Here is a 144179-nt window from a genome sequence, read left to right as displayed (position 1 = left end):
ATGTGCAGCGGCACCGTTAACCACTTGAGGACCCACCCTTTACCCCCCCTTAAGGACCAGCGCTGTTTTAGCTTATCTGTGCAGGGTGGGCTGTGCAGCCCCCAGCACAGATCAGGGTGCAGGCAGAGCAACCAGATCGCCCCCCTTTTTTCCCCACTAGGGGGATGATGTGCTGGGGGGGTCTGATCGCTCCTGCCTGCCTGGGTGTTGCGGGGGGGGGCACCTCAAAGCCCCCCTCCACGGCGAAATTCCCCCCCTCCCTCTCCTCCCTCCCTTACCCAGAGATCCGAGGCTGCACAGGAACGGATCTGTCCTGTGCAGCCTCTAACAGGCTCCTGCCTGTCATGTGACAGCGATCTCCGGCCGCTGATTGGCCGGGGATCGCTGATCCAGTACAACGCTGCTACTGTTAGCAGCGTTGTACGAATGTAAACAAAGCGGATTATTTCCGCTTGTGTTTACATTTAGCCTGCGAGGCGCGATCGGCGGCCCGCAGGCTATTCACGGAGCCCCCCGCCGTGGATTGACAGGAAGCAGCCGCTCGCGCGAGCGGCTGCTTCCTGATTAATTAGCCTGCAGCCGGCGACACAGAACTGCGTCGCTGGTCCTGCTGCTGCCACTTTGCCGACGCGCGGTATGAGTGCGCGGTCGGCAAGTGGTTAAGGAAGTGTCGGGCCGACACTTGGCCCGGGTGTCGCCGGTAGTGAAGTCTGCAGGAGGACTGGGAGAGGAGCCAGGAGGACGCCAGGGGACCTCAAGGACTACGGTGGGCTGGAGGAAGCCCCAGGTAAGTACCAATTTCATTTATTTCTACTGCTCAAGGTCCCTTTAACTTCAGATCAGTTCATTTCATCACCCGAAGTTCGGCGATCCGCGTAACTGTAATTCGGCGTTCCAGCGGTTGCCAGACCCTGAATTACATCTCCCTCCGAGTTGCTACAATTCGGAGGAGGAATACTATTTAACATCGTGGCGGGTCGGCGTCTCGTATCGGCAGGCATTCGAGGGTCGGGTACTCCCTGTATTCGGCATATAAGATGCAGGGACTTTTTCTCCCCATTTTTTGGTGAGAAAAAGTGCGTCTTATGTGCCAAACAACATGGTACATTTGTCCCAGATTAAAATGCACTATAAATTACTTTTCTCCTATGTTGCTTACAGTAGGAAGTACAAATCTGACAGGTTTTGGAGTAGTCAATTTCCTTGTAAGAGTTCCAAATCATCAGGAAGCTAGTTTCCTACTTAGCTGCTCTACAAGATTTAAAACAGCAACAGAATGCACTGCTAGCTTGCAGGCTAGGGACAAGTCTGTACAGAACTTTGCCAGAACTGTTGCCCAAGGGATTGAGTAGTCGCAATCCCTAACGGGTGGTATTCGCTTTACGTTTGTACCAAGCTTAAGTCTACCCTCCTCCTGATCTTGCCTTTCGGAGTTGAACAATGCGTAGAGTTCAGGATTGCTTTGCTGCTATCCATAATGTGTATTTAAATAATTGTAAGCTTCTTACCCGGAGAAATGAGGGGCGACAGACGCAGCCAGTACAGGTCTTGCTAACACAACACATTGTGCCGTCATCCTTATCCGCTGGATCCTGCGCTGTGATGGAGGCTACGGTTAACCCCGCTATCAGGAGGAGCTGCAGCCAGTCCATTGTTGAGTGTGACAGAAGTGTGGCTGATCAGACTGTGGACTTTATACTCCAGGAATGGCTGAGGCCAACCTCTGGAACATACAGCAGAGCCATCCATCATCCTATGTAGGTCAGCTCAGTCACAAACAGAAGCGCCAGCCAGTAATTACACTAATAAAGTCATTTATTTTGCCACACGCTAAACAAACTCATGCAGTAAGATAAGACTTGGCTCAGCTTGGGAATACCTGAAAGCGTAAGTCCAGGCGGAAGCAAAAATTGTAAATAATAATTATATCAAGATCCCCACCCCCACCCACTTGAAGTCTCAAATATTACCTCCAGATTTATAACACCAGTAAATAACCACTTCTGAATGTACTACAATGGTGTCACACTTGCTGAAGTTAAATTGCAAAGCACGATGGGAGTTGAGTATCCGGATGGCATTGGGTAGCTCAGCATCTCCACCCCGGGACCAGCACTGTGGCTGACATTGTGCACTAGCCTAAAAACCCCGCCCCCTTCCCAGCCTCCAGCAGATGCAGGACCTGCCTATTGTCTGCACACACAGTGCCTCCTCTTAGAAGGCGTCATTGGAATTGACAACTAGAGAACTGTGATTGTGAGAGCAGATCGATAATCGATCAGTGTAGGTAGAGGACTGCTTTATCATGTGTTGCAGCAGAAGTACGTCAACAACGGCAGTTGCCATATTTCTTTTATGACAGGTGTACTGCAAGGCATTCTCATGTTCCACAGACATGGCACGTGGCAGAGCACATTACCTGCCAACCGCACCCGCATGCCACTCAGTATGGAATGTCTGACTTCCTGTTACAGCCCAATTTATTCACAGATGAGAGATGTCACTGGTCACAGGCACATCATGATCGTTTCACAAAACATCTCAATCAATTATCTCTCTGTGCATATTTATCTACTTTTCACTTCAACAATAAAATATTTAAAAGAAATCAGTCAAAAGAAGTTGTTTTTGTGACCTTAAAGAGAACCTGAGATCAATGTTATAGGAATATGTATTTTTACCTGGGGCTTCCTCCAGCATACATCCCAACTTTGAGAAATAAGAAAGAGGGACACTTAAAGAGGAACTCCAGTGAAAATAATGTAATATAAAAGTGCTTCATTTTTACAATAATTATGTATAAATGATTTAGTCAGTGTTTGCCCATTGCAAAAGATTTTAAATCCCTGATTTATATTCTGCCATTTATCACATGGTGACATTTTTACTGCTGGCAAGTGATGTGGCTGCTGCTTGCTGTTTTGGCAGTTGGAAACAGCTGTAAACAGCTATTTCCCACAATGCAACAAGGTTCACAGACAGGAAACTGCCAGAAGTACCTCGGTCCTCAGAGTTTCTTGTGGGAGGGGTTTCACCACCATATCAGTCATACAGCGCCCCCTGATGGTCTGTTTGTGAAAAGGAATATATTTCTCATGTAAATCAGCTACTGATTGGGATAAAGTTCAATTCTTGGTCAGAGTTTCTCTTTAAGCCATGCTCCGGCCACACCCCTGACCACGCCCCCAGCACCCCCTAATCATGCTCCTAGGGATAGGAGTGAGCCTGGGGGTGTGTGCTGCCGAGATGCGCAAAAGCCCCTGACTGTCTGCAACTGACCGGATTACCTGAATTCATAGCAGCAGAATGGAGGGGGAAACAGGATGGCGAAGAAGGCCACGGTCCTCATGGGGCTGAAGAAAGCCCCAGGTAAGTATAAATATGCCACAGTGTACCATCTCAGGTACTTTAAAGAGACACTGAAGCGAAAAAAAAATGATGATATTATGATTTGTATGTGTAGCACAGCTAAGAAATAAAACATTAAGATCAGATACATCAGTCTAATTGTTTCCAGTACAGGAAGAGTTGAGAAACTCCAGTTGTTATCTCTATGCAAACAAGCCATTAAGCTCTCCGACTAAGTTAGTCGTGGAGAGGGCTGTTATCTGACTTTTATTATCTCAACTGTAAGTGAACTATTTACTTTTCCTCTGCTAGAGGAGAGGTCATTAGTTCACAGACTGCTCTGAAAGACTCATTTTGAATGCTGAGTGTTGTGTAATGTGCACATATTATAGAATGATGCAATGTTAGAAAAAACACTATATACCTGAAAATAAAAGTATGAGAATATTTTCTTTGCTGCTAATCTTCTAGTAATTATTCATAGTACACAACCAATTCACTATATCGTATTTTTTTTTCGCTTCAGTGTCTCTTTAAGTCAATATATTCAAGATAGCTTTATTTGCCTTAGTTTTAATACTCTGTTTGCTTTTGGGTGTTAAAGGATACGAGTCTAACATTTTTATCCCTGCGATCGCTAGGGCCACAGTTTGGGGACCCAACGCAGTATAGATGCATCACTGTGCTGTTGCCTAGCAATGTTTCTGTACAGCACTGGGATCCCCACACTGCACCCCCTAGTGAACGCATCCAGTCACTACAGATGCACAGGCTGGTGATAATGGCTCGCTACATGCCCAACTAGTGATGAAATATGGCCTATGTGGCATCATTTTAACTGGGACAAGATGCATAATACATTGAGGTGTTTTATCACTTTGGTACCTGTCACGTGAAAATTAGGAAGAGTGAAAAATTAAAAATGTGTATTTTCTGTACAACCCCTGTAAAATACCTATAAAAAAACAATTCTTGGGAAAAAATTTTTTACTCACAGAAAACCTATTGCAGGTTGTTCCAAAAGAAACAATATATATGGATCACCGTAAAGGGAATGGGAATCTGAAGTGAAAATAAACTTATGATATAATGAATTGTATGTGATGTGTAGTATGGCTAAGAAATACAACATTAGTAGCAGAGATAGGAGTCTAATATTGTTTCCAGTACAGGAAGAGTTAAGAAACTCAGTTGTTATCTATGCAAAAGAGTTTATCTGAGCTCCAGGACTTTCAAAGTTGCAGAGAGCTCTGTCTTCTGAAGCTTATTATCTCAAGTACCTGTTAGTTTATTTTTTTTTCTTCAGAAGAAAGTTCAAAAGGTTGTCAGCCTGCTCTGTGAAATCATTTAGAATGCTGAGTAGTGTGTAAACTGCAAATATTAGAGAATGATGCAATGTTATAAAAAAAAACTATATAATTGAAAATAAAACTATGATACTATTTTCTTTGCTACTAATGTTCTATTAATTATCCGTACTACACATACAATTCATGATATCATTCTTTTTTTTCGCTTCAGTGTCACTTTAATGGCATTAGTAATAAAAAAAAAGTTATTGCTTTATCAATAGCGACACAGCTGAAATGCCAAAATTGTCAGGAAAAAGCCAAAAGAGGTAAAAACCCAGGAATGTCAAGCGGTTAACCACTTGAGGACCACAGTAGTGATGGGTCGTTCGCGAACGAGCCGGTTCTAAGAGCCGGCTCTTTGCTATGAACGACAAGAGCCGGCTCTCAGTTTTAAAAGAGCCGATGCCTCAGCCGCCCCACAGAGTTCTGCTTTGCTCTGTAATAAAGGGCGCCGAGGCATGCTGGGAGATGTAGTCCTCCTCTTGCAGCTTGTAGGAGTGTATGGGGCGGAGCAGAGCAGTAGCAGGAGGGATTGCCCCAGTCAGCGAAGCAGTCTGGAGTTGTCATGGAGACGGGGGTGGGGCTTTTACTCCAATTCTGAGTGGCGTTTAGTGATATTTAATAAAGAACCGATTGAGAGCCGTAAGAGCCGGCTCTTTAATGGGAGCCGATTCAGAAGAGCCGATTCTCTGAGAAGAGCCGGAATTCCCATCACTAGACCACAGTGTTAAGCCCCCCTAGTGACCAGGCCATTTTTAATTAAATAGGTCACTGCAGCGTTAAGGGCTCGCTGTAAGGTCGTACAACTCAGCACACAAGTGATCCCCCCCCCCTTTTCTCCCCACCAACAGAGCTCTCTGTTGCTGGGGTCTGATTGCTCCCCCATGTTGATTTTTTTTTTATACAAACATTTTTATTTTATTTTTTTTATAAAAAAACAGTATTTCTTTAAATATTTTCCCTCCCTCCCCCAGTCAGCCAATCACAGCGATCGGTGCCTATCGCCACCTATCGCTTCTGTGTCCCCCAGGGGGACAGCCGTGTCACACGGCTGTCCCCAGTACAGCGCTGCCTTAGTTCGCAGCGCTGCACTACCGTATTAGACGGCGGTTTTGCTGTCTAACGGTCTCCGAGCGGCAATCGCTGCTGGGAGACTGAAGGCTCCGCCTTCCAAGCAGGAGATGCGAGCAGAGCCTGCGAACGCTCTCCTGCTAGCCCTATAGAAGGTTGTTCACGCCAATTGGCGTGGAGCGGTCCTGGGGCTGCCGCCGCGTTCACGCCAATTGGCGTGGAGCGGTCGGCAAGAGGTTAAAGAGTCTCTGTACTGAAAAAAAAAACCTCTGGGGGGTACTGACCTCGGGAGGGGGAAGCCTCAGGGTCCCAATGAGGCTTCCCCCTCCTCCGTAGGTTGGGGGAATCCAGCGCTGGCTCCCCCGAAAGTCCCTCAACAAAGGCTGACAACGGTGCACTTGCGCGAGTAATACTTTCCTACCGCGATCCTGCGCAGGCGCACTAGTGGCTCTTCAGGAAAGGCGGAAATAGCTAAACCCGATTGTATCCGCTCTATTGCGCAGACACAAAGGACTAGCTATTTCCGCCTTAACCCAAATAAAGAGCCGCTACTGAGCCTGCGGAGGATCGCCGTAGGTAAATATTTACCTTGCCGCTGTTCCGTGGGACACATCGCTGGTTTGCCGGGCCACCGGAGGACGGGGGAAGCCTTGTTAGGATCCAGAGGCTTCCCCCTCCAGAGGTAAGTATCCCCCAGAGAGGTTTTTTTTTTCAGCACAGATTTTCTTTCTACAACTCTAGGATGGAAAAAAAGAAGTGACATATAATTTATTTTTTGACAGAATGTATTTTTTCCCCTTTATAAACACAGTGAAACTACCGACTGACAGACAACAAACTGATGGGCTCATTTCAACAGTTTAATGTGCTAAAAATAACCTTAAAGACTGGCAAGAAGCTGGCTGCCATTTTCATCACATAAATGTGGCAACAACAAGCAATGCAATAAGAAGGGAGTCACAGATCCCTGGAACAATACTTCAAATCAGGGGCGTAACTAGGGCCCACCGGGCCCCCCTGCAGAATTTCTGAGTGGCCCTCCCCCCCTGGGGCCTGCTCAGGGCCGTTTTGTGGGGGCTGGAGGGGTCGCAGCATGAGGGGAAAGCCATGGCCACAGTCGGCGGGGAGGGGGGACGTTCCCCCCCCCCCTCGGGGCTTTCCCCTCTGCGCTCCCCTCCAGCTTAAATGTATGTCCGGGCAGCGGCGGGCAGCAGACACATACATACCTTCCGTGCGCTCCAGCCTGCGTTCCTCTCACTAGCCTCTGACGCGACTTCCTGTATAACAGGAAGTCGCGTCAGAGACTAGAGAGAGGAACGCAGGCTGGAGCACACGGAAGGTATGTATCTGTCTGCTGCCCGGACATACATTTAAGCTGGAGGGGAGCGCAGAGGGGAGAGCCCCGAGGTGAGGGGACGTCCCCCCTCCCCGCCGACTGTGGCCACGGCTTTCCCCTCATGCTGCGACCCCTCCAGCCCCCACAAAACGGCCCAAGCGGGCCCCCCTGTGGGAGCAGGGACTGCAGGCCCTACTGTTACGCCAGTGCTCCAATGCTTTCCCATTCTGTGCTGTATATGAATTCCCTCCATCAAAGTCACGTCAAAGCATTGAAAGGCGGGGCAAAGCTTGTAGTTGATGAGGGCGTTCCCTGACGCAACCAGCAGCACCAATCAGCAGAATATCCTCCCATACCCTCCAACCAGCACAAGCAGAACCTTTAATGATTCATAGCTCACAACTGTCCCTCTTTTGAAGGGACAGTCCCTCTTTCGGAGTCCTGTCCCTCTTTCCTCCTCATTTGTCCCTATTTCAGGACTTTGTCCCTCTTTCTATGAAAAATGTGTTTAATTGGCTCTAAACTTTATCTCCATCTTTTAAACTGATATATTACTTATTTTCAAATGTTAATATGAAGGAAAATGAAGCAGGGTAGAAAGGACCAGTGTGGTTTGAGTTATAAAACAACATATTTTTCTTATGAAATCTTCATGGAAATCATGACTAGGGTTGTGCGGGGGCGTGATCGGGGCTGTGGCAGGGGCATGGCTTAAGTGTCCCTCTTTCTCATCTCAAAAAGTTGGGCGGTATGTTTAATGAGGAGGGAATGAGCATGATGGGAGTGGTGCTTGTTTCAGCTTATTATCCGTGTAAATCAGAATGGTGAATGAATGAGCTCACATGAGGCCTGGAGCTTATGTCACTCACTGAACTTTATTGACAGTGGCTGATTTTACATAATAAACAGTCCATTATAATAGTCTTCTCATTTTCTCCATTCTCCATTAGACTCTTGTCACTCTTTTCACTGTGATCATCACCAACTTCATTCTCTGTGTGACGCTTAAATTCTTCCTCCAAGTCCTGAACGTACTGAGAAGAGAAGGAGTAACACAGGTTGTCATTACAGCAATCATAATTAGATCATCATTATCCTACACTCATATAATACTGTACTGAGCCTTATATACATACACCACTGCTGTGTATCCAACATATGAAATACACATATAGGAGAAAGCCTAGTGGTTAGCATTGCTGCAGTTGTCAAACTAACCTGTCGCGAAAATCTTAAAAAATAAAACACATACAAATAAGAAGTACGTTTCTTCTAGAGTAAAATGAGCCATAAATTACTTTTCTCCTATGTTGCTGTCACTGTCACTTACATTAAGTAGAAGAAATCTGACATTACCGTGAGATTTTGGACTAGCCCATTTTCTCATGGGGGGGTTCTCAGTGTTTTCTTTATTTCTAAAAGCACTTGGTGAATGGTGGTTGCTCCGTCCAACTGCCAAAAAAGTGTGCAGCAAGCAGGGAGGTTGGCCAGCATCTTTGCATAAATCTTGTTCAGGGAATGTCTTTATAAAGAATAAAGGCCATGCTGAGAATCCCCCATGAAGAGATGGACTAGCCCAAAACCTGTCGGTAATGTCAGATTTCTACTACTTACTGTAAGTGACAACAACATAGGAGAGAAGTAATTTATAGCTCATTTTACTCTGGAGGAAACATACTTCTTATTTGTATGTGTTTTAAATTTTAAGATTTTCGCAACAGTTCCTCTTAACCACTTTACCCCCACCCGTACGAATTTCTCGGTCCCTTTTTCCATCCTTTAACCCCCAGGGACGGAGAAATCCGTACTTTCCGCGCTCCCGCCGCGCTCTCTCTCGTAAACACGCCGCCCGCCGCTAGTAAACACGCCGCCGCCGCCCGCTCGCCCGGAGATCAATGAACGGGAAAATCCATTCCCGTTCGTTGACCTAAGCCCCGCAATGATCCGCTGCTCTCCGATAGGCAGCGCGATCATTGTGAAAAAAAACAAACACAGCCTCCTAGTACTTCCTGCGAGCGGAAGGACGCTCGCAGGTCGCAATAAACAAAAAGTTACTGTTGCCATCTTGTGGCCAAATAGTAAAACTACACCCTAAGCATTTTTTACATAGAAATACATTAGTGTTACACAAAAAATTAACTCATTACCTCATTTTGTAATTAAAAAAAATTAAATTTACAATTAAAAAAAAAAACATAAATAGTTACCTTAGGGACTGAACTTTTAAAATATTTATGTCAAGAGGGTATAACACTGTTAATTTATAAACTATGGGCTTGTAATTAGGGATGGACGCATAACTGAAAAAAATGCACCTTTATTTCCAAATAAAATATTGGCGCCAAACATTGTGATAGGGACATCATTTAAACGGTTTTATAACCGGGACAAAAGGGCAAATAAATTTCATGGGTTTTAATTACAGTAGCATGCATTATTTAAAAACTATAATGGCCGAAAACTGAAAAATAATTAATTTTTTTCCCACATTTTTCCTATTTTCACATTAAAACACATTTAGAATAAAATAATTCTTGGCATAATGTCCCACCTAAAGAAAGCCTAATTGGTCTGGAACCCACAGGAGCGCTTTTGGCAGCGTTTTGGCAGCACTGCGATACGCTAGCAGTTTGCCAAAACGCTGGGCTAATGTTAATGGATGGGGCAACTTCCACAGGAGCGTTTGCGTTTCCCAGAAACGCAAACGCAGGACCTGCAGCATTTTGGGAGCGTTAGCGCTTCAATGTAAAGTATTGAAACGTTAGCTATCCCGCGGCTTAACGGGGGTCCCTTCACCCCCAAATCCCCCTCGATACACCTGGGGAGCGCTTCCTGGTTGGGGCAGGGCTAACCGCCGCAGCCCTGCCCCACGTGCGTCTGTCAGCGCGTATCTCCGCCTCTCCCTCGCCCCTCTCAGTCTTCCTTCACTGAGAGGGGTGGGGGAGAGGCGGCGATGCGCCGCTGATAGATGCGACTGGAGGCAGGGCTGCAGCGGTTAGCCCTGCCTCCAGGAGCGACCAAATGTACGACCAAGTGGTGCGGGGGGGGGGGGGAGTTTGGGGGTGAAGGGACCCCCGTTTAGTGGCGCGTATGCGGCGGTTTAGCAGGGGCACACATGCCCCTGCTAACTTTGAGCTCTAAAGCGAGATTTATTCTCGCTTCAGAGTCTCTTTAAAGGCCCATACTCACGGGGGACGGCCGTCGCCGCAACCGCGTGGCACGTGCGTGTTGCGGCGACAGTTCCCCCGTGTGTATGATGCGCGCGCCCCGAACCGTCGCCCGTCGGAGCTGTCGCCAGGCGATTGACATGTTCAATCGCCGGCTACAGTCGTCGCCGCAACCTCGCCGGAACTGTCGCTAGCCCCGCATGTGTATGCGGGCTAGCGACAGCTACCCACACACACCACACGGAGCTTCCGGCGGGGGGGAGGAAACTCGGCGACAGCTTCCGCAGCATCGCTAATCCCTCTGCTGCCGTGTGGATGCAGAGAGATTTGGCGACGAGCTGTCGCCGAACTGCCGCCGAACTGTCGCGCACACGCTCCCGTGTGCGGCGACAGCTACAATTGTACCCCCGTGGGTACTTAGCTTAAGACCTAGTGGGCGCAAGCCATGGAGTTAAGTGGTTTGCGCCCACACATCGTGCACAGCCCAGTGCAGTGTGCGCGCAGCCGGTAATAGTGCGCACACTATTACCGGTTGCGCACGCACTGCACTGCGCTATGCACGATGTAGCTTTGCGTGGCTATTACTGCCCGCAAAACTACTTTTCAGGCACCAAGTGGCTTTTTACTCCTATTTACTTACTTAGCACCGGTTAGTGAATTAAGCCCTTGATGTACCGACCCAAGCAATTTTTTCTGAGTTTTCAATCATTTTTTTCATAATTGGGGAAAAACTGACCACACGTGTGTGGTACATTGGTCAGATTTTTGAAATGTAATCAGTCAAAAAACTGTATTTAAATTCTTGAATTGAAAAGACATTTAAAAAGTTGTATGGTGTGCGGCCACCTTTAGGGCTAATACATTTTACTGCAACACGTAGACTGTTTGGTGCTAATCTGTGGGCTGCACTGCAGGAATTTGACAAGTGTGTGCCCCCCAGATACCAGAATTAAGCAACCATGTGCTACATATATCAGAACTGAGCTTCCATATGCCCCCCGATACCAGAATTAGATAGTTATTTGTACCATCATTAGGTAGCCATGTGCCCCCGAATACCTGAATCTGGTAGACATGCCTATAAATGTCATATTTAAGCCATAAATACTTGCACTGGGAAGTTTTTTCATGACAGATATCAGAAAAAGTAGCTATGTGCCCCAAGATACCAGAATAAAGTAGCCATGTACCCACATTTAAAAGAAATAGGAAGCCACGCCATGTGCCATTGAAATACCATCATTAAGTAGTCATGTTACCTCAGATATTAGAATGAAGCAGCCATATGTCAGGAATATGTACTGTATTTTTTGGACTAGAAGACTTACTTTTTCTCCCCCCAAAAGTGGGGAAAAAGGTCACTGCGTCTTATTGTCCAAATGCAGGGAGTTCCTGACTTGTGAATTCCTGTCAATACAATCCTCCAACCCGCCGCAATGTCAGGGACTCCCTGTACTGTACTGTGCCCATACAAAGGAGGACACGGGGACAAATAGAGGATAAGGGGACACAAAGGGGCATAGAGGACACATGGGGGACACAGGAGGACACAGGGAGACAACAAAACTTGGTGCGTCTTATAGTCAGGAGTGTCTTATAGTCCGAAAAATACGGTAGTCATGTGTCCCGCATATACCAGAATAAAGTTGTCATATATGCCCCCAGTTGTCATAATTAAGCAGCTATGTGCCCCTCAGATATTGGAATTAAGCTACCATTTGTACTCCAGGTATTAAGATTAGATAGCCAAATATGCCCAGATATTAGAATTAGGTAACCACTATGTGCTCGTCAAATAACAGAATAGGTAGCCAAGTGCCCCCAGATATTAGCATTAGGTAGCCATGTGCTCAAAAAATATCAGAATTAGCCAGCCTGTTCTTTCTCACGCACACCTTTAGACATCAGAATTAAAAAGCCATATGCCCCTTGATACCAGAGCTATTACACACATTACATTTTGTGTGGTATTTTACCAAGTTGAGTTAAAAAAAAAACTCGTTATCTATGCAAAAATGCTTGTGGACAGCTTGTGTCTGTCCGCTTTCCTGAAAAGTAAATAGAAGCTAAAACAGCTGAGAAACAGTGAGGTGAGAGTTCTAAATAATGAGGTTTTACTGCAGGAAAATTCAAAGGGTCCTTAATCCTGCATCTTTTTCAGCTTAAAAGGTAGAGCGTGGATTCTAAACAGCAACTGTGACAGTCTGACGCAATTAAATAAGGCTAGAAATCTGCACATACTGTAAAAATATGAGACTTCCTCCTATATGACTAATGTTCTATTTATCATTCCAAGCACACTTACAATTTATTACCTCATAAGTTCACTTCAGGTTCACTTTAAATTCAATCACTACATCCCACACCTTTCCAAAATACGTCAGGAGAAAAACTTGAATGCCTGCCTGAGCAAGCTCTCATGTTGTCAAAAAAGGTACCTTAGAATTAGCACTGCGGCATGGACACCCGTTACACCTGCTGCTCTGACAGCACATGGGCTGCGAAGCCAGATTCATTCCATTCTCCAGCATGGGCTCTTCGTAGGTCCTCGTTTCGGGCTGTGTTGGTATTGCAGGGCTCTTCTCTGAGGGTAACACCACCATCTTCTTCTCTCGATGAGCTGGTTTCACTGTCTTCTTCTCTGGATAAGCTGGTGTCACCGTCTTCTTATCTGGATGAGCTGATGTCTGTGTCTTCTTCTGTGGCTGAGCTGGTGTCACCGTCTTCTCTAAATAAGCTGGTGTAACCGTCTTCTTCTCTGGATGAGCTGGTGTCACCGTCTTCTCTAAATAAGCTGGTGTAACCGTCTTCTTCTCTGGATGAGCTGGTGTCACCGTCTTCTTCTCTGGATGCGTTGGTGTCACTGTTTTCAACTCTGGATGACCCAATGAGACTGTCTTCTTCTCTGGATGACCCGGTGTCACTGTTTTCAACTCTGGATGACCTAATGAGACTATCTTCTTCTCTGGCTGAGCTGGTGTCACTGTCTTCTTCTCTGGATGAGCTGGTGTCACTGTCTTCACCTCTGTTTTCGATAGTTCCTCTTTCACCACCCCTGGATGAGCCTTCGCCACCACCAGCAGAGTGACAGCAGCCCCCATCAGCAGGATTGCGCCCAGTCTCCCCATCGCTGTAGCCTCCCGTACACCAGAGTAGAGTCCCATCAGCACCTCATCTCATTTATATCACGCTGCACCCTCCACCCACACCCAGAGCTCCCTCATTATCTCTGAATCATCCCTGAAACCGACAAAGGCTTGTGCAGCTCTGCAGTGAAATCATCCAAAAAAAAATACAATGCAAACAATTGAAAAAGAAACTCCCTGGTTGTGCTATTTGTGTCCTCACCAAAATTATTTTTTTAATCCATATTTCCAGGCACAGCTGTCCTCCTAGTCCTGTGCATCAGTCAGTGACAGGAATTGTTTTCATCGATGGGGACGCTCCTTTACTACTTAGGTGATGTCAGACTTTCAGGGGTAGTGCACCCGGCCCTTTGAGATCAGTTTATTCTTTGTTGTCAACCTGAAAATAAATTTGTAGTGAAATAGTGAAAAAGGCCCTTCGAATGGGTACTTGCCTAGTTAGAGGAAAGGAGGAAAGCCTCAGGATATTCCAGATGCTTCCCCCTCCACCTTGCTGTTCCGGTGCTAGAATCCAGGGCAGTTTCTAGGCTAAATTGCACCCAGGGTGAGGGTGTAAAAATCGTGGCCCGTGGAGCTAGGTATAGGTGCCCGCAGTATAGGTTAGTTAGGTAGGTGCCTCCAGTATAGGGTAGCCCATATAGTTGCCATCGGTATAGGTTAGAGAGGTATTGGCCCCCAGGATAGGTTAGATAGGTAGCTGCTGCCCAGTATAGGTTAGATAGGTAGGAGCCCCCATTATAGGTTAGATAGGTAGCTGCCCCAGTATAGGTTAGATAGGTAGGCAGTGGCGTAGCTAAGGAGATATGGGCCCCGGTGCAAGGTTTACATTGGGGCCCCTCAAGCACTACATACATAACTATTGATACGGCCCACCAAAACCTTCCACAGTGTCAGAAGTGCAAGGAGGGGATGGGGAACAGATTTCTACTAATAAAAGCACCTATAGAAGTGTGTATTACCAGCATAGGACCAATAAAGAGCTAATTCTGTGGTTGAGGGTAGGCCTCATGGGGCCCCTCTGGCCCAAGGGCCCCGATGCGGTCACTACCTCTGCAACCCCTATTGCTACGCCACTGTAGGTAGGTGCCTCCAGTATAGGTTAGTTAGGTAGGTTCCCATAGTATAGGTTAGATAGATAGGTGCCTCCAGTATAGGTTAGATAGTTAGTTGCCCCAGTATAGGTTAGATAGGTAGGTGTCCTAGTATAGGTGAGATAGGTAGGTGTCCTAGTATAGGTGAGATAGGTAGGTGCCCCAGTAAAGGTTAGATAGGTAGGTTCCCCCAGTATAGGTTAGATAGGTAGGTGCCCCCAGTGTAGGTTAGATAGATAGGTTCCCCCAGTATAGGTTAGATAGGTAGGTGCCCCCAGTGTAGGTTAGATAGGTAGGCTCCCCAGTGTAGGTTAGATAGGTAGGTTCCCCCAGTATAGGTTAGATAGGTAGGTGTCCCAGTATAGGTTAGATAGGTAGATGCACCAGTAAAGGTTAGATAGGTAGGCTCCCCCAGTATAGGTTAGATAGGTAGGTGCTCCCAGTATAGGTTAGATAGGTAGGTGCCCCAGCATAGTTTAGATAGGTAGGTGCCCCCAGTGTAGGTGCCTCCAGCAGCTGGGGGAGCGGGCATAGCGGTGGGCATAATTTAGATCAGTAGAAAACAACTGATAATAGAGAGGACCGGTGTGGTTTGAATGATGAAAATACATCTTTTGATTCTGAATTTTTGCAATGCGAGGGGTGTGGTAGGATGGGGTTAGAGGTGTGGCAGGGGTGTGTCTTCAAGTATCCCTCTTTCTTATCTCAAAAAGTTGGGTGGTATGGAACAGGCAAACAGTGTCTGGAAGATATTGATTGCTTACCCAATCCATCACCAATCCATGTTGCATAGCTTAGGCCTAGCAAATAGTGATGGTCCAACTCACTGCAGCGCAGTTCATTGGGTGCACCTGAAAGGAAAACTGCCTGCATTGCGGTTCGTTGGCTAACTGAGGAACCCGCAAGCGAGCATTCGCTGTTTCAGGGGATTGTAAGCACCCAATGCCGATGTGAACATAGGTTCGGCCACCCAAACCACACCAAAAGTGTTCCGGCTGCTCTCGTTCATTCATTTAGTACAGGGTGTCAAACTCAAATACAAAGTGGGCCGAAATAGAACACCGTGACCAAGTCGCGGTCCGATCTCAATGTCTACTGCCCACCTTCCTCCCTTACAAAATTCCCTGTTGTCTAATGGCCCCCCTCTAACTCCTATACATTTCCCTGGTGTCTAGTTGTCCTCACTCCCAAATACATTTTTCTAGTGTCTAGTGGCCCTCCCCTATACAGTTCCTGGTGTCTAGTGCTTCCCCCCTCGCCATATGGCCTCCCTGGTGGTCTAGAATGCTCCAAACATAATGCAAATCTAGGAAACCACTTTAGGGCCAAATTTAATGGCACTGAGGGCCAGATTTGGCCCACAGGCTGGAGTTTCACCTGTATGCTTTAGCACAAACAAACTTCTCCCATTGGCCCATAGCCTATGTCTCCTGATTCTTCACTAAGGAGATATTTTTCGAACCTTTCCAATAAAATACTTTTAAAGCTCGCACCACACAAGAAAATATTCAAAATAAGTTTGATATCACTTTTTACATACTTTTTAGTACTTTTTCAATTATTATTATTTATACAGCACCAACATATTCTGTAGTGCTGTACAACATGCAAAACATACAACAATGTGGAGCATAGATAGATGAGCAGATCAACACACAGTACAATCAGTGACACAAGCACCGTTACATACACGGCCGGATTTGCCATAAGGCACTGTAGGCTCGTACCTGCAGGCGCCTGATGATGGAAAGGCGGTTCACTCTCCTCCCAGAGTGCCTCCTTCCCCCGTACAGAGTCCAGATGAGAGTGTAAATGAAGTTAGTGACCCTGCTCTCTGCATTCCACTAATGAGATCTACTTTCAGTCAGGGTCACCTCCAGCTACTAAGGCCCTGTTCAGACTATGTGCGTTCCTAGCCGTTTTTCCAGAACGCGCGTACAGGCAGACTTTGCGTATAGAGACGGCTACTAATGTTTTCTAATGGCCTCGTTCACATGTATGTGTATGAGAGGCATACGTTTCTCATCCGCATTGCTGCACGCAGTTTTGTGCGCCACGCACAGAAACGGACACAATTGAAAGTCTATGGATGCGTATCAAAAACGCGTACTATTGCGTATTAGTGTACGTTTCCCTCTGCGGTTCCCATTGTTTCCTGTGTGACGCACTTCCTTTCAACATGCAAAAACGCAATAGAAAACGCAAGAAAAACGCATATAAACGCATGTGTTTTTCAACTTGCGTTTTCTTTGCTTTTCTATGTGTTCTGCAAACGCTGACAGTATGAACAGGGCCTTAATACTGAGGTTCCTCTAGCTAAAGGTGGCCACTAACTGTCCAATTTCTAGTGAAGAATCGTTCGAGCGATCAGAATTTCTGTTCGGATTGGTTGTAATAATCTCAGTTGATGGGCACAATCGATTACGAAAATGTCGTCCGATTGGATTTTCATCAAACTAAAATCTGGATTTTCCTGTTGGTTGTGATAAACAGGAAGCAAAGATTGGTTCATTGATGGTGTAGTGAACGATTTTTTGTCCGATCACAATTTTCTGATCGCTTGAACGATTTCTCGCTTGAAATTGGATCGTTAGTAGCCACTTTAATACTTGGGGGCACGCTTAGCTACCTAATACTTAGGGGCATCTATGGCAGGCAGGGGAAGTAAGGGAGAATTGACAGCTGGGCCAGCCAGCACACTTTCAGTGCGGTTCAGTGGGTGTTTGTTGGTCCATGGAGGGTGAAGTCTAAGGTGCCAGGACATCTGCCTATAGGCTCCTGTAAGGTAAATCCGGGCCTGGTTACATACAATTGATGTGTAATTTGAATAACATCACAATCGATACTGATAGATGTTCATTTGATACATTTCAGAGAAACAGGAAACAAAATGGGGAGGTCCCTGCCCTTGCGAGCTTACAATCTAGGGTAGGGTAGTGCGGCAGAGACACTGGGGAGTAGATAAAGGGGTTAGCAGATGAGGCAGCGAGCTTTAAATTCTAGCTATAGCAAATTATAAGCTTGTCTGAAAAGGTGTGTCTTTATGGTACGTTTGCAATTTTCCAGGCTTGAAGCATGACAGCTAGGCTGTGGTAGAGAGTTCTAAAGGAGAGGTAACACTCGTGAGAAGTCCTGGATAGCCAAATGCTGGAAACTAGATAAGATGAAAAATGATCTCCGGGGAGAAAATGCAGTACAAAAAAGTTTATTTGATTTGGGCCATCATGTTCCCAACCTACAACTTTAGTATTGAGAATACCCAACCAATTATCATGTTTCGATACTTATGTGTCATACCGTCTGAAGTGTTTGGAAGTTCCTTGTTTAAGTTCTGTTTGCTCCACTCCCAAGATTTAACCCTTTTTGAAAAGCTGAAAGTCCTGGCTTTCCATTGCACCAGGTCCCGTGTCAGTGTAATAATCCGTTGCCAAGTTAAAATGTTTTGAAGGAGAGGTGTCCCCTGCACCTTGAGAGGTGAAGAGGCATACCTCCCAACATTTGACTTTTAGAAAGCAGGACACGTAGGCCACACCCCCAACCCCCTAGCCACGCCCACCAAAAAGTTTTTAAAGGGAACCAGAGACGAAGCACCCTTGTGTATTTCACCATGTATATCAGTAAGAACATTAGAGAAAACACTTACCATGCTCTCTGTTTCACCCTCACTGCTAAAAGTGTCTGTTATCAGCAGTCACAAGAATCCCAGACTGAGCAATTAAATCTGGCTTTGCTGGGAATGATTATTGCTGAGTCATTATAGCAAAGCCACAAGGGGGCAGGCTTGGGCTTGAAATAACACCACAGAAGACAGACTTAGCTATAATCTTTCTGTAGCAAAGCTAGACGGAGCAGCCTGACTTCTCAGTCGGGGATTCTTATCAGAGGTGTTAACATTAAGATTACACAGAGAACAATGAAACAAAGGGCAGATTAGGTGTTTACTGTCATGTTCCCACTGATTTATAAGGTAAAATACAAGAGGGTGCTTCATCTCTGGTTCTCTTTAAATACATTTTTTAATTAATAAATAATATTAATTACTCCCGAAAGGGGAGGCGCGTGAGGGTGCCAGTGGGTGGGGAGGAGGGTGAGGGTGGCCGTGGGTGGGCAGAAAGGAGAAAAAAACGATCGAGGCACCAGCCCGGGGATACAGTATGCGGCATGGATGGCCGACTCCATTAAAGGGGAACTGAAGAGAGAGGTATATGGAGGCTGTCATGTTTATTTCCTTTTAATCAATACCAGTTGCCTGGCAGCCCTGCTGGTCTATTTCTCTGCAGTAGTATCTGATTAAAACCAGAAACAAGCATGCAGCTAGTCTTGTCAGATCAGACTTATAAGTCTGAACCACTGAAACACCTGATCTGCTGCATGCTTGTTCAGGGGCTATGGCTAATAGTATTAGAGGCAGAGGATCAGCAGAGCTGCCAGGCAACTAGTATTGTCTAAAAGGAAATAAACATGACAGCCTCCATATACCTCTTTCTTCAGTTCCCCTTTAAATTTCTCCCTCCCTCCCTCCTAATATGCCCCCCAGTGTCCGTCCCCCCCCCCCCCCCCCCCCGCCTGCAGAGTAAAAAATGTGCAGCGGAGCGGGCTGTAAATCTTACCATTGCCTCTCCGTGCGTACCGGCATCTGGCTCTTCTCGCTTCCTGCTTCCTGTTGTGATGTCACAGGAAGCTGAGAAGACCAGATGAGATCCCGGTATGCATGGAGAGGCAATGGTAATGTTTACAGCCCGTTCCGCTGCACATTTTTTACTCTGCAGGCAGGGGGGGATACTGGGGGCACATTAGGAGGGAGGGAGGGAGAAATTTAATGGAGGCGGCCATCTATGCTGCATACCGCATCTGCGAGGAGGGCGGGACTAGTCTCATCTCCGTGACAAATGCACGCTGCCCAGTGACAGCGTGAGGGAGGGCTCAAAACGGAACTGCCATGGCGAAATCCTGGCATATATCTGGGCTGCTCCTTCATCTTAATAGAGTCTCCAGCCCCGGCCAGTAACACACAGAGAGAGGTCAGGAGGGTGTATAGCTTGTCTGCTCCTTCATCTTCTGTAATGAGACCTTTGCGACAGAAGACGACCTCCCAGAGGTGCTGCTGATCATCAATGTCGGGTTTGTCTGATACTTCTGCAACCATGCTTTGTGCAGCCAAGGTGCAGGGGACACTTCTCCTTCAAAACCCTTTAACCTGCCTGGCGTTCTATTAAGATCGCCAGGCAGGCTGCGGGAGGGTTTTTTTTTAATAAAAAAAAAACTATTTCATGCAGCCAACTGAAAGTTGGCTGCATGAAAGCCCACTAGAGGGCGCTCCGGAGGCGATCTTCCGATCGCCTCCGGCGCCCAGAATAAACAAGGAAGGCCGCAATGAGCGGCCTTCCTTGTTTTGCTTACATCGTCGCCATAGCGACGAGCGGAGTGACGTCATCGACGTCAGCCGACGTCCTGACGTCAGCCGCTTCCGATCCAGCCCTTAGCGCTGGCCGGAACTTTTTGTTCCGGCTGCGCTGGGCTCAGGCGGCTGGGGGGACCCTCTTTCGCCGCTGCTCGCGGCGGATCACCGCAGAGCGGCGGCGATCAGGCAGCACACGCGGCTGGCAAAGTGCCGGCTGCGTGTGCTGCTTTTTATTTGAGCCAAATCGGCCCAGCAGGGCCTGAGCGGCAGGCTCCGGCGGTACTGGACGAGCTGAGCTCGTCCAGACCGCCCAGCAGGTTAACTTGGCAACGGAGCATTACTCTGACACGGGACCTGGTGTAACGGAAAGCCAGCTTTTCAAAAAGGGTTAAAGGGGAACTGAAGAAAGAGGTATATGGAGGCTGTCATGTTTATTTCCTTTTAGACAATACTAGTTGCCTGGCAGCTCTGCTGATCCTCTGCCTCTAATACTATTAGCCATAGCCCCTGAACAAGCATGCAGCAGATCAGGTGTTTCAGTGGTTCAGACTTATAAGTCTGATCTGACAAGACTAGCTGCATGCTTGTTTCTGGTTTTAATCAGATACTACTGCAGAGAAATAGACCAGCAGGGCTGCCAGGCAACTGGTATTGATTAAAAGGAAATAAACATGACAGCCTCCATATACCTCTCTCTTCAGTTCCCCTTTAAAGCTTGGTAGTGGAACAAACTTAAAGGGGCACTACAGAGAAAAATTGTAAAATTTAAAATATGTGCAAACATATACAAATGAGAAGTACATTTTTTCCAGAATAAAATGAGCCATACATTACTTTTCTCCCATGTTGCTGTCACTTACAGTAGATAGTAGAAATCTGACAGAAGTGACAGGTTTTGGACTAGTCCATCTCTTTTTAGGGGATTCTCAGGGATATATTTATTTTCAAAAGCACTTAGTGAATGGCAGTTGCTCTGTACAGCTGCCAAAAACCTGTGCAGAAAGCAGGGAGCCTGGCCAGCATCATTGTTTAAATCCTTTTTAGGGAATATCTTTATAAAGAATAAAAGCCTTGCTGAGAATCCCCTATGAAAAGATGGACTAGTCCAAAACCTGTCACTTCTGTCAGATTTCTACTGCCTACTGTAAGTGGCAGCAACATAAGAGAAAAGTAATTTATGGCTCATTTTACTCTGGAAAAAACGTACTTCTTATTTGTTTGTTTGCACATATTTTACATTTTTCGCCATAGTGCCCCTTTAAACAAGGAACTGCCAGACTCTTCAGACGGAATAATACGTAAGTACCCATGTTTCATACAGCCATAAGGACATTTTCCAATCATCCTATATTTTTGCGTCAAGATTAAGTGAAGATATATAAAGTATTTTTTTATGAAGTTTCATAAATGTATAGATAAAGTCATTTTCATGGCGTATTTTATAAAGCACTGGCTACCTTATTCTCAGGTCTCCGAATTCTCTTCCTGGAGATTACTCATCTGCGGAATAACAGCTTATATTGTACATAATGGAGGTAGCAGAGTTCAGCTGAGTTTACTATCAATACAGCAGTAACAGCACAGAGTAATAGCTTATACAGTACTGTATATAGTGGATTTCGCAGGGATTAGCACACACTGCAGCTAGTTTGTTATCAGTACAGGCACAGAGTAAGCGTTTATACTGTACATACTGGAGGTAGAAGATATCTGCACACACTGCAATTAGTTTACTTTCAGTACAGGTATAGAGTAAGAGCTTATTCTCTAAATAGCTGAAGCAGCAGATATCAGCACACACTGCAAGTAGTTTACTATCAATACAGGTACAGAGTACCAGCTTATGCAGTACATAAAGGGGATATCAGGAAACAGCACACACTGTAGCTAGTTTATCAGTACAGGCACAGAGTACTAACTTTTACTGTACATATAGAAAGCAGCAGAGATCAGTACACACTGCAAGTAGTCTACTACCAGTACAGGTACAGAGTAACAGCTTATCAGTACAGGTACACAGGGCCGGCCTTAGGTTTACCAGCGCCCTGAACGAAACCTGATTTTTGTGCCCCCTTTCATCCTCTTCCCACGTGCATATACACACACGCACGTGTACACACACACAGGCCCATATGCAATTCACCTTTTCTCCTGCGATATCTCCTAGGACAGTGGTTCCTAACCTTTTTGACGTTGTGACATCATGCCAAATGCTCAGATCTCTGTTACACGTCACGTATGTATAATAGAAAAAATACTATTAATAACCACGAATGAATGGAAAGAGTGCATTATCCTGAATACACTTAAAAATGAAGACTAGAACCTTTCAGGAATATTAATAGAAACAATCTGTGGGACAGTGAGCTGCTCCCCTCCATTTAGAATGATAGCACAGCACTGACAATTTGCACCACGCGTTATAGCCGCGGTGTGCTACCCCCAAACGCCATCAGACTCAGTATAGGTAGGTAGCCAGGTATAGGTGCCCCCAGTATAGGATCTCATGTGTAGGTGCCCTCAATATAGGTTGCCAAGCATAGGTGCCCCCAGTATAGGAAGTCAGTTGAAGGTCTCCATCCCCCCATAGGTAGTCAGGTATAGGTGCCCCCAGTATAGGTAGCCAGGTGTTGGTGCCCTCAGTATAGGTAGCCAGGTATAGGTGCCCCCAGTATAGGTAGCCAGGTGTTGGTGCCCTCAGTAAAGGCAGCCAGCTATAGGTGCCCTCAGTATAGGAAATCAGGTATAGGTGCCCTCAGTATAGGCAACCAGCTATAGGCGCCCCCTTGGAAGCCGGCGCCCTGAGCGACCGCTCCGGTCGCTCATATCAAAGGCCGGCTATGCAGGTACAGAGTAAAGTATTCTATATGTAGCTGAAGCAGAAGAGGTCAGCACACCCTGCAAGTAATTTACTATCAGTACAGGCACAGAGTAATAACTTGTACTGTACATAGTGGAATAGCAGGGATCAGCACACACTGCAGCTAGTTTACTATCAGTATAAGCACAGAGTAACAACTTATATTTTACACTCTAGGGGTGACACGCCTGTCTTATAAAATGTGGCTGAAACCCAGAATACGCAATAACTCCTACACAGCAGCAAAGGGTGTAGAACTAGTTTTTCATGATTGTAATACTTTAATAATAGAACAAAACTGACCGACAGCTGAACTGGAGGAGAAAGTAAATGAAATGAACGTATAATGTAATGTTTTCTTTTATTCTTATGCAACACTGGGTGAGTCTCAACCTGTTCTGCTGTAATAAACCTGTAGGTGTCACTCTACCCTGACATGGGCCTGTTTCCAGGTACCACTGAATGTCAGTGAAGTCATTTTCATTAACATTTCGCAAGCGGTGTCATGCAGAAAAGTTACAGTATGGATTGCATGCTGCAGATTTCTGGACCACAGCAGCCCATCGGATAAGTTTGCTGTTGCTGGCTGCATGTGATCTGGTGCAAGTGGAAACCGAGCCTAATGATTGTTAGACACTTAAAAAAAATTGCATTCAAATTTGAATTGAAATGTAAAAAATTCACATATGGGAAAAACATGTGAACTGTAATATCCGGATGGAAAAATACCCTTAGGGTGAAATTGGGCCAAAGCAAATACAGTGGAAAACGGAGATATTTCCAGGAGGTAAGGGGATGCCCTATACTCGTACTAACAGGAACTGAGGTCCCCAAAAACTGCACGAAACTGAAACCACCACACACTACACTAACAGAACACTGAGACCACCAGAGACTGCACTAACAGGAACTAAGAGCACCAGAGACTGCACTAACAGGAACTAAGACCACCAGAGCCTGAACTTACAGGAACTGAGACCACCAGAGACTGCACTAACAGGAACTGAGACCACCAGAGACTGCACTAACAGGAACTGAGACCACCAGAGACTGCACTAACAGGAACCGAGACCACCAGAGACTGCACTAACAGGAACTAAGACCACCAGAGACTGCACTAACAGGAACTGAGACCACCAGAGACTGCACTAACAGGAACTGAGACCACCAGAGACTGCACTAACAGGAACTGAGACCACCAGAGACTGCACTAACAGGAACCGAGACCACCAGAGACTGCACTAACAGGAACTGAGACCACCAGAGACTGCACTAACAGGAACTGAGATCACCAGAGACTGTACTAACAGGAACTGAGACCACCAGAGACTGCACTAACAGGAACTGAGATCCCCAGAAACTGCACTAACAGGAACTGAGACCACCAGAGACTGCATTAACAGGAACTGAGATCACCAGAGACTGCACTAACAGGAACTGAGATCACCAGAGACTGCACTAACAGGAACTGAGATCACCAGAGACTGCACTAACAGGAACTGAGATCCCCAGAAACTGCACTAACAGGAACTGAGACCACCAGAGACTGCACTAACAGGAACTGAGACCACCAGAGACTGCACTAACAGGAACTGAGACCACCAGAGACTGCACTAACAGGAACTGAGATCACCAGAGACTGCACTAACAGGAACTGAGATCACCAGAGACTGCACTAACGGGAACTGAGATCACCAGAGAGTAGAGACTGCACTAACGGGAACTGAGACCACCAGGGACTGCACTAACGGAACTGAGACCACCACAGACTGCACTAACGGGAACTGAGATCACCAGAGACTTCACTAACGGGAACTGAGACCACCAGAGACTGCACTAACAGGAACTGAGACCACCAGAGACTGCACTAACGGGAACTGAGACCACCAGAGACTGCACTAACGGGAACTGAGACCACCAGAGACTGCACTAACGGGAACTGAGATCACCAGAGAGTAGAGACTGCACTAACGGGAACTGAGACCACCAGGGACTGCACTAACGAGAACTGAGACCACCACAGACTGCACTAACGGGAACTGAGATCACCAGAGACTTCACTAACGGGAACTGAGACCACCAGAGACTGCACTAACGGGAACTGAGACCACCAGAGACTGCACTAACAGGAACTGAGACCACCAGAGACTGCACTAACAGGAACTGAGACCACCAGAGACTGCACTAACAGAAACTGAGACCACCAGAGACTGCACTAACAGGAACTGAGACCACCAGAGATTGCACTAACAGGAACTGAGACCACCAGAAACTGCACTCTCAGGAACTGAGATCACCAGAGACTGCACTAACGGGAACTGAGACCACCAGAGCCTCCACTGACAGGAAGACCCCCAGAGACTGCACTAACAGGAAGTGAACTAAGATACGTAAAGAGAAGGCTCTGAATACCATAAAGTTTTCCCAGTCTTCTATCACTCATCTCGTTTCTCGGCCGGGGCGCGGTGAAATTATTTGACCTGCAGGTCATATACAACTTGGGCACTCCTCAGACAGCCTTCAGAAGCACTCGTGTCCCTGAATACTGAAGATTAGCAGATGCACCTGCCTTCGGAAGCACTCATAGATGCTTCGTAAGCCTTCAAGGAAGGCCCAAATGTTTAATGGGGGACAGTGGTGGAACCGAACAAGGAGATGGAGAGAGAACAAGGAACTCTCCATGAGATCCAGAGCCTTCCCTTGTCTTAGGTGAGAATCAAAATCTTTTTTTGAGGTCACTTCAAGTTTGCTTTAGAGTTCCCTTGCTGTGTTGTGTAGTCCTCTTATGAGGGATGGGCGGCTGCAGAAGTGTGATGATGACCATGATGGGAGTGGTGCTTCTTTTAGCCTAGTTATCCATATAAAGCAGAAGCTGAACGAGTTTCCTGTGACTCTGGTGCTGCAACATGGCGTGTGGCACTCGCACAAGGCCTCAAGCTCATTTCGCTGCACTGAACTTTATTAACAGTGACTGGCTTTACATAGTAAACAGTCCATCAGGCCCAGCCCAGGCACTTCAGTGTTATGGTTCTGTCTCTTGTCACCACTATCTGTACTGCGCTGCAATTCTTCCTCCAACTGCTGGACATACTGCGGAGAGAAAGAATAACACAGATTGTCAATGAAACATTCACCGTAACCAGATCCTTATTCTGCTGCATTCATACAATCATACTGCAAAGAGCCTGTGTGACGTCACCCCACAATTCCTGTTCCATTTGCCGCAGTTTACCATTCAGCCTCAAACCCTGAGGGAATCCTGAAGGCAGTCACCACTGCAGGCAAAGTAACCTTTTGGATTGGTTGGTGAGTCCACACACAATACAATTTCGATTGTAAGTACAATCGATAAAATGTGCGATCTCATTTAGATATCGGGTTGCTGCCACCAATTCGTATTAGTGTGCAAACACTCAAATCTAACTCTAGCAAGTCCTGTACGAAAAAGGATTAATCCAACAGCCTTTCTAGAGAAACCAAAATATAACAATATCAATAAAAATGGTTATGGTAACATTCTCTCAGGAAACGCGATCTAGCAATCTGACCTCAGGCTGAAGTCTGGCCCCTTGCCTTAGGGAGAAAGTTTTGGTATTTTCTCAAATTGTGCCATAACTCTGTGGATATCCAGCATATGATATATAAAAACTAACATTTTAGGATCTGTTATCATGTGCTGATACCATAGGTATCAAGCATGCTTATTTTACCAGCTTCCTTGTCTAGGGAATCAATATTCTGTGGACCAGCTATAAGAACCATTAACCTCTCAAAAGGTGTACTGACCTTGGCGTATTGCACTGTGAACAGCGAATGGCTGCCCCCAAGCGTATCCGAAATATTCCTCAAATTATGACATCATATGGAATTATGTATAGCAGAGTTGAATCAGAGGAAGGCCTCTTGCACACTGCAAGCGATTCCGATTCAGATTCCGCTTTTTAATCAGTTTTTACATCCGATTCAGATTCCGATTTGCAGTGTGCAGGGAGCAAACTGAAAATCAGAATCTGAATCGGATGTAAAAACTGATTAAAAAGCGGAATCTGAATCGGAATCAGTTGCAGTGTGCAAGAAGCCGACAATGGATTTCATCTTCCCCTGACAGAAAAAGTGGAGGAATGTAGAGATACACAACAGGTGATCTGGTTTTCTGGTTCCCTTTGAGGTAGACCCAAAACAATGCAAGGGGAGTCATTAAAGTGGATCCGAGATGAACTTTTACTCATTGCATAATTGTGTTACTTTCCTATTGTTTATAGGGCATTCCTCAAGCCAAATACTTTTTCGTTTTTGTTTTAATACTCTAATTCCCTATAAACTAAACAAGCCACGCCCACAGGTTTTCAGAGAGCCAAGGCACTTTCAGACAGTAGCAAGGGCTCATGGGAGCTCAGTCTGGGCAGGAGTAGGGGGAGGTATTACTAGCCAGAGATTTCAGAGGCAGAGGGGAGGAGGAGGGATTAGTTCTTTTTGCTCAAGATGCAGATAAGCCTGCCTCTGTGTAATGTTTACAAACAACATGGCTGCTGTCATTGTATCACAGGAAGAAATGATCATATTCTATTAAAGCTGTATGCAGCCAGATTTGCTGTGTAAACTATCTAAACTTTAGATAAGATATATATACAAGTTACTTGTTATAGTTATTTGTCTCGGATCCGCTTTAAAGGAGAACTGTAGTAAGAGGTATATGGAGGCTGCCATATTTGTTTCCATTTAAGCAATACCAGTTGCTTGGCTGTCCTGCTGATCCTCTGTCTCTAATACTTTCAGCCATAGCCCCTGAACAAGCATGCAGCAGATCAGGCGTTTGCCAATTTTGACAAATATGACAAAATTAGCCGCATGCTTGTTCCTGGTGTGATTCAGACACTTCTTCAGCCAAATAGACCAGCAGGGCTGCCAGGCAACTGGTATTGTTTAAAAGGAAATAAATATGGCAGCCTCCATATACCTCTCATTACAGTTCTCCTTTAAGTGGGGAAACTAGACCCATTGAGAAGTAATGATTTTATGGCCCCTCTTTTCCCAGCATAAATGTAAACAGTCACTTCCTATCGGGAATGACTGGTTTGTGACAAAACACTTCTTTTTTAAGTCAAATGAAAACTAAAGGATCACTCTGAATTCACGCCTTTGTGTGCATATTTTCATGCGATGGCGCATCTACACAGGTGAATCCATCACAGAGTCGATCACAGCTAGAGTACTAAGTAGTAGAGATGTCCCGAACGGTTCGCCGGTGAACGGTTCCAGGCTAACTTTCCCGGAAATTCGATTCGCCCCATAATGCTCTATTGAGCAGAACTTTGACCCTCTACATCACAGTCAGCAGGCACATTATCACCAATCAGACTACACTCACTCCTGGAGGCCCCCCCCCCCTTATAAAAGGCAAGGTCCTTGTGCCGTTTTACTCCCCAGTCTGCCTGCACTAATTAGTTAAGGGACAGCTGCTGACAGACTCTGCTAGGGAGAATTAAATTAGACTCTTGTAGGCTTGTTCCTAGCTAATTGTTATTACTTTCCTCACCTCTTCACTCACTCCCTCACCCCGGAGGGAGGAGAGTCTCATCTTCCAGGGAGTTGTAGAATTTCAAAAGCCAGCTTATATACCTTGGCCAGGAATTGAACCCAGGTCTGAGTGCTTGGTAGTCAGCTCTCTTCACCGCTGGTCCACCACCAACACTACATGCTGAAGGCAGCCTACCATGTACCATTATGATCTATCCTAGAGAAAAATGAGCTAGCTTGAAGATTTGTAGGCTTTTAAAAGCCAGCTGTAACAATCCCTGGAGAAGCAGCTGCGGGCAGTCTGGATGCCTCCGCAGCTGCTTCGGTTTCACTGTCAGGCATGTCTCCCGTCCCTCCGGCGTCTAGCACGCCGAGGAGGGAACTGTCAGTGGCTCACAGAGTAGCTTTGTCACGCACGCGCGCGCACAGACGAGACCTTTATGCAGGAAGGAGGCACGTCAGCTGACCGGCCGGTCGTCTGACGTCAGCGGAGACTCTCGGCGTCTCCGATTGGCTGATGAGCGGAGGCGTGGCCGAGGGATCTCCTCCGCTTCTTAAGCAGCTTGGATTCACTTGCAAAGTGTCTGCTGCTGCGAATGCTACGTGTTAGCACTCAGACCCTTAGATAGATCCGGTGTGCTTTGATCCGGGAGGAAACCGGGGATTTCACACAGACTAGGATTTATTATTGTTATTTGATATTTTGCTTGATACTAGTGTATGACTCTGGCTCTCTTCTGACTTCCCTTACGCTTAACGTCTTTGTACTACAGCCATCTGATCCTGTTGCTAATACTGCCTGAATTACCTTTATACTCTTGCCTGCCAATTCTGTACTGTATCTTCCTGTCTGTTGCCAAACCGATCTGTCTGACTACTCCACTCACCAGTGAGCCCTTGTCACTGGTGAGGTTATTTATTGTTAGTGCCCACCAGCTCCTCTGGTGAGGACTACTGTACTGGTAGTGCTCATCAGCTCCTCTGATGAGGGCTACTGTAATGATATCATCCACCAGCTCCTCTGGTAAATAGCTTCTGTACTGATAGTGCTCACCAGCTCCTCTGGTGAGGGCTACTATACTGATAGTATTCACCAGCTCCTCTGGTGAGCTATCTGTATTACTGTTGCACCAAGCACGTTACACCTGTTACACCTTTTGTATTTGTTGTCACGGCAGCTTCTGATATACCAGCATTATAGGTGATTCTGCAGATCATCTTATAATCAGGTATACATCTGCATTATTGGTGATACTGCAGATCACCTAATAATCAGAATTCTGCCTTTTGCTGACACAGATCATTACACCAGCTTACATACCTTGGCCGGGAATTAAACCCAGGTCTGGGTGCTTGGTAGTCAGCTCTCTTAACCGCTATACCACCACCAGCAGCACTACATGCTGAAGGCAGCCTAGCATGTACCATTATGATCTATCCTTGAGAAAAATGAGCTTGCTTAAAGATTTGTTGGCTTTTAAAAGCCAGCTTACATACCTTGGCCGGGAATTGAACCCACGTCTTGGCCAGGAATTGAACCCAGGTCTGAGTGCTTGGTAGTCAGCTCTCTTAACCGCTGGTCCACCACCAACACTACATGCTGAAAGCAGCCTAGCATGTACCATTATGATCTATCCAAGAGAAAAATGAGCTTGCTTAAGGATGTGTAGTATGTCAAAAGCCAACTCACATTGGTCAGGAGTAGAACACAGTCTCAGTGGCACAATTGGCTAGCGTGTTTGGCTGTTAACTAAAAGGTTGGTGGTTCAACCCCACCCAGGCATGGCCTTGCCTTTTGTGTTCAACAGTTGTCCAAAGAGAACCCCAAATAGCCATGTAGATTCATCTCTCTCTCTCTCTCTCTCTCTCTCTCTAGTAGGGATAGTCACCGCTTTCCGCGGAATTGTATTTTCCGCTATTTTGGGCAGAAATTGGTCATTCCATTCCCTTTGGTCGGAACAGAATTGCTTTTTCAATCCGGCAGAATTCCGAAATTGCCTGTGAAATTCTGCTGGTATCCGTTGATGCCATTGAAGTGAATTTACAGCTTAAAACCATCAAGTCCTAGAGAGAGAGAGAGAGCAAGCTCATTTTTCTCTTTGGTATATCACAATAGTAAATGCTAGGCTGGCTTCAGCATGTAGTGTTGGTGGTGGACCAGCGGTTAAGAGAGCTAACTACCAAGCACTCAGACCTGGGTTCAATTCCCGGCCAAGACCTGGGTTCAATTCCCGGCCAAGGTATGTAAGCTGACTTTTAAAAGCCTACAAATCTTTAAGCAAGCTCATTTTTCTCTAGGATAGATCATAATGGTACATGCTAGGCTGCCTTCAGCATGTAGTGTTGGTGGTGGACCAGCGGTTAAGAGAGCTGACTACCAAGCACTCCGACCTGGGTTCACTTCCCAGCCAAGGTATATAAGCTGGCTTTTGAAATTCTACAATTCCCTGGAAGATAAGACCCTCCTCCCTCCGGGAGGAGGAGGGAGGGATACACTGCCTGATGTTGTAAAGTAGCGTAGGCCTGTAATTGAACACTGAATGAGATTTGTGACCTTAAAATAGGGGTTTATGTGAAATCTAGATTTTTGCCTGGGACATTTGATGTGTATTTCACTCAATCATGTCTTACTCTAGGTATTAGATCCCTTGAAACATGTTTTCTATCATTTTTCCAGTCGATAGAAATTTTTCTAAATCTTGAAGTTCGCCTCCCCATTGAAGTCTGTTGCGGTTCACAAATTTTTCCGCTAACCGAACCTTCCGCGGACGTTCGCGAACAGGGTTCGCGAACCGAAATCGGAGGTTCGCGACATCTCTACTAAGCAGAAGCATTAAAGCGGTATTAAACTCTGACATAATATTCAATAAAAATGTGTTTTCCTACTTTTTATATCCCATACAGTTATCATATTTGCATTTGTGCATAAGTATTATTATTCATTTAAAAATTAGTTCACAAAATATAGTTTATTTGCTCTGAAAGCTGCTGTTGCATTTTATTCATAACTGGTGTATTTATATTGTAATGTGCCCAGCAGTGATTTCTGAGCAGCTGTCTGTGTTCTGGACACATCAGAAGGAGTTCCAGCACTGCCAGGGAATGTTTACATTCTTCTCTTGCTACAGTTAACCCTCCTGGCGGTAACCCCGAACTGCGTTCAGGGTAAGCCGCGCAGGAGGATTTCTCAGGCCCTGCTTGGCCGATTTGCATAATTTTTTTTTTGGTAGCTGCGTGTGCACACCGATCGCCGCCGCTCCACGCCGATTCGCCGCTACCCGCCGCGCCGCCCCCCCCCCCCAGACCCCTTGCGCAGCCTGGCCTATCAGCGCCAGGCAGCGCTGAGGGGTGGATCGGGACTCCCGATGACGTCATCACGACCGTCGCCATGGCGACGGGAAAAGCCCTCCAGGAAATCCCGTTCTTATAACGGGATTTCCTGATTGCAGATTGCCGGAGGCGATCGGAGCGGGTGGGGATGCCGCTGCACAGCGGCTATCATGCAGCGAGCCCTAGGCTTGCTACATGATTTTAAAATGTTTTTAAAAAACTGCTGCGCTGCCCCATGGCGGTTTTTAATAGACCGCCAGGTGGGTTAAAGGGGAACTAAAGTAAGGTATACGGAGGCTGCCATATTTATTTCCTTTTAATCAATACCAGTTGCTTGGCAGCCCTGCTGGTCTATTTCTCTGCAGTAGTTGTGGTGGTATATTATATGCTGTAAATAATCGTTTAGATCAAAGAAGAAATATGGGTTTAATTCATACCACTTTAAGCTCCATACACACAGACTGTCGGCGCGAGTAGACAAATGATGAAAAACGACAATGCAATAAACAAATGACGTCTGGCGGCAACATAGCACCGTTGAACTTAATGGGCTTGATTCACAAAGCTGTGCTATGCTTCACGTGCGGTTTACTGCGCATAAAACTTTACGCGCGCTATAACAAACATTTGCACGCATTCACATGGCACAACGTGCGCAAAAGTACGCGTTGCGCCACATGAACATGTGCAAACGTTTGTTATAGCATGCATAAAGTTTTATGTGCGGTAAACGCGCGAAGCATAGTGCGGCCGTGTTATGACTTAGCACGGCTTTGTAAGTCAAGCCCAATGACTGCACAATGGCGGTGTACCAGTGGGGTCTAGCAAAACAGAGCTCCACTGGTGCAGAGACTGCTGAGAATGGATCAGTGATCTCTGTACAGCGCTGTGGTGTATGTCAGAGCTATATACATGTATAATAATAATAATAATAAAAATAATAATAAGTAGCTGTGGTGAGGACATTAGAGTGTAAGCTCCTGTGATGCAGAGACTGATGGGAATGGATCAGTGATCTCTGTACAGCGCTGGGGAATATGTCAGAGCTATATAAATCTATATATATAAAATCGGATGTATGTATGAGTGTATATGTGTGTATGTGCCGCAATCACGTGAAAACGCCTTGACCGATTTGAACGAAACTTGGTATACAGATCCCTTACTACCTGGGATGATATGTTCTGGGGGTCTCGCGGCCCCCCTGCACACGTGGGCGGAGCTACAAACAGCCAATCAGATTTCACCCATTGAAGTCAATGGAAAAAATTTAAAAGGCTGCCATTCTCACAGTAATCAAGCCACAGTCCCCACACTTGGCACAGTTGGTCACTTGGTGAACGAGGTTACGAATCCAGGAAAAGTGGGAGGAGCATAACACAGCCAATCAAATTTCAGCCATTCATTTTAAATGGGAAAATGTAAACTGCAGCCATTCTTAGACTGTTAATCGCAGGGTTCTCAAACTTGGCACACTTGGTCACTGGGTGAATGCCATTAAGTTTCAAGAAAATGGGAGGAGCCTACAACAGCCAATCAAAATTAACCTATTGATTTTCAAGGGGAATATTCAAACTGCTGCTATTCTTACACTGTTTATGGCAGAGGCTTCAAACTTGCTACAGTTGGTCATTGGGTGACTGGGGTCCAAATTCACTAAAGGGCCGGGGCCACCTACAGCCAATCAGATTTCCTTGGTGGATAAACTGCTTCCATTCACACATTGTTGATGCCAGGAACCTGAAAGCTCACAAACTTGGTCACTGGGTGACTGTGTGTCCTGGTTACAAAAAGTGGGCGGAGCTAAAAACTAATTTCACTGGAAAATATAAACTGCAGCCATTCTTACACTGTTAATGGCAGGGCTCTCATACTTTGCACAGTTGGTCACTGGGTGAATGAGATTAAGATTTTGGAAGGTGGGTGGAGCCTACAACAGCCAATAAAAATTCACATTTTGATTTTCAACGGAATTATTTAAGCTGCTACCATTCTTATACTGTTAATAGCAAATGCCTTAAACCTGATACAGTCAGTCATTGGGGGGATTAGGGTTCAAATTCAGAAAGGGGGCGGAGCCACAAACAGCCATATTTGTTTATTTTTCAATGGGAATATACAAAGTATTGCGCAGAAAAAGTGGGATCAGCGCATCACCAGGCCGCCTCTGAATGGCCTCAGCTCAGAGATGCGCTGAGCCCCCCCAGGAACTACAAACGCACCTTGAACCCAAACAGAGGCTCTGCATATACACCAAAGAAAAACTAACAAGTGGGAGCAGCTGACCAGAATTAAATAAAACATAGCAAAGAAATGAACAGCGCTACTTAAAAACAGATGAATGCTTACCTGCAAAAAAGTGCAGACCCCACTCATGGGATACAAATACACAATGAGCACACATACAACCTGTCTACCACTTGGAGGATGTTAGTTTCCACTAACAGCTTGCAATACAATTTGTTAGGTACTCGTCCCTCCCACTGTCAAAGAAGTCTTTCCTCCATGGGAGGGGAGCTGCTCCCACTTGTTAGTTTTTCTTTGGTGTATATGCAGAGCCTCTGTTTGGGTTCAAGGTGCGTTTGTAGTTCCTGGGGGGGCTCAGCGCATCTCTGAGCTGAGGCCATTCAGAGGCGGCCTGGTGATGCGCTGATCCCACTTTTTCTGCGCAATTCTTAATTTTACTGGTAGCGCGCCCAGGCTATGCATATGCATAGGTAGGTTTTAGTTAGTGTTAGGTCCCCTCCCATGGAGGAAAGACTTCTTCGACAGTGGGAGGGACAAGTACCTAACAAATTGCATTGCAAGCTGTTAGTGGAAACTAACATCCTCCAAGTGGTAGACAGGTTGTATGTGTGCTCATTGTGTATTTGTATCCCATGAGTGGGGTCTGCACTTTTTTGCAGGTAAGCATTCATCTGTTTTTAAGTAGCGCTGTTCATTTCTTTGCAATATACAAAGTATTGATACCAAGGACCCCAAAGCCGATAAACTTGATAACTGAGTGACTGTATGTCAAGGTTAGAAAAAGTGTCCAGTGCCAACAACTACATTTTTGACATGGCAGGGTTCCCAAACTTTACACAATTGGCCACTGGGTGACTGGGATGAATATTCAGAAATGTGAGTGGAGCCTACAACAGCCAATCAAAATTGACCTATTGATTTTCAAAGGGAATATTTACATTGCTACCATTCTTACACTGTTAATGGCAGAGGCCTCAAACCTGATACAGTCAGTCATTGGGTGACTGGGGTCCAAATTCACTAAAGGGGTGGAGCCACAAACAGCCAGATTTGTTAGATTGATTTCAGCCGTTCTCTTATTGGCAGGGTTCTCAAACGTGACACAGTTGGCCACTGGGTGACTGGGACTAATATTCAGGAATTGTGGGTGGAGCCTACAGCAGCCAATCAAAATTCACCTTTTAATTTTCAAGGGAAATATTTACATTGCTGCCATTCATACACTCTTAATGGCAGAGGCCTCAAATCTGGTACAGTCAGTCACTGGGAGACTGGGGTTTAAATTCTGAAGGGAGCGGGCCAAATACAGCCAATCAGATTTGTTTAATTTCAATGGTAAAATGCAATTTATTTATGCCAAGGACCCCAAAGCTCATAAACTTGGTCATTGAGTATCCAAAGCGCTGGGTAATCAAATATCTGCAGCACCACAGTGCACAGACAAAGAATCTCAAATAGTGACCGTCACCAAGGATAAAACCATCAAAGGGTCACTCATATTCCTTTAAAACATCAAGTTTTAATCACAAGCAATAAAAACAACAACACATGTACAATGACTCACTTCGAGGGTCCTTTTGACAGGGACCCTAGATAAAATCACGCTTATAGTGTATACCAATACACATCACATAGTCTTATAACCTCTTATCGATTTAATATTTAAATCGATAAGAGGTTATAAGACTTGGTCATTGAGTGACTGTATGTTAAGGTTAGAAATAGTGGGCGGAGCCAAAAACAACTAACTTTTTACATTGGAAAATATAAACTGCAGCTTTTCTTACACTGTTAATGGCAGGGTTCTCAAACTTCACACAGTTGGTCACTGGGTGACTGGGATTAATATTCGGAAAAGTAGGTGGAGCCTACAAGAGCCAATCAAAATTCACCTATTGATTTTCAAGCGGAATATTGAAACTGCAGCCATTCTTACACTGTTAATGGCAAAGGCCTCAAACCTGCTACAGTTGGTCGTTAAGTGTCTGGGGTTCAAATTCAGTAAAGGGGTGGAGCCAAACACTGCCAATCAGATTTCTTTGCTGGATAAACTGCTTCCATTAGCAGAATTTTGATGCCAGGAACTCAAAAGCTCACAAACTTGATCATTGAGTGACTGTGTGTCAAGGTTACAAAAACTGGGTGGAGTCAAAGACAGATTTTTCAGGGAAATTGTAAACTGCAGCCTTTCCTCACTGTTAATGGCAGGGTTCTCAAACTTTGCACAGCTGGTTACTGGGTCACTGGGATTAATATTCAGAAAAGTAGGTGGAGCCTAAAAATGCCAATCAAAAATCACTTATCGCTTTTCAAGGAGAATATTAAAATTGCTGCCATTCTTGCACTGTTAATGGCACAAGCCTCAAACCTGGTACAGTTGGTCATTGGGTCACTGGGGTTCAAATTCAGAAAAGGGGACAGAGCCACAAACAGTCATTCAGATTTGTTTCATTTCATGGGAAAGTACACATTATCGATGCCAAGGACCCCAAAGCTCACAAAATTAGTCATTGAGTGACTGTGTGTCCAGGTTACAAAAAGTGGGCGGAACCAAAACCAAATTTCACTGGGAAAATATAAACTGCAGCCATTCTTACACTGTTAATGGCAGGGTTCTCAAACTTTGCCCAGATGGTCACTGGGTGACTAAGATTAATATTCAGGGAAGTGGGTGGAGCCTATAATAGCCAATCAAAATTCACCTGTTGATTTTCAAGGGGAATATTTAAATTGCTGCCATTTTTACACTGCTAATAGCAGATGCTTCAAACCTGCTACAGTTGATCATTGGGTGACTGGGGTTCAAATGCTGGAGAGGGGGTGAAGCCACAAACAGCCAATCTGATTTGTTTCATTTCATGGGAATATACAAATAATTGATGCTAAGGACCCCAAAGCTCACAAACTCGGTCATTGAGTGTTTGTGCGTTAGGGTTAGAAAGTAGGCGGAGCCAACATCAGTCAAATACATACACAGGCAACGCCGGGTCATCAGTGGGTGGAGACAAATACAAATTTTCCTGGGAAAATGTAAACTGCAGCCATTCTTACACTGTTAATGGCAGAGTTCTCAAGCTTTGCAGTTGGTCACTGGGTGACTGAGATTAATATTCAGAAAAGTGGGTGGAGCCTACAAAAGTGACTCAAAAGTAAATCAAACTTCACCTATTGCTTTTCAAGGGGAATATTTAATTGCTACCATTCTTGCACTGCTAATGGCACAGGCCTTAAACCGGGTACAGTTGGTCATTGGGTGACTGGGGTTCAAATTGAGAAAGGGGTGTGGAGCCACAAACACCCAATCAGATTTTTTAATTTCAATGCAAATTATTGATACCAAAGACCGCAAAGCTCAGAAGTCAAAAACTTGGTCAGTGAGTAATTGTGTGTTAGGGCTAGAAAAAATGGGCGGAGCCAGCACCAGCCAAATACATACCCAGGCAATGCCGGGCAATCAGCTAGTGTATAATAATAATAATGTGTGACTGTGGTGAGGGCATTAGAGTGTAAGCTCCTGTGGTGCAGAGACTGATGGGAATGGATCAGTGATCTCTGTAAGCGCTGTGGACTATGTCAGAGCTATATAAATGTACAATAATAATAATGTGTGACTGTGGTGAGGGCATTAGAGTGTAAGCTCCTCTGGTACAGAGACTGATGGGAATGGATCAGTGATCTCTATACAGCTCTGTGGAAAATGTCCGAGCTCTATAGTTTCACGGCGCTTATTGTAGTTGATGGTGGCCTATTGTACATAATGAACAATCCTTACAATCTTTTCATCTTTGGTGGGACTCACCGGACTCTTTTCGCTGTAATCATGAATCCAGTTATCTGTGTGACGCTCTATTTCTTCCTGCAAGTCCAAAATGTGCTGAGGGGAGAGAGAGAAACACAGCTTGGCATTACAGCATGGGCGATTCTAGACTTGTTTCTGCCTGAGGCAAACTTGTGAGGATGCACCCCCTTCCCCTTCCCCTCTGATTTGGAATCATCACACAATCAAATGAAACACTGCTGCTCTCTTGCCTCCCCCCTCCTCACTCACTGTCAGACTCCTCACACAGCACAACAAGCTGCTTTTCCCCAATGCTGCTCTCCTGCCTCTCCCCTCCTCACTCACTGTCAGACTCCTAACACAGCACAACAAGCTGCTTTTCCCCAATGATGACCTCTTCACCTCGGTCACTCTCCTCTCGCTTCTACTGCTCCTACTCTGACTGCATGCTGTTAGTGTAAACACAGTACAAACATGCTGCCCCTGTGATCTCTGCGCCTGATGAAAATGTTTCACCTTGCTTCATGAGAGAACCGGCCCTACAATTGTAATAAGATCATAATTGCGATACCCTCGTATAATACTGTACTGAGCCTTATATACATACACCACTGCTGTGTATCCAACACAGTATGAATTACAATATAGGAGGAAGCCTAGTGGTTAGCATTGCTGCCGTGCTGACACTATGGGCTAAATTCTAACACAGGACCCCACCGGAATAGTTTGGAGCTTTCACTTGGTGCTCCAGTTTCCTTTGATTACCATGATTTGATTCAGGCCTCTTTTAATTACACCAGCGTGTTAAACGTGTGTTATGTTACCCTATTGTTTACCGCAAGGGGCTGTAAAAGCAATGGAAGTCTTTGGAGACTTTCACACCCATTGCGGTCCGTTGCAATGTGCCGAAAGTATCCAATCCGATGCAAGAGTTACAGCGTGTTACTGCAAGCACCTTACTTAAAGAGACACTGAAGCGAAAAAAAAATGATGATATTATGATTTGTATGTGTAGCACAGCTAAGAAATAAAACATTAAGATCAGATACATCAGTCTAATTGTTTCCAGTACAGGAAGAGTTGAGAAACTCCAGTTGTTATCTCTATGCAAACAAGCCATTAAGCTCTCCGACTAAGTCTAAAGGCCCATACACACGTCGGATTTTTCTGAACGACGGGTCTTTTGAACGTCCCGCCGTTCAGTCGTTCGCACGCGGAATCAGACGTGTATACGGACTATCGTTCACGTGATAAGACTGGTTTCCAAACCAGTCTTATCACCCGAACGATAGTCTGTACACACGTCGGATTTGACGTGCGAACGACTGAACGACGGAACGTTCAAACGACGGGTCGTTCGCAAAAATCCGACGTGTGTATGGGCCTTTAGTCGTGGAGAGGGCTGTTATCTGACTTTTATTATCTCAACTGTAAGTGAACTGTTTACTTTTTCCCTGCTAGAGGAGAGGTCATTACTTCACAGACTGCTCTGAAAGACTCATTTTGAATGCTGAGTGTTGTGTAATCTGCACATATTATAGAATGATGCAATGTTAGAAAAAACACTATATACCTGAAAATAAAAGTATGAGAATATTTTCTTTGCTGCTAATCTTCTAGTAATTATTCATAGTACACAACCAATTCACTATATCATATATTTTTTTTCGCTTCAGTGTCTCTTTAACCACTTGCCGACCGCACACTCATACCGTGCGTCGGCAAAGTGGCAGCTGCAGGACCAGCGACGCGGTACTGCGTCGCCAGCTGCAGCCTAATTAATCAGGAAGCAGCCGCTCGTACGAGCGGCTGCTTCCTGTCAAATCACGGCGGGGGGCTCCGTGAATAGCCTGCGGGCCGCCGATGGCGGCTCGCAGGCTAGATGTAAACACAAGCGGAAATAATCCGCTTTGTTTACATTTGTACGGCGCTGCTGCGCAGCAGCGCCGTAAGGCAGATCGGCGATCCCCGGCCAATCAGCGGCCGGGGATCGCCGCCATGTGACAGACCACATCCTGTCACTGGCTGCACAGGACGGATAGCGTCCTGTGCAGCCCGGAACACCAGGGGGAGGCAGCAGGTAGGAGAGGGAGGGGGAATTTCGCCGCGGAGGGGGGCTTTGAGGTGCCCCCCCCGCCACCCACAGCAGGCAGGAGAGATCAGACCCCCCCTGCACATCATCCCCATAGGGGGGAAAAAAGGGGGGCAATCTGATCTCCCTGCCTGCACCCTGATCTGTGCTGGGGGCTGCAGAGCCCACCCAGCACAGATCAATCAAACCAGCGCTGGTCCTTAAGGGGGGGTAAAGGGTGGGTCATCAAGTGGTTAAAGAAGTCATCAGGCAAAATTTTAAAAAAGCTTTACTCACCTGGGGCTTCTCCAGCCCCTTGCAGCCTGTCCGTCCCACGCTGATCGCTTCGCTCTCCGCCTTACTACGCCTGCGTGAAGCACTGCTGTCAATCATGGCCACGTTGCTCGCGGCGTACTGCGCAGGCGCAGTAAAGCCGACCTCGGGGTCGGCCTGAACAATGTGCGGGGAGCCCTGGACGGCGGCTGAGAGCAAAGCAATCAGCGTGGGACAGTTGGCTGCAAGGTGCTACAGAAAGCCCTAGGTTATTTTGTCTGATGACTCCTTTAACGCACAGAGCATGGGGTAATAGAAGTCTATGGGTGACACAGTAAGTGTAAATGCCGGAGTGCAGTGCATCACGGCGCTCATGGGCAGAATGACGGGAGTCCTAGTGACGTAATTCCTGCCCAGCAGGGAAGGGGCGGGCGTGCCTTTGCATATGACCCCGCCCGCGCACTCTGCTGCAAGGACAACCGGCCCCAGTCTCTTTTAGCCCCTTATACTCTCCTAGTGGTTCTAGGTTACCAACTATCTGAGTACTCATGAAACTTTTTTTTTTTTTTTTTAGTATTCACTAATATTTTTTTTACGCCTGCAGTAATAGCTAAATTATCAAATAAACACATGACAATTCACAAACATGCTTACCTATTCTTTATGATACTGACAAATAAAGAGCAAGTCCAAGCTGCATAAAATTAACATAAAATGCAAATCAGCTCAAAATCCTTCGCATCTTAATAACCATTTTCAATTATTATACAGTAATACTGTACATTTGTGTATTACAACGAATGTGAAATTAGGGAGGAAGAAAAAAATCTTTACTTCCATTTCTGAATAGTTTAGGTGTGTGTTTGTGTGTGTGTGTGTGTGTGGGGGGGGGGGGGGGGCACCAGACAGGTAAAGGATTAATGCAGTGGTATGGGGGATGGGTACATGTACATTAGTATGGACAGTGGTCGGGGGTGGCGAATTATCGAGGCGGTGTCATGAGGCCGATTACTAAACAATTTCATGCTGAAATCAATCGGAATTAGGCCTGTGGTTTATGGCGGCCAACAGACCTCTCTCCGATCAAATTCGATCAAAGAGAGATCTGTCCGTTGGTCGATCGGCCACCAAAATCACTGTATGGAGTACAGTATCGAACTATATATTACCAATACTGTTACTTTCAGCATCATCTGGCACCGAAAATAAGCGTCTGTCGCACAATATGCATTGCTCCATAAGAGTCAAGTACTGCTCTTTGGATCTTTCAGAAATACATCAGAAGAAAAATGCCTGAAACACCTGCCTGAATGAGCTCTCTTACTTCCATAAGAGGTACCTTAGAAATACTCCTGCGGCATGGACATCCACTACAGATGGAGTTCTGACAGCACATGGGCTGGAAATCCATCTTCCCCCAGCTCTCCATGTTCTGACGTTGGTCTGTGTCCATCTTCAGCTGAGATGGTTTCACCATCATTTTCTCTGGAGGAGTTGGTGTCACCGTCTTGTCCTCTGGAGGAGTTGGTGTCACTGTCTTGTTCTCTGGAGGAGTTGGTGTCACTGTCTTGTCCTCTGGAGGAGTTGGTGTCACCCTCTTGTCCTCTGGAGGAGTTGGTGTCACTGTCTTGTCCTCTGGAGGAGTTGGTGTCACCGTCTTGTTCTCTGCAGGAGTTGGTGTCACTGTCTTGTTCTCTGGAGGAGTTGGTGTCACTGTCTTGTCCTCTGGAGGAGTTGGTGTCACCGTCTTGTCCTCTGGAGGAGATGGTGTCACCATCTTGTTCTCTGCAGGAGTTGGTGTCACTGTCTTGTTCTCTGGAGGATCTGGTGTCACCATCTTCTTCTCTGGATGAGCTGGCATCACCTCTGTTTTGGGTAGTTTGTCTTTCCCCACCCCTGGATGAGCCTTCGCCACCAATAGAGTGACAGCAGCCCCCATCAGCAGGATTACTCTCAGCCTCCCCATTGCTGTAGCCTCCCGTACACCAGAGTCCCATCAGCACCTCATCTCCTTTATATCACACTGCACCCTCCATCCACACCCTGAACTTTCACATCTCTGAATCATCTCCGAAACTAACACAGGTTCAGACAACTCTGCAGAGAAATCATACAAAATGTACATAGTAACATATGGAACTTCCTGGCTGAGCGATTTCTATTTCCAGGAAATTCCTGTCTTAGGCAAGGATGATTCGGTAACCCTGTGCTGCAATAAGTGGCTGAACCTGCTCTTATCTATGGAGATGCTCTCCGATTAGCTGATGTAATAGTTTGTATTTCCATACTGCCATTATCTGTTTATACACTCAGCGCATAGCAACAGGGGGTGCAGAGGTTGCAACTGCACTGGGGCCCCTGGACCTTGATGATCACTCCGGGCTTTCATTTGATCTATCCCAAATTCAATCTGCATTATTGGTCATGCCCCCATAATAAGTTAATTTAAAGAGACACTGAAGCAAAAAAAATTATGATACAGGAAAATTGTATACTTACCTACTGTAATTTTCCTTTCCTGATATTCTTCTTGGCAGCATACAGCACTTAACTAGAAAAAACAAGACATTTTGGGCGGGAAGCAGGTGCAGAAAACAAACTTGTATTACTATTTATACATTAAAACCTGAAGCTAAGGAAATCACATTCTTTCCAAAAGCACTTGAGGACAGTGCCGCTGGTGCAATTTTATGAAATTTTATAAAGGTGTGATGAAGCCCAGTTCACTGCTTTACATATAGTTTCTAAGGAAACCTTTCCTATGGAAGCCAATGAGGCAGATATTCCCCTTGTGGAATGGGCTGAAATTTCTTATGGATTTACATGCCTGCTGAATCACTTTGACAATCCAGGTTCAGATAATTCTTGAAGAGGCAGCCTCGCCTTTGTTTATTCCCTTGGGAATTACAAGAAGTCTGTCCGAACACCTGAATGATAATGTGGCATTTATGTAGGTCCTGATTGTAGAGACAGGATCTAATGGATGTGGTAAGGGCTGGTTCAGACGGACGTTTGGAGGCGTCGCGTTCATTGGCGTCGCGGTGGCAATGCGTTCGGGCTTTCAGCAGCGTTCGCGTTGCGTTCGGATGCGGTCGCGTTTTTTCTTCCCCTAGGGGGACATTACCAGTTGCGGTTAACCGCCCCTGGAAGCAGCATGTAGCTTCCAGGGGTTCCTTGAACGCCAGTGAAAATCGGGACCCGAACGCCGCGTTCGTGTAAACGCGCGTAAAAGCTTGGTACAAACGCTCCCATTCACTTGAATGGGAGCGTTTAACGCCAAGCCCTGAATGCTGGCGGTAAACGCTGCACAAGCGTCCGTCTGAACCAGCCCTAACTCTGGTTTTTCTAAATTTTTGAATGCTGGCAGTGTCCAGTCTTGGTTGAAGTGAAAGGAAGACGAGAATAAAAGCCTCTACAGGATGTAGAACTATACGTTCCTCATAGAAACATAGAAATGGTTCTTTGTGGCTTAGAGCTTGAAGTTCCGAAATTCTTCTCCCGGATGTAATGGCTATAAGAAATGTAACTTTCAAAGTTAAATCATAGATAGAACAATTTTCAGATGGTATAAAGGGAGAAGAACACAGGTATTCTAGAACTGTCAGGAGGTCCCATTGTGGAAATTTTAGCTTGATAGGAGGGCGAAGTTTTAACGCGGCTCTAAAGAATTGTTTTATCTGAGGGTTCTATGCCCATAAAACTCCTAGGACTGCTGAGATTGCAGAGACTTGAGACTTTAATGTGTTATATGCCAGACCTATATCTAAACCTTGCTTTAGGAATGACAGTATGTTGAACACCGAAAGATCTAAAGGATTGAAAGGACAGGAACTTGCAAAAGATATAAATTTATCCCACGTCCTGTTGTAGACCGTGGTCGTCATAGGCTTTCTAGCTGAAAGTAAGGTAGAGACTACTTTTTCAGGACAACCTTGATTTAAAAGTCTTTGCCCCTCAATCTCCAAGCCACTAAGTTTAATCTCTCTAGATCTGGATGCATGTAGTGGAGTTGAACCAGAAGATCTGGATCTAGTGGTAGATGAAACTGGTGATCTATTAGAAGAGAGTGTAGGAGAGTAAAACATGGCCTTTTCGGCCAAAATGGAATCACTGATACTACTTCTACATTAGAAATCAACAAGTTCTAGAGAAATTTGAAGATCAATGGAGTCGGTGGGAAAGCATATCCCCTCTTGAATGTCCATTGTTGGGCTAGAGCGTCCATTGCTAGAGCCTTCTGACAAGGATACCTCGAATAGAAAAGAGGAAGCTTGGTATTGTCTGGTGATACGAATAGATCTATTTAAAACCTGCCCCATTTCTTCATCAGTGAATTGAATATTCTCAGATTCAGGGCCCACTCGTGATGATCTATAAAATTTCTTGAAAGGTCTGCTTGACGATTGTCTTGCCCTGGAAGATAAACAGCCGTCAGATCCCTCAGATGGGATTGTGCATGGGACATGATTGGCTGGATCTCTGTGAGCAATGATCTGCTGTCTGCCTGCCTCTTTACATAAGATACTGCTGCTTTGTTGTCCATTCGAAGCATAACTGAACAACCTACAATCTTCGGCAGGAAAAAAATTAATGCTTGTAGGGCAGCACTGACATCTAAAACATTTGAAACAATGTTTTCTGTGGAGAAAGTCCATTCCCCTTGTGCTGCTAGATCTTACCAAGTCACACCCTTCCTGAAGCACTTGCATCGGATGTTATTCGTTCTCATTTTGAAAGAAGAAGAGAGCAACAGTTCTTTAGATTCTCTGGATTTAGCCACCATTTTAGGGATTGCCAAATGGTATCCACATTGGTTGATCTAGATCCCCCTTTTTCCACTGCGATAGGAAGTTGATTTGGAAGGATCTCAGATTCCAGTGCGCCCAACGCACTTATGGGATTGTTGATGACATTTGACCCAGGACCCTCAAGCATTGTCTGGCAGGCAACATGGAGTTTGGCTGGATCTGTGAAAGTTTTGACATTAGCACATACATTTTGTCTTGTGGTAAAGCTATCATCCCCTGAATTGTTGAAAATAGGGCTCCCAGAAATATCATCTCTTGTGTGGGTGACAGGTGGCTTTTCTTGCTGATGATCATCCACCCAAACGTTTTTAATGTTTGTATGGTAATGTCTCTGTGAAGTTGTAGACGATCTTTTGAATGCGCTAGTAACAGGATATCGTCTAGGTAATGCAAAATTCGTATCTCTTGAGTCCTCAGAAGAGCTACGATTGCTAGAAGAACCTTTGAGAAAGTTCTGGGAGACGTGGATAGGCTGAAAGGAAGGCAGCAGAAATGGAGATGGATGTGTCCAACCACAAAACGCAGGTACTTCTGGTATGATGGAAGGATTGGAATGTGAAAGTAGGCGTCTCTTAAATCGATTGAACACATCCAGTCTCCAAATCTGACTGCCCTTGCCACTGTCTGTAATGATTCCATTTTGAATTTTGGGAGTTTGATATGTTTGTTTAAAGCCTTCAGATCTACGACTGGTCTCCAGTCTCCTGTCTTTTTGCGAATCATAAACAGGGGGGAATAGAAACCTTGGAATCTTTGGGTTAGTGGAACCATCATTACTGCTCCTTGTTCTTTCAATGTGTCCACATATTCTAGCATAATCTGCAGTTTTTGCGGATTTCTAGGAATGGTAGTTTTGAGTATGTGAGGTAGTCGAGGTGATCTCTTGAATGACAATTTGTGGCCTGGCTGATGATGTCCATTATCCATGGGTCTGTAATACTCTCCGCCCAGACTGACACGTAGTGGGGTAGTCTGGCTGCCACTCGATCTGCCTGGACGGGCCTCATTTCAAAATGATTTTGTAATGATCTGCTCAGCTGACTGCACAGGCAGACAGCCGTTTGACCATTCCTTATGTCTGAGGGATGCAGGTCTCTGGATAAGAGACCTGGCTTTGCTTTGCAAGTTCCAGACCTGCTCTGCTGCTGAGGGATTTGCATTTGCATTCTGTCCATCTGCTTGGATCGCATTTGCCTCTAGCGGTAGCGGCTGTGGATCCTTCTGATCTGTATTCTTGGAGGGTAAGCTGGAGCAGCGGTTACTACTGGCTACCTTATCTTGCTGTACTTGGATTGCACTCGCTCTGGCGGAAAGAACAGTGGATCCTGCTAACTCTGTTTCTATACTTGGATCACACTTGCTCTGGCGGAAAGAGCAGTGGATTCTGCTAAGCTCTGTTGCTTTACTTGGATCGCACTCGCTCTGGCGGAAAGAGCAGTGGATCCTGCTAGCTCTGTTGCTTTACTTGGATCGCACTCGCTCTGGCGGAAAGAGCGGTGGATCGTATCTCTTATATTCCGGTTGTCTGTCCGTCTGTCTTGTCTGATACGAACGCTTGCTGTAGGCTCGGTGAGGTGACCGTTGAGCAAGCGCTCGCGTTCTCTGTCTCGTGTTTGTGTGTCGGTGGTTAGTTAGGGTGGCGTGCTTGTCTCTGTTGTGCTTATCGTGCAGAGACCGCGCTGTAAACGCGTTCGCTGTTGTGAATGAGTGCGGTGTTCGCGTTTAGTTAGCGTTTGTTATTTTCCTTAGCATTCTCATTGTATTATTTGCTGTGCCTTTGCGCTGCTTCTGGGTTTACCTCTGCTTAGTCTTGTGTCACCTCTGGCAATCGCCTCTCTCGCGATTGCGTTCCTATTCTGTTTCTGCTGTTGTGTGTGCACCGTCGCGGGTTGGCGACTGGATTGGTGCACACACATACATTCTGTCCCTGTGCTCATTCTCATTCACAATCGCTTCTCTTGCGATTGCGTTTTCACTTGGTTTCCTCTGTTGTGTGTTCACCGTCGCAGGTTGGCGACAAGATTGGTGGACATTCATACTTCCCTTTTCTGTACTTATTCTGTCTTGTGTCACTGTTGGCAATCGCCATCTCTTGCGATTGCCTTCTCACCTGATCTTCACGGTTGTGTGTTCATCGTCGCGGGTTGGCGACTAGATTGGTGAACACATATACACCCTGTCGCTGTGCTCTTTCTCTTTAGGGCTACCTTGCCCTGCTCGGTTGCAATTCGGACAATTCTCATCTGGCATCTGTGGCAGTACAGAGGCTTGCTCCTCTGCACTCCCCAGCTCCACCTGCCGGTGGGAATCTCCCTCTACTGGTGCTTGCACCAAAGCTGGGTTCCCCCTTTCATACGCTTGTGGAGAATTTCCGCCGTGTCAGCGCACGCCTTGTGCGCTGATCACGGAGATTATTCCGCAATCGTTACAGATTTAGTGTTATTTTCTGCAGACTTGGATACCTTTGATTTATTGGATCTGAAGAAGGGCGGCTGAGATTTTTTCCAACTTTTATTGAAGGTTTTGCAGGTCTGTAAGATCGAGCATGTTTGAATCTTAAAAAAAAAATATAAAAGAAAACTATGGAATATCTTTAAAATGTCATTCTTAGGAGAAGGAAGATAGATCCAATTGTTTATTTCATTAGTTTAATTTCACCTCAGGTTTAAAGCACTTCAGGGCTGCAGCCACTAGGGTGTACTCTACAGGTTATCAGGATCATTAGGCAGCCTTGCCCAAAGACTCCTCACTGTTGTTACATACTGGCTTAAGCCAGGATTTAAACTATGGTCAAAGGCTCAAATCCTACATTAAAGGTAACAGCCTTACCAGTACGCTATCCAGCTGATGCTATATACAAGTATAACATGTGGTAAACAATTAATATTTACCTAATATAAACCATTTACCAGCTCGCCAAACTGCCTCACTTGATGTTACATCAGATGCAGAGATCCAATCTAATATAATTTTCTCTGCCATAGGGGTGTAACGATCTTACCTTCCAGCGGCGGGTCCCGCGGCGTCTCAGGAACTTCCTACCACACCTAGTAAAGACAGCCTCATCCCTGGAGCTATTCAAATCCAGACTGAAAAGCCGCCTGTTAGCCTGTTTAGCCTCATTATACCAAAAAGCTCATCAAAGACGCCAAATACAGAGCCAAACACCCCAACCCTCCCACTAGTGTTGGGCGAACACCTGGATGTTCGGGTTCGGGAACGTTCGCCGAACATGGCCGCGATGTTCGGCATGTTCGGGCCGAACCCCGAACTCCCCAAACATCCCGCTTTTGAGGGCCCTATGGGGTTGCAGGCATAAGGGGGGAGCATGCCCCGATCGCGGGGGGGGGGGGGGTCGGAAATTCCCCCCACCCCCTCCGCTAGCGCTCCCCCCTCTGCCCGCTTCCCCATACAAAAGTTTAAGGAAAGTAAAATAATACCGGTGGTAGTGGCTGGCAGTGGCACTGTGAAGTGAGTCAGGAGGAGGAGTCCGGAGAGTGACGCGTTGAGGGAGGCCGGGCAGCGGGCGGTTTAGCGGTAGTACCCTTGTGGTACTTCCGCCCTTTCTCTGACCTCACGTCCTCTGCATACGAGGGTACGCATCACGCGTACCCTCGTATGCGTCATCACGCAGAGGACGTGAGGTCAGAGAAAGGGCGGAAGTACCACAAGGGTACTACCGCTGAACCGCCCGCTGCCTCCCCTCCCTCAACGCGTCACTCTCCGGATTCTTCCTCCTGACTCACTTCACAGTGCCACTGCCAGCCACTACCACCGGTATTATTTTACTTTCCTTAAACTTTTGTATGGGGAAGCGGGCAGAGGGGGGAGCGCTAGCGGAGGGGGTGGGGGGAATTTCCGACCCCCCGCGATTGGGGCATGCTCCCCCCTTATGCCTGCGACCCCATAGGGGGGCTGTATTCGGCCGAACAGGGGCCCTGTTCGGCCAGGCATTGAGCCGTTCGGGCAAACCCGAACAGTTTGGCCGAACACCACCAGGTGTTCGGCCAAACTCGAACATCACCCGAACAGGGTGATGTTCTGCAGAACCCGAACAGTGGCGAACACTGTTCGCCCAACACTACCTCCCACTACCAACACTTTACAAACCAACAACACTGGCCCACCTAGATTCATCACCCGGGCCAATGCCCAACACATCTATCCGGAACATTCTCAAAAATAGATGAGCTATCCTTATGCAGGATCCTTTCTTACGTCCCCTGCTACCCAAAATACCATCAATTACATACAGGAGAGCACCAAATCTCTGAAACATTCTAGCACCCAGTAAACTACGCACACCAAAAATCAAGCGACCAACCACTGGCATCCAATATTCAATAAAAAAACACTTCAACTGTGAATCAAAATACGTCATTTACTTGATCCCCTGCCCTTGCCGTCTCCAGTATGTGGGGAGGACTACTCAGCTGGCCCGTAGCAGAATCGGACAGCACAAATGGAATATCACTAACAAATTCCCCCTGCACAGTGTATCACGGCACTTCTGCACTCACCACGACAACAATCCACAATTGTTCAATATTACACTGATTGACTTTAACCAGCTGAGCGGTCTGGACCAGTAGCGTCCCTACCATAGTGCGCAGGGGGGCGGGGCGCACCGGGTGTCAGACACCCAGGGGGGTGTCACCACGACCCCCCACAGCAGCACAGCAGGAGGGAGAAGCAGGGCTAGAAGGAGGGGCAGTGGGGGCAGCGGTGGGGAGGGGGGAAATATTCCCCCCCCCCTCCCTCACCTGGGACCCCTCCTTCTGCCTCTCTCCCCCTCCAGAATAGCGGCGACAAGTGCGGGGCGGCCGGAGGCGTATGAACAATTACTCACCTGATTTCCGCGTTCCAAGCGTGGAGCGCAGCGTCATGACGTCACAGGTCTCTGTCTTCAATGCCGCCCACTGTGCTTCCTGATTAGTGGAAGCACAGTGGGCGGCATTGGAGGCGGAGACCTGTAACGTCATGACGCTGGGAACGCGGAGATTAGGTGAGTAATTGTCTATACGCCTCCGGCCGCCCCGCACTTGTCGCCGCTATTCTGGAGGGGGAGAGAGAGGCAGAAGGAGGGGTCCCAGGTGAGGGAGGGGGGGGATATTTCCCCCCTCCCCACCGCTGCCCCCACTGCCCCTCCTTCTAGCCCTGCTTCCCCCCCTCCTGGGCATCTTTACTGGGGGGGGGGAACTGTACTAGCTATACTGGGGGCAGCTATACTGGGGGCAACTATACCAGCTATACTGGGGGCAGCTATACTAGGGGCAACTAAACTAGCTATACTGGGGGCAACTAAACTAGCTATACTGGGGGCAACTATACCAGCTATACTGGGGGCAGCTATACTGGGGGCAGCTATACTAGGGGCAACTAAACTAGCTATAGTGGGGGCAACTATACCAGCTATAGTGGGGGCAACTATACTAGCTATAGTGGGGGCAACTATACTAGCTGTACTGGGGGCAGCTATACTGGGGGCAGCTATACTGGGGGCAGCTATACTAGGGGCAACTATACTGGGGGCAACTAAACTAGCTATAGTGGGGGCAACTATACCAGCTATAGTGGGGGCAACTATACCAGCTATAGTGGGGGCAACTATACTAGCTATACTGGGGGCAGCTATACTGGGGGCAACTAAACTAGCTATACTGGGGGGGGCAACTAAACTAGCTATACTGGGGGGCAACTATACTAGCTATACTGGGGGCAACTAAACTAGCTATACTGGGGGCAACTATACCAGCTATACTGGGGGCAACTATACCAGCTATACTGGGGGCAACTATACCAGCTATACTGGGGGCAACTATACTAGCTATACTGGGGGCAACTATACCAGCTATACTGGGGGCAACTATACCCGCTATACTGGGGGCAACTATACTGGGGGCAGCTATACTGGGGGCAACTAAACTAGCTATACTGGGGGCAACTATACTAGCTATACTGGGGGCAGGTATACTAGCTATACTGGGGGCAGCTATACTGGGGGCAGGTATACTAACTATACTGGGGGCAGCTATACTGGGGGCAACTAAACTAGCTATACTGGGGGGGGGCAACTAAACTAGCTATACTGGGGGGCAACTATACTAGCTATACTGGGGGCAACTAAACTAGCTATACTGGGGGCAACTATACCAGCTATACTGGGGGCAACTATACCAGCTATACTGGGGGCAACTATACCAGCTATACTGGGGGCAACTATACCAGCTATACTGGGGGCAACTATACCAGCTATACTGGGGGCAACTATACTGGGGGCAGCTATACTGGGGGCAACTAAACTAGCTATACTGGGGGCAACTAAACTAGCTATACTGGGGGCAGGTATACTAGCTATACTGGGGGCAGCTATACTGGGGGCAACTATACTAGCTATACTGGGGGCAACTAAACTAGCTATACTGGGGCAACTAAACCAGCTATACTGGGGAAACTAAACCAGCTATACTGGGGCAACTAAACCAGCTATACTGGGGGCAACTATACTAGCTATACTGGGGGCAACTCGTTTAACTGGGGGCAACTATACTAGCTTCACTGGGGGCAACTATACTGGGGGAAACTACTAGCTATACTGGGGCAACTATACTAGCTAATACTTTAAATTACAGTTAGCTCCGCCCTCATCCGGTCATGACCACGCCCATTTTTGCCACGAAGCACGCCGCAGGTTGTGGCCACGCCCATTTTTTTTAGGGGGGGGGTGTCTTTTAATACCCAGCACCGGGTGCCAAATGCCCTAGGTACGCCACTGGTCTGGACGAGCTCAGCTCATCCATCACCGCCGGAGGCTGCCGCTCAGGCCCTGCTGGGCCGATTTTCATCAAATAAAAAGCAGCACATGCAGCCGGCACTTTGCCAGCCGCGTGTGCTGCCTGATTGCCGCCGCAGCGCGGCGATCCGCCGCGTGCAGCGGCGAAAGAGGGTCCCCCCAGCCGCCTGAGCCCAGCGTAGCCGGAACAAAAAGTTCCGGCCAGCGCTAAGGGCTGGACCGGAGGCGGCTGACGTCAGGACGTCGGCTGACGTCCATGACGTCACTCCGCTCGTCGCCATGGCGACGAGGTAAGCGAAACACGGAAGGCTGCTCATTGCGGCCTTCTGTGTTACTTCTGGCCGCCGGAGGCGATCAGAAGAATGCATCCGGAGCGCCCTCTAGTGGGCTTTCATGCAGCCAACTTTCAGTTGGCTGCATGAAATAGTTTTTTTTTTATTGAAAAAAAAACCTCCCGCAGCCGCCCTGGCGATCTTAATAGAACGCCAGGGTGGTTAAGAACCCTCACTCCTGAGGGACATAATGAAGTGTTAGAGAAAATGTATTAAACACCCTTGCAGGGGAGTAACAATAGACCCTGCAAGGGATGCAGCCACAGGGGGGCCCGTCCTGAGAGACTGACAACTAAGGGCATGGAGAGAAAAAAACCTTTCTTCTCTCTGTACAATTGCTCTAATGACTGCATCTGCTCAGCCACTGATAAGGAATCATACAAAGTTTTGCAGACAAAGATTTGTTGACAGTCCCTATTCAGTGTGCAGCAGGCTCTTCTGTACAACTTCCAGCCCACAACCTCTCTACCCCTCCCTGAGTGCTCTGTCCTGGCAGGAGGGGGCCCATCCAAAGTTTTGCAGGGGGGCCCAGTGATTCCTAGTTACGCCCCTGCACCCTTGTACCGTTTTTCTTTTAATTTGCCACTCTCTTTTATCTCTGTCTTTTAGATTTATTTATTAACTATATATCAACTTTTTGTTACCTATTGTTGTTATAATGCTGAGTAATGATTGTTATATCAACCCCTTTATTGACCTGGACATTTCTACATTTGCTTATGGTCTATTTTATGCAACGTGCTGTCTTTCAATATATTATGCATTGTTTCTTGTTTTATGTTGTTTTTATCTTCACAATCATATTATTCATCATACATCATTGTATTATTATTGTATATGTGATGCCTTGCTAAACACAATGTTCCTCCCCAAATATTACTTTTGACCATGCTTTAAAATTTTCGGCCACTTGAGGGCAGCAAAGCCCACTGTACAGTAATAAGTCCATCTCTTATATTTATCCTTTAGATATTCTTTGTACCATATTATTGGCTATATTTTTCCGTTTATATATTTTGCAATGTGTTACTTTATTAAAGAGACTCTGAAGCGAGAATAAATCTCGCTTCAGAGCTCATAGTTAGCAGGGGCACGTGTGCCCCTGCTAAACCGCCGCTATAGCGCCGCTAAACGGGGGTCCCTTCACCCCAAAACCCCCCACTGCGACACTTGGTCGCAGACTTGGTCGTTCCTGGAGGCAGGGCTAACCGCCGCAGCCCTGCCTCCAGTCGCGTCTATCAGCGGCGCATCGCCGCCTCTCCCCCGCCCCTCTCAGTGAAGGAAGCCTGAGAGGGGCGGGGGAGAGGCGGAGATACGCGCTGACAGACGCGCGTGGGGCAGGGCTGCGGCGTTTAGCCCTGCCCCAACCAGGAAGCGCTCCCCCGCATTACGGAGGGGATTTGGGGGATCAGGGACCCCCGTTAAGCCGCGGGATAGCGGCGGTTTAGCAGGGGCACACATGCCCCTGCTATCTATGAGGTCTGAAGCGAGATTTATTCTCGCTTCAGACTCTCTTTAAATTATCACAGGGCCTCTTTGCCCCACTTCATTATGGGCGCCCCTTCAGTGGCCACCCTACTGCGCCTGCGCAGTATCCATTTCTGCAGGCGGTCTCAATCACTGCACTTCACATCCATTACCACCTGCGTGATGCCTCAATGTTGACGCATGCGCCCTCTTGTTATAGGCGCGGTGGGATGTTTTCATCACACCGCACGGCCGGGCACCTACGTCATGCGTCAATATTGACGCATGCGCCCTTAGCATATACGCGTGGTGCGAGGTATCGTCGCACCACGTGATGAAGCACACCTACTGGCAGCGGATTGGCCAGGAATCCGCCACCATCCGCCACCATCACGCGCGCCGGGCGCATATGCCCTTTCATTCATTCTTCATTCATTCTTCCCCACTATACGCCGCTCCGTTCACATGTATACAGGTGGCAGCAGCTCATTGGCTGTCCACACTATTTACCTCTCCACATGGCAGCAGCCCATTGCCTGTCTGCCTAGTCGCCATGGCACCCAGCGCCGCCCAGCAAAGCCCTCCCTGCTTCCTGATTGGCCCTTCCACTTCCTGCCACTATTCATGTATTTAAAGAACTTAGCGTCCTCATTACACTACTGAGGCGCTATACTTGTTACTGCTGAAATACTGGTGAGTCTTTTTTATTATAAATATCCTGTTGCAACCTTTTTTCCCCTACATGTTTCCACATATCGTTTACTTGCCCATTTAGGTTTTTGATCACTTTCTAATTTACCCTGCATTTATTTAGCCTTACCTCACCTTAGGTCCCATTACCACACTAGCTCCTTTACACAGCCCCACCTCTGTTTTTTATACTACCCACTTCGGGCATACTTGTCCACAAGACTACATCTCATCACATATGTTTATATGTCTTTTTATATTCTTGCTTATACTGTATATCCAAATGCCTATTTCTGCAGTGATGTTATAGCCCTGTTCATTATTTCCTATTTACAGTTGTCCCCAGGGCCGAGGCAGAGGCGAGAGAGGCTCCAGCCTCAGGGCGCAGTGTAGGAGGGGCACACAACTCATTCAGCTATCATTCTCCTGTTGTGTTTGAAGCAGAGAGAAATAAGAAAAGGGGATACACGGCAGTGACTGCAAGCCAGATAACGAGAGATGAAGGTGTTGGGGGACTTGGAGCGCCTCTTAGTCTAATAGCAATCAGTGTGTGATGGCTGGGGTGGGAGGGTTGGAGGGGCACACTTTGGTGTCTCAGCCTTGGGTGCTGGAGGACCTTGCCCCAGCTCTGGTTGTCCCCGTTTATTGCCTGATGAAGCGGGCTTGGCCTGTGAAACGCGTTGAACCTTTGGGGTACCGTATAATAAATGTGTTTATTACTATCTAGACACTATTTTGTGTCTGCTTTCTGGAGGTAAGCCCACCACTTCCTCCAAGCAATTTTTAAGAGTTGTATCCAATTTTATCCTGCTGGTGCCTCTGTTTTTCATACTGTGATATTGTGTCCACCCCTGGTGGAGGGGAGTACTACCCCCTTTTTTTTCCTGTCTACAGAGAGCGACTTCTTAACCCTGAGAGAGGACAGGTCTAATCTCCTCACTTGCATATACAGTGGTTGGCTGAATGGTAACCCATGTTTGTGAGTATATTTCTTCTCACTGATCATTTATCCTTTGTTTAGAACATACTACACCATATTGGGCTCTCAGTTCTCTCTATCTTCTACTTGTTTAGCCTTGCTTTTCCGGACTTATAGAATTCTTCTTTTGTACCACCATTTACCAATCAACCAGTAATTGGTCTGAGCCATGCTTATGCATTTTGAGTCCTACGGGAGAAAAGCGCTTTACAAATATTAGTTGTTGTTGTTGTTCTGTGGAATTTGCACCATCCATTTACATTGGCAGAGCGTTTAGGGAAATCGCTAGCGATTTATCACGCTCCCTAAACGCTCAAAAAATCGCTCTAACAGGTTCCAGCCCTCAGAATGGTTGCAGTTTATATTTTCCCATGTAAAAAATGTAGTTGTTGGCACCACCCACTTTTTCTAACCTTGACATATAATCACTCAATTATCAAGTTTATGAGCTTTGGGGTCCTAAGCATCAATAAGTTGCATTTTCCCATTGAAATTAAACAAATCTGATTGGCTGTTTGTGGCTCCGCCCCCTTTCTGAGTTTGAATTCCAGTTACCCAGTGACCAACTGTAGCAGGTTTGAGGCACCCGCTATTAACAGTGTATGAATGGCAGCAATTTAAATATTCCCCTTGAAAATCAACAGGTGAATTTTGATTGGCTGTTGTAGGCCCCACCCATTTTACTGAATATTAATTCCAGTCACCCAGTGACCAACTGTGCAAAGTTTGACAACCCTGCCATTAACAGTGCAAGAATGGCTGCAGTATATATTTTCCTAGTGAAATTTGTTTTTGGCTCTGCCCACTTTTTGTAACCTTGACACACAGTCACCTAGTGACCAAGTTTGTGAGCTTTCAGGTTCTTGGCATCAAAAATGTGTGAATGGAAGCAGTTTATCCAGCAAGGAAATCTGATTGGCTGTAGGTGGCCCCGCCCCTTTAGTGAATGTGGACCCCAGTCACCCAATGAACAACTGTAGCACGTTTGAAGCCTCTGCCATTAACAGTGTATGAATAGCAGCAGTTTAAATATTCCCCTTAAAAATCAATAGGTGAATTTTAATGGGCTGTTGTAGGCCCCACCCACTTTCCTGAATCATAATCTCATTCACCCAGTGACTAAGTGTGGCAAGTTTGAGAACCCTGCGATCAGCAGATTAAGAATGGCTGCAGTTTACATTTTCCCATTAAAAATGAATGGATTAAATTTGATTGGCTGTTTCATGTTCCACCCACTTTTACTGGATTTGTAACCTCGGTCACCAAGTGACCAATTGTGCCAAGTGTGTGGACTCTGGCTTGATTACAGTAAGAATGGCAGCCTTTTCCATTTTTTCCATTGACATGAATGGGTGTAATCTGATTAGCTGTTTGTAGCTCCACCCACATGTGCAGGGGGGATGTGAGACCCCCAGAACATATCATCCCAGGTAGTAAGGGATCTCTATACCAAGTTTTCGTTCAAATCGGTCAAGCCAGTTGCTGCTGGTGGTGGTGATTGTTGTGCTGCTGGTGGTGATGTCAGGCACCTGTTGCTGGGTTGGCAGAGCAGTTAGAGTGGGGGTGGAAGGCTGGGGAAATTGTTCCAGTAGTCTGCGCAGAAGGGCCTCTTGCAACTCCCTTGTGCTTTGCTCGGTGGTGGATGGCATCATGAACTCTCCCAGCTTCCCCTTCAGACGTGGGTCCAGCATCAAGGTGATCCAGATGTCCTCCCTTGAATGCATCTGGATCACCCGGGGGTCCCTGCGAATACAGCGCAACATGTGCACACCCATGGGGAACAAGTGGGCATTGGCAACAACATCTTCATCGTTGTCCCATACCACATACCTGTCCTCTTCCTGTGCCGTGTCGTCCTCCCCAAGCCACCATCCCTGTACAATGCCATCGGTGCTCTGCTCCTCCTCCTCAGCATTCAGGTTAGGGACCTCCAACTCCTTCACTACCTGTGAGCCCTCCTGTGCTGCCATCTGCTCCTTATTTCAGCTGCCTCAGGGCTTCCTCCCCATGCTCGATTAAGTTGCACATTGCCCGGTCCAGCAGGCAAACCATGGGCACCCACTGACACACAGAGGCCCGCTCCTCGCTGACCATCTTGGTTGCCTCCAGGAAGGGACTCAGTACCAGGCATATTTGCTGCATCAGTGTCCACTGAGTTGCAGTGATGGTGGGGACTTGCTGGTTGCTGGGGACACTTGGGTCTAACATGTAGGCCCTAAGAGCCAGCCTGTGCTGACACAGCCGCTCCAACATGGCCAGAGTTGAATTCCAGCGAGTTGGCATATCTATGATCAGGCGGTGTGGCTTGCCATATTGCTGCTGTAAGGTGGACAGGAGTGCAGAGGCAGTGGCTGAGCGGCAGAAAAAACGTACCACCTCCCGGGCCATCTTGCAGCAGGTCGCTCATCCCTTGGTAGGTGCGCAGGAAGCGCTGCACCACAGGATTCAGCACGTGGGCCAAGCAGGGGATGTGCTGATTTTAGTGATTGAAAATGGATCAACGGCGATGAATACCCGTGGCGGATAGCGTAAAAATGGTCGTGAAATCACGGCAAGTTGTGATCACAACCTCCATCCGAGCACCACTGGAACCCATCTAATTATTAACCACTTCAGCCCACAGCACAGATCAGGTTGCAGCCAGGGCGACCAGACTTCCCCCCCCCCCTTTTTCCCCACTAGAGGGATGTCCTGCTTGGGGGGTCTGATCGCCGCCGGCCGCAGCGTTTTCTGCCCTCCCTGGCTTTCCCTCCCTCCCCTCCTTTACCTGGGTGGCGCAGGACAGAGATCCGTCCTGCGCCGGATCTGACAGGCTTCAGCCTATCATATGCCGGCGATCCCCGGCCAATCAGAGGCCGGGGATCGCCGATCTCCTTTACGGCGCTGCTGTGCAGCAGCGCCGTATGATGTAAACAGCTGGGATTTCTTCCCCGCGTGTTTACAATTAGCCGGCTCGCAGACTGTTCACGGAGACACCCTCCGTGAACTGGCATGGAAAAAGTTTCCATGCTATACCACTAACGACCTGCCGACGCCTGTCGGCATTAGGCGGTCGTTAAGTGGTTAAAGAGGATTTTTATTCCTGGCTATATCATTTATAACTACTACCCCCCTTGGTCCTAAAGAAATGGGTATTGACCCCTGAAACACATCATCAATGTATAGCTACCATCAATTAGAGTTAGCACGCTCAACAATTATGTCACAGGAGGAGCCCACAAACATTAGCCCAGACTTTATTTGGGAAAGAACTTTACCTGTATATGTCCCAGTACCATGAGATGAGATGATGGCAGGTTATGGAAACGAATGCTCAGCTTATGATACTATTGAGAACTAAAGTGGTCACATGTCCCATCTTATGATACTATTGAGATACTATTGAGAATTTTCAAAGTGGTCACATGTCTCTCACAGAAAAGCCAAAACCTGGAAGACCATCATAGACGGACAATGCGGCCAAAGTGAAGAAAGGGCAGTGTTCAATCCTAGAAGACAGATGAACAACCATGCAAATGATCATACAGCCAGTGGTGCTCATCAGAGCTAGGATATCCGAGATACTCGGATATCCTAGCTCTTTTTTCACTATTCGAGCTCGAATACCGAGCTCGAATAGTATTAGCTATCCGGGCTGTGCTATCCGAGCGCACTCGGATAGCAAGCAGCTATCCGGAGATATCCTAGCAAGCTATCCGAGCTCGGATAGCGTCACCATGTTATGATCGCTGCTGCAGCAGGTATTGCTGGCAGTAGTAGTGCTGCTGAGGCAGTTCTGATCTCTTTCCATGCAAGCTGCATAGCTTTGTCTGCCTTTCCCTGCTGTCAGCTTGTGACTGATTATCATTCACCTGTGTGGGAATCTGCATGTCTGCTCCCATTGGATGACCTCAGTATAAAGATCTGCTTCCTGCAGGGTTTCCTTGAGCTATCATAGTTTCAGTGTAAGATAGTCTTGCTGTTGCTCAGCCCCAGACCGTGTTTCTTGTTCTAAAGATACTTTGCTGGTTTTGCATCATATATTGGTTCATTGCCCACATATATGCATACCAGCACGTTTATTATTTTCCTTGTATTCGTGTTACGTTGATACATCAGTGACGCTGATATATACGTACACGAACTGTTTATATCATGTGTTCAGTTAGTCAGTTCCAGCACGATTTGGTGGATGCGCGTATCGTGATCACCCGTGCTGAGCTAGTTATCCTGTTCCTGGTCCCGTTTGTGGATTGCGTTCATCTCTGCGAAGAGATAGCGAATCCTTCTGAATCCTGTCCTGTTTCCGTTTGTGGATTGCGTTCATCTCTGCGAAGAGATAGCGAATCCTTCTGAGTCCTGTTCCCTGTATTGCTCCAGTTCTAGTCAGTGTTCCTGCTTATGTCATATATCGGTTCATTGCCGATATATACATATGTTAGTCAGACGTTACAAATAGTTTCATTGATAGCTGTAATTGTAATACGCTAGGAAAACATACTTATTGTATATTTGTCTGTGTTACGTTCATCTATCTTGATCCTGCTATTTCCTGACTATCCTGTCCTGTCTTTGTGAGGCACGCCATCGCTGCAAACGCATTGGCTGCCTCATTCCAGTCTGTCTTGTTGTAGACGCTTGCTGTCACTAAGTAGTGGCTAGTTAAGCAAGCGTTCATTCTGTCTACCTGTCCTGATCTCCTCAGTTCTGGTTTATGCGCTCAGCGCTACTTTGCGCTGAGACGTTTTCACGAAAGTGTTGTTTGTGGCTGTTCGGATCTGCATCGGTTCTGTGCGCCACAATCTCCTATTGGAGTCAGTCCTCTCCTCCACTAAACTGGGGATATCCTGATTCCTTGTGCTGGTGTGTGTACCCCCTTCACGTCAGCTTATGCATCGCGTGCTGACCGTGGAGAATACACCACCAAGCCTGACACACCAGCTCGGATAGCGTCAACGTCTGACGTCACCTCGAGTCCTCACAAGCAAATCAGAGGGCTCCCAGCCCTCTGACTGCAGCCAATCACAGAGGGGGAGCCTGGCCAAGCCCCCCTCTATAAATAGCGGACGCCATCTTGCCTCACTCGTCCTGCTTGCGACTTACTGACTGATTGTACTGAGAGATTGCTCCAGTGCTTTTTGTCTGTGTGCAAGTGCATTTATATTGTTCTAAACCAAGCGTTTTTACACTCCAACACTTGATATTAAACTGTATTGCTTTGTATTGTAGATAGATTGTATTTTAGGCAGTTTAGTTTGTGTGATTAGGGACTAGAGAGGGAGACTGTCACTGCTGCAGCTGCAGCCAGCAGCTAGGCCCTGTGCCCTGGCAAGGCAGCCTGCCCTGCTCTGTGTTCTAGTCTCTACTAGTTACCTTACCTGTGCTCTCACCTGTTCTACTTTACTGTACTACTACTACTACTTTTGTGTTAGATAGATTTGTACTATTTTGTAGTTAACAAGGCCCAGCTTTACTGCTATACCTGTCCTGTATCTGCTCTCTGTAATCTAGTCACACCTGTTCTATTATTTAGCTAGATTCTTCTATTGTTTAGTTAGTAGTACTGTAGTGTACTCTAGTCTGTGTATAGGGACCGTCCGTCACCGCGTTACCTAGGGTCTTTGTGTGCGCAGTGCACGTCTGCGCTGTCCGCACCCTCTCGTTAGTGCTACACCCGTCCAATTGTTTATATTACTTCTATTGTGTATTCGCTGACTATACTGTACTGTAGTCTGTGTATAGGGACACCGTCAGTCAGCGTCAGCTAGGGTCTTTGTGTGCGCAGTGCACGTCTGCGCTGTCCGCACCCTCTCGTTAGTGCTACACCCGTCCTATTGTTTATATTACTTGTATTGTGTATTCGCTGAATTGTACTGTAGTCTGTGTATAAGGACACCGTCAGTCAGCGTCAGCTAGGGTCTTTGTGTGCGCACTGCGCACTCTCTCGTTAGCGCTACACCGATCTCTGTTGTAGAGTACACCTGTCCGTCACCTCACACTCCCACCACCACCAGTCCCACCCCATTAAAGTACCCCACTTTCCCACCCGCCTTTACATACATAAGTTTTTTTTTTCATTTGTATAATATTAAAAATATATGATGTCTGGCACTGGCAGACGCGGTTTGGGCAGGGGCAGCAAGGGCAGCAAGGGCATTGCCAAGAGAGGAGGTCGTGGGCATGGCAGCCGCGCCACCACCACCATGCACATTTCTGCGTCTGCACCAGTGGCTATTCTGCCATTAGCCACTGGCCGTGGACGCCTTGGCCGCCCAACAGCTGGGAGTCACGCTGCAGAGACAAAGCAGCAGCAGCGTGTGGCGCAGATGTTCCTCCCACCGCCAGGTCGTAGCTGTCCTATTGAGGAGAAGGACGCAGACTCTGTGGTGGAACTGATGGTGGATGAGCAGGCCACCATTAGCTCTGGAACCGAGTCCTCCACCCCCGCCACCACTCCTGTTCGCAAGAGCAGCAGCAGCCGACCAGCACTGCCTGGGGAGGAGGAGGAGGAGTGCAGTTCTCCAGCCCCAGCGGGCGACACCAGCACCCGGTCACTCAGCACCTTCTTATCCCCAAGCACAGCGGGGTTATGGAGTGCTGTTGCGGCAGAATTGGAGGAGGAAGGAATGCCCATGGGCACTTTGGGGGATGATGCTTTGGACAGTCAGACAGTGGTGACTGTCCATCAGCCCATGCATGCAGAAGGGGAGTTTGTGGGATCCCAGCAGGACATGTTTGCGGAGGGGGAGGATGATGACAGGGTGAAGGACAGAGACTGGGTGCCAGGTCCTGGGAGTGGGAAAGTCATCAGCTCTGAGGAGGAGGAGGAGGATGCGTCTGTGGGCCTTGCTAGAAGGATCAGCATCGCAGGCATGGGCAGGATCACAAGTGGGCGTGTGTAATGTTGTGGTGTTTGGTGTATACACTTCAGAGTTTTCTGATTATTAGTGATCCGCAGTATCACTAGTAATACAGATATATTTGATTATATGGTGATCTGCGGCATCACCAATAATACAAATATTTATGCGTACTCTGGAAAACAAGGTACAGATAACTTGTGGAAAACCCACCACACTGACGTTAACTCAGAGGGATGGAGACCTCTGGAAGGAAGGGCAGTGTGTGCGATTCTGCGACTAGGATAAGAACACAGAATTGCGTTCCTCAACAGTAATGATATGCTGAGGAGTTACTGAGTTCCCCGCAAGAAGAACTCAGCAGAGTTAACCCTTTAGTGGAAAACCCACTAAAGGGGGCAAAGTCAAACGGAAAAACGGTTCGGTATCAGAACTGGCAAAGAAGTACCGAATCGACAGACAGAAATCAAGATCAGAGGTCAAGCCAAGGTCAGCAACGGGAAATCAGATGAGCAGAGGTACAGAATCGAGAAACACAAGGGTAGTCAGAAGCCAAGCCAATAGTCGGTAACGGTACGGGCTGGCGAAGTACAAAATCAGGAGGCAAGAGGATAAAGAGATAACAGGCAAAAGGTCATACACAATATAATGCAATAGTACTTTAGGCTATCAACAGAATCTGGCTAAGTGTGGATCCCCAGCTCCAGCTGGTTCTAGCTCACTTTGGGATCTGACTAGGGTCTGAGTGCTAACACACAAGTATTCGCTGACTGCAGACAACCTGCAACTGACAGAATGCCTGCTTTTATACTGTGCTGGACTCAAACAGCCCGCCCAGCCACTCAACCAATCACAACGTGGCTCAAGGACCTTGCAGTACAGCTCAAGGACCTTGCTGAGGTCAGCTGACCAGCTGGTCAGCTGACTCTCTTTCTAAGAGTATAAAAGGCTCTACTGCACACGCGCGCGGCCCCTACGGGGTCCAGACTGTCATGAGAGGTGTCTCGGCGAGCAGCATGCCATGAGGCCTGTGAAGGTGTTCCAGGAGTGCAGCCTCGACGTGGAGTACGCTGAGAGGTCTGCGACTGAACGGTGGATCGTGCTACCGCTGCGGACGTGGACGTTTCTCCGCGTTCCGCATGCGGCCATGCGGGCGGTTGCGCTGCTGATGCGGACGCGGACACACGTCCGCGTTCAGCCTGCTGTTGCCTCATTACAGTACCCCCCCTTTCAGGCATGACCTCCGGGCATGCCTCACCCGGTTTCCCAGGATACAACTCATGAAATCTCCTCCTTTTCTCCTCAGCATGAAGATCTCGAAGGGGAACCCATGACCTCTCTTCTGGCCCGTACCCCTTCCAGTGCACCAGATACTGGAGCTTGTTGCGTGAGAAACGGGAATCTAAAATGTCCTGGACTTCATATTCCAATTCCCCATCCACTACCACAGGAGCAGGGGGAGTAGAATCTACCCTTACCGCAGGCTTCAATAAAGAAACATGATAAGTCCTGCCACATCTCATATTAGTAGGTAATTTTACCTTGTAAGTGACCTCATTGATCTTACTCTCTATAGGGAAAGGCCCGATAAAGCGAGGACCTAATTTTGCTGATGGTTGCCTGAGAGGAATGTGTCTAGTAGAGACCCAAACATAATCCCCTGGAATAAAGTTCCACTCTGTGGAACGTCTTCTATCAGCAAATTTCTTTTGAACAGAAAAAGCTTTGTCCAAATTATCTCTGACCTTCCCCCAGATCTCTCTGAAAGTCCCCTGCCATTCCTGGAGAGCTGGAAGAGGTGACTCCTTGACTGGAAGTGACGTAAACTTGGGACACTTCCCATTGACAATCTGAAAGGGAGAATAACCAGAGGATGCGTTTTTCAAGTTATTGTGGGCAAATTCAGCAAATGGGAGGAATCTTGTCCAGAGATGTTGTGCATCTGCTATGTAACATCTAAGAAACTGCTCCATGGACTGATTGATCCTCTCTGTCTGCCCATTAGTCTGGGGATGGTAACCTGAAGAGAATGATAAAGAAATCCCCAGATCTTTACAAAAGGCCCTCCAGAACTTTGACACAAATTGTACCCCCCTATCAGATACAATATCCACCGGAATTCCATGTAACTTAAAGATGTTATTAATAAATAAATCTGCCAATTTACGGGCAGATGGAAACCCAGACAGAGCAACGAAATGTGCCATTTTACTAAATCTGTCCGTAACAACCCAGATGACAGTGTTACCTTCAGATTCAGGCAGCTCCCCCACAAAATCCATGGAAATGTGGGACCATGGAACCTGTGGAGAAGGCAGGGGCTGAAGAGAGCCTGCTGGAGCTTTTCTGGAGGACTTACTCCTGGCACAGACAGAGCAGGACTTAACAAATTCCTCACAATCAGACATGTAAGAAGGCCACCAGACTGCCCTATTCAAGAGTTCCTGGGTTCTGGCAATACCTGGATGTCCCACATTCTTATGTTCATGAAACATCTGGAGCACCCGTTCCCGAAAACGAATAGGGACGTACAGAAGTCCCTCAGGTTTTCCATTGGGAACATTGGACTGGCATGCAATAAGCGATTTTGACAAGTCTTCGGAGATCTCAGTGGCTGCCAGAAAATACCTCTCAGGTAGAATATTGACAGGAGTGGCTGGTGGGGCAGATTCAGATTCAAAACACCTGGATAAGGCGTCAGCCTTAACATTCTTATCCCCAGGCTTATAGGTTATGATAAAATCAAACCGGGAAAAAAAAAGTGCCCATCTCGCCTGCCTGGGTGTTAACCTCTTGGCCTTCTCAATGTATTCGAGGTTCTTATGGTCAGTATAAACAGTAAAGGGAAATTCTGCCCCCTCTAACCAATGACGCCACTCCTCTAGAGCTAACTTAACAGCCAACAATTTCCGGTTCCCCACATCATAATTCCTCTCTGCCGGTGCAAACTTTCTTGAAAAAAATGCACAAGGATGAACCTTATTATCAGGTCCAAAAGCTTGCGAGAGGACTGCCCCAACCCCAACCTCCGATGCATCTACCTCTACTATGAAGGGGCGGGTGACGTCAACATGACGCAATATGGGGGCGGAACAAAAAGATTTTTTTAATGATTGAAAGGCCTCAATGGCTTCTGGTGACCAGTTAGTCGCATCAGCGCCTTTCTTGGTCAACTGGGTCATGGGGGCAACAACTGAAGAGTACCCCCTAATAAACCGCCTATAATAGTTAGCAAAGCCTAAAAATCTCTGCAGGGCTTTGAGGCCTGAAGGTTGCGGCCAATCCAACACTGCTGAGACTTTGCTTGGATCCATTGCCAGTCCAGAGGTGGATATAATATACCCTAAAAATGCCACCTCTTTAACCTCGAAGAGGCATTTCTCCAGCTTAGCATATAACTGGTTCTCCCTGAGCTTCTGTAACACAAATTTTACATGCTTCCTGTGTTCCTGTAAATTTTTTGAAAAAATTAAAATATCATCAAGATAGACCACTGTAAACCTGCCAGACACATCTCTGAAAATATCGTTTACAAACTCCTGAAAGACAGCTGGGGCATTGCACAATCCAAAGGGCATAACTAAATACTCATAGTGACCGTCAGGAGTGTTAAATGCGGTCTTCCACTCGTCGCCCTCTCTGATCCGAATAAGATTGTATGCCCCCCTCAAGTCTAACTTTGAAAAAACACAGGCCTCAGTAATCTGAGTAAACAGGTCATCAATGAGTGGAAGAGGGTATCGATTTTTTATGGTGATTTTGTTTAGCTGCCTGTAGTCTATGCAGGGGCGAAGACCACCATCCTTCTTTTTAACAAAAAAGAAACCTGCACCAGCAGGAGACTTGGAGGCACGGATAAATCCCTTCTCCAAGTTCTCCTTGATGTAATCTTTCATTGCCACCTTTTCAGGGCTGGAGAGGTTGTACAAACGACCCCTAGGAGGCAGTGTACCCGGTCTCAATTCAATGGGGCAGTCATAGGGTCTATGTGGAGGCAACCTGTCAGCAGATCGAGGACAAAATACGTCGGAAAAATCAGTGTACTGAGGTGGGACCCCCTGGACCTGGACCTCTGAAGCACACACAGAAATGGATTTAAGACAATTCTCCTGACAATAGGAGGACCAGGCAGATAATTGGCCCTCTTTCCAGTCTATTTGAGGGGAATGCTTCTTCAACCATGGTAGCCCCAATATGACGGATGAGGTGGCCATCTTTAAAACATAGAACTGGATGACCTCAGTGTGCAATACTCCAACCTGAAGTGTGAGCGGCGGAGTTTGACAAAGAGGTGTCTTGTTCTGTAAAGGAGAGTCATCGATTGCTGTAACATAAATGTGTCTTTGTATGGGAAGAATGGGAATGTTAAAGTTTAAAGCCAGGTCTCTGTCAATGAAGTTGGCAGCTGACCCAGAGTCAACAAATGCAGAGGTAAGGAAGTCACTGTTCTCCCAATGAAGAGAACAGGGCAGCAAGATTTTATTCTGACATGGAGGTAGAACTGGCTCGCTTAGGGTGGTACCTCCAACCATCCCTAAGCGGACAAGTTTTCCGCCTTCTTACTGCAGTTCTGCACTCGATGACCCTTTTCCCCACAATATAGACACAGACCCTCCTTCCTTCTCCTAGCTTTCTCAGCGACTGAGAGTCTTCCGTGCCCCAACTGCATTGGCTCCTCCTCTGGAACCTCAGGGGAACCAACAGTAGAGGGCGCTCTAACTAGCACAGATGACCTGCCCTTTTTATGATAGCGAATGCGTCTATCGATCTTAACCGATAAGGCAATAGCTGCATCTACATCTTTGGGCTCAGGGTGGCTTATCATGACATCAATAATGGACTCGGAGAGACCGGTCATGTATGTGTCTAGAAGAGTGAACTGATCCCACCTCACTGAGACCGCCCACCTTCTAAACTCGGCAGCGTACTCCTCAACCATACGATTGCCTTGCTTTAGGCATCGGAGTTTACGCTCAGCAGTGCCGGCTAAATCAGGATCCTCATATATGATGGCCATGTTCTTGAAAAACTCGGACACTGAAGATAAGGCAGAGTGACCCTCAGGTAAGCTGAAAGCCCATGTCTGAGAATCCCCTTGTAACAAAGTTTTAATAAAAATTACTCTCTGTACCTCAGAACCAGATGATATGGGCCTCATCTGAAAATAGGCTAAACAACGATTTTTGAAATTACTGAAGTCGGACCGAGAACCAGAAAATCTTTCAGGAAGAGCCATCTTAGGCTCGCTACTGGCTGGGGAGGGTAGAACATTAAGTGGTGCCGGCAGTTTCTGAAAGGCCTCAGTCAGCTGGTTGATCTGGACCTGCTGAGCAGCAACGGTGTTTCTAAGCTCATCGACTGCCGCAGTTAAAGTCTGCAACTGCTCGGCAACTCCCTCCATGTTACTTTTACTGGTCTGCAGTACTGTAATGTTGTGGTGTTTGGTGTATACACTTCAGAGTTTTCTGATTATTAGTGATCCGCAGTATCACTAGTAATACAGATATATTTGATTATATGGTGATCTGCGGCATCACCAATAATACAAATATTTATGCGTACTCTGGAAAACAAGGTACAGATAACTTGTGGAAAACCCACCACACTGACGTTAACTCAGAGGGATGGAGACCTCTGGAAGGAAGGGCAGTGTGTGCGATTCTGCGACTAGGATAAGACAGTAATGATATCAACAGTAATGATATGCTGAGGAGTTACTGAGTTCCCCGCAAGAAGAACTCAGCAGAGTTAACCCTTTAGTGGAAAACCCACTAAAGGGGGCAAAGTCAAACGGAAAAACGGTTCGGTATCAGAACTGGTAAAGAAGTACCGAATCGACAGACAGAAATCAAGATCAGAGGTCAAGCCAAGGTCAGCAACGGGAAATCAGATGAGCAGAGGTACAGAATCGAGAAACACAAGGGTAGTCAGAAGCCAAGCCAATAGTCGGTAACGGTACGGGCTGGCGAAGTACAAAATCAGGAGGCAAGAGGATAAAGAGATAACAGGCAAAAGGTCATACACAATATAATGCAATAGTACTTTAGGCTATCAACAGAATCTGGCTAAGTGTGGATCCCCAGCTCCAGCTGGTTCTAGCACACTTTGGGATCTGACTAGGGTCTGAGTGCTAACACACAAGTATTCGCTGACTGCAGACAACCTGCAACTGACAGAATGCCTGCTTTTATACTGTGCTGGACTCAAACAGCCCGCCCAGCCACTCAACCAATCACAACGTGGCTCAAGGACCTTGCAGTACAGCTCAAGGACCTTGCTGAGGTCAGCTGACCAGCTGGTCAGCTGACTCTCTTTCTAAGAGTATAAAAGGCTCTACTGCACACGCGCGCGGCCCCTACGGGGTCCAGACTGTCATGAGAGGTGTCTCGGCGAGCAGCATGCCATGAGGCCTGTGAAGGTGTTCCAGGAGTGCAGCCTCGACGTGGAGTACGCTGAGAGGTCTGCGACTGAACGGTGGATCGTGCTACCGCTGCGGACGTGGACGTTTCTCCGCGTTCCGCATGCGGCCATGCGGGCGGTTGCGCTGCTGATGCGGACGCGGACACACGTCCGCGTTCAGCCTGCTGTTGCCTCATTACAGCGTGGTATGCAGGCCACACAGCGTGCTGATCCGGAGACGAGTTCTGCCAGTGCCTCCACCAGCCGCACCAAGAACCCCCCCCAACCACCACAGGGAGACAAGCGGCAGCAGCACCTTCCACCCAAAGGGGCAACTTCACCTCCCCAATTTGGAATTTCACCCTGCCATATGTGGAGTGCAAGTATGCCACCTGCAATGAGTGCCGCCAGCAGCTCAGCAGAGGGAAGGAGCCCTCTGCGTTTTGGCACCACCTCTCTGGTCAACCATCTTGCAGGGAAACACTTTCATGAGCATGAGGAGTTCATGAAGTTGAAGGAAGCTGGCAGTGGCAGTGGCAGACCCGCCACTACTGCGAAGTCATCGGCAGCAGCCACCCGCCCTCCTCCCCCTCCTCCAGCAGCACCAGCAGGAGTGCGTCAGAAACGCACTGCTCCTCCTCCCTCTGCAACTCCTGCCACCGACACTGAGGCCTGTTCTGGCAGCCAGTCCTCAGTAGCCTCCTCTGCTCCCTCCACTGATTCCCGTGCCAGCAAAAGGCGTTGCCAGACCCTGCTCAGCGACACCTTCCAGGGGGTGGTCAGGGTTCTGCCTCCCAGCAGCCGTCGCGTGCGTCAGCTAAACAACTTGCTGGCACGGGCCATGTGCTCCCAACTCCTGCCTTATTCCCTTGTGCAGGAGGGGAGCGACATGCGTGCGCTCCTGATGTGTGCAGCCCCCGATTGGCCAATCCCAAGCCGACATTATTTCGCACACACGGCCATCCCTGCACTTCACCGCTCTGTGATGGCCAATGTCGGGAGAGGGCTGGAGCACGCGGTGAGTCAACGTGTCCACGTCACCTTGGACTCGTGGAGCAGCCAGTTTGGGACAGGCCGCTATCTGTCCTTCACCGCGCATTGGGTCAGCTTGGTGGAAGGGGGTGAGGAGGGGGGAGCAGCATCGGGCACTGTCAGAGCAGCAGCAGCACCAACAACGCAGTGGGTGGTGCCACCATGCAGAGTCAGCGGAATTGCAGCAGGTTCCTCTGATCCGCTTCCATCCTCCGGCACACCAGCCCAAACCCCCCGCCTCAGCAGCAGCATGAAGCCCCGCCACTGCCAAGCGCTGCTGGAATTGGTCAGCCTGGGGAAGACCAAACTGACGGCGAACCATGTCCTGGCCAAACCCAGAGAGCAGGAGAGGAATTGGCTGACCCCCAGAGGCCTCAGAGTCAGAGAGGTGGTGTCCGACAATGGGGCAAACCTGGTTTTTGCTGCAATCAGCAGGGGAGACCTGACCCACATCCCCTGCCTGGCGCACGTCCTGAACCTGGTAGTCCAAAAGTTCCTGAGGACCTACCAGGGGATGGACCGACTCCTTGAGGCGGCAAGGAAGGTTGTGCGTCATTTCCGGCACTCGCCTGCAGCCGTAGCGAGCCTGGAAGAGGTGCAGAAGGAGCTGCACCTGCCACAGCACCGGCTCATGATCGATGTTCCAACTCGCTGGAACTCCACCCTGGTGATGTTGGAGCGTCTGGTTCAACAGAGGCAGGCTGTCAGCCAGTACCTTGCACAAGCAACAGTTGCCTCCATCACTGCAACTGGGCGTGCCGCCACCAACCTCCCGTCCATCATCTCCACGGAGGACTGGGGGTACATGCAGCAGGTGTGCTCAGTCCTGGCACCCTTCCTGCAGGCCACCAACATGGTAAGCAGGAACCATGCAATGGTGTGCGAGTGGGTCCCCTTGGTGTGTGTGCTGGACAGGGCCCTGTATGCACTGCTGGAAGAGGGAGCGGCAGCCTTGGACCAGCAGGAGCTGCAGGCAGTTTCACAGGCCACCTCTGAGGAGCAGGGCTTGGAGTTGGTGGAGGTCCCTGACCTTGCTGCTGATGAGGGGGAGCAGCAGAGCGCAGCTGGACTGGTGTGGGGGTGGAGAGAGGATGAGGTGGAGGAGGCAGAGGAAGAGGAGGACAGCACTGTCGGCTCTGGGGCTGCCGATGATGTGCCAGCAGACGTGGCCAGACTCTTCCCAATGGCAGCGCACATGCTGAGGTGCCTGCACAAGGATCCAAGGGTGATCCAGATGAAGCAGAGGGAGGTCATCTGGATCTGCATGATGCTGGACCCACGTCTGAAGGGGAAGCTCAGCCAGTTCCTGCCTGCAGGAGGAGACCGTGCGCAACAAATGAGGGATTTGCAGCTGTCCCTTGTTAAGCGCTTGGAGGAAGCCTTCCCTCAGCCATCCACCCCCACTGTCCAGCCAGCACAGAGGCAGCAGCAGGTGCCTGCATCCACCAGCAGCAAGCGCACGCGCACCACAGACCTGCTGTCTCTGACCAACGAGCTCTACATGAGTGTAGAGCTGCCAAGGACTAGAGAGGAGGTGCCTGCAGCAGCTTCCTTCTCCAGTCACAGGCAGCGCTTGACCCGCATGGTAGCTGACTACATGGGGTCCTTCAGCGGGCTTGACAGCATGGCCCCTGTTGATCCCATGGAGTATTGAGTCAAGCACCTGCCGATCTGGAGCGAGCTTGCGCAGTATGCCCTGGAAGTGCTCTCCTGCCTCCCTTCCAGCGTACTGTCAGTACGTTGCTTCAGTGCAGCCGGTGGAGTCGTCACTGAGAAGCGATCTCGTCTGTCTCACAAGTCTGTGGACAGACTGACGTTTCTCAAAATGAACCAGGCTTGGGTGGAAGGCGAATTCCTGGCCCCTGTTGTCGGCGAGAGGGGGACATGAAGTGGCGCACACACATTACACCTGCTGCTGCTGCTGCTGCTGTATTTCTTCCTGCTGTCTGTGTCTCCACTGCCAGGGAACACATTACAAGGTGCTGCTGCCCATGTGCCACCAGCTATTACGCTCAAAAATAGCTGCCTGCCCTGCATTATTTATTTTGGAAAAAAAATTTTTTAAATTATTTTAGAGGTGTCCGGGTTGAAAACTGTGCTGTCCCAATTGTGTATTGGACACAATGTGGGCTTCACGACCGCTGTCTGGAATCTCATGCTGTTTATTTACGGCCCTGGTACCACCGCTCGGAACCAGGGCCTATTATGTCAGTCACATCACACTGCCTGACACACACTACTCCTCCTCCTGTAGCTGCATTGAGCTTCTGCTGTCTGTGTGCTGTTACCACCGCCAGGGAGAACAGAAGAAGAACTATTTTTTCTGCTGCCACCCACTCTCCTACCAACTATTAAATTTACCACACTACAACTTGCAACTACTTCCTCCACCTGCTGATGTCTGTGTTTTACCACCGCCAGGGTACACAGAGAAAGGCGCTGTGGCTTGCAATGTGCCACTACCTATTATGCCATCAACACAAATATAACTATGGTGCTGTTATTAAAATAAAATATTTCCACAAATGAAGTAAAAAAAAATATTCCAAAAGAAAGGAAAACCAAGACACATAATATAATGATAGAGAAGAAGAGGAGTAAGAAGAAGAAGATATAGAAGAAGAAGAGGAGGAAGAAGAAGATGATATAGAAGAAGAAGAAGAAGAAGAAGAAGAAGAAGAAGAAGAGGAGGAAGAAGATGATATAGAAGAAGAAGAAGAAGATGATATAGAAGAAGAAGAAGAAGATGATATAGAAGAAGAAGACATAGAAGAAGATATAGAAGAAGAAGACGAAGAAGATATCGAAGAAGAAGAAGACGAAGAAGAAGACGACGTAAATCAAGACTTCCAACAACCATTTTGGACACACCTTCTCATGAAAACACTTTTCATGAAGTACCATTTTTGATACCTTTTTTTATAACTACTACATCACCACATAATCACTTGATGTTTTTCTTCATAAAAAAGGTGGTTTCATGCATCATTAACCTCCAATACAAGTTTTACAAGCTATTTAAGGCCAGCTCGAATATTTTACTCGAATGCAGACTCGGATAGTGACGTTGGATATCCGAGGTCGAATCGGATATTCGATTAACTCGAATATTGAACTTCGAGTGAATTCGGATAGTTTACTAGTTTACTATCCGAATTCGACCAAACTCGAATAGGATAATGAGGTATCCGAGCAACACTGCATACAGCAAATGAAACTGGCTTATGGCAGTGTGTGGAAATACATTCTTCTGAACTGCACATGTCCAAGGTATCTGCATGCTGGGTTCCACATTTGCTAACCCCTTTCCAGAAACAAACAGGACGTGACCTTTCAAGACCGATGTGGAGGCAGTTGGAACAGGATGAATAGTGGTTGCAGATTGGACAACAAAGATGACGTTAATTTTGAAGTGGAAGAGTGGCTTCAGACGCAATCTGCAGACTTCTACAAGAACGTTATTTAGAGTGTGAAGATACATTGAGAAAAATGTGTAAATTTGAATGGTGACGACACAGAGAAGAGTTAACAACTACAAAACAAACTTTCTGTCAAATTTTTAAAATTCACAGAGTACAAACGAGAATTTCAACTACATCCGTGATCTGCTCATTTCACAGACCTTAAAGGACTCAATAGAAAAAAGAGCTGGAAGATCCAAAGTACATCTTTATTGGTTCCATGTAAAAGCATATGGTCAACGTTTCGGAGCCACGTGGGGCCCCTTTATCAAGGCAATGTTTTCTTGGAGGTAAAAATCTGTCTACCGCTGTGTAGAAATTCCTGTATAGGAAGTGGGAGTCAGGCTCCTCTCGCAGCAATGAGTACTCATCTGGGATCAGCAGCTGCTGCCTGACTCTCACTTCCTACATCAGGGGTGTTGATAGGCCCAAAGATCAGTGGCACGCATCCCTGATCTATGCTGAGGTGCCTTGGATGTCCCCCAGTCAGCTGTGTTGCTTCAGTGGCAGGCATGCTGGGAGCTATGATGCATCAATCGGGGGTATGCTGGGAGCTGCGGTGTCTCTATGTAAGCACACTGGGTTCTGTGGTGCCATGCTGGGCGCTGTAATGCCTTTATGGGGGCATGCAGGGAGCTGTGGTTATTTCATACCTCCCAACTTTTTGAGATGAGAAAAAGATTTGTAGATTTCTTTTGGTGGGAGGGGGCCCCGTCTAAAGTTTTGCAGGGGGGCTCAGTGATTTCTAGTTACGTCCCTGGAGACAATACTACAAATGTGAGACCTTAACCTCCTTAGCGGTAACCCCGTGTGTGACACGGGGTAAGCCGCCGGAGGGTGCCGCTCAGGCCCTACTGGGCCGATTTACTTAATTTTTTTTTTTTGCTGGACGCAGCTAGCACTTTTCTAGCTGCGCCAGCACCCCGATCGCCGCCGCCGCGCGCCCGATCGCCGCTATCCGGTGCGGCGCGCGCCCCCCCCCCAGACCCCGAGCGCTGCCTGGCCAATCAGTGCCAGGCAGCGCCGAGGGGTGGATCGGGTCTCCCAATGACGTCCCGACGTCGCTGACGTCGGTGACGTCATTCCGCCCCGTCGCCATGGCGACGGGGGAAGCCCTCCAGGAAATCCCGTTCTTTGAACGGGATTTCCTGATCGCCTATCGCCCTCGGCTCGCTACATGATTAAAAAAAAAATAATTAAAAAAAAACTGCTGCGCTGCCCCCTGGCGGTATTTTTCATACCGCCAAGGGGGTTAAAGGACAACTGTAACAAAGGGATATGGAGGCTGCCATCTTTATTTCCTTTTAAACAATACCACCAGTTGCCTGGCTATCCTGCTAGTCCTCTGTCTCTAATACTTTTAGCCATAGACCCTGAACAAGCATGCAGCAGATCAAGTGTTTCTGACATAATCAACCTAAACTAATGTCCAGCGCTGCGTAATAGGTTGGTGCTTTATAAATACAATAAATAAATAAATAAATAATAAAATAATTTTAATAAGAATTGTCAGATCTGACAAGATTAGCTGCATGCTTGTTTCTGGTGTTCTTCAGATACTACTGCAGCCAAATAGATCAGCAGGACTGCCAGGGAACAGGTATTGTTTAAAAGGAAATAAATATGGCAGCCATCATATACCTCTCACTACAGTAGTCCTTTCTCACATTTGGGACCACCTCAATGGACATGATTGACAACTGGATCCACCACCACCATGCAGGAATCTGGAGCCATCATCAGTGCGTCTAATGGTTGCCGGTGAAACCATTAGACGCACTGATGATGGCTCCAGATTCCTCCAGGAACTATCCAGCATCACCCTGAGTCACTCCCACAGTGCCTGGCCACCATCCATGCTGCCGGAGGTGATTATCCTGGATAATAGCAGGTAGCCATAATGATGTGACTCGACAAGAGTTATCAGGCATTGAAGCTATCAGTATCTAAAACCCATTAGATGCTTGTGATGACTTTGTAATGGGACCAAAAGCTGTTTCCTTATATTAGCCTGGAGTTTGAGTCTTTAATCTGTCTAATGCTGCACTAATGGATAGAGGAAAGGCTGCCTTTGAAAGCAAACCGGAAGCCACAAAAAAAAAATTAGGTAATTACCACTGTGAAGGGAAGCTCTGAATGTGCCAGAGGCTTTCCCGAACCTCCACCACTGCCGGGACTCTCTTCTTCTTCCTGGCCGCGCTCCCCTCTATGTACAAGCACAGGCACCGGTAGGGTCTGCCCCAGCACAGTAGCAAGGAGCTGTGAATGAGTGGCTCAATGCTACCGTGCAGGTGCGGGCCGTATTTTGCGCCTGTGCAGAGCAGCGATGCTTCTACACTAAGGAGAGCACAGCCGCGAGCAATATTCAATGGAAGCAGGAAATGTGTGCTCCTGCAGCTAATGGATGATTTAGGCACCCCATAGTCGCAGGGCCGTATCTGGTAAAACAGCACCTATAGCAAACACTAAAATTGCGCCAGCCCCCAAAACCTACCACGCCTCCACCACACGAAATAATAGGCCCATTTCCTTAATCCCTCTATACAGGTAACCCCCTCTCCTTCTACCTGTGCTGCGCGCTGCTAAAATGTATTTTTTGAACCACCGCTCACAACAGTTTCCCCCCTCTCCCCTGTGCTGCACACCACTAAAACACTGACCCCAAATCAGCGGCGAGCCGGGGACCAGGAGACAGGACAGGAGATCGGCGCATAGTATCCGCGCAGTGAACTTCCAATGCAGGAGTGACTGATGATGTCACTTCCTGCATTTGAAGTTCACTGCGTCGCTACTATGCACCGATCTCCTGTCCTGTGTCCTGGTCACCGCTAATCTCAGGTGTGCCTGAGTTTTAGCGGCGGCAGCATTGGGGGAGAAGGAGGAGAGGTGCAACTGTATTGAGCAGCGGCTCAATGCATGCATTTTAGCAGCGCGCAGCATGAAGAGAAGGAGGAGCGACTGTTTTCAGCGGCGACCAATAAATACATTTTAGTGGCGCACAGCACAGGGAGAAGGGGGGGGGGGTGCAGGCATGGCGCCCATGGCACTAGCCATACTTGCACCCCTATAGATACGCCACTGCATAGATGCTAATGCAAACATCGACTATTATGCGCCCAACGCAGAAATTTGGGCACACAATAATTATCGTTATCAAAATTACAACCTTATAGTTTCTGAACTTTTTTTAATGGTTTTGAAAATTAGAACGTTACAGTTTTTTATTTTTTATTTTTTTGTATTACAAATTACTCATTTTTGAAAATTATTCCAGAGCAGCAGGCTGTAATTATCTCAGATATCACAGTTTGTGCCCCACCCCTTTGTGTTACTATGAAAAATACTATTTGTGAATATTTTTTTATGAATATTAATAATTACAATAATTATAATACTGGTTATGTATTATTATGCTAATAATTATTATAAATAATATAATTATTTTATGATTGAATATACTGTATATACTCTAATATAAGTCGACCTCGTATACAAGTCGACCCCAATATTTGACCCTCTTAAAGAGAACCCGAGGTGGTTTCTAAGAATGATATCCGCGCACAGAGGCTGGGTCTGTTTATATTGCCCAGCCTCTGTTGCTATCTCAATCCCCCCTAAGTGCCCCCTGCGCTCTGCTATGCCCCCATAAATCACAGCCGCGCTGTCAACACGATGCGGGCTGTGTTTACCTATGTAGTGTCACTCTTGCCACTCCCCCCGCCTCCTGCATAGCTCCGGTCCCCGCCCGCATCCCTTCCCTCCAATAAGCGAGGAGGAAAGGGATGCAGGCAGAGACCGGAGCTATGGAGGAGGCCCAGGAGCGGCGAGAGTGACACTACATAGATAAACACAGCCCGCTGCAACATGCTGCGTGTCGACAGTGCGGCTGTGATTAATGGGTGCATAGCAGAGCGCAGGGGGAACTTAGGGGGGCTTAAGATAGCAACAGGGTCTAGGCAATATAAGCAGATCCAGCCTCTGTGTGCGGATATCATTCTTAGAAACCACCTCGGGTTCTCTTTAAGCTGGAATGTTTTATTGACTCAAGTATAAGTCTACCCAGCAAAGTTAATGGCTGCACTTGGGGATTAGGAAGATTTCACAGCTGCACTTGGGGCCCAGAAGGGGTTAATGATTGCACTGTATACAGTATTGCAGCCATTAAACCCCTCCTGTCCCTAAAGTGCAGCCAATAACTCCTCCAGGCCCCCAAGTGCAGCAATTATTCCTGCCCTTCCTGCAGCCCAGTATTTTCCCCCGGCTTCTTTCCTTGTTAATTGTTGATGCCAAGACTTTCAGACCTGTGCTACAAATGGGAATGTCACTAATTGTACACACATTATTCAGTGTGCTTAGTGTTGCCCATGACTCATGTATAAGTCGACCCCATACTTTGATTTATTGTGTCAGACCTAAATTACTAGACTTATACTCGAATATATACAGTAATCATATTAACAATACTCATTGTTTTATTATGCTAACTATAATTAGTAACCTGTTAATGTTTTAAGTACAGTATATCTACGCCCCAGCAGACTCCATCTTAGCTCCATAGGCGTAGATATACGTATCTTGCCGCTCCCGCCGCTGCGCACTCTCCTGCACGCGTACTCCCCGCTGCCCATTAGCCGGATCAATGAATGGGAGCGCCAAATAGAAAAATTACACCTACATACATTTTTTTCAATAAAAACCCTACACTTATTATTAAAATTAATTCCTACTCTCCCTTAGTTACCCACTAAATTTTGCATCAAAAAACATTTTTTTAACCTCTTGAGGACCTCAGAGTTAAACCCCCCTAAAGACCAGGCCATTTTGCATTAAATTGGCCACTGCTGCTTTAAGGCCAAGCTGAAGGGTCACTCCACACAGCACCCAAGTGATTCCCCCCCCCTTTTCTCTCTGTTGGTGGGGTCTGATCGCCACCCAATGTTTGTTTGTTTGTTTATTTGCTGTCCCCGTGATCAGCTGTCATAGGCTTAGGCTCAGGAGGGGACAGCCATATCACACGGCTGTCCCTAGTACAGCGCTGCTGCAGATCGCAGCGCTGTACATGTAATTAGACGGCGATTACGGCAACCGCCGCTCAGAGACTGAAGGCCACCAAGCAGGAGATCTCCTGCAAAACAGAGCCCCAGGACTTTACACCAACCTGCGTTAGGCGGTCCTGGGGCTGCCGCTGCGGCCACGCCCATCAGTGTGACGCGGTCGGCTAGAGGTTAAAAATATGGGCTTGTAAATAGTGATGGGCGCAAAACTGAAAAAATGTACCTTTATTTCCAAATAAAATATTGACGCCATACATTGTGATAGGGACACAATTTAAACAGTGTAATAACTGGGACTAACGGGCAAATAAAATATGTGAGTTTAATGATGATAGCATGTATTATTTTAAAACTTCAAAACCTGAGAAATAATAATTGTTTTCATTTTTTCTTATTATTCCCGTTAAGATGCATTTAGAATAAAATAATTCTTAGCAAAATATACCACCCAAAGAAAGCCTAATTGGTGGCGAAAAAAATAAGATATAGATCATTTCATTGTGATAAGTAGTGTTAAAGTTATTGGCAAATGAAAGAGAGGAGCGCTCACAGGTGAAAATTGCTCTGGTTCATAAGAGGAACAACCCCTCATATTAACAATAGTGTTTCATTGTATTATAATGATTATTAATAATATGATTGTTACTTGCGATTTCTTAAAATAATCGTAATTTTTTTTCACTATGAATAATAATATTAACAATAGTGGTCATTTTTAAGATCATAAATATTATAATTGGTTATTTTTTATGATCAATAATAACAACCATGATTATTTCTATGACCATAAATATTAGTTTTATTTTTTAAGCTACATATTGTAAATGTACCGGTAATTATTATTGATTATTTGATTATAAATAATAATCGTGTTAATGGCAGTCATTATTTTTATAATGATAAATATGATTATTATTACTGATTATTTCTACGATGATAAATGATAAATATTATTACTATTATAATTAGTATTAGTTATTTTCATGATGAATAATTAAAATATGACCAATAAGAATGATTTTTTAGCAATTATTATTATTATTAGCAGTAATTATTTTTATTCTGAATAAAATGTATAATAACAATATTATTATTATTATTATTATTATTATTATTATTATTATTATTATTATTATTATTATTATTATTATTATTATTATTATTATTATGTAATAATAAACATGCTTATCATTCATAATAATAATAACAATAATAATAAAAATAAGAATGTTATAATAAACATGCTTATCACCACTTTCTACTATTGTTATCTTCTAATGCCATTTTTTTATATTGAATCTTTATTATTTTTTATTATCTGCATCTGTTTTATTATTAATCGCATAACTGTGTTTAGTGATGGTAATTTTTATTCTAAAAAAATGCCTATTATTATTATTACTTTTCTCACTATTTTGCTTTCTTGCCCATTGAGTGGTTTTGGCCTCTGGCTCGTGTGTCCTGCGAAGGGTTAAGTGTCTAAATAGTGAGACTGGATTTTGCTTGTAAGCTGAGGCTGATGCAATTAAACAATGGAGAGGGGGGGCGGGGAGCTGGATTGAGAAAGGACCTGAGAACAGAGGAGATAGGGGGATCCCATCAGTCCTGCCTCCTCTTCCTCCTCTGCAGTGGTTCGCACACACCCTGCCCCTTCTGCATGCGAGGGAAGAAAACATCCCCATCAGCAGCAGCAGCAGCAGCATCCTTGTGCTGACATCATGCACAATGACAGAGCATCGCGCTAGGCTGCTGCTCCTTATCAGTCGGTGGAGCTGCACTAATACCCAGCAGCCAGTGCGCAGCCTCCTCCTGGCTGGAAGCAACCCTAGTCTCCTTCTAGCAGGAGGGATGCAGCCAAATCCACAGCACTAAAGCTCCACAGCCAGATCCGCCGAATTATCCCCCCTCTTCATCCCAGAGAGCAGGCAGGCCGGGGCTGCCAGGAGGAATCGCCAACCATGCCGCTGGATTCCAGGAAAGAGGAATCGGAGGAGGATGTGCTGCAGGCTGGAGCAGGTGAGGAGGGAGAGGGGAGGGGGGCCAGCCGCCTGGCAGCATGGCACAGCAGGGAAGACTGCTGTGTTTGGGAAGGGCATGGGATCAGTGGGGATTAGGAGTGATCCGATCAGTGGAGGACGATGACCCAGGTGGTGGGATCAGCAGATCAGAGCGTGGCGCAGGCTGCTGCACACCTGGGATGTGACAGTCACCTACTGCCTGGCCAAAAACACTGCCATCCCGAATGCCAGGCCTCGGGCTTAGGGTCACTTACAGGGGTGAAGTCCCTCAGTGGCTGGTAGGGGAGAGGGTTAATCCCTGGCAAGGTGACAAAACGGAGAATGTAATCCCGTAGATTGTCTGAAGCGTGTCACCTCCACAATTCCGCCTTTACCTTCTGTTGTGTTGTGACTTGTACTGCAGCAGAAGCAGAGCAAAATGCCCCCCGGACTCTGGTACAAACCCAAAGAGGGGCCTGTATGTCCTACAAGATTCCTGCACAAGTCCCCCTGTTCAGGAACCCTTCTCCAGTCAGGCCCATCCACCATGACTCCCTGACCTCTATTGAAGGCCATCTCAAACACATGGGGGGTGTCATAAGTTAGATGTAAGGTGTGCGTAGCTACAGGGGGAGCAGACCCTGCAACTGCAGGGGAGCCAGAGCTGTAAGGGGTCCCCAACTGCTATTTCACTTCCTCCTATAAAGGGGTCCACCGCCCATCCCTTAGATCAGGTGTTTTTGTGGCTACACTTGTTATGGGTGTGAATGTTATGGTGTCTACACTTGTTTTATGACCCTTGTGAGATGGGCTCCAAGGCCGTGAGGGTCACCTGGGGTAGGCAAGGGAAAGGATGTAAACATTGAGGGGCCCCCATCTAAGTTTTGCTGGTGGTCCCATGATTTGTAGTTTCGGCCTTAAAGGTGTACGTTTTGCAGATTAAAACACCCGAAATGAAAGACGAGAAAGTCTATTTGTGTTCTCCTTACGTAGAAAGCCTCTGGCAGAACTTGCCGGTGACAGGCCGGGCCCCGGGGGCGTTTGTACAAAGTCGCTATCTGAGCCCGTGGATGGGAAGACACAGGCCTGGCCTTGTCGGGTTGTAGAAATTTGCTCTCCGCTCAGAAATTTTTCCCCAAGGCCTCTGTGACCCAATTTCCAAATATCCATGTGACCCAATTCCAAACTCTTACACAAGTCCTGTGAATTGGCTGCAGGAGGTGGTCACCCTCAGCTGCACCTAGGAAGACACGGAACATAACCCACGGTCTCAATTTCCGAGTACACTTTTTCATCTATAAAGTACACCTGAATTGAGAGGGTTATGGAACCTGCCATGTTTATTTCCTTTCATTCTATGCACATTGCACTGAAAAGGTTTAAACAGACCTCCTTGGCTCCCCTGTGTCTTCTTTACACACCAGGATATATGCGCACAGCGATGGTAAACTTAATGGACGACTGAAGTGAGAGGGATGTGGAGGCTGCTATATTTATTTCCTTTTAAGCAATACCAGTTGCCAGGCTGTCCTGCTGCCCCTCTGCCCCTAATACTTATAGACCCTGAACCAGCATGCAGATCAGAGGTTTCTAACTTCAAGAGGAACTCCAGTGAAAATAATGTAATAAAAAAAGTGCTTCATTTTTACAATAATTATGTATAAATGATTTAGTCAGTGTTTGCCCATTGTAAAATATTTTAAATCTCTGATTTACATTCTGACATTTATTACATGGTGACATTTTTACTGCTGGCAGGTGATGTCAGCTTTTTTGGCAGTTGGAAACAGCTGTAAAAAGCTATTTCCCACAATGCATCAAGGTTCACAGACAGGAAACTGCCAGGAGTACCACGGTCCTCAGAGTTTCTTGTGGGAGGGGTTTCACCACAATATCAGTCATACAGCGCCCCCTGATGGTCTGTTTGTGAAAAGGAATAGATTTCCCATGTAAAAGGGGGTATCAGCTACTGATTGGGATAAAGTTCAATTCTTGGTCGGAGTTTCTCTTTAAGGCTGACTGGAATAGCCACATGCAGGGGCGTAATGGAGTAATGGCTAAGGGCTCTGCCTCTGACACAGGAGACCAGGGTTCGAATCTCGGCTCTGCCTGTTCAGTAAGCCAGCACCTATTCAGTAGGAGACCTTGGGCCAGTCTTCCTAACACTGCTACTGCCTATAGAGCGCGTCCTAGTGGCTGCAGCTCTGGCGCTTTGAGTCCGCCAGGAGAAAAGCGCGATATAAGTGTTCTGTGTTTGTTTTGTTTGTTTGTTTATAAATCACTGGGCCCCCCTGCAAAACTTTCGATGGGGCCCCCTCCCACCAAAACAAATCTACAAATCTATAAAATGTATGATTCCATATCAGTGGCTGGGTAGATGCAGTCATTAGAACAATTGTGCAGAGAGCAGAAAGTTTTATTCTCTCCTTTCCCTTAGTGGTCAGTCTCTCAGGATGAGGGCCCCCCTTTGGTTTCTGGGCCCCCCTGCGGCTGCATCCCTTGCAGAGTCTATTGTTACGCCCCTGGCCACATGCTTGTTGCAGGTGTGTGATTCAGACACTTCTGATGCATGAAATATCAGCAGGACTGCCAGGCAACTAGTATTGTTCAAATGGTATAAAATATGGCAGCCTCCATATCTCTATCACTTCAGGTGTCCTTTTATATTTGAGTATTTGCCCATAGAGAGGTTAAATTCTAGGCAGAGGTATAACTTCTGGGTGAAGTCTGTACAGGAGGGCCCAGGGCTGCATGGGGCTTCAATATACCTTTTCTCTGATAAGAGGGCTTTTCCTCCATAACAGGCATTGTTGTGGTCACACATGATATGACCATATGACCACCGGCAGATGGGTTCCAGGTCATGGGGGGGTCATCATTGGGTGAGGGGTCTGAACATTGAGGGGGCCACGTCAAATCTGAGGTGTGGGAGCCATGATTTGAAGTTATGTCCCTGCCAATCTGTATGTTTGTGAGATATGGGAGTAAAACAGAAAACTTGGAGGAAACCCAAACACAGAGAGAACCTACAAACTTCATGCAAATAGTGTCATGGCTGGGAAAACCAGCTACAAAAAGACAAGACACAGAATAGTCATATCATGCCTTTCTCCTGACTTAAAGAACCAGAGCTTGCTATCCACCGAAACACTGTGCTGTCAAATATGTAGGCAGCCAGGAGGCACATTCAGTAATGCATTATAATTTCATGATTGATCAAGGGGTAATTTAGGGTTTTTGGCCGTTTCACTTTTTTCTCTTAAAGAGAATCTGTACTCTAAAATTCTTACAATAAAAAGCATACCATTCTATTCATTATGTTCTCCTGGGCCCCTCTGTGCTGTTTCTGCCACTCCCTGATGCAATCCTGGCTTGTAATTGCCAGTTTTAAGCAGTGTTTACAAACAAAAGACATGGCTTCTAACCAGAGTGTGATAGGCTGAGAGGAGCTCAGTCTGTGACTCATACAGAGCCTGCAGGGGGCCTGGAGAGGGTGTGTATAACTTCTATCCAATCACAAGCAGAGCAGCACATTCCAGCCTGAGTGCCTGAGCCCGACAGAGCCGACAGAGGAAAGAAGATTAGATCATATAACAGAGATAATACAGCCACTGTGCAACTAGAAAAGGCTGCAGTAATCCAGACCACATAAGAACAGGTATAGGAACTTATAGGATAGAAGAAATAAGGCTGAACATTTTGTTACAGAGTCTCTTGAAAGGGGAACTGAAGTAAAAGGTATACGGAGACTGCCATGTTTATTTCCTTTTAAGCAATACCAGTTTCCTGGCAGCCCTGCTGATCCTCTGCCTCTAATACTATTAGCCATAGCCCCTGAACAAGCATGCAGCAGATCAGGTGTTTCAGACTTTAAAGAGGAACTGTAACGACAAAACGGCCCCTGGGGGGTACTCACCTCGGGTGGGGGAAGCCTCAGGATCCTAATGAGGCTTCCCACGCCGTCCTGCGTCCCTCGGGGGTCTCGCTGTAGCCCTCCGTACAGCGGTGACGTAATATTTACCTTCCTGGCTCCTGCGCAGGCGCTCTGATGCCTCTCGGCGCTGAAGTAGGCGGAAAAACCCGATCGCCGTCGGGTCTGCTCTACTGCGCAGGCGCAAGTTTCCGGCGCCTGCGCAGTAGAGCGGACCCGACGGAGATCTGGTATTCCCGTCTATTTCCGTGCCGAAAGTCGCCACAGCGCCCCCGCTGGAGCCAGCAAAGGTAAATATTGAACTGACAGTCGGCACAGTCGCCGGCTGTTCGGAGGGCTGCGGCGAGACCCCCGTGGGACAGAGGACGGCGTGGGAAGCCTCATTAGGATCCGGAGGCTTCCCCCACCCGAGGTGAGTACCCCCCAGGGGAGGTTTTTGTTGTTACAGAGTCTCTTTAAAGTCAGATCTGACCAGACTTGCTGCATACTTGTTTCTGGGGTTATTCAGATACTACTGCAGAGAAATAGACCAGCAGGGCTGCCAGGCAACTGGTATTGCTTAAAAGGAAATAAACATGGCAGCCTCCATATACCTCTTACTTCAGTTCCCTTTTAAGATATTATTTTTCTTCTTCTGTTTAAAATTGCTTTTCAACACACTGCAATTGAAAAAGAACCAAACAGTAGGTGAAAAAGTACCGTCAAAATGTACGTGCTTGATGATGACGTAAAACGCATTTTATTAATAAGGTGTAAAAATATATCCTAGGAGAAAAGTTAGGAGAAAAAGTAAATGAAAGTCAATTGTATTCACTTCATCTCCTGAGATTTCTCCTGGGTGATTATTTTCTCACTTTGTCATAAAATCCCTTTCAAACCACCAGCAAGAAAGTAATACTCAAAATAATTATTTTTCTCCAACTTTTGGGTACATTTTTCAGTTGTAACACGCTTCAAAGTTATTTTAAAGATAATTAAATAAAGAATATGAAAACTATCTCCTAGGAGATAACTCAGGAGAAAAGGTGAATTGAATAAAGGTCTATATACCCAAATACAAAGTTCAGTCTAAATCCAATTTAAAGTTAGTATACTGTCATTCTAAAGTTTGACCACTTTGGCCCCAATTAACTTTTTCTCCTGAGTTATCACCTAGGAAATAATTTTCATATACCGTATATTCCGGCGTATAAGACAACTGGGCGTATAAGACGACCCCCCAACTTTTCCAGTTAAAATATAGAGTTTGGGATATACTCGCAATATAAGACTACCCCTCTTCCAACGCACACCAAATTAAAATAAAAATAAAAAAATCATGTACTGGGGCTATGTATGAACAGATACTGGTGCTGTACTGTATGTGTTACCCAGTATATAACCGTATATAGTCAATTGACTTGTTGCATTGGTCAACTCTCCTTAAGTAAACTGGTCAGCTCTCCTTGTCTACCTGTGTGTCAGAGCGGTATGGAAGAATAGATTGCGCTCCCTCAGCAGGGAGATCTGACAGGCAGTAACAGGATGGGGCGTATCACCCGGCATCAATGACACCTGGCGTATAAGACGACCCCCAACTTTTCAGAAGATTTTCAAGGGTTAAAAAGTAGTCTTATACGCAGGAATATACAGTACTTTTTAAAATACCTTTTAAAGGGTAACTGAAGAGAGAGGTATATGGAGGCTGCCATGTTTATTTCCTTTTAAGCAATACCAGTTGCCTGGCAGCCCTGCTGATCCTCTGCCTCTAATACGATTAGCCGTAGCCCCTGAACAAGCATGCAGCAGATCAGGTGTTTTGGACTTCAAAGTCAGATCTGACAAGACTAGCTGCATGCTTGTTTCTGGTGTTATTCAGATACTACTGCAGAGAGATAGACCAGCAGGGCTGCCAGGGAACTGGAATTGATTAAAAGGAAATAAATATGGCAGCCTCCGTATACCTCTTACTTCAGTTCCCCTTTAAGCATTTTACAACTGAAAAAGTACATAAAAGTTGGTGAAAATGTACTATCAGAATTATTTTGAGTATTGTCTTCCTTGCTGGTGGTGTAAATTGTATTTTATGGCAAGGTGTGTCCCTAGGAGAAAACTCTGTAGAGAAAGTTAAAGTGAACCTCCAGACTAAAAATCTACTCAGCAGCACTGAAAAGGCTTAGGGCTTGATTCACTAAACCATGCTAACTCATAGCACGGCCACGCTAGCGTTTTTGCGTGTTTTCGCGCACAATCACAAATTTCTGTGCGCAATCATAAATTTCCAGAAATTCGCGACTGCGCTAGCGCGCCCGTGCTTCGAGTTAGCACGGTTTAATGAATCAAGCTCTTGGTGTTTAACAGTTTCACAGCATCAGAACTTTGTTTTTCTTACCCAAGCCTCATTTTTAGCTGCACAAAAGAAAACTGCCCGGGCATTTTTTCCCCTGATGCTGTGCAAAGCATGATGGCATTTCTGATGTTGTTGTTCTCGTTCTGCTGTTTCTTTTTTTTTATTTTGAGTTTTAGAATTGAAGCCTAGCGCGTGCAGCTGGGAGGGGTGATCAGGAGGACGCAGTTGGAACTGTGTCTCCTGCTCCTTGTCACCTCCTTTCAACCAAAAAGATGGCTGCCCACATGCAGGGCCGGCCTTAGGTTTCACAGCGCCCTGAGCGAAAACTGATTTTTGTGCCCCCCCCCCCTCATCCTCTTCCCATGTGCAGATACACACGCACGCACGTATACACACACACAGGCCCATATGCAATTCCCCTTTTCACCTGAGATATCTCCTAGGACAGTGGTTTCCAACCTTTTTGACGTTGTGACACATCACGCCAAATGCTCAGATCTCCGTGACACATCACATATGTATAATAGAAAAAATACTATTAATAACCACGAATGGATGGAAGGAGTGCATTATCCTGAGTACACTTAAAAATGAAGGCTAGAACCTTTCAGGAATATTAATAAAAACAATCAGTGGGACAGTTAGCCGCCTCCCCCCCCATTTAGAATGATAGCACAGCACTGACAATTTGCACCACACGTTATAGCCGCTGTGCGGCTATCCCTCCCCCCTTCCAAACACCCTCAGACTCAATATAGGTAGGTAGCCAGGTATAGGTGACCCCCGTATAGGATCACATGTTTAGGTGCCCTCAATATAGGTTGCCAAGCATAGGTGCCCCCAGTATACGAAGTCAGTTGAAGGTCTCGATCCCCCCATAGGTAGCCAGGCGTAGGTGCCTCCAGTATAAGTAGCCAGGTGTTGGAGCCCTCAGTAAAGGTAGCCAGCTATAGGTGCCCTCAGTATAGGAAATCAGGTGTAGGTGCCCTTAGTATAGGCAACCAGCTATAGGCGCCCCCTTGGAAGCCGGCGCCCTGAGCGACCGCACTGGTCGCTCATATCAAAGGCCGGCTATGCCCACATGAAATCACAAACATTTGCCTGTTCTTTTAAAACAGGGTGGATAAGAGATTATATTACCTATCTATTTTAATTAACATATCTAATGTAACTTAAAGAGAATCTGTACTCTAAAATTCTTAGACTAAAAAGCATACCATTCTATTCCTTATGTTCTCCTGGGCCCCTCTGTGCTGTTTCTGACACTCCCTGCTGCAATCCTGACTTGTAATTGCCAGTTTTAGGCAGTGTTTACAAACAAAAAACATGGCTTCTAAACAGAGTGAGAACAGCTCAGTGTGTGACTCATGCAGAGGTTGGAGAGGGTGTGTATAGCTTCTGCCAATGACAAGCAGTGCTGCACATTCCACACATTCCAGACTGAGCCCGACAGAGCCGACAGAGGAGAGAAGAGAAGATTTATTACAGAGACAGTGCAACTAGAAAAGGCTGCAGTAAGCCAGAGCACATTAGAACAGGTATAGGAACTTATAGGATAGAAGAAATAAGGCTCAACATTTTGTTACAGAGTTTAATGACAGTATGTCTGTTTAGGCTGAAGTTCCCCTTTAATTGGATATGGGCCTTCCTATCTTCATGGGCTGTTTTATATGTTAGGGAACTGTGCTTTAGAGAAGGGGGGGGGGGGGGGGAGTTAAATTCTCTTTCTACCCTCACACTGCATACAAGCCTACAAAATACTAATTTATATGCCCACACACTGTTTAGTCATTGACTGTAAACACGCAGTGTACACACACACACTGTACACATACGCTGTATACACACATACAGAACACACAAACACTCACCCCTTCGCACTTCACGCTGTTGTTCCTTCCTACCCCTTGTAACATGTTTTTAGTCTTTTGTCACATGGCAGCCATGGTGCTCCAGGAGATGAAACTGCCTAACGGACATGAAACCTTCTTCTACAGAATGTGTATTTAAAGAGAACCTGAGACAAAGTAACAATAAGAATTGATACTCACCCGGGGCTTCCTCCAGCCCCCTGTACACTGCTGCCCAGTACCCAACTCCCCATCCTCCACGGCCACTCTGTTAGTTTGCAATCTCGAACGCATCTGAGTTGATCCGCCAGTTGGATCGGGCAAAGTGGCTGATACCGTCACCAAAAGTATAAACTATCACAATGCAATTTCAGTTGGAGTTTTAGTTTTTGAAGCTCAAGCACCTGAGCGACTGTAAAAACATTCTTATTATAATTCTGCCCATAGTGAGCTGAAGGAAGCAAACTCTTATTTAACCAGCTGAGCGGTCTGGACGAGCTCAGCTCGTCCAACACCGCCAGCGGCTGCCGCTCAGGCCCTGCTGGGCCGATTTTAATGAAATAAAAAGCAGCACACGCAGCCGGCACTTTGCCAGCCGCGTGTGCTGCCTGATCGCCGCCACTCTGCGGCGATTCGCCGCGAGCAGCGGCGAAAGAGGGTCCCCCCAGCCGCCTGAGCCCAGCGTAGCCGGAACAAAAAGTTCCGGCCAGCGCTAAGGGCTGGATCGGAGGCGGCTGACGTCAGGACGTCGGCTGACGTCGATGACGTCACTCCGCTCGTCGCTATGGCGACGATATAAGCAAAACAAGGAAGGCCGCTCATTGCGGCCTTCCTTGTTTATTCTGGGCGCCGGAGGCGATCGGAAGATCGCCTCCGGAGCGCCCTCTAGTGGGCTTTCATGCAGCCAACTTTCAGTTGGCTGCATGAAATAGTTTTTTTTTTATTTAAAAAAAACCCTCCCGCAGCCACCCTGGCGATTTAATCAGAACGCCAGGGTGGTTAAAGGCGAAATTACATTAAGCAGGGTACACACATTCAATTTTGATTGGTCAATTTACCACTTTTTTGCTAAGCCTAACTGACAAAAAACAGTGTGCAAGTGAGTAGGGAGGCTGGCTGGTATCTTACTACTTTAGCAGTTCAACTGCTGTAGTGCTGTTCAGGAAAAAGAGAAAACCCTGAGAATCCCCCGTGAGGAGATGGACTGGCCCAAAACCTGTCGGTTCTGTCAGATTTTACCTGTCTACTTTTTTCGCAATAGTGGTCCTTTAAAGATAGAAGATTTTTTTTGTTTTAAATTCTATTAGCCATAATGGATAAATGTAAAAGTTAAATAAATACGCTGTTCATTCTTTGCTGTGGCCAGGAATGGACAGAGATGGGCTCATGCGCTGTGAATGGATATTATTGTCTCCTGCGGTAGGACTGGGTGACAGCACTGTGTTTATGAGCAATGCTATAGAGGAACATTGTGACGCTGGGTGACAGATATACATACATATATATTGTGCTCAGGCGTAGCTATAGTTACTGGTACAAGGACAAACCTGACAGCGATGTTTCCGGGCAGGACTTTGCAGTGGAAAGTGCTTCATGTCGTGGCATTCCCGGGTACTGATACTAGTCTAGTCGTGACTTACTGAAACGTTGGTTTTAATTTGCTCTGCTGCTTTATTGCTGAGAAATATTTCCTATGGCTGTCTGGGGACAGTGATTTCGTTTCTTTTGTAAATTCAGCGCAACATTGGTTCTCAAAAAGGAAGTGCTGCTGTGTAGTGTTTACATAGCATCCATGTATACAGAATAAGAGCAGATACTGAGAATTACATACCACATACAGGACAAGAGAAGTGCTACTGTGCAGCGTCCACACATACTGAATAAGAGAGATACTGAGAATTACATACCACATACAGGACAAGAGAAGTGCTACTGTGCAGCCTCCATACATACAGAATAAGAGCAGATACTGAGAATTACACCCGGCATACAGGACAAAAGAAGTGTTACTGTGCAGCCTCCATACATACTGAATAAGAGCAGATACTGAGAATTACACCCAGCATACAGGACAAGAGAAGTGCTACTGTGCAGCCTACGTACATACAGAATAAGAGCAGATACTGAGAATTACACCCGGCATACAGGACAAGAGAAGTGCTACTGTGCAGCCTCCATACATACAGAATAAGAGCAGATACTGAGAATTACACCCGGCATACAGGACAAAAGAAGTGTTACTGTGCAGCCCTCATACATACAGAATAAGAGTAGATACTGAGAGTTACACCCAGCATACAGGACAAGAGAAGTGCTACTGTGCAGCCTCCATACATACTGAATAAGAGCAGATACTGAGGATTACACCCGGCATACAGGACAAGAGAAGTGCTACTGTGCAGCCTACGTACATACAGAATAAGGGCAGATACTGAGAATTACACCCAGCATACAGGACAAGAGAAGTGCTACTGTGCAGCCTCCATACATACTGAATAAGAGCAGATACTGAGAATTACACCCAGCATACAGGACAAGAGAAGTGCTACTGTGCAGCCTCCATACATACTGAATAAGAGCAGATACTGAGAATTACACCCAGCATACAGGACAAGAGAAGTGCTACTGTGCAGCCTACGTACATACAGAATAAGAGCAGATACTGAGAATTACACCCGGCATACAGGACAAGAGAAGTGCTACTGTGCAGCCTCCATACATACAGAATAAGAGCAGATACTGAGGATTACACCCGGCATACAGGACAAGAGAAGTGCTACTTTGCAGCCTACGTACATACAGAATAAGAGCAGATACTGAGAATTACACCCAGCATACAGGACAAGAGAAGTGCTACTGTGCAGCCTCCATACATACAGAATAAGAGCAGATACTGAGAATTACACCCGGCATACAGGACAAGAGAAGTCCTACTGTGCAGCCTCAGTTTGGGTGTGGCTCCTGTGAGAGCAGCTGCAGGCAGTGCTGTGCTGAGCTCTGCTAATGTCTGGAACAAGCCCGGGGCCTGGCTGCCCTGGGCGGGGACACTCCCCAGGAGAGTCCCAGGCTTCTGGGCCTAAGCATGGAGGAAATTTGCAGGCTTCTAAGCCTAAAAATGGAGGAGTGTGTGGAGGAGAGTCCCAGGCTTCTCGGTGTAATGGTGGAAGGAGATCCCATGGACTTCCAGCAGTGAACACAGAGCTGTGCGGAGGGAAAGCCATGGATGGCGGTAATGTTGGAGGAAGGAGTGCTGAGGATGGAGCAGCAGAGAATGTAAGTCTTGATGGAATTGTTTGTAATGTAAAGTCCAGTGTGGGGGATGTGAAGAGTGATCAGCAGAAGCAGCTGAGTGGGATGTCTGATGGAAGTACACAACATAGTGAGAAACTGAAGCCCAGTCCCCGGCGCACACAGCGGAGTGGTGCGGGCACGCGAATGACTCGTAATGTTTCCCTCAGTCAAGGGAAGTCTGTACCAGACAATCAGCAGCCGGCAGCCGGCAATCGGCCCCAATCTGGCCCGGCCAGGCAGACTAAGCGAAGTAGTGGCAGCAAAGAGCCCACCAGTCCTGCTGCTAGCAAGGATGAGTTTAAGCGCCCTGCAGACAAGCAGAAAGGAGTGAGGCGAGCACCTGAGTTGCAGCTTGCAGACAAGATCCCCGCACTGGTGAAAAAGCTGGAAGCTCTGAGGAAAAGTAAACTTAACTTACAGGCGAAAATAGATGCTGTCTATAAACTGAAAGTCGCCAATCCCAAGAACCAGATTATGTATGATAGCAAACTCCATACCCTCAGCCTGGAGCTGGCCACTGTAGTGCAAGAGATGGACAATGTCCTGGATGATTTGGGACCTATGGGAGAGGTGTACAGGAACCGGGACCGCTTTGATGCGGACAAAGGAACTGAACTTTCCTCAGGATCAAATCCTGTAAAGCAAGAGCAAAAAATGTCATCTAATGTGCAGAAAGTTCAGCAACAGAAAGGAGACTCTGCATCTGAGGAATCATTGCATCCTGTAGAGGGCAGCAGTGAGCAGCATCAGGATGAGAGTGTTGCACCTGCTTCATGTCCACCTTTAGAGGGCAGCAGAGAGGACAGTTCAGTCCAGCAGGCAATTACAGCAGAGGAGACTGTCCACAGCAATTCCCAGCATATGCCTGCTGATACCATAGATCAGCATATCATAACTGATGCTGGTGACAATTGTGGAGGGGTTGTGAATAGTGAGAATGACATAAATAGCAATGCTGCTGGTATGGCTGAATCTGAGGTCACTGAGAATGGGGAGATGGAGGTATCTGTGCAGAGTAGTCCCGAGGATTTCCCTCCTCTTGTGAGCCAGCCACCACCAGCAGCAGCAGGTGGGAATAGTGCTGGATCTGGCCATGTTCCTCCTCGGAATGCCTGGAGCCGCGGGGCTCCCACCTATACTGGTCAGGCTTTTAAGAGGAGAAATGTGGTTAGGTTCAAGAACAGAGGATCTAAAGAGGACCTACCAGACAGGAGGTTTGTCATCAGAGAGTTGCTGTGTAACCAGATGGGTTTTGTTATATCAGATATAATTGCTGTAATTAACTTGCCTGATAGACAAGGTTATGGCTCACTTGGACAGGTTCTGGTCCAATTATAGCAAGTTTCGGGAGGCAGAAGGCTGGAAGAACTTTAGTCTTGTTCCTATTTCCAAACCTGACACTGTAAGTGTAAACATCATTTTCTGAAACGAGTCTGTGCCCCCTCAGGATATTGTGGTCTGGCTCAGAAGACATTGTGAGATGGTTTCTGATCTGACCAAAAATAAAGACAGTGATGGGGTGTGGACTGGTGGTTGGAGGGTCTTAGTCAAGTTGCGGCAGTGTAATAATGTAACCCAACATTTACCAAACTCTTTCTTCATTGGAAGAGAGAGGGGAGTGTGTTTCTATGCAGCTCAGCCCCGTTTGTGTTACAAGTGTAATAGAGTGGGTCATGTGGCGAGCATTTGTACAGTCCTGAAGTGTAATCTGTGTGGTGAAATTGGCCATGTCAGCTCTACCTGCGACAAAGTAAAGTGCAATTTATGCGGCAGGTTTGGCCATTTTCACAGAGATTGCCCTGAGGCCCTGCATAATATGGAGCAAGAAATTTCAGATGAGGATTTGGTGACTGCATCAGATCAGTTGGAGGAGGAAGCTTTATTGTCTGGGACAATTTTTATAAGAAAGGAAGTAGAGCCAGTGGCTCGAATTAACCCTACACAGGCAGCCGAAACCCAGCAGGCGGAGGAACAGCGGCCAGCTGCCCGCTCTTCATCTAATCCTGTCTCGGCCTCTGTGGAGGGAGGCCCCAGTAGAAACAGAAAAAGAAATAAAAAGGATACATCTTCCCGGAAACCAGAAAGTGACTGGACCTTCACCTTAGTGCAAAAGCCAGCTAAAAAAACGAAAGTGCTGCGAAATACAGAGGTAGCTTTGAGCCCTAACAGGTATGAGGTGTTGTCGGAGTCGGATGCTGAGTCTTTTATAGATACTGTGGAGTTGGAACAGGAGTTAAAAAGAGTAGACAGAGAGTATGCTACTGAGTCAGAGGACGATCCGCCCAATAAGAAGCGGCTTCCTCCTGATTCTGGAGAGTCAGATATGGAAACAAGTAGTCAGCAAAATGATTCTGACTCAGATCAATGATGGGGAACCTTTTTCTGCTAAGAAAGTGATGTATATTTTGTACTTATAGAAGTGTTCATAGCAGTAATTGAGGTTATGATCTAAATATGCTTTGTAAGGTTTCAGGGCATTGACAAAATGTAATTTTGTTGTTCTGTTATAGTATTATTTGTTTTGTTTCTACTCAATAAATATTTCCATACATACAGAATAATTACACCCGGCATACAGGACAAGAGAAGTGATACTTTGTAGCCTCCATACATCCAGAATAAGAGCAGATACTGAGAATTACACCCAGCATACAGGGCAAGATAAGTGCTACTGTGCAGCCTCCATACATACAGAATAAGAGCAGATACTGAGAATTACACCTGTAATACAGGACAAGAGAAGCGCTACTGTGCAGCCTCCATACATACAGAATAAGAGCAGATACTGAGAATTACACCCAGCATACAGGACAAGAGAAGTGATACTTTGCAGCCCCCATACATCCAGAATAAGAGCAGATACTGAGAATTACACCCGCATACAGGGCAAGAGAAGTGCTACAGTGCAGCCTCCATAAATACAGAATAAGAGCAGATACTGAGAATTACACCTGTAATACAGGACAAGAGAAGCGCTACTGTGCAGCCTCCATACATACAGAATAAGAGCAGATACTGAGAATTACACCCAGCATACAGGACAAGAGAAGTGATACTTTGCAGCCCCCATACATCCAGAATAAGAGCAGATACTGAGAATTACACCCGCATACAGGGCAAGAGAAGTGCTACAGTGCAGCCTCCATAAATACAGAATAAGAGCAGATACTGAGAATTACACCTGTCATACAGGACAAGAGAAGCGCTACTGTGCAGCCTCCATACATACAGAATAAGAGCAGATACTGAGGATTACACCCGGCATACAGGACAAGAGAAGTGCTACTGTGCAGCCACCATACACACAGAATAAGATCAGATACTGAGAATTACACCTGTCATACAGGACAAGAGAAGTGCTACTGTGCAGCCTCCATACATACAGAATAAGAGCAGATACTGAGAATTACACCCAGCATACAGGACAAGAGAAGTGCTACTGTGCAGCCTCCATACATACAGAATAAGAGCAGATACTGAGAATTACACCTGTCATACAGGACAAGAGAAGTGCTACTGTGCAGCCTCCATACATACAGAATAAGAGCAGATACTGAGAATTACACCCAGCATACAGGACAAGAGAAGTGCTACTGTGCAGCCTCCATACATACAGAATAAGAGCAGATACTGAGAATTACACCCAGCATACAGGACAAGAGAAGCGCTACTGTGCAGCCTCCATACATACAGAATAAGAGCAGATACTGAGAATTACACCCAGCATACAGGACAAGAGAAGTGCTACTGTGCAGCCTCCATACATACAGAATAAGAGCAGATACTGAGAATTACACCGGTCATACAGGACAAGAGAAGTGTTACTGTGCAGCCTCCATACGTACAGAATAAGAGCAGATACTGAGAATTACACCCGGCATACAGAACAAGAGAAGCCCTACTGTGCAGCCTCCATACATACTGAATAAGCGCAGATACTGAGAATATCTATTATCCATACATGCCATTATTATCTTCACCAGATAGATTACAATAATTACCAGGCTGATGCTGGAGAACTCAGAGAGTTATCTGTGTAATTATGTATGCTTTCATGCATTTTATCTTTCAATGAGATGCTGTTATGTTCTTGTTTGTTGTGATCCTAAATGCAGCCCATTGTTCTGCAATCTGCCATGCCTCTTATGGCGTTACCCCCCCCCCCCCCCCCCCCCCCCAGTGCGCATTGTCATTGCTCGGTCACAGGAAGTTCCCTGTGCAGAGAAAAAATACCTCCTCCAAGAATCTTCACTCCATCACAGTTATTTTTGGTCTGGAAAAGCTTTGTCTTGTATTAGTAGATGGAAAGAGCCCAGGCTTCCTTATCCTCTGCAGGGAATTAAGGATTATTATTGTCCAGAGGGCAGGCAATGCCTTTTGCTGCGTACACACTGGCAACTATGGTCGTTTGAAACAGCTCATTAACAATCGTTCCGCCGACAATCGGGGAAAGAACTTTACCCAACGATCATTAACAAGAACGACATCGTGAATATGGAAATATCCAACCTGACGGATCATATCTACCGACAATCGTTACAAAACTATAGTGTGTACAGACATCGGACGAGAACGATCGTTACGAGGGCCAATGCGCCTACGTTGAATTCTGCCCAGCTTCAGTACTTCCTTTGTAGCGCGGCCGTAAAGATTGTTACATTGCTCATTTCAATTAAACTTTGTTTTCAAGTTAACAGTCATATATTTGTATCTATTGTAACTCCATGTTAGTGTTTTTTTTTTTTATTTTATATAAATATGTACGCAACATTTCCTTCTGATCGTTCTTTTCTGCAAGAACTATCGTTAAAATGTGTATGATGATCGCTGCATCCCATCGTTGCATACCAATCTTTCCAATATCATTCGTCTGGTAACTATTGTTCTTGGCAACGATAGTTATCGCAAGTGTGTACGAAGCATTTGTTTGCCCCAGTTCCATGCTGCATGCAATTTGCATGAAATTTACATGCTAGCTTGAGGCTGCTTACACACAGGGACGTTACAGGAGCACGTTAGTGCGCCTGTAACGCTCCCCCAACGCACAGCAATGTAACACAAGTGGGCTGTTCACACAGCCCACGTTGCGTTACATGTAACGCTGCACGTTCTCCCGAAAGTGCAGCATGCTACGGCGTTAGAGCGGCTATAGCCGCGTTAGACTGTTTGCACATGCTCAGTGGGGGGCGGAGAGGAGGCGGGGAGATGCAGCTACAGTAGCCGCGCACATGGCTACTTAATATTCACTGCACTGGCGGGCGCTGATTGGCCGGCGGGACCACGTGATGCAGAGTGTCTCGCTCCGCATCACGTGGTCCCGCTGGCCAATCAGCGCCACTCTGGGAGACCTTATAGGGATAGAGCCGCCTAACGCGGCTCACTCTACCGTCGGCTCTTGCAGCACCATACATTGTGTTAGGTGCACGTTATGCGACCTTAACGTAGCACCTAACGCAACGTCTTGGTGTGCAAGTAGCCTGAATTACTACCATCACATGGAACATCTCTGATTAGTTTGGGATAATGTCTGCAAGTAGAGGCATCAGTGTATTGGTAATAATTACCCACACAGACTCTGCTGCCTTCTTTGTACTTTTGGACAGTGACTGATTTTTACTTATTTATTTTATTTGCCTTCATTTTTAATGCTGACTGCTCAGGCTGAGTGAAAACAATAGACTTTACTTGTGGCTCACCCTATAATCTTGGTAGGCATCCTTTAGGCTACTTGCACACCAAGACGTTGTATTAGGTGCCACGTTAAGGTCGCATAATGTGCACCTAACACAACGTATGGTGCTGCAAGATAGGACGGTAGAGTGAGCCGCGTTAGGCGGTTCTATCCCTATAAGGTCTCCCAGAGTGGCGCTGATTGGCCGGCGGGACCACGTGATGCCCGCCGGGCAATCAGCTGCCGCCAGTGCAGTGAATATTAAGTAGCCATGTGCGCGGCTACTGTAGCTGCATCTCCCCGCCTCCTCTCCGCCCCCCCACTGAGCATGTGCAAACAGTCTAACGCGGCTATAGCCGCTCTAACGCCGTAGCATGCTGCACTTTCCGAACAACGTGCAGCGTTACATGTAATGCAACGTGGGCTGTGTGAACAGCCCACTTGTGTTACATTGCTGTGCGTTGGGGGAGCGTTACAGGCTGCACTAACGTGCGCCTGTAACGTCCCTGTGTGTAAGCAGCCTAAAGGGAACCTGAAGTGAGAGGTATATGGAGGCTGCCATATTTATTTCCTGGCTGCAGCCAAAGTAAGAGGGCTGCCAGGCAGGGGGGGGGGGGGGGGGGGGGGTCAGCAAGCAGGGCATTGGCATTGTCTAAAAGGAAATAAATATGGCAGCTTCCATATGCCTCTTACTTCAGGTGTTCTGTAAAATTATAATTTTTTTTTCACCAGTATGACATGCAGAGCTCGTTCACACTAGGGACGTTTTTGGCTTTTATTTAAACACAGGCGATTTTTAAAATCGCCCACAAAACGCTTGTGCAATGAATTTCTATGAGAAGGTTCATATCAGCGCGGTTCTTTTCCGGGTCAAAGAGTTCACTTCCTGACTTGTGCCAGGGAGTGAATCTCAAATCTGCTCTGGCGAAGCTTTTTCAAAAAACGCAGCGTGCAGAGGTGTGCCGGGAGGGGGAAAAAAACAGCGCACAAAAATGCAAAACGCTTGCGTTTGCGTTTTTAAGTGTGAATGAGGCCGCAAGGTATCCTCTCCTCACATAAAGCACATCATACTGATATTATACCTGGTAGATCATTACCTGCATCTGCACATCGTGTCTGGACTAGCGCAGGTGCGAGGAGGATCTGCTGTCAGCGCTGTGCACAGAGACCTCAGGGGAAGAGTCACATGACAAAGACACAGAACTACATCATCCCTGCTCAGCACAACAGTATCATACGGTAATATTATAGTGCGCAGATCTGACAATAGAACATGTGACTGGCAAGGGCAATTCCAGACTGCTCAAACTAAAATAACCTACCATTTCAAGACTGTGGGCTTGATTCACAAAAGAGTGCTAACTGTTAGCACGGCCGTTTTCGCGTGAATTTTCGCATTGCGTGCGATCGCGAATTTTCACGTGAAATGATATCGTTTTTTCCGCGGCAAATTGCGCGCGCAAAACTTTGCGATCGCACGAATCGCGGCACTTTGCGTGCGCAAAGGTCCGCGAACGGCACTTCACGTGCTAACTGTTTAGCACACCCGTGAATCAAGCCCTGTGTGTGACTGTGGTGAGGCCATTAGAGTGTAAGCTCCTCTGGTGCAGAGGTTAATGGGAAGCATGGCCGGATTTGTATTCTTTACCGGCCAAGGCCACTGTCACCAGCTGCCCCCCCTTCAGTATAGGTAGCCAGATGACCCCTCCCCTCTAGTATAGTTAGCCTGATGACCCCTCCCCCCTTCCCCCAGTATAGGTAGCCAGATGACCCCTCCCCTCTAGTATAGTTAGCCTGATGACCCCTTCCCCAGTATAGGTAACCAGATGACTCCCTTAACCTCTTGAGGACCTCAGTGTTAAACCCCCTAACGACCAGGCGATTTTGTGTTAAATGGGTCACTGCAGCTTTAAGGCCAAGCTGCAGGACCGCAAAACACAGCACACAAGTGATTCCCCCCCCCCCCCTTTTGTCCCCACCAACAGAGCTCTCTGTTGGTGGGGTCTGATTGCCCCTGCAGTGTTTTTTATCTATCTATCTATCTATCTATCTATCTATCTATCTATCTATCTATCTATCTATCTATCTATCTATCTATCTATCTATCTATCTATCTATCTATATATATATATATATATATATATATATATATATATATATATATATATATATATATATATATATATCGTTATGTTATTTTTTTTTTTTTATGAAATGTTCGTATTTTTTTACATATTTTTTTTCCCTCTGTCCCTCCCACCCCCCAGGTAGCCAATAACGGCTTCAGCCTATGAGAGCCAATCGCTCTTTTTTTCCCCCAGGGGGACAGCCGTGTCACACGGCTGTCCCCAGTACAGCGCTGCTGCAGATCGCAGCGCTGTACAATACAATCAAGCGGCGGTTCCGCCGTTACAATCTCCCGAGTGGCGATTGCCGCTCAGAGACTAAAGGCGGAGCTCAGCGCACAAAGCAGGAGATGCGCGCGCAGCCTGCGCGTGATCTCCTGCAGATGCAAGCCCCGGGACTTTACGCCAATCGGCGTTAGCTGGTCCTGGGGCTGCCGCCGCGGCCACACCCATTGGCGTGATGCGGTCGAGAAATGGTTAATCCCTCCTTTTCCCACCCCCTTTCAGTATAGGTAGCCAGCTCGCCTTCACACCTCAGCAGCCATCAGCATACCTCCCAACATTTGAAAGCTGGAAATCGGGACACTTAGGCCACACCCCTGGCCACACCCCCTAGCCACGCCCACCAGAGTTTTTTGTTTAAATAATTATTAATTAATGTTAGTTAATTAATTAACTAAAGGGGAGGCGCGTGAGGGTGCCAGTGGGTGGGAAGCAGGGTGAGCGTGGCCGTGGGTGGGCAGAGAGAAGGGGGGGGAAACGATCGAGGCACCAGCCCGGGATACGGTATGCGGCATGGATGGCCGCCGCCATTAAGCTTCTCCCTCCCTCCTAATGTGCCCCCAGTGTCCCCTTCCCCCACAGAGTAAAATGGGCAGCGGAGCGGGCTGTAACTCTTACCATTGTCTCTCCACTGCGTACCGGGATCCCATCTGGTCTTCTTGGCATCCTGTGACGTCACAGTTTTCATTGAATGTGTTTCCCCATGTAGATAAAAACGACAAGTGCTAACATTTATTAAACTAGGAGGAACTTTAGCTTCCAATATGGTTTGCATGCAAAGTATATTATACTAGACACTTGCGCCACGGTGAGGCAAACTTGCCCAGAGGCTTGCCTCACTGTGGCGCAAGTGTCTAGTATAATATACTTTGCATGCAAACCATATTGGAAGCTAAAGTTCCTCCTAGTTTAATAAATGTTAACACTTGTCTAGGATGCAGGGCATGCATTTTTCAGTCTAGCAGAGGTGGTGTATGCCTGTGCGATTAACCATTCAATTGCAGCATGTGTTTAGGGACGCGCAACCTTTCCCCCCACCTTTTCTTAACTTTGTAACCAACATAATTTGTTGAAAATTGACCATGGTCATTCTGGGTTAGTAAAGCCCTAATAAACCCAGAACAGTCCACATTTATTTCATAAAAAGGGGGGCTCTCTGCTGCATAGGATTCCAGTCACATAAATGCAACTAACCTTTCTGCAATTCCGATATGATCCTGGCAAGGTTTGCAACCTTTGGCCACCTTAAAAGTAGGTCATTCTGAGAAATGTTCAAGTCCAGATTTTCTTGATTGCTTTTTCACTCCCTTGGTTTCCAGCTTAAAGGACAATTGTAATCTTCTAAAACAAAAAAAAAGTTAGGTACTCGGGAGGAGGGAAGGCTTGGGTCCCTTATTGCCTTACTGTTCACACACGCAAATCCGCAGTACGGAGCTGCTTGTCTTTAAAAGTACACAGAGATTGAAGTACTTCCAAAGCCTACCAAGGAGTCCCGAAGGCCTCTTCGACTTTAAAGTCGGAGGATGGAACAAGGGCCTAGCAGAGGGCCGAGGCAGAGGCGAGAAAGGCTCCAGCCTCAGGGCGCAGTGTAGGAGGGGGTGCAGGGCGGGGCTGAGGCAGAGGCGACAGAGGCTCCAGCCTCAGGGCGCAGTGTAGGAGGGGGTGCAGGGCGGGGCTGAGGCAGAGGGGAGCAGGGGCGTAGCAATAGGGGGTGCAGAGGTAGCCACCGCATCGGGGCCCTTGGGCCAAAGGGGCCCCGAAGGGCCCTCCCTCAATTACAGTATTAGCTCTCTATTCCTCCTGTGCTCATAAGAATCACGTCTGTAGATACTTTGAATAGTAGGGATCATTAACAAACAGCTCCCCATCCCCTTCTTGCACCTCTGACACTGTAGTTGCCATTGGGAGGTTTTGGTGTTCCGTATCAATTGTTATGTATATAGTGCTTGGGGGGGCCCCATTGTAAAACTTGCATCGGGGCCCACAGCTCCTTAGCTACGCCACTGGAGGGGAGAGAGGCTCCAGCCTCAGGGCGCAGTGTAGGAGGGGGTGCAGGGCGGGGCTGAGGCAGAGGCGACAGAGGCTCCAGCCTCAGGGCGCAGTGTAGGAGAGGGCGCACAACTCACTCAGCTATCATTCCCCTATTGTGTTTAAAGTAGAGAGAAATAAGAAAAGGGGATACATGGCAGTGACTGCAAGCCAGATAAGTAGAGATTAAGGTGTTGGGAGCCCTGGGGCGCCTCTTATGCTGGTGGGCATACCCGGCTCGTTTTTGCTGCTCGATTCTCCCCTCTGATTGATTTCCCACTCGATTCTCTTAGCTTCCGCTAGGTTTTCACTTCTATCAAGAATCGAGCGGCGAAACAATCGAACGGGAGATCGGATATGTCAGAAATGATCTATCGAGCCATCTAAATGGCTCAAAAACGAGCCGTGTACTCCCAGCATTAGTGTACTAGCAATCAGTGTGTGATGGCTGGCGGAGGCCTGGATGGCGCACTTGTCTCAGCCTTGGGTGCTGGAGGACCATGGCCTCGATTCATGATTGTATTTGAGATAACTTTTTCCAGTTTGTTAAATTACTGAATTCGAAGTTTATTGATTTCTAGTTGTATTCCTCAAGGTTTTTCCGCATTCGGTGTGACTTCAGTAAAATATCGATAACAATGTGGTAACGATTCGGTAACGTGTCGATATTTCCATTTTACAGCAGTAATTTAACACAAGGCCATAAGATTCCCATGGAATTGTGGGTAAAAGGCAGTCCTTTGAACACCACGTAGCAACATTCTGAATAGGGCTTAACACCTGGACCAGGATTCTGCAAGTGGTTTGGGACAATCCCACAATTTCGCCAGCTACGGCTTGATAGGAGCCTTTTCTGAAAAAATGTAGTGCAGCTAGCAAATTAGTTATCCGTGGCACTGCCTGTGTTCTCTTACAAGATGATTCAAGAGAAATACACATGTCCTGGTATAGCAAATAAATCCATTCTCTTGCAAATTGATATGTTTCTAGACCTTATTCTTGCCCTTCTGCACCTTTGAATCACTCTCAGCTGATACATAACCACTTCAAATGGCTCCATCTTCTCTGTCAGCAATGATGTGACAGGAATAACGACAGAGCAGTGAAGGAGATAACTAATCCTAAATGTAACGCTAAACCACACCCACTTTCATTTTCATGAATTGCACTTTCTTCTGTTTTAACGCAACACTACCGAATGATTACCGAATTATTACAGAATGCTCGCTAACAGCTGTAGATAAATTTGATGAATCTTGAAATCAACTTAACGAATTCGGTATTTTACCGAACTGTCGTTAACTAATTCGATAAGTCTTGATGAATCGAGGCCATGTCCCGGCTCTGAGTGGAACCAAGAGAGGAATCGGAAGATTCTAAGGCAGTGCTGTCCAACTGGCGGTCCATGGGCCCTGATGTGGCCTCGGGGCTGTACTCGCTTGGCCATACTATTTTTTGTGTCAGTCCTCCTCCTCTGGCAGGCCCACCTCTTGTTTGTACTTGGCTCTGCCCCTCAAGGAGGGGACATTGAAGCTCTGCCCTCTCCAGCCAAAAAATATGGTGCCAGCCACGCCCCCAGCCCATGAAGTTGGACAGCACTGATCTAAGATCTAGAGCCTTCCTTCCTCTTAGGTGTGTATCTACAGTAACAGTTGTTCTTTAAGCATATCAACCCCACCAAGTTGTTGGTGGTGACACAGTATGGAAGTTCATAATACAGGGACACAGATAGCAATAAAAGCTTTACAGAAATTCTAATCTGACCCCAAAATATTAGGCTACATGTGATTAAGGGCAGGCAGCAATCAGCTAAATGACAGAGGCAGTGATAGACCACCTGTGATTCTGAATGTTTACTTGAATAAAATGCACTTTATTCCAAATTCAAGTCATGTTGAGTTTATTGTATTTGTAAAACAATGATGTTAACCTTTCTTTTCTTTCCTTCTCTCTTTTAGGCTTATCACCAGTCGCCTCCATAGCATCAACCCCATGCAGCAGTTCTGCAAGCCCCAAAAGTTTGAGCCCATTAGAGGAATCTCCGATAGTGAGTCCAGTATGTGTTGGCCACAAAGTCCTCGTGTCTCCATATCTTCAGGCCAAAGAAGGAGACAGGCCTCAGCCAGAGGGAGCAAGCTGTGAAATGCCACCGGGGGGCTCCACTGGACATCTCCATCTGGCTGCAGAGGCACCAAATGAGTCTCTGGGAATTCAGGAGCAGGACTCTGAAGAGGCCACACAACACTGTCCTGCTCAGGCACCAAGTACAGACACACTCGATAAGAGAATTGTAATGGGTGAAGAGACATCTTGTAGTGCTGAGGAACAAGGATCTGCCAGCAGGGGGCATAACATCATTTCTGAGTATGAACCAGATCCTGGGGACACTTTGGACGAAGCTTCAATGCACTTCTGTCACCCTAAATCTGAAATGTTGGAGGAGAATCCACGGCAGGAAACTGACCATGAAGCCATTGTGTCCGAGTCTTCTGACGATTTGCACTTTGATTTTAAAGAGACACGCCAAGAGTACGTTCTGGAAGATGGCTTATTTTCTCAGGGTGAATCGGTAGCTGATGTGCCTTCATTTCTCAAACCCACCAAAGAGTCACCCAGCAGCTCAACGGAGAACGATATTCAGCCATTACAGATAAACCCTGCCTGTAACGTAGATTCAGACCCATACACCACCGCTCCTTCCACGCCCATTAAAAACATCTACTCCCAATATAAACATCATCCGTACTCCAAGAACTCCTTAAATGATGACCAGATTGACATGGAAAATGACAACATGTCTTCTCCCCCTACATCTCCATCAGGATCCTACATCACCGCAGAAGGTGGCAGCTGGGCTTCCTCAGCCACTTCTAGTGGTTCACCTTCATATTCTCCTAACCTGATGGGTGAGACTGATGCAATTGAATCTCCCGTCCCTTACCCGGACAATTTGATGGCTCAAGAAGAATGTCTCTCTGAGGACCCCTACTGCATGTCACCTGACATGCTAGAAGATGAAGATATTCCAGAGCTTTATGATCGAGATATAGAGCCTGATGACTTCTCACCTGAAAATGAGGAGCTCTTGGATGGGTACCATGAACACTCTGACATCGAGGATGATGATGAAGATGAATGGGAGACAGACTTTGCGCCATCTTTTACCAGCATTCCTCTGTATTCAGAATACATTAATGCTGGTGCCACTCTTGTGCAAGAGCCACCACAGGAGGCAAGCTGTTCTTCAGACATTGATGGTGCCCTGCAACCTGCAAGCCCCGAGGTTGTGTCTGCAGAACTGTCGAGAGCTAGCTTGCCAAGTATGGAAAATGATCACATGATTCCTGCTTTTATGCTTCCATTCCGAGGTAGTTTGATTTTTGAAGCAGAATCCATGGAGATCACATTGTTTCCTCAAGGAGAGTCAGCTGAGAGTGAGGTGGTCTTTGGAGAAGACGAAGCGGAAGATGACAACGATGACAGCAGCAGCACTTCTGCTTCCTATCTCCATTCCTTGTCTGAGACTTCTATCAACGAAGGAGTTGACGAGTCATTTGCCTATCAGGATGATACATCAGAGTCCTCGGATTCAGCATCATATGATGGGGAAGAAGACGAGAAGAGATACAGCACAGAGCAGTATGCTGTAGCACCTGAATCCGCGTCTCCTGCTGCTGAAGCACCTGCTGCTGGAACCCAACGTGATTCGTCCAATTCTGGATGTGAAAGTGAGATGGAGACATCCTCAGACATGTCAGAGACTGATGAGGAGTGTGCTGTTTTTGCTGCCCTTGACATAAATGGAGGAGATGCAGGAGGAAGCGTAGAGAAAACTGTAGAAGTAGCCCCGAGCTTGAATGATGTTCCGTCTGTAAATGAAGAAGAATTAAATGTTGTTGACACACATGGTGATAGCGTTTCCCCGTCCCAGCTGGCACAAAATTTTTCAATTCCCGACTCTAAGGAGACTTGTTCCATACAAGATAGTTCTAGTGAACTTGAAGACTCGAGCACCAGCAATGCACCTCAAGAACCCATGAGAAGCACTTTAGTTATAACCTCAGAAGCCGAACCACAATTCAGAAGTCCGGATGCAACACAGAGGCTAGAAGAGAGCCATGGGGCTATCAGAACCTGGTCTGACAGCCCGGTGGAGCAACAGTCCACCTCATCGTCAGAAATGGACTTGGTGCTTAAGGCAGGGATTGGGAATGCAGGTGAATGTTTAATTGCATGTTTTGACACTGATGAAGAGCTAGACTCCCTTCCACCTCTAAACACCACTCCACAAAGCATGCACGGCGATGGCAGGGGGCGAGATGAAAGTGGAAGACAAACATCCATGGCACTGAGGTTGGTTGAAGATGGAAGTTATTTTGCTGCTAAACTGGAAGAGTATGAAGAAAATGCCAAAAAACCTCAGTCACCCATAGAAGATGCAACACGTACAGATTTTATGTTGGAACCTGGTGCCTCAGAACAATGCAACAATGACTTAAAAACTGTGGGAGTAGAAGAACGTGTGATGGCTGAGCATGTTCCACAACAAGGGCTCCCAAGGGATGCCCCAGTGGAGACCATGCCTGAAGAAGAGTGTGTGTTTCAATGCTATGACTCTGGGGAAGAGCCAGAAGATGTAATGCCTCTGGACCGTTCAGGTCTCCTTGCTCAGATTTATAGGCAGCAAGAAGAAGTTACTCATATCATTTCAGAGCAGTCATCTTACATTACAGACTCTAAAAATGAGGCGCAATCTGAATTAGATGCTGAAACTTTACACTTAGAGCCTAATAAAAGCATTGGGGAAGCAATTTGTGAGGCTAATAGAACTTCACTTGGTACCTGTGACCTCCATAACAATCAGTTTCCACAGAGAGGAGCAATTGATGACAAAGCACCAGAAACATTGCTGGTTCAAGAGGATTCTCTTGGCTCAGCTGAAAAAATGTTCACAGAGACTGAAGGCCTTTCTACAATGGCCAACCAGCCTGAACAAAGGAGACGGGATGTGCAAGAGGTGCCAGATGAAGACATGACTGAAGTAAAAAGCAAAAGCACAGTGCTGGACAACACCTCTTCACTAACACACCCTCACCCTGTGACTTCTCAGTTGGATAGGCCTCAAGATCAAGCAACAGAATCATCTAAATCACCTTCATATAGCATGCCCACAGAACCAAGTGGCAGAGACCATTTAGTCAGTGACATTGAAGACACCTTTGAGAAATGCCCCTATTTTGTAGAACAAGATATTCTGCTCAGGTCTACTACAGAGCTCAGTGATGCAAACACGACAGTCCTTCAAAAAAATCACACTCAGCAAACAATTCCCGTAGAGGGTGAATGTTCCAGAATTCTTGAAGCAGAAGAGCTTTCGGAGCACCCGTCATGTAAAGAACCACCAGACCTGAAGTCTCCTCTCCACTGTGAAACATCTGAACTACATCAGAACAACACCTTAGACACAAAGTTACAGGACAACTTAGTAACTGAACATTTTTCTAAGTTGGAGAGAGAAACCACGGTGACCAATTTTACTCCGTTAGCACCTAATTTGGACATTGCACTTTTGAGGAATAACAATCAAATCGGTAAAAATGAAAATTATGCAGATAATTTACATAATAGACAGTCCATCCAAGGTCCGATATCTCCTGATCATATTTCTTTTCCTCAATTAAGTGTTCCTGAACAGTCAGGAGAAAAGAATATGCTTGAAAATAATAAACCTGTGAAAAACACTACTTATATAGATGCCAAAGAACGTGTAGATACTTTAGACGTCCATGCATCACAAAGTCTTCAACAGTGCAAAAAATCAGACAAACTACATACTGTAGAAAAAGACTTGAACATCTTAAATGATGATGGTGGTGGTTCTTTGTCTAAAACAACTAGTGTAAACATATCAAAGGAAACAACAATTGAAATATCAGAAGAACCATTGATGATGGTTACAGATCCTACATCTTCCACCATCACTAAACAAGAGGACCATCCACAGTGTGATAGTGCCTTTTCTGATGTAGCTTCTAATCCAACACTGGCTGTAGCGGATATGTCCAGTGATATTGAGGAGATGAGAAGGATACTGCAAGGTTCCTTTGGTATGGTGGATGCCCGGGAACAAAGTATTCGGTGTAGCCCTTCAAAGATAATTGTTCCGATGTCCTCAGCATTTGAGGCTGTTGATGGTTGCAAGACAAAGAAGAAGAGTTTAGAATCTGCTTCATCCAGAGACAAGATAACTGATGTAGAAATGGGCGAGTCTTCAGAACAGTATATTTGTACTAAGGAGGAAAAGCAGAGAGTTGAAAGAAGTACAGATAGGCCTGAACCTTCTGAAGAAATGCCAAATCTTCTCAACTTTAAGAGGGTGGAAAGTAATTCTGAAAAAGATGATCAGACCCAACGGAACCTTAATGCACAGCAAAGGGCATTAGCCGATATCTGCCATGACTCTGAGAACGTAACTGATCAGACAGAGTCGGTACAGCATCCTATGGTGTATAAGATAGACCAGGATAGGAGTGTAAATCATGAACATAGTGAGGAGGATCTGAGGACTTGCAGCAAGTCTCCTGAAGATGAGCTCCACAGACAGGTGATTGGGGAGGTCAGCCTGTCAGAACTGGACAACGAGCACCAGTTTTATCTGCATGAAGCTCTGCCTACTGAAGCTACGCATTTCCCCGCTGAACATTGTCTGGACACAATAAAGCCCAGCTCCACTGTTAGTAAAGTGCCTCCTGCGAATCCCCTCTGCCCCGTGACAGGCGGACATACTCAAGGCCGAAATGTGGTCCTTCCTCTTCCTGCTTCTGAAATGTTGGCTACCACAAGGCTGTCATCAGGTAAGTGTGAACCTTGGTTGTTTTATCTCCTGTTCACTCACTCTAAGGCCCGGTGCACACTGCCATAAAAAAAAAAACGATATGTTCAGCGGAAGTGAACAGACCAGATCCCAATAAAGGTGAACGGACCCTACATTATGTGACACTGAATAGACTGCAAGATTGGTGGGGGGGATCAGTTGACAGATGCGTCGCATTGACAGATAAACTGATGCCTTTTATAAAGTGATCCGTTTGGATGGATCAGTTTTAACATGGATCGGTTTTTATATGGGGAACCCAGCCTGAGGGTAGGTGCACACATAACATGACATGAAAGGCTACCTTTTATGTCATGTTTTATTTTATGTTGTGTGTATTTTTGCTGCGCTTTGTATGCGTTTTTTTGAATTGCGTTTTATGCAAGTTAATAGAAAGACAACAGGAACTGGAAATACATCACAAAACAATTATTTTTTACAAAAATGCATGGAAAACACACCATTGCGTTTCTATTGACCTTCATTATGTGCGTTTCTGACAGGTTTTTGCATATCATGCAACAAAACCAGCGTTTTTGAAAACGCACGCATTGAAAACGCATTTGCTTTTTTTCCTGCAGCACATACACTTCCATAAGCGTCAAAAACACAGCGTTTTCCGCAATGCTAGCGTTTCTTCTAAGTGTGCACCTAGCCTGAAAGCAGGGCCGGGCCGAGGCATAGGCTGGAGAGGCTCCAGCCTCAGGGCGCAGTGTAGGAGGGGGCGCACAATTCATTCAGCTGTCATTCCTAATTGTGCATGAAGCAGAAAGAAATAAGAAAAAGGGGATACATAGTAGTGACTGCAAGCCAAATAACTAGAGATTAAGGTGTTGGGGAGGTTGTGGGCCCTATGACCCTCTTAGTCTAATAGCAATCAGTGTGTGACAGCTGGGGTGGGAGGGATAGAGGGGCGCACTTTGGTGTCTCAGCCTTGGGTGCTGGAGGACCTTGTCCCTGTTCTGCCTGAAAGAATACCAGAGCTGAAAAGAGGAGAAAAGTGGGGAGCAGGCATGTATGGGGGGGAGCAGGCATGTATGGGGGGAGCTGTCTGGACCTCATCACTCCCCCCATTCTCCTCCGTCCCCCTCCTTTGCCAGCTAAATGCCCCCCGGCGGCCTTTTCGGTGTTGGCCGCGACGGCCATTAGTGCGCAGGCGCTGGCCCGACTGCTCACTTCCCACATTTTGCGTTCGGGAGCGCTCTGCGCATGCCCATGACATCATGACTACGTCATGCGCTGAGTGCTATTAGCTGCACAATGTAGGATGCGCGCAGCCAAGCCAGCGCCTGCGCACTAATGACTGACCTGGATGAACCCGAAGAAGCTGCCGGGGGCATTTAACTGGCAAAGGAGGGGGACAGAGAAGAAAGGTGGGGGGGATATGGGCATCAGGAGAGCTCCCTGAACATGCTTGCTCCCCCCGTTTCTTCTACTCTTTTAGGCTCTGGTATCCTTTAAGCCTGGTACACACTTTCAATTATGATTGGTCAATCACTGATCAATTTTACCACCACCATGTAGTATGAGGGTTTACCTACACAACGTGCTCATAGTATTCAATATCTGTGGACCTACATACTACACGGAGGTGGTAAAATTAGCCAGTGATTTGCCAACCAAAATTGAATGTGTGTACCAGGCTTTAAGCCTGATGCTAAAATGGCTAATCATTGGCCAATCAAAATGGCAAGCCACCTATTGGTATGCCAAATGTTGTGATCTTGTGAATAGGAATATTTTAGGCTGTGGCGGAAATTCACGAACCTGGTTTGCGAACCGAAAATCGGAGGTTCGGGCCATCTCTACTCCCTACAAATGGTGTCCTCCTGTGTGCCCCATATCCCCCCCTGTGTGGCGCATGTCTTCCTAATGTTTCCTCCTGTGTGGCCCATGTCTTCCCAATGTGTCCTCCTGTGTGGCCCATGTCTCCCCATGTGTCCTCCTTTGTGGCCCATGTCTTCCCAATGTGTCCTCCTGTGCGGCCCATGTCTCCCCAATGTGTCCTCCTGTGTGGCGCATGTCTTCCTAATGTTTCCTCCTGTGTGGCCCATGTCTTCCCAATGTGTCCTCCTGTGTGGCCCATGTCTCCCCATGTGTCCTCCTTTGTGGCCCATGTCTTCCCAATGTGTCCTCCTGTGCGGCCCATGTCTCCCCAATGTGTCCTCCTGTGTGGCGCATGTCTTCCTAATGTTTCCTCCTGTGTGGCCCATGTCTTCCCAATGTGTCCTCCTGTGCGGCCCATGTCTCCCCAATGTGTCCTCCTGTGTGGCGCATGTCTTCCTAATGTTTCCTCCTGTGTGGCCCATGTCTTCCCAATGTGTCCTCCTGTGTGGCCCATGTCTCCCCATGTGTCCTCCTTTGTGGCCCATGTCTTCCCAATGTGTCCTCCTGTGCGGCCCATGTCTCCCCAATGTGTCCTCCTGTGTGGCGCATGTCTTCCTAATGTTTCCTCCTGTGTGGCCCATGTCTTCCCAATGTGTCCTCCTGTGTGGCCCATGTCTCCCCATGTGTCCTCCTTTGTGGCCCATGTCTTCCCAATGTGTCCTCCTGTGCGGCCCATGTCTCCCCAATGTGTCCTCCTGTGTGGCCCGTCTCCCTAATGTGTCCTCCTGTGTGGCCCATGTCTTCCCAATGTGTCCTCCTGTGTGGCCCATGTCTTCCCAATGTGTCCTCCTGTGTGGCCCATGTCTTCCCAATGTGTCCTCCTGTGTTGCCCATGTCTCCCCAATGTGTCCTCCTGTGTTGTCCATGTCTCCCCAATGTGTCCTCCTGTGTTGTCCATGTCTCCCCAATGTGTCCTCCTGTGTGGCCCGTGTCTTCCCAATGTGTCCTCCTGTGTGGCCCATGTCTTCCCAATGTGTCCTCCTGTGCGGCCCATGTCTCCCCAATGTGTCCTCCTGTGCGGCCCATGTCTCCCCAATGTGTCCTCCTGTGTGGCCCGTGTCTTCCCAATGTGTCCTCCTGTGTGGCCCATGTCTTCCCAATGTGTCCTCCTGTGTGGCCCATGTCTCCCCAATGTGCCCTTCTGTGTGGCCCATGTCTTCCCAATGTGTCCTCCTGTGTGGCCCATGTCTTCCCAATGTGTCCTCCTGTGTGGCCCATGTCTTCCCAATGTGTCCTCCTGTGTGGCCCATGTCTTCCCAATGTGTCCTCCTGTGATCTCACGTGTGGCCCATGTCTCCCCCATATGTTCTCCTGTGTGGCCCACGTCTCCCCCACGTGTCATCCTGTGTCCTCCTGTGTGGCCCATGTCTCCTGTGTCTCAGCTACCCCCCACCTTCCTCCTCCTGCATGCCTTTGCTCCCTCCCCCTTGTGTCGCCATTTCATTCAAAAGTATGGAAGTTTTCTTTACCACCACAGCACCCAGTATGCCCAGATAGAGACACCACAGCTGACTCTGCCTGGGGGACATCTGGGGCACCCCAGAATAGATCCGGGGCACGTGCCACTGATCTTTGGGGCTAGCAACGCCCCTGGTATTGGCTGCTTTTTAGGGGCTCAAAACACGACGATAAAATGAAGGGAACTGATGCGAGCCGATGCCAAGCAATTTCTGCCCGATAGCAGAAAATCGTTTAACATCAGTTAAACGAGCCACCGCAAGCCACCCGTGTGAACCAGCCCTGAATTCTATCTGGTAGAGCTTGGTTGTATAGTAAATGATCTTTTGTGTTTTTTGCAGCAGCTGATGAGATCGTCTGTAGCAGCCCCGCCCAAAGCACAGAGAGCGCCACTGCCAGCCGCTGCCCCCGCTCCTTCCTGCCCCAGGAGAAGACAGCAAAGAAGATCCAGCTCACCTGCCCCCCATCGGAGCCCAGCTCCTCCAGCGACAGCGAGCTGACTCCCCAGAGTCAAGAGATGCCCCTTCTGAGGGACACGTCGGCCATGAGCCTGCTCAGCATCACCAAACCGCTACTGAGGCAGCACGGCTGTGACATGCTGAGCCACAAAGGTAACGGCGGGGGCCCTAGACCCCCGCTCCCCTACTTTCAGAGAAACATATTAATGGCTGCACAGGAGTTACTGTATACATACGTCCCAACTTTTTGAGAATAGAAAGAGGGACACTTAAGCCACACCCCTGTCACACCCCTAATCACACCCCTGGTCACACATACCATAAAGATTAAGAAAAATGTGTTGTTTTATAATTCAAACCACGCTGGTCCTTTCTATCCTGGTTCATTTTCCTTCATATTAACATTTGAATATACTGTGAGAAATATATCAATTTAAAGGATGGGAATAAAGTTTAGAGTCAATTAAACACATTTTTCAGGAGATAAAATACATATATTTACACAGATCTGTACATCAATCCTGAAAGAGGGACAAATGAGCGAGAAAGAGGGTTAGAGGAATTTAGTTCCTAAAGAGCCTAGGGACTGTCCCTCCACAAGAGGGACAGTTGGGAGCTATGCTGTATATATTGTTCTACTTTGGTAGGGCCGCCATCAAGGGGGGGCAACTAACAATAGAGTGAGGGGCCCGGAGCCTTCCCTTAGTGGATACCTTAGTGGAAAATAAAATGAAAAACAGGGGAAGCAGGCATGATTAGTGGGTTTAGGAAAAAAGTAGGAGGCGCCCGGTGGAATGCAACAGTATAATCACTCTATATGGTAGGTATAACATTCAAAAAGAATATGGTGTGATCCTACCTTCTAGGTGTCCCTTTTCGGGAAGTATACAAACGGGATTTTTTTGACTTTAGAAATTCTGTTTATTTTGCACAAGACAACGCGTTTCACGGTAAAAACCGCTTCCTCAGGTCAGTAACAGTGCCTCTACTCAGAAGCTGCCGAGTATTCGGGCGCCTCCTACTTTTTTCCTAAAGTTACTTTAACCCCTAGTCTGAGGGGAAGATCCACATCGGAGAATCTCCGATAGATAGATTGTTTTTCTGGAGCTGCGACCAAGGATAAAAGGCCGAGTGGGGACGGTACTTCCCCACAAGTGAGTACGAGTGGTTGCCTCAATCAGCAACCCACTCTTGTGAGTATAAACTTTTTGTACTTACCTAATATCCCCATACCGATTAACGTATTGCACCAGATCGGGCTCCCGGACCCCCTGTGCTTTCTCTCCTACTACTTCTATGATTAGTGGGTTCTCCTCATGCCCACCACTCCCCCCGTTCTCCAATGTCCCCCTCTGTTAGTAGTGACCCCCCAACTTACTTCCGGGTCAGGGAGGTCGCAGCTTACTGTGCATGTGCTGCCCAGCATAGCGTATCCTTGTTCACGTGGCCGGGAGGGAGCGCTATGAGCAGGCGCACAACTATGTAGTGAGCCTGCGCAGAGCGCTCCCTAGAGCACTCCCGGCCTGATGATGTGTGAAGGGCCCCAAGATGTCTGATGGCACGCCCCTATTGGTCTGAAACCCACCCCCCCCCCTCCTCCCACTGATGCTTAGTCTAGGCTTTTTAGCCATGCAGAATTCTCTTCTCAGAGCATTTTGGGAGACCAGGCGTTATTGTCACTGGCTTTGGAATCCTCAGAAATAAACATTCCACAGAGCTGCACCTGGCTAGACAAAAGATGCTTCCAAATCGGGGAGAGGGAAGTTTTTACAATGGACAAACACTGACTAAATAATTTATTATCTGTGAAAAGTGGGAAGAAAAAGAAAAAAAAATTATTAATTATGTTTTCACTACAGTTCCTCTTTGTACTTTCTTATGTACGGTGGCAATTACCGTATGTATATATCGATTTCTTAATTACATCACCTTATTAATGTTTTTGGATTCTTAATGTCTTGTCTACAGTCATCTGGGGTACGACCTTTCAATAAATTAGTTTCATTGTAACACGTAGAGCAGCTTTTCGGATAGACTGTTTTCTCATAGTGTTGAATCGGTTTGAATTTGTTATAAATTGTACCTGTAGAGCAGAGATGGATTACAAAGTCATGGGGCCTTAGGCAAGGTAGTAGATGTGGCGCCCCCTTGTGATCCTATTGGTAAGTTAAATCGGAGAGAGGTCAGAGAAGGTGGCTGGTGGGCCCCTTGACACCCACTAGGCCTCAAGCACTTGCCTAGGTTGCCTGGTGGATGATCCTGCTCTGCTGTAGAGGTGACACTGAGATCCAGCACTGATTTCATGCCATTATTTCTTCTCTCTTTTCCACAGACTCCTGCAATGACCCAGAAAGCAATGATGAATCTCTCCCGGAGCTGGAAGAGGCGGACATGAGTGAGCCCCGGACATCCTCTGCCCAGGTACAGGCTGGAGAGCTTATGGGGGTCAGCAGTAGGGATGGCAATGCTTAGGACAACTCACAGAGAAGCATGTGCTCAGCCTGATCAGCTGACTTGTAAAGTTCTGATTTGCTGTGATGACTTCCTGGTTTAGCACATGATCATGACCGGCAAATCAGAAGCTTACAAATCTATCAGCTGGTACAACTGATCACATGCTTCTTTATGAGTGCTCTTGAGCATTGCCATCTCCAGTCAGCAAATCTCAAAAGTAAATTGGTGACCCAAATGGGGCTATCTTCTATAAGCTGGCAGTTCAACTACCGCGGTACCACCCAAATGTCCCCAACTTGTCACAGGTAGAGAGAGTCAGTAAGATGCTAGGAACTCTTGTTACAGTCACATTTTATGCAGCCTAGAATCAGGCCAATCAAATGTTTTTCCTGGCTATTTCAATTGGCCCATTTGTTAGCGGGATTACTGTGCGTCCAAATTTCCATACGTCTTTTTTGTATGTATGCCAGGCATTGTTAAAGGATACCCGAGGTGACATGTGACATGATGAGATAGACATGGGTATGTACAGTACCTAGCACACTAATAACTAGGCTGCATTCCTTTTTTTCTTTCTGTGCCAGAAAGAGTTAAATGTCAGGTATGTAAGTGGCTGACTCAGTCCTGACTCAGACAGGAAGTGACTACAGTGTGACCCTGACTGATAAGAAATTCCAACTATAAAACACTTTCCTAGCAGAAAATGGCTTCTGAGAGCAGGAAAGAGATAAAAAGGTACAATAGCCCATATATTTTAGCTCTGGCATAATTCAATGAATGTGTCATTGAGCAAAAACAATAAAACAGTTAAAAATGTAAAAAGTAGATTTAAACATAAAATAAAACTGTGGAATATCTTAAAAAGTCATTTTTAGGAGAAGGAAGATAGATACAATCGTTTATTTCATTCGTTTATTTTCGCTTCGGGTGTCCTTTAAAAAGGAAATACATATGGCAGCCACTTCAGGCGTCTTTGAGGTTTCATCAGCAGATGGTAAGTTACTCATTTTGCTTGCATTCTTCTTGTTATTTTATCCCTCCAGGTACCTCTACCAATCTTAGCCATTGATAAATCTTTATATCTCTAGAACAGTCAGGACACTGACAGCAATAAAAACCTGGGAGAGTGTCTAACCCTTGCCTAAAATAACATTTTCTGTGGTTTCCTATGTAATGCCATTCCCCTAGTAGCGGAAGACTCTGTGGCTCAGGCTGGCAGATATCTTAGTATGTTTTTGTGTTTTGCCAGAACCAGTTGTCGCACTGCGTGGGCGCTGGGGAGGAGTGCATCAGCAAAGCCAAGCAGAGCCGCAGCGAGAAGAAAGCCAGGAAGGTGAGTGAGTCAGATCATACCTGAAATTTCAGTGCTTGGAGAGTAACAGAAAGGTTACCCGGAGAAGAGGAGAAGTGCCTGAGAAGTCTTGAATGTGATTGGGTGAGGGGGTGATCGCAGGGGAGAAATGGAACAACTGAAGTACAAAATACAAGCTGTGACTGGAATGGTATCTGCAGTAGTGTTGTCCGGATCATGAACGATTCGGATCTTTGATCCGAATCTATTTTGTGAGTCGAATCATCTGAATCATCAAAATGAGTGATTCGGATCGCACAGGGGGCGGGGCCAGGAGCGACACGCCCCCCTCTCAGCGGGCAGCGGGCTGGAAGCAGAGCAGAGATGGATCGCTCTATTGAAGGGGAGCCAGGCTTGCAGGGACAGGTAGATCAGAGAGAGGGGACATCGGTGCCACTGCCAGATATGTGTAGAGCACACATACTGGCTGAAATGTGCTGCTCATTATAGGCTGTCTGTTCCGTAGTTGTGCACAGTGAACACATTGGAAACTTTTGGCACAGCTCAGTAACGTTACAGGCAGCATGCTGGGCTAGTACAGGGCAGGCATTGTGATTGCTGTGCAATATGATCCTCATGCACTGCTCTAAACAGCTGCACTTCACTTCTGGGAATGCTTTGGGGAATGGGAGTTGGGAGTATACAGATGAACATATAGGTGAAATACATGTAAAGCATATGATTGCAGCATGTGGGTATTGTGTGCAAACAAACATTTTTGCTCTCTGCTCGTCCCTCCTCTGTCCACTCCCTGCCCTCTGTCCATCTATGTGTGTCCACCCCCCTCTCCTTCTCCTGTCCTGCTAGTCATTTCACCCCCCGAATGCTTCCCTTGTTAAATGATCCGAGATTCGGATCAAAGATCCGGATCTTTTCAATGATCCGATTCGAATCATCCGGATCATTGAAAAGATCCGAACTTCGCATCTCTAATCTGCACATGAATGAGGAATGACTGCGGTGTGGGTACAGACCTATGGGCCCTGATGTGGAATTTGGACCTGCCCCTCCCCCAATAATTGAACATAATCTCACTAATATTATAAATGCAAAACATTGGATGTTTGTTACTCAATCACGCAACAATGGCTGAACGGATTTGAATGACATTTGGCACACACATAGTACATTACCTGAAATAACATATAGGATAATTTTTATTCCCATAACCAAAAAGTGGGCGGAGACAAATACAAATCTCACTGGGAAAATGTAAACAGCAGGCCATTCTTACACTGTTAATGGCAGGGTTCTCAAACTTTGCACAATTGGTCACTGAGAGACTAGGAATAGTATTCAGAAAAGTAGGTGGGGCCTACAAAAGCCAATCAAAACTCACCTATTGATTTTCAAGGGGAATATTTAATTACTGCCATTCTTGCACTGTAATTGCTGCCATTCTTGCACAGCTACAGTTGGTCATTGGGTCACTGGGGTTCAAATTCAGAAAAGGGGGCAGAGCCATCAACAGCCAATCAGATTTGTTTCATTTCAATGCTAATTATTGATGCCAAAGACCGCAAAGCTCACAAACTAGGTCATTGAGTAATTGTGTGGGGGCGGAGCCAACACCAGCCAAATACATATCTGGCCAATGCTGGGCCATCAGCTAATCCTTAAAGAGACACTGAAGCGGAAAAAAATATATGATATAATGAATTGGTTGTGTACTATGAATAATTACTAGAAGATTAGCAGCAAAGAAAATATTCTCATATTTTTATTTTCAGGTATATAGTGTTTTTTCTAACATTGCATCATTCTATAATATGTGCAGATTACACAACACTCAGCATTCAAAATGATTCTTTCAGAGCAGTCTGTGAACTAATGACCTCTCCTCTAGCAGATAAAAAGAAAACTGTTCAATTACAGTTGAGATTATAAAAGTTAGATAACAGCCCTCTCCACGACTAAGTTAGTCGGAGAGCTTAATGGCTTGTTTGCATAGAGAAAACAACTGGAGTTTCTCAACTCTTCCTGTACTGGAAACAATTAGACTGATGTATCTGATCTTAATGGTTTTTTTCTTAGCTGTACTACACATACAAATCATAATCATCATTTTTTTTCGCTTCAGTGTCTCTTTAAATAGAGATACAGGAGCTCAAAAGTTCTCATCAGTTCCTGGCAAAAATCACACCACAGATTTGTAATATGTATTTCCATTTTTAGGGATCTGCCTAGCCCTCGTGGTTGGCAGGAAATGGATTGTTTTTTGCTTCTAAGCTCCCCGAGATAAGTAGCCATGTGCCCCAAGATTAGAAAAAATAATTATATTGCGCTTTTCTCCTGGCGGACTCAAAGCGCTTCAGGGCTGCAGCCACTAGGGCACACTCTAAAGGTGATCAAGATCATTAGGCAGCCTTGCCCAAAGACTCCTTACTGTTGTAGCTTGAGCCAGGATTTGAACCCTGATGAAAGGCTTGAATCCTACATGAAAAGCAACTGTCTACCTTACCAGTTCACTGTCCAGCTGGCAGGCGGCTGATGTTTATAGCGAGTCTGTCAGTATTCTCCCCCATAGCCATGGGTACCCCCAGACGAGGCAGGGCTTTTTTGGCACCTGCCAGTAGCACTGACGCCTGGCGCGGCTATAGCACCCGTGCTCGGGTAATTGGGGGATTCGGCGATTGCCGGACCTCGAATTACATCTCCCTCTAAGTTGCTATGACTCGGAGGGCAAATAGTATTTAGCACCGCCCCAAATTTGTGGGCGGTGCCTTCATTCGGCTCACCCTGCGCCGATACCAAATGTACTCCCCCCAGATAGTAGCATTAGTTAGCGATAGTGCCCACAGTTATCAACATTAGGGTGCCAAGTGTTTCCCCCAGATAGTAGTATAAGATAGCTACAGTATTTTTTTATGTGTGTTTACATTGCTGAAATGAGCTGTGTGCTATCTTGTTAAGTGTATGTTATGTATGGATCTATATTGTACTGTCCCACGAGAAGGTCAAGGGCAATGCTAGCCCCAAAGATCAGTGGCACGTGCCCCGGATCTATTCTTGTGAGCCCCAAATGTCCCCCCAGGCAGAGTCAGATGTGGTGTTTCAATGGCGGGCATACTGGGAGCTGTTATGTTGGGTGCTGTGGTGCCTCTGTGTGGGCATACTGGCCTGGGTGCTGTGGTGCAATGCTTGGCGTTGTGATACCTTTATGGGGGCATGCAGGAGGCTGTGGTTCTTCTATAGTACAGTGACCATACGTCTCGCTTTACCCGGGACAGGTCCCGCCTTCGGGGGGAGCTGTCCCAGGCTGCATGAGGTCCTGGGAAACGTCCCGCTTTTAGCAGCGGGCCGTCCCGGCCTCGGGACTCTGGCCACCATATCTGTATGAACTGGCTGCGCCGTCTATAGACGCTGCGCCAGTTCATTGCCCGCAGCCCCGCTCCAGCCTGCATAGTCTCCGGCAGGCAGAGCAGGGTTACGGGAAGATTGCTGCCGAAGCCCTGTACTGGAGACAATTTGTCTCCAGTACATGGCTTCGGGCGCCATCTTGCCGTAGCCCTGCTCTGCCTGTCAGCGCGGGAGACTGCAGGAGGAGCAAGATGGTCCCGGGAGCAGCGTGCCAGAGGCTGGCCAGGAGCGAGAGGAGACTTCTGTTAGGTGAGTAAATGCTTTTTTTTCCAGGTGAAATGCTGCCCAAATTGCGTTTATTTTGTGCTGACATGTTTCTCACATTGCGTTTATTTTGTGCTGACATGTTTCTCACATTGCGTTATTTTGTGCTGACATGGTTCTCACATTGCGTTTATTTTGTGCTGACATGTTTCTCACATTGCGTTTATTTTGTGCTGACATGTTTCTCACATTGCGTTTATTTTGTGCTGACATGTTTCTTGCATTGCGTTTATTTTGTAATGACATGTTTCTCGCATTGCGTTTATTTTGTGCTGACATGTTTGTCACATTGCGTTTATTTTGTGCTGACATGTTTCTCACATTGCGTTTATTTTGTGCTGACATGTTGCTCACATTGCGTTTATTTTGTGCTGACATGTTTCTCACATTGCATTTATTTTGTGCTGACATGTTGCCCATTGCTTTTATTTTGTGCTGTCATGTTGCCCACATTGCGTTTATTTTCTGGTGTCTGGGGTAACTGTTGCTGCATTTATTATTTAATGGTCATAGATGGCTATGTTTGCTGCTTTGGGGTTACGGTATACTATTAAATAGCATCACACAGTTTCTGCACACCCATGATGCGAATCCTCCATGGCATAAACACTGTTTTCTAATTCCTCACTGTTACATCATTATGCTAGCTCCGCCCATACAATGTCATGGCCATTCCCATTTTTCGGTGCTGAGCGCGCCGCAGCCCCCCATTTTTTGGCTCAAATTTTGGGCAATGATTTCAAATATCGATAGAATCCCAGGAAATGGAATGGGCCTTGCAGAAATGCAAATAGTGGTGGGCACAGAGCATGCAGGTGCCGAAATTTTCCTTGTTTGCCACACATTTCGGCTTTCCGGTAGAGGGTGGAAGAAAGGTTTAGGGTTAGGCGCCACCAAGGGGGGGCCTGTTTCCACTACACGCAAATTGGATGCAGAATGGATGCATAAAAACTGACTCCAATCAATGCCTATGGGGAAATCTGCATCAGAAAAATCGCATTTAGTGGAACCAGGCCCATAGGCTTTCATTGGAGTCAGTTTTTTTGCATCCATTCTGCATCCAATCTGTAATAATAACAGGCCCTTAGGGTTAGGCACCACCAGGGAGGGTTAGGAACCACGGGAGGGGGGGGGGGGTTAGTGTGACAGTAGGTTTAGCCATAGTAAAATATTACTGATATCTTACTATCGGAATTCAGTAGTAAAATATCGCAAAACTTAGCATTATACCTCCCAACTTTTTGAGATAAGAAAGAGGGACACCTTAAGACACGCCCCTGCCACATCTTTAACCACGCCCCTACCACACCCCTCACCATGCATTTTGCAGAGTGTTCAGAATCAACATACAGTATGTAGGTTTGTCATTCAAACCACACTGCTTCTTTCAATAATCATTTAATATTTCTTCATTTTAACATTTGAAATTAAGAAATATATCAATTGAATTGATGGCAAGACATTAGGATTTAGTTAGTGTTAGGCCCCTCCCATGGAGGATTGACTTCTTCGCAGTGGGAGGGACGAGTACTTAATAGGTTGCATGCAAGCTGTTACAGGAAACCAACATCCTCCAGTGGTAGACAGGTCATGTGTATGCTCGGTGTGTATTATATCCCACAAGTGGGGCTTGCACTCTTTTGCAGGTAGGCACTTGCCTGTTTTTAAGTAGCGCTGTTCATTTCCTTGCTATGTACTAGGGTAAAAAATGGGTTTTACAGAGACCCGGCAAAACAAGTCTGAGTTAGTCCATGAGAAGGGTGTCATTACTGGGGTAGTAAAATTAGGAAGGACACACTAAGGGAGGGGGAGGCCCTGCTAAGGCTTACAATCTATAGGGTGAGGGGGGGGGGGGGGAAGACATAAGGTAGGACTGTGGAAAAGGTGTTTGACTGAGAGAGTTAGAGTGTGGTAGATATGTGGTAGGCCATTTTAAAGAAATGTGTTTTGAGAGCTTGCCTGAAGGTGTTGAAGGAAGGAGCGAGTCTGAGGAGGAGTGGAAGGGAGTTCCATAGGGTGGGGGCAGCTCTTGAGAAGTCTTGTAAGCGTGCATGGGAATGAGAAATGCGTGGGGAGGTCAGGCGGAGATCATTGGTGGACCGCAGGGGGCGGACAGGTATATATCTGTTGACGAGCTCAGAAATGTAGGTTGGGCAGGTCTTGTGCACAGATTTGTAGGTAAGGCACAAAACCTTAAAACTGATCCTGAAGCTGATAGGGGGGCAGTGTAGGGCTTTGCAGAGGGGAGAAGTGTAGGCAGAGCGGTGGGAAAGATGGATGAGTCTAGCTGCTGCATTCATGACTGATTGAAGGGGTTCAATGCGTTTTAAGGGGAGGCCAGATAGTAGGGCATTGCAGTAGTCAAGGCGGGAGATGATGAGGGCATGGATGAGAAGCTTGGTAGTTAAAGAGAAAATCCAACCTAGAATTGAACTTTATCCCAATCAGTAGCTGATACCCCCTTTTACATGAGAAATATAATGATTTTCACAAACAGACCATCAGGGGGCGCTGTATGACTGATTTTGTGCTGAAACCCCTCCCACAAGAAGCTCTGGGACTGCGGTACTTTTGGCAGTTTGTTGCAATGTAACAAGGTTCACAGACAGGAAATAGCTGTTTACAGCTGTCTCTAACAGCCAAAACAGCTAGGAGCAGCTACATAACCTGCCCACAGTAACAATGTCACCATGTAATACATGTCAGAATGTGAATCTGGGAGAGGAAAGATTTTACAATGAGCAAACACTGACTAAATCATTTATACATAATTATGGTAAAAAATGAAGCACTTTTTTTACTACATTATTTTCACTGGAGTTCCTCTTTAAACATTTTCTAGTAAAAAAAAAACATTTATCAACACAGATCTCTACATCAGACTTGAAAGAGGGACAAATGAAGATAGAGGGACAGAAAAATTTGGTTCCCAAAGAGGGACGGTCCTTCCAAAGTTGGACAGTTGGGAGCAGTATTAGCAATATTCTATTAGGGGCAAAGCTCTGCACCCTTTTTTCCTTGTCTTTTTTACATGTATGCATCCATCCCCCCCCCCCCCCCCCCCCCCACACACACACACACGTGACCATCAGACCATTGGGAAGAGCAGTTTCCAGTTATCCTGCAGTGGTCACTACTAAACTACAACACATTGGAAGCTATCACTGTTACTGATCATTTCTAGAGGGTAAAATGAACAAAGCTTTTGCTGCTTGTGTGCCAAATCCATTGTGAGCCAAACAGGAAGAAGATAGTAGCGGTTCTTGGCAGCACAGAGTTATTTACGGACGGGCAGATGTCCACAATGGTGCAGCCAAACAATGGAGTTTTGTGTTTGAGGCCGTCACACCAACTTGTTTGCATACATGACAATTTTACATAAAATAACAGTTGCTCATATTAATAGGAACTAACCAGGGTCGCAACCAGGGGTGCTGCTAGGTCCAGGCGAACAAAGCAGCTGCTTGGGGCCTAAACCCACAGCAGGGGCCTCCTGTGCTGCTGTGTCTGTGACTTGTATGGCCACCGCTGCCCAAATTAGCCACTGAGTACCGCTTTAGCCGTAATTTACATTATGGCCTATGGTGGTGCCCAAATTCCAGCCGCTGTGCCGAAATTGACTGTCTCCTCTGAACGTGAAATTCCATACCATTGGCACTGCTCCAATCCATACTGAACTCGGCTGCTCATCTCATTCATCTCTCTGCTCGCTCTTCCTCTGCTGCTCCTCTCTGTCAAGCGCTACATTGGCTGCCAGTTAACCAGAGGATCTCAATCAAGCTCTTAACACTAACCTACAAAGCTCACAACAATCTCTCTCCCCTGTGCATCTCCTCACTACTTTCTAGATACCAACCCAACCGCAATCTCAGATCTGCACACAACCTTCTATTATCCTCCTCTATAAGAACGTACTCACATTTACGTATACAAGATTTCTCACATGCTTCACCTCTCCTCTGGAATCCCCTGCCACATCACATACTTCACTCTCCAACCTTTGATGTCTTTAAACAAGCCCTCAAAATTCAGTTTTTCCAATAAGCATACGCGCTTCCTTAAAGGGAATGTTCAGGGAGGGAGAAAAAAAAAATCAAAATCCATATCCACTTACCTAGAACTTCCTCCAGCCCGTGGCAGGCAGGAGGTGCCCTCGCCGCCGCTCCGGAGGCTCCCGGTCGTCTCCGGTGGCCGACCCAACCTGGCCAGGCCGGTTGCCAGGTCGGGCTCTTCTGCGCTCCAACGACGGGCTCTTCTGCGCTCCACGCGGGCGCGCTGACGTCATCGGACGTCCTCCGGGCTGTACTGCGCAGGCGTAGAACTACTGCGCCTGCACAGTACAGCCCAGAGGACATCCGATGACGTCAGCGCGCCCCCGTGAGGCGCAGATTGGAGCGCAGTAGAGCCCGACCTGGCAGCCGGGCATGGCCAGGTCGGGTCGGCCACCGGTACGACCGGGAGCCTCTGGAGCGGCGGCGAGGGCACCTCCTGCCTGCCACGGGCTGGAGGAAGTTCCAGGTAAGTGGATATGGATTTTGATTTTTTTTTTTCTCCCTCCCTGAACCTTTCCTTTAAGCCATCCCCCTTTATCCTTTTGCCAAGTTGTACTCCTTACTAGATAACCTCAAAACACACGGCCTCTAGGTATGAGTATTGTACATTATCCCACCTCTTGTTCCCCCCATATTCCTTTAGATTGTAAGCTTGCAAGGGCAGGCCTCTCTCGCCCTTTTGTGCCTTGGAATTTGTTACTTATTTCATTCCTATTGCTTTTGTCACTGGAATGACCAATTCTGTATTTTGTACCAATTCTGTATTTGGTACTCTAGTGTATAGCTATGCCTTAATGTGAGCCAGGGGCATAGCAATAGCGGGTGCAGAGGTTGCAACCACATCGGGGCCCTTGGGCCAGAGGGGCCCCGAGAGGCACTCCCTCGACTTCAGTATTAGCTCTCTATTGGTCCTGTGCTCATAATAATCACTTCTATAGATGTTTTAAATAGTAGTAATCATTAACAAACTGCTCCCCATCCCCTTCTTGCACCTCTGACACTGTAGTTGCCATTGGCAGGTTTTGGTGCGCCGTATCAATTATTATGTTTAGAGTGCTTGGGGGGCCCCAATGTAAAACTCGCACTTGGGCCCACAGCTCCTTAGCTACGCCACTGATGTGAGCTATGACTATAACCTCTTTCCAGTGCTGGTGTATACCATTGTTTGCATTATTATGTACCCCATGTTTGTTTCTTACTTTGTACAGTGCCACGGAATATGTTGGCATTTTATAAATCCATAATAATCCTTGATGTTGGCCCATCCTTGTTCCTCTCCAGGCCATGTCCAAGCTGGGGCTGCGGCAGATCCACGGCGTCACCAGGATCACCATCCGGAAGTCCAAGAACATCTTATTCGTGATCACCAAGCCGGACGTGTTCAAGAGCCCAGCGTCAGACATCTACATCGTGTTTGGGGAAGCCAAGGTGACTCCGAGAGAACTTATCCTTTGCTTTAGAAACAGGGCAGGAATGGGAGACTGCATGAATGTGAATAGATGCTCCATAGAGCAGAATTGTGGCTGCAGATATTTACCATAAAGCAAGGGTCTCAAACTCAATTTACCTGGGGGCCGCAGGAGGCAAAGTCAGGATGAGGCTGGGCTGCATAAGGAATTTCACAATCGTGGCGCATCGCCACCTCTGCCCGCCCCTCTCACTCTTCCTTCACAGAGATGGGCGGGGAGAGGCGGCGATCCGTGCGGCGATTGACGTCAGGAGGGGCAGAGCTGAAGCTGAAAGCTTTGCCCCTTCCTGGAAATGCTGGCAGATTGCCCCCTCGGCGCTTTGGCTGCTCTGCAGCCCTCGTTTAGCGGCAGGAATGCGGCGGATTATTTGGGAGCACTGAAGCGAACTATAAGGAAGCTTTTGCTGGCGAGAGCCACAAAATATTGTATCGAGGGCCGCAAATGGCCCGCGGGCCGCGAGTTTGAGACCCCTGCCATAAAGTCAGGCAACCAATCCCAGTCCAGCCAAATCTGACCTTTGACTTGGACCTGCTTAGTTTTCTGGGTTAGTTTTATTTCAGGGGCGTTCTAAAGCCATCTCATCAAAGGCTGCCTGCATAGTTCTTAAAGGACTAAGCAAGAGGCATATGGAGGCTGCCATATTGATTTCCGTTTTTAGCAATACCAGTTTCCTGCTGATCCTCTGCCTCTAATACGGTACTTTCAGCCATAGCCCCTGAACAAGCATGCAGAAGATCAGGTGATTCTGACATTATCGTCAGATCTGACAAGATTCGCTGCATGCTTGTTTCTGGTGTGATTCAGACACCGCTGTAGCCAAACAGATCAGCAGGGCTGCCAGGCAACTGATATTGTTTAACAGGAAATACATATGGCAGCTTCCATATTCTCCTCACTACAGTTGACCTTTTAATGGAAATGGGGCAGAAAAAAAATGTTATACTTACCTAAGTAGAGGAAGCCTCTGGAAAATCCAGAAGCTTCCTGTGTCCTCCTAAGCCCACCGTTGCTACACACAGACCCTCTGAACAGATCCAAAATTAGCTTGTTGGATATGTTCTCATGGCCACGCCCCTTACCCCCATCCCTCATCCTTACCTGTGCATTAAAGAGGAGCTGTCAGCCATACTATCTCAGAAAAAAACACATATATAAGTAGATAAATACTTGCTCTACTTACATAACATATGTATTGTACTGTCCACATTTTGATTTTCGTGATTTTTCTACATTAAAAAAAAAGAGAAAATCCTTCTTAGCAGTTTCCATTTTAACTGTGGCTATTTTGAAGCCAATCCTGATGTCATTTCCTCCCTTACTCTCCTCTGCCTGATTGTGTATGTATTGCCCGTCCTCCACTATAGAAAGTGCATTGTCTCAGCATGAGAAATACTAGCCAATCAGAGAGGAACAGAGGTGTAGGAGGGGAAAACAGGAGGGAAAGAGGCTTAGTTAAGTCTGAGAGGAAGTAGAGAAGCAAGAAAGTACAACCCAGCATGCCCTGCAACTTACTTTTTGTGTACCAAATTATGTGTGTACCAAACAAGAGTCAGGTAAACTGGGGAATGATCATTTATCAACAAGAAAAGTAATAGTGATTTTAACGTTTGGATTACCTGGTTAGCATCCTTATTACTTATTGCCAGTTAAAAATAAAGAATGGATTTTTGATACTATGCCCAACAGTTACACTTTAAGTACAAGCTGTTCGTCCACTGCGCCATGCTACTGCCTAGGCACGGCCGTACTTGTGTAGGCGCAGTACAGATGCGCTTGTGCACGAAGGGAAGAGAGGCCACAAACTAAAACGGGTCCCAGTCAGCAGTGGTGGGATCTAGGATGCTTTTGTGAGCATTTTTGGAGCTTTAGCAATCGCCAGAGCTTTCAAAAACGCTTTGCTAATGTAAGTCTGTGGTGTTGAGCCCACAAGAGCAGTTGCAATTTGGGCTAATTGAAATTTTAGGACATGCAGCATTTTGTGAGCATTTGGGCTCTAATACAAGACCTAAATCAACGGAAAATGCACCTTAAAGCGCTTACACAAAGCGGCTGCAATATTGCTTTGCGACTTGTATTAGGTGAGGTCCCTGGCCTAACTACTCTTAGTTACATAAAATAACATTTGAAAGCATTCCCACGCATTCCCTGTGTGTAAAAACCTTTATTTTCATTGCAGAGAACAGGAGAAAGTTGCTCATCTCTCATCAGCAAAGGCAAATGTAATCATTGCCAGCTGAAGGAATGTCTCTTCACTCTGCCCCCCTCCCTCTGCTGAATAGACATCCCCTTGGCAACAGCTGAGTCCCTTCAGCAGAAAAGAAGGGGGGCAGAGTGAAGACACAGGCAGAGGGAGATTCTTGCCTTTGCCGATGACAACAGATAAGCAAGTTTCTCCTGCTCTCTGCAGTGGTAAAACAAAAAAAAAGGATTTTTTTTACATACAGGGAATACTTGGGAATGCTTTCAAATGTTGTTTTATCTTACTAAGAGTATTTACTGAAATTTTTGTTTTGAAAGTAAAATCACACTTTAAGGAATATGGCTAATGCAAGTTCACATCATGCTTCCAGAGCTAACTATACTAATGAGGCATGAGAATCTGGGGCTCTCTGTACACCAAACCTTGGACTGTCCTCACAGTTGTACAGACGCATCATTTGGCTGTTTTAGCTTCTCTAGAAAACCCAATGATAGCTGCAGGCTGGAGTGGAAAGGTCATTTTTTTTTATCAACATTTAGTTATAAAACGTCTGGTGTGTCAGCGGCAGAGGCCACGTCAGTCTTTAATGAAAGAGAAAATTAATTTAAAATAAAAGGAAGATGTGATGATTAATGCCTCTGAATTATGAAACGACTCGTCCATAAATTACACCTCATTTTCTTTCATGGAAGTAACATTTGTTTAATGAAGTCAGCGAGTAACCCTTGTACCTTACTGGAAGGTCAACATTAACCATGGATTATTTGTCTTCTCAAAAAGTTAAGGCAAATATTTTATGAGCATATATTAGAATTCAAATTTATTAAAAAAAATTTATATATTTTTTTAGAAGTATTAATTCATTTTCAATAAATATAGCCTTGCTAAAAAATGTTTTTGCACTTTTTTGCAAAACGAAAAAAAGGGATACATACTGCACCAATTTATAGCTCCTTATTTAACTCGCTCATAGTTTTTAGTTATTTTGACAGTACTTTTTCCACTTACTTTTGTTAGTTTTTAAGTTGAAATGTACTGAAAAGTTATTTTCAACTCAAGATGAAAAATTACCTCCTAGGAGAAACCTTTAAGAAAACCTGTAACGAGAAAAAGTTCCCCTGGGGGGTACTCACCTCGGGTGGGGGAAGCCTCCGGATCTGTGAGAAAACGCGGAAAAGCCGCCGCAAGTACTCAGAGTAAGGCGGCTTATTCCGCGTTCAACATGGCGGCTTGCGCGCAGGGACCTGCATTTACTGGCCTGACGGAACGCGGAGAAACAGCCGCATGCCCAGAGAACAGGGCGGCGGATTCCGCGTCCGACGCGGCGGTTTGTACGCATAGGCCTACTCCTGTCTGTACTGCTGAACGCGGAGAAAACGCCGCACGCTCAGACAGCGGTGTGGCGGATTCCGCATCCAAAACAGCAGAGGCATTGCAACACATGTCTGGTGTGGCTGGGACTGATAGTCCACACAGGTTCAGAAGGACGCGTGCGCGCGCGGAGAGGCAGAGCATTTATAACAGTCAGAGGGGTGTCAGCTGACCAGGCCGGTCAGCTGACAATTCTTCCAGTTTTCATTGGTCCAGCACTTAGGGGAGGCGCAGGAGAGCGCTGGTGTATATATACTGGGTGCTGGTCATTCCTCTGGCGTTGCGATCACTACGTGGTAGCACTCGGACCCTGTCAGTATCTGTGTTAGATTAGACCAGTTTCCAAGGTGTTGATGACCACGGAACTCACACCTTAGTCTAGGAATTGTTGATTTGTTATGCCCTTCTGCTTTCCTGACCATTCCTCTGATCTCTGATTTTGTACCTTGTCATTCTGATACTCTGTTGCTGAACTTGGCTAGTCTCTGGATTCTCCTCCCGTCTCCTGTCTCTGTACTGTATCTGTCCGTGTGTTAACGACCTGGCCTGCCCGACCTCGAGAACTATCTCTCCTGTTGAGAGATAGTTCACAGATCTGTCAGTGACACTCCCTCATTGGTGTCACTCATGTTCTGTCCTTCCTACTCCCGGCCTGACTCCTCCCTGCGGAGAGTTCAGACCAACGGAAGGAACTTGCTGCAGAGCAATACTCCTTATTGCTCTAGCCCCTGTCATTCAGGTACGATCCTCAAAGTATTTCTGTTGCACCAAAACACTCTCATCACTCAGGTGTTCAGAGGTTAGAGATATATCTGATTATCGGTGATTCTGCAGATCATCAATAATCGGGTATATTCTGCATTCTCGGTGATACTGCAGATCACTGGTAATCAGATCCTCTCTGTGTTACACCGATCGTTACAGGATCCTCTCGAGGCTTCCTCCGTCCTCCTGTGTCGCACGGGGGTCTCGCTGTGCTCCTTTGAACAGCGGGGATGCAAATATTTACCTTCCCGCCTCCATCGCAGGATCGTCTCTCTGTGCAGAGATAGGCGGAAATAGCCGATAGCTGTCGGGCAGCTCTACTGCGCAAGTTTCCTGCGCCTGCGCAGTAGAGCGCACCCAACAGAGATCGGCTATTTTTGTCTATTTCTGTGCTAAGAGCCGCAACAGCGCCCCCGCTGGAGCCAGGGAAGGTAAATAAATCTAGCTTGTCAGGCTTGTGGAGGGAGGATTCCGGGACAATCCGGGGGAGCCAGCGCTGGACTGCCTGCAGCTACAGGAGTGGGGGAAGCCTCATTGGGACCCTGAGGCTTCCCCCTCCCGAGGTAAGTTCCCCCCAGGGGACGTTTTTTTCAGTACAGGTCTCTTTAAAAGAAAAATGTAGTTGTCTAAGGGCCAAGGCTCATATACTACTATACTATACTATATTATGCTTTTCTCATGACAAGTTATTTTCAAACATATCAACAAAATTCTTAAGCCCCCACCATGCAAGAAAATATGTTTGATCTTGTTTTGCCTCCCTCTTAGCATTTTTTTTAAATGTGAAATGCTGAAAAGTAATTTTTTAGATGAGATAAAAAAATATCTCCTGGGTGAAAAAGTTTAACTAAATAAGGGCTATTTCCTATAAACTTTTCTCCTGCATGAGTGCAACTGGATGAACTTAATGCAAGGGTTTATAAACCAGTGGTTCATATATGCAAATGAGGCAGTTAAACAGCAGTCAAATTCAGCCGGCTTTCCTGAAAAGTAAACGGAAGCAAAAAAATAAAACTTGTATCTGGCTGTGCAAGCGATAAGCAAGAGGGCTGTCTGTCAAACTTCAATGCTAATAAATATTTATTTTTGTTGGAAGCTGAATAAACCAAATCTTACATCACACTGATATGGCTGCTGTGCACATTTCACAGTCAAAATGTAGCCCCTTTCAATTATGATACGAATATGAGAAACCAGGAAAGTTTGGTATACCACTACATAGTTATCTTTTGAGTTTTTTATCAGTTCAGGTTAGTGGCACGCCTGCATTTTGCTATTGTTGCCCAAAAACTTTCAAAAAATGACACTGAGCAGTTAAACTTCCATAGAAGTTCCGCAGCATTTTTTTAGGCAGCTTGGAGCCATCCGTGGGACAGCCATGATGTGCAGTTAATCAGAGCTGTGGGGAGACCCCTCACCTGGGGGAACAAATGGGACAGATTGGGGACCAGCCAGGCCAGGGAATCAATCGTACTTATTGTCAGAAACACATTTCTGAGATTTCTGTATGTCTCTCCTCCAGATCGAAGATCTCTCCCAGCAAGTTCACAAGGCTGCCGCAGAGAAGTTCAAGGTCCCCATGGAACATTCCCCGCTTATTACAGAGAGCGCTCCCACCCTGACCATCAAAGAGGAAAGTGAGGATGAGGAGGAGGTAAGAATGGGAAATGAGGGACCCCCTGAGTCTGGAACCTGATATGTGTGTAGTTAAAAAGTCACTCCGATCACAGAATCGAGTACTGCTTTCCATGTGGCCACTTGATATCCAATAGTCAGGGCCGGCCCGCCCATGAGGCGGGGTGAAACTTTTGCCTCAGGCGGCACTTCTGGGGGTGCGGCACCCGCCCGTCCATGTGTGTGGGGGGCCGCCCGAGCTGGAGGGGATAGCGGGCAGGAAGGGGGTATTGGGCCTAGCGGCGGGGAGGGGGGTCGGTCCCCCCCTCCCTCGCCTGGGTCCCCCGTCCTCCGCTCCCCTCCAGCTTTAAAAAGGTCCGTGCTGTGGCTGCAGCTATTCGTAAGAGGCAACGGGCGGGGATTACTCACCTCTTCCTCGTTCCAGGCCAGCGTGCGCTCCACTGACGTCACTTCCTGCTACAGGAAGTGACGTCAGTGGAGCGCACGCTGGCCTGGAACGAGGAAGAGGTGAGTAATCCCCGCCCGTTGCCTCTTACGAATAGCTGCAGCCACAGCACGGACCTTTTTAAAGCTGGAGGGGAGCGGAGGACGGGGGACCCAGGCGAGGGAGGGGGGGGTCCGACCCCCCTCCCCGCCGCTAGGCCCAATACCCCCTTCCTGCCCGCTATCCCCTCCAGCTCGGGCGGCCCCCCACAACAACGGCTTGGGGGGGGGGGGCGGCGGCGATTTCACTGAAAATTGCCTCAGGCGGCAAAAAGTCTAGGGCCGGGCCTGCCAATAGTGTTGTATTCATGAACTGAACAGGGGGGCAATTGTATATCTCTCCATGTGATCTGCAAATGACATGATGCAGGGTGCATAATAAATATGCACCTGATCAGTTTGGCACTGGGTAATTCGGTTCCAATAGTACAATATCAGTCATGTGCTCTTGCCAATATTGCACGGTCAGGTTGTTGTTTGTTTTATTTCTGCACTCCCAGACCCCTCCCCCTCGTAAATCGCTTCTTAACCCTATCATATCTAACTTTTGCCTATCCTGTTTCTTAGCACTAACCCTCACGAAACTATGCCTGTGCTAATAAACCTAAGTATTAGGCTGGATTCACAGTGGTCAGTTGCATAACGCATGCATAAAATGTGTGTGAACGGCAATGGACACTGACCATTATTTATTTATTTATCTATATATATAAAATCGTGTGTGTGTGTGCAAAACGGCTTGACCGATTTGAACGAAACTTGGTATGCAGATCCCTTACTACCTGGGATGATATGTTCTGGGGGTCTTGCGGCCCCCCTGCACACGTGGGCGGAGCTACAAACAGCAAATCAGATTTCACCTATTCAAGTCAATGGAAAAAAATGTTAAAGGCTGCCATCCTCACAGTAATCAAGCCAGAGTCCCCACACTTGGCACAGTTGGTCACTTGGTGACCGAGGTTACGAATCCAGGAAAAGTGGGCGGAGCATAAAACAGCCAATCAAATTTCAGCCATTCATTTTAAATGGGAAAATGTAAACTGCAGCCATTGTTAGATCGCTGGGTTCTCAAACTTGCCACAGTTGGTCACTGGGTGAATGCGATTAAGATTCAAAAAAGTGGGTGGAGCCTACAACAGCCAATCAAAATTCATCTATTGATTTTCAAGGGGAATATTTAAACTGCTACTATTCTTACACTTTTAATGGCAGAGGCTTCAAACTTGCAACAGTCAGTCAATGGGTGACTGGGGTCCAAATTCACTAAAGGGGTGGGGCCACAAACAGCCAATCAGATTTCCTTGCTGGATAAACTGCTTCCATTTACACATTTTTGATGCCGGGAACCTGAAAGCTCACAAACTTGGTCATTGAGTGACTGTGTGTCCAGGTTACAAAAAGTGGGCGGAGCCAAAAACAACATTTACTGGGAAAATATAAACTGCAGCTATTCTTACACTGTTAATGGCAGGGTTCTCAAACTTTGCACAGTTGGTCACTGGGTGAATGAGATTAAGATTTTGGAAGGTGGGTGGAGCCTACCACAGCCAATAAAAATTCACCTTTTGATTTTCAAAGGGAATATTTAAATTGCTGCCATTCTTATACTGTTAATAGCAGATGCCTCAAACCTGGTACAATTGGTCACTGGGTTACTGGGGTCCAAATTCAGAAAGGGGGCGGAGCCACGAACAGTCAGATTTGTTTATTTTTCAATGGGAATATACAAAGTATTGATACCAAGGACCCCAAAGCTGATAAACTTGATAATTGAGTGACTGTCAAGGTTAGAAAAAGTGGGCGGTGCCAACAACTAAATTTTTAACATGGCAGGGTTCCCAAACTTGACACAATTGGCCATTGGGTCACTGGGATGAATATTCAGAAATGTGGGTGGAGCCTACAACAGCCAATCAAAATTTACCTATTGATTTTCAAGGGAAATATTCACATTTCTACCATTTTTACACTGTTAATGGCAGAGGCCTCAAACCTGATACAGTCAGTCATTGGGTGACTGGGGTCCAAATTCACTAAAGGGGTGGAGCCGCAAACAGCCAATCAGATTTGTTAGATTGATTTCAGCCATTCTGTTATTGGCAGGGTTCTCAAACTGGGTGGGTGGGTGGGTGACACAGTTGGTCACTGGATGACTGGGACTAATATTCCGGAAAGTGGTTGGAGCCTACAGTAGCCAATCAAAATTCACCTTTTGATTTTCAAGGGGAATATTTACATTGCTGCCATTCTTAAACTCTTAATGGCAGAGGCCTAAAATCTGCTACAGTCAGTCACTGGGAGACAGGTTTAAATTCTGAAGGGAGCAGGCCAAAAACAGCCAATCAGATTCGTTTAATTTCAATGGTAAAATGCAACTTATTGATGCCAAGGACCCCAAAGCTCATAAAATTAGTCATTGAGTGGCTGTATGTCAAGATTACAAATAGTGGGTGGAGCCAAAAACAACTAACTTTTTTCATTGAAAAATATAAACTGCAGTTTTTCTTACACTGTTAATGGCAGGGTTCTCAAACTTGCACAGTTGGTCACTGGGTGACTAGGATTAATATTTGGAAAAGTAGGTGGAGCCTACAAGAGCCAATCAAAATTCACCTATTGATTTTCAAGGGGAATATTGAAACTACAGTAATTTCCTACACTGTTAATGGCAGAGGCCTCAAACCTGGTACAGTTGGTCGTTAAGTGTCTGGGGTTCAAATTCAGTAATGGGGTGGAGCCACAAATAGCCAGATTTCTTTTCTGGATAAACTGCTTCCAGTCACACAATTTTGATGCCAGGAACCCAAAAGCTCACAAACTTGGTCATTGAGTGACTGTGTGTCAAGGTTACAAAAAGTGGGTGGAATTCAAAACAGATTTTTCTGGGAAATTGCAAACTGCAGCCTTTCTTCACTGTTAATGGCAGGGTTCTCAAACTTAGCATAGCTGGTTACTGGGTGACTGGGATTAATATTCAGAAAAGTAGGTGGAGCCTAAAAATGCCAATCAAAAATTACATGTCGCTTTTCAAGGTGAATATTAAAATTGCTGCCATTTTTGCACTGTTAATGGCACAAGCCTCAAACCTGGTACAGTTGGTCATTGGGTCACTAGGGTTCAAATTCAGAAAAGGGGACAGAGCCACAAACAGTGAATCAGATTTGTTACATTTCATTGGAAAATACAAATTATTGATGCCAAGGACCCGAAAGCTCACAAACTTGGTCACTGAATGACTGTGTGTCCAGGTTACAAACAGTGGGCGGAGCCGAAAACAAATTTCACTGGGAAAATGTAAACTGCAGCCATTCTTACACTGTTTATGGCAGGGTTCCCAAACTTTGCCCAGATTAATATTCAGGGAAGTGGGTGGAGCCTATAATAGCCAATCAAAATTCACCTATTGATTTTCAAGGGGAATATTTTAATTGCTGCCATTTTTACACTGTTAATAGCAGAGGCCTCAATCCTGCTACAGTTGGTCATTGGGTGACTGGGGTTCAAATGCTGGAGTGGGGGTGAAGCCACAAACAGCCAATCTGATTTGTTAAATTTCTATTGGAATATACAAATTATTGATGCCAAGGACCCCGAAGCTCACAAACAAAGTGGGCGGAGCCAACACCAGTCAAATACATTCCCGGGCAATGCCGGGTCATCAGTGGGTGGAGACAAATACAAATTTCACTGGGAAAATGTAAACTGCAGCCATTCTTACACTGTTAATGGCAGGGTTCTTAAACTTTGCACAGTTGGTCACTGGGTGACTGGGATTAATATTCAGATAAGTGGGTGGAGCCTACAAAAGTGAATTCAACTTCACCTATTGCTTTTCTAGGGGAATATTTAATTGCTGCCATTCTTGCACTGTTAATGGCACAGGCCGCAAACCTGGTACAGTTGGTTATTGGGTGACTGGGGTTCAAATTCAGAAAAGGGGGTGGAGCCACAAACAGCTAATCAGATTTTTTTCATTTCAATGCAAATTATTGATACCAAAGACTGCAAAGCTCACAAACTTGGTCATTGAGTAATTGTGTGTTAGGGTTATAAAATGTAGGTGGCGCCAACACCAGCCAAATGCATACCCGGGCAACGCCGGGCAATCAGCTAGTCTATATATATATATAAAATCGTGTGTGTGTGTGTGTGTGTGTGTGTGTGTATGTGCCGCGATCACTCGAAAACGGCTTGACCGATTTGAACGCAACTTGGTATACAGATCCCTTACTACCTGGGATGATATGTTCTGGGGGTCTCGCGGCCCCCCTGCACACGTGGGCGGAGCTACAAACAGCAAATCAGATTTCACCTATTCAAGTCAATGGAAAAAATGTTAAAGGCTGCCATTCTCACAGTAATCAAGCCACAGTCCCCACACTTGGCACAGTTGGTCACTTGGTGACCGAGGTTACGAATCCAGGATAAGTGGGAGGAGCATAACACAGCCAATCAAATTTCAGCCATTCATTTTAAATGGGAAAATGTAAACTGCAGCCATTCTTAGACTGTTAATCGCAGGGTTCTCAAACTTGCCACAGTTGGTCACTGGGTGAATGTGATTAAGATTCAAGAAAGTGGGTGCAGCCTACAACAGCCAATCAAAATTCACCTATTGATTTTCAAGGGGAATATTTAAACTGCTGCCATTCTTACACTGTTAATGGCAGAGGCTTCAAACTTGCTACAGTTGGTCATTGGGTGACTGGGGTCCAAATTCACTAAAGGGGCGGGGCCACCTACAGCCAATCAGATTTCCTTGGTGAATAAACTGCTTCCATTCACACATTTTTGATGCCAGGAACCTGAAAGCTCACAAACTTGGTCACTGAGTGACTGTGTGTCCAGGTTACAAAAAGTGGGCGGAGCTAAAAACAAATTTCACTGGAAAATATAAACTGCAGCCATTCTTACACTGTTAATGGCAGGGCTCTCAAACTTTGCACAGTTGGTCACTGGGTGAATGATATTAAGATTTTGGAAGGTGGACAAAGCCTACAACAGCCAATAAAAATTCACCTTTTGATTTTCAAAGGGAATATTTAAGCTGCTACCATTCTTATACTGTTAATAGCAAATGCCTCAAACCTGATACAGTCAGTCATTGGGTGATTAGGGTTCAAATTCAGAAAGGGGGCAGAGCCACAAACAGCCATATTTGTTTATTTTTCAATGGGAATATACAAAGTATTGATACCAAGGACCCCAAAGCTGATAAACTTGATAACTGAGTGACTGTATGTCAAAGTTAGAAAAAGTGGCTGGTGCCAACAACTAAATTTTTAACATGGCAGGGTTCCCAAACTTTACACAATTAGCCACTGGGATGAATATTCAGAAATGTAGGTGGAGCCTACAACAGCCAATCAAAATTGACCTATTGATTTTCAAGGGGAATATTTACATTGCTCCCATTCTTACACTGTTAATGGCAGAGGCCTCAAACCTGATACAGTCAGTCATTGGGTGACTGGGGTCCAAATTCACTAAAGGGGTGGAGCCACAAACAGCCAATCAGATTTGTTAGATTGATTTCAGCCATTCTCTTATTGGCAGGGTTCTCAAACGTGACACAGTTGGCCACTAGGTGACTGGGACTAATATTCAGAAAAGTGGGTGGAGCCTACAGCAGCCAATCAAAATTCACCTTTTGATTTTCAAGGGGAATATTTACAATTCTGCCATTCATACACTCTTAATGGCAGAGGCCTCAAATCTGGTACAGTCAGTCACTGGGAGACTGGGGTTTAAATTCTGAAGGGAGCGGGCCAAATACAGCCAATCAGATTTGTTTAATTTCAATGGTAAAATGCAACTTATTTAAGCCAAGGACCCCAAAGCTCATAAACTTGGTCATTGAGTGACTGTATGTTAAGGTTAAAAATAGTGAGCGGAGCCAAAAACAACTAACTTTTTACATTGGAAAATATAAACTGCAGCTTTTCTTACACTGTTAATGGCAGGGTTCTCAAACTTCACACAGTTGGTCACTGGGTGACTGAGATTAATATTCGGAAAAGTAGGTGGAGCCTACAAGAGCCAATCAAAATTCACCTATTGATTTTCAAGGGGAATATTGAAACTGCAGCCATTCTTACACTGTTAATGGCAGAGGCCTCAAACCTGCTACAGTCGGTCGTTAAGTGTCTGGGGTTCAAATTCAGTAAAGGGGCAGAGCCAAACACTGTAAATCAGATTTCTTTGCTGGATAAACTGCTTCCATTAGCAGAATTTTGATGCCAGGAACCCAAAAGCTCACAAACTTGATCATTGACTGACTGTGTGTCAAGGTTACAAAAACTGGGTGGAGTTAAAAACAGATTTTTCTGGGAAATTGTAAACTGCAGCCCAGATTAATATTCAGAGAAGTGGGTGGAGCCTATAATAGCCAATCAAAATTCACCTGTTGATTTTCAAGGGGAATATTTAAATTGCTGCCATTTTTACACTGCTAATAGCAGATGCTTCAAACCTGCTACAGTTGGTCATTGGGTGACTGGGGTTCAAATGCTGGAGAGGGGGTGAAGCCACAAACAGCCAAGCTGATTTGTTTCATTTCATGGGAATATACAAATTGATGCCAATGACCCCAAAGCTCACAAACTTGGTCATTGAGTGTTTGTGCGTTAGGGTTAGAAAGTGGGCGGAGCCAACACCAGTCAAATATATACACAGGCAACGCCGGGTCATCAGTGGGTGGAGACAAATACAAATTTCCCTGGGAAAATGTAAACTGCAGCCATTCTTACACTGTTAATGGCAGGGTTCTCAAACTTTGCACAGTTGGTCACTGGGTGACTGGGATTAATATTCAGAAAAGTGGGTGGAGCCTACAAAAGTGAATCAAACTTCACCTATTGCTTTTCAAGGGGAATATTTAATTGCTACCATTCTTACACTGTTAATGGCACAGGCCTCAAACCTAGTACAGTTGGTCATTGGGTGACTTGGGTTCAAATTCAGAAATGGGTGTGGCGCCACAAACAGCCAATCAGATTTTTTTAATTTCAATGCAAATTATTGATACCAAAGACTGTAAAGCTCACAAACTTGGTCATTGAGTAATTGTGTATTAGGGCTAGAAAAAATGGGCGGAGCCAACACCAGCCAAATACATACCCGGGCAACGCCGGGCAATCAGCTAGTTGTATATATAAAACAACAACATATTACGCAGCGCTGGACATTAGTTAAAGTTACAGACAATATTTAGGGGTGACATACAGCAATAGGACAATACAGGAATACATGCAATCCAGATCACACAGCACAGTATGAGTACAAGGTAATGCTTAGTCAGTCACTGGATGGAGCATGGAGATTAGGCAAGTTGAGTTCACTCAGATCCATAGCATGTGTGTACGGTAATGGAGGTGCGTGATCAGGTAAGAGGCACAAGGAGGAGGACCCCGCCTGAAGGCTTACAGTCTAGAGGGAGAAGTAGGAACGCAAAAGGTAGGGGACCAGAGTTCAGCTGCGGGTTTAGAGCACCAGTGGAGGGAGGGAGGCCAGAGTGAAAAGGTGAGTTTTGAGGGCCTTCTTGAAGATGTTGGAGGAGGAAGCCCAAATGGGAGGAGGTAGGGAGTTCCATAGTATTGGAACAGCTCTTGAGAAATCCTGGAGGTGTGCATGGGATTGGGTGATGCGGGGGTCAGTCAGGCAAAGTTCATTGGAGAAGCGGAGTGAGCGGCTAGGTGTGTACCTCTAGGTAAGATTGGAAATGTAGATTGGGCAGATTTTGTGGACAGATTTGTAGGCCAGGCACAGCATCTTGAATCCATGGACTTTAATACAAAGCCTGCATGCAGCTAGTTAGAATAACACGGTCAGTTACAATGCAGTACTGTGAATGGCCCCTTAGAATTGTATGGTCAGTGAGTTGACATGCAGAATTATCCTACAACACAACTGAGCACTGTCAGCATGGCCTTAACCACTATCTGACCGCCCATAGGTGGGAAAATTGCATGGTGTGGGTATAAGCTGTCACAGCAATAAATTGTGAAATCATTTACTGTATATACTCGCGTATAAGCCTAATGTTTCAGCACAAAAACTGTGCAGAAAAGTTACCCCCCTCGGCTTATATGCGAGTCAGTGGAGCAGAATGGATGGTGGAGCAGGTTTTACTGGCAGAGGAGAGTAAAGATCGTGCACTAGTGATCCTGCTCTTGCCAGCTGGCTCCCTGCTGTGTCCGTGCCCCCCATCCCCTGCAACATGGTGTGCAGAGTGCGCTGCTCAATACTACCTGTGTGCCCCGGCTTGTGGAGCGGAGCGTGCAAGCAATGCGTCAGCGGTGCAATGATTGGGGATTCTTCCTGTGTGGCATTCGCTGTCTCCTATCTATGACCCCATCTAGTGGCGCCTTGAGACACAACTATCATCCTTGTGGCACATCTGGCTATGGGGAGGGGGGGCTGACTTGTACTGGCAGCACATCAGGCTACTGTGAAGGGGGCTATACTGGGGAAGGGGCTTATGTGCGAGTCAATCACTTTTTCCCAGTTTCAAAGGGAAAAGTGGGTACCTCGGCTTATACGCTGGTCAGCTTATATGCAAGTATATACGGTGCAGTCCTTTAACCACTTGCCAACCGCGCACTCATACCGCGCGTCGGCAAAGTGGCAGCTGCAGGACCAACGACACAGATCTGCGTCGCCGGCTGCAGGCTAATTAATCAGGAAGCAGCCGCTCAAGTGGCTGCTTCCTGTCAATTCACGGCGGGGGGCTCCGTGAATAGCCTGCGGGCCACCGATCGCGGCTCGCAGGCTAAATGTAAACACAAGGGGAAATAATCCACTTTGTTTACATTTGTACAACGCTGCTAACAGTAGCAGCGTTGTACTGGATCAGCGATCCCCGGCCAATCAGCGGCCGGGGATCGCTGTCACATGACAGCGGGGAGCCTGCTAGAGGCTGCACAGGACAGATCCGTTCCTGTGCAGCCTCGGATCTCCGGGGCAGGGAGGGAGGAGAGGGGGAATCCTGCGGTGGAGGGGGCTTTGAGGTCCCCCCCCCCCGCCAGCCACATGCAGGCAGGAGCGATCAGACCCCCACAGCACATCATCCCCCTAGTGGGGAAAAAAGGGGGCGATCTGGTCGCTCTGCCTGGTGTTTGATCTGTGCTGGGGGCTGTAAAACCCACCCAGCACAGATCAGCAAATACAGCACTGGTCCTTAAGGGGGGGGGGGGGGGGGTAAAGGCTGGGTCATCAAGTGGTTAAACATGTTTATCAGTGATGAGTGAAAATGCCGATATTCTTCTTGCATTCATTTTCACAAAAATAATGTTAAATTTGACTTTCGAGCAAAAATGCCATCGAAAATCATTTTGTAATGTTCGTAATCTTTGTTCTCGAAATCGAAATGTCATTTTTCGATGTGAAAATGAGTTTGGCTAAAATTTGCAAGCAACACTGATGGTTATAGCAGATTTTCAGCAAGAGTGGAAATTCACTGTAAAAGATCTACATGCATTATTAGGTTGCTGTATTTCAGGCTGGCCACGCAGAGAGCTGTACAGTCTCACTTCTGTTGCTGAAGATAGATTTTATCTGACACACTCCTCCTCCATCCCTGAGTCACAGATACCCCTGATCCTTGTCCGATTATCTCTCTCTACAGGTGGATGAGACGGGACTGGAAGTGAGAGACATCGAGCTGGTGATGGCGCAGGCCAACGTATCTCGGCCTAAAGCGGTGCGGGCGCTCAGGCACAACAACAACGACATTGTAAATGCCATCATGGTAAGCGCTCTGCCCCACGGCAATCTGGGTAAAATTTCACTAGACCTTTCAAAAGCTGAACTACCACAGAGGACCAACAGGGGCAGCAGTGTACGCGGGCGGTCTGGCAGGGTTTAGTACAAGCAGGCAATTGTGCGCTACACTTATTATACAAAAACCATGCATGACAGGGCTGTGAGGACGGATTCATCTATCTCAATGCACTGCACTGGTGGGTGTTTGGTGGGCACTCAACATGCGTCAGAGAAAACTGACCCCAGTCAGATGCTAATCATTTCAAAATGTTATGTTAATTTAACCTCCCTGGCAGTTAATTGTTTTTGCCACATGGGCAAAAATCCTATTTTTTTTTATTTTATTTTTTTTGTTTCATGTAAAGCTACCAGAGTGGTAGCTACATGAAACACCACTAGAGGGCGCATGTGTCCCTCTAGTGCGATCGTCGCCGGCACTAATAGCAAACAGGGGAGCGCGTATATAACGCGTTCCCCTGTTTGGCTTCTCCTGTCGCCATGGCGACGATCGGGATGACGTCATGGACGTCAGCCGACGTCCTGACGTCAGGCGCATCCGATCCGGCCCATAGCGCTGCCCGGAACTCATTGGTCCGGGCAGCGCAGGGCTCTGGCGGGGGGCCCTCTTTCGCCGCTGCGTGCGGCCGATCGCCGCAGAGCGGCGGCGATCAAGCTGTGCGCACGGCTAGCAAAGTGCTGGCTGCGCGCACAGCACTTTGAATGGGGCGAATCGCCCCAGTACAGCCTGAGAAATCCTCCTGCGCGGCATAACCCGAGCTCAGCTCGGGCTTACCGCCAGGGAGGTTAAAACATGCAAATCCAAAGCGCTATACACAGTAGCAGCTCCAGCTTCAAATTTTTAGGGGGGCACAATGGTTGGCTAGTCGGGCCCATTAGGGTGATCAAAATTGAAGTTTGTATGGCAAGCTTTAGATATTTTTTGCCTCAATTGATACAATTAAGGCTAACTAGTAATGATAGGAACAAAATATAAACATCACAAACAGGATTCAAGATTTTTTTTGAGCAGAGCAGATTGTCCAAATGATGGTGCTATTATTGAAGAGAAGTTACCTATAGATGTACTTGGCTAGTGTGCTGGCATGCTTTAATCCTTACTTGCTCCTGCGTGGTCAGACCACAGACAAATTATTCCAGCCCCATCCTGTGTCTGATGACTGTACAAGTAAGGGGAGGGGGAAGAGGCGGTGCGAGAGAAACACTGTGCGTGTAATTCCTTACCTTAGTAGCTAAGCATTGCTGGAGACTAGAGCTTGTATTTTACAGACAGGAAGTTTTGAATCAAGATAATAGCATTTATTGGCTAATTTAAAAGAAAAAAAGGAAGCTTTCAGCTTTTAAGCATTCTGCACACTGATAATGTTAAAATCAGAAGGAAGGTAAAGAGATTTTTTTTGTAAATATAAGTGTCGTCCAGAAACATTAATTACAAGGGATCTTGAAAGGATTGTAAGATATTTCTGGCAAATAGATAAGACACTTGGCTTAACCCCTACGTAGACTCAGGCCAATATGGAGGGTTTTTTTTACAGACTCTATCCTACTGGAGCCTGGAAACAGTTAAGCGTTTGTTACTGAGAGTGGGGCACTGAGGGGGAACAGTGATTCCCGGGGGGGGGGGGGGGGGGGCAGTGCTTTAGCGTGCCCCAGTGTAGCTCCACCACTGACTGTACAATTGTCAGCAGTACATTGCACGGTGCATCAAAACACCTGAAAAACGTGCTTGAAACTGCTGAAAAGAACCTCTACAGATAGCACTAGCGCGAGGCCTCCCTCCCATTTAACAGACAGTCTCCAGCACGAGCGCTGTAAAAACAGCGCAGGAGATTTGGGCGCAGCCGGCGCCACCATAGACCAGAATAGAAATTACAGCTATAGCAGCGATCAGTGAGTGGTTTGGGCACCGTCAGATGATGGAGCACAAATCACTACAATAACACTGTAATTTGGCCACTAGCAATAGCTAGAGGCGGAATTGCATCTTTCCCCCACTATCTATGGCAGCCTGGAGGGGGAATAGTAATTAACGCCACCGGGACTAGTGCAGGAGCAAGGTGATCTGTTCATCGGCTTTCCCCTGCGCCCAAATCTCCCGAATGCTGTTATAGGTACACCTCCAGCATGCAAGCAGTGCTGGGCTTTCTTTGTAAGAATATCCAGCAATTGCTTTTTTTACCCTCTAAAGACCCGTATTACCATTATAATGCCATATTAACCATATGTAGGCCAGGCCCCGGGGTGGAGTCAGGTTTGAATAATTGTCTCCTCTGACAGGTGAAGTTTGGAAGGGTTTGAGCGTTAGCTCCTGTGGTTACTGACTCTTATCTCTGCTTGTGTTCTGCAGGAACTGACAATGTAACTGCTGGTCAGACTGGATCCCCCTCCTCCAACCAAGCCCCGGACCCCCCGGAATATCCGAGTCTCCTCCTGCCTACTCTGTATAGTGCACAGCCAATCATTAACTTACTACCGCTTTGTATTAGACTCGCCTATATTCCGACTAAGATGCACCAACAATGCTGCTCAATAAATTGCGCTGATACATCCATCCCGTGCTCTGTCATTTCTGGGGCGGTCCCAGTGGGCGTGTCCTCCTGCAGTGATCAGTGCTGGAGTCAGGTCTAGGATATCACTATGGGTCCTGTCATTTCTGGGGCGGTCCCAGTGGGCGTGTCCTCCTGCAGTGATCAGTGCTGGAGTCAGGTCTAGGATATCACTATGGGTCCTGTCATTTCTGGGGCGGTCCCAGTGGGCGTGTCCTCCTGCAGTGATCAGTGATGGAGTAAGGTCTAGGATATCACTATGGGTCCTGTCATTTCTGGGGCGGTCCCAGTGGGCGTGTCCTCCTGCAGTGATCAGTGCTGGAGTCGGGTCTAGGATATCACTATGGGTCCTGTCATTTCTGGGGCGGTCCCCCCTTGAGGTCACTGAAGTCTAACTCGATTTGCTGCATGCTTGTTTCGGGTGT

General features: G+C 46.8%; 3 protein-coding genes and 1 long non-coding RNA gene across 7 annotated transcripts in view; 1 reads left to right on the top strand and 3 right to left on the bottom strand.

Moving 5' to 3' along the window:
• LOC137519566 (uncharacterized) overlaps window positions 1–1664 on the bottom strand; it is a 2666-nt gene extending 1002 nt beyond the window's left edge. The window contains exon 1 of the long non-coding RNA XR_011021013.1: window positions 1509–1664. This is a non-coding gene — a long non-coding RNA (uncharacterized lncRNA). The remainder of the gene's footprint in view (window positions 1–1508) is intronic.
• Window positions 1665–7963: 6299 nt separating this feature from the next.
• LOC137519565 (P-selectin glycoprotein ligand 1-like) lies at window positions 7964–13495 on the bottom strand. Its single transcript, XM_068238538.1, has 2 exons — window positions 12713–13495; window positions 7964–8141 (listed from the first exon to the last, which is right to left on the bottom strand). Exons 1-2 carry the CDS (start codon window positions 13436–13438, stop codon window positions 7983–7985), a joined length of 885 nt encoding a protein of 294 aa, XP_068094639.1. The 5' UTR covers window positions 13439–13495; the 3' UTR covers window positions 7964–7982.
• A 9581-nt stretch (window positions 13496–23076) lies between these two features.
• On the bottom strand, window positions 23077–42055 carry LOC137518029 (putative uncharacterized protein DDB_G0290521). Of its 3 annotated transcripts, none has more exons than XM_068235204.1 (3): window positions 41313–42055; window positions 37666–37740; window positions 23077–25862 (listed from the first exon to the last, which is right to left on the bottom strand). In XM_068235204.1, exons 1-3 carry the CDS (start codon window positions 41952–41954, stop codon window positions 25734–25736), a joined length of 846 nt encoding a protein of 281 aa, XP_068091305.1. In that variant the 5' UTR covers window positions 41955–42055; the 3' UTR covers window positions 23077–25733. The 3 variants fall into 3 exon arrangements, with proteins under 3 accessions (XP_068091305.1, XP_068091306.1, XP_068091308.1); XM_068235205.1 differs by having other exon boundaries at window positions 41328–42055; XM_068235207.1 differs by lacking the exon at window positions 37666–37740 and having other exon boundaries at window positions 41328–42055.
• A 37374-nt stretch (window positions 42056–79429) lies between these two features.
• LOC137518028 (NAC-alpha domain-containing protein 1-like) lies at window positions 79430–143759 on the top strand. 2 transcript variants are annotated; one of them, XM_068235203.1, is made up of 9 exons: window positions 79430–79858; window positions 103306–108201; window positions 111911–112177; window positions 114357–114445; window positions 115728–115811; window positions 124787–124933; window positions 130833–130964; window positions 141054–141176; window positions 143556–143759. In XM_068235203.1, exons 1-9 carry the CDS (start codon window positions 79801–79803, stop codon window positions 143568–143570), a joined length of 5811 nt encoding a protein of 1936 aa, XP_068091304.1. In that variant the 5' UTR covers window positions 79430–79800; the 3' UTR covers window positions 143571–143759. The 2 variants fall into 2 exon arrangements, with proteins under 2 accessions (XP_068091304.1, XP_068091303.1); XM_068235202.1 differs by having other exon boundaries at window positions 111908–112177.
• Window positions 143760–144179: the final 420 nt, after the last annotated feature.

The sequence above is a fragment of the Hyperolius riggenbachi genome, chromosome 5 (assembly GCF_040937935.1).
Source record: "Hyperolius riggenbachi isolate aHypRig1 chromosome 5, aHypRig1.pri, whole genome shotgun sequence".
In the NCBI taxonomy this organism is placed as follows: Eukaryota; Metazoa; Chordata; class Amphibia; order Anura; family Hyperoliidae; genus Hyperolius; species Hyperolius riggenbachi.
The sequence above is the reverse complement of the archived record's forward strand: the minus strand, read 5'-3'. Positions and strand labels throughout refer to the sequence as shown.

Excerpts from the sequence above, each read along its gene's own strand:
- LOC137519565 (XM_068238538.1), bottom strand. The coding sequence starts at position 13,438 with ATGGGACTCTACTCTGGTGTACGGGAGGCTACAGCGATGGGGAGACTG. Across the intron at positions 8,142-12,712 it reads GCCGCAGTGCTAATTCTAAG|TACGTTCAGGACTTGGAGGA; the intron begins GTACCTTTTTTG and ends TTCTCTTCTCAG.
- LOC137518029 (XM_068235204.1), bottom strand. The coding sequence starts at position 41,954 with ATGGGGAGGCTGAGAGTAATCCTGCTGATGGGGGCTGCTGTCACTCTA. Across the intron at positions 37,741-41,312 it reads CTAAGGTACCTCTTATGGAA|CACATTTTGGACTTGCAGGA; the intron begins GTAAGAGAGCTC and ends CTCTCCCCTCAG. Across the intron at positions 25,863-37,665 it reads ATTACAGCGAAAAGAGTCCG|TATGTCCAGCAGTTGGAGGA; the intron begins GTGAGTCCCACC and ends TTCTCTCCGCAG.
- LOC137518028 (XM_068235202.1), top strand. The coding sequence starts at position 79,801 with ATGCCGCTGGATTCCAGGAAAGAGGAATCGGAGGAGGATGTGCTGCAG. Across the intron at positions 108,202-111,907 it reads TACCACAAGGCTGTCATCAG|CAGCTGATGAGATCGTCTGT; the intron begins GTAAGTGTGAAC and ends TGTTTTTTGCAG. Across the intron at positions 130,965-141,053 it reads AAAGTGAGGATGAGGAGGAG|GTGGATGAGACGGGACTGGA; the intron begins GTAAGAATGGGA and ends CTCTCTCTACAG.